The 144,179-nt window shown below is 45.0% G+C and overlaps 1 protein-coding gene across 1 annotated transcript; it reads left to right on the plus strand.

The window, feature by feature from the left end:
* Positions 1 to 4,139: 4,139 nt before the first annotated feature.
* Positions 4,140 to 121,372, plus strand: WDR11 (WD repeat domain 11). Its single transcript, XM_088450499.1, has 29 exons — positions 4,140 to 4,318; positions 16,401 to 16,512; positions 18,877 to 19,030; positions 23,194 to 23,367; positions 23,488 to 23,674; positions 25,386 to 25,551; positions 25,819 to 25,933; positions 28,544 to 28,742; positions 39,872 to 39,975; positions 40,685 to 40,864; positions 41,190 to 41,274; positions 42,321 to 42,427; positions 59,151 to 59,226; positions 59,396 to 59,504; positions 73,201 to 73,325; positions 75,277 to 75,424; positions 93,778 to 93,884; positions 95,217 to 95,331; positions 100,808 to 100,979; positions 101,960 to 102,068; positions 105,974 to 106,036; positions 108,585 to 108,650; positions 110,762 to 110,909; positions 111,277 to 111,372; positions 116,065 to 116,230; positions 116,858 to 116,955; positions 117,633 to 117,778; positions 117,868 to 117,947; positions 120,512 to 121,372. The coding sequence occupies exons 1-29, from the start codon at positions 4,233 to 4,235 to the stop codon at positions 120,664 to 120,666; spliced, it is 3,648 nt and encodes a 1,215-aa protein (XP_088306625.1). The 5' UTR covers positions 4,140 to 4,232; the 3' UTR covers positions 120,667 to 121,372.
* The last annotated feature ends 22,807 nt before the right edge of the window (positions 121,373 to 144,179 follow it).

A 144,179-nucleotide genomic window follows, 5' to 3' on the forward strand; every position in this document is an offset into this window, starting at 1 on the left:
CCATAGCCCTTACAGTTAAGATCTCTCACCCCCCACCTGCTATACGTTCGTGGAGGCTAAATGAGATTCTCCTTCAGGACTCATATTGCAGAGACCAGCTGAAGCAATGCATTGCTGAGTATATCTCTTTGAATGAAAGCCCAGATATATCAAAAACTTGAATTGCTTCATAAGTCTTCCTTGTCTGGAGATGCTCTCGCTGAGCTCACTGAAGCTAGACGATCTTTAAACAAACTCGTGTCGGATAAAATTAAATTAGAATATCGTAAATGTAGGAGCCGTTTTTTCCAATGGGCCAACAAGGCCGGTAAGATGTTAGCATGGGCACTACGTGCACAACGAGCCTCCATGCATATTCAATCGATAGTGGACAATTCTGGCTGACTTTGTAATTTGACTTCTGAGATTGCAAAAGCTTTCCACTCCTATTATTCTAGGCTTTATAATTTGGCTAGGGACTCTTCGAATCCTGTTAATAGGACAGGAGCAGCAGCAATTGCGGAGTATCTCAGGTATATTGATTTCCCAAGGATAAGCGAGGCAGAGGCACTTGATCTAGACAGGCCCTTTACTCACGAAGAGTTAGTTGAGGCAATTAGGACTTCCCCATCTGGAAAGAATCCTGGACCGGATGGCCTACTGATCTCCTATTATAAAACCTTTAATGATGTCCTGATGCCCATGATGCTTCAAGCTTTCAATGCAGTCAATGATAGGGACCACTTCTCTGCTCAGTCCTTGGAAGCCCACATCACTATTATATCTAAAGAGGGGAAAGATCCATCCCATTGTCCTAGTTATAGGCCCATATCCCTTTTAAATGTGGATTTAAAACTATATGCGAAACTCATTGCGAATAGGCTTCAGCTTCTCTTACCAGCCCTAATTCACACTGACCAAGTGGGTTTTGTTTTGGGTCAAGAGGCCCGTGATAATACTACTAAACTGCTTAATTTGATTCATATAGCAACCCAGTCTACTGTATCTACTATGTTTCTATCAACCGATGCTGAAAAGGCTTTCGATCGTGTCAACTGGGGATTTATGCAGGGCTTGTTGGAACACATGGGTTTAAAATCCACCTCTTTACATAGGATACTGGCATTATATAAGAATCCCTCTGCAAGGGTTAAAGTCAATGGGGATTTCTCCAATACTGTTCAAATATTCAACGGAACGTGCCAGAGTTGTCCTCTGTCTCCACTGGTATTTGTATTATGCATGGAGGCTCTGGCAAGAGCCATATGGGCTAACCCCAATATTACTGGTTTGCAGGTTGTAAATTCAGAACACAAACGTTCTCTCTTTGCAGATGACCTTTTGGCGATTATTACCCACCCTACGGTTTCGGGGATCCCCTAAATGTAGGCTGAAATTAATATCAGCTCTATGTTGTATATATATATATATATATATAATGCCCACAAAATAGAAAAAAGATGGTAAGGTATCTTTCTGTCACAAAGTATCCTATAAATAGTGACAGTGAGTATATGACTACATTCATCCACCAGCGTAAGCAGACTCAGGGCCATATATAATTAGCCACGATAATTTAGCCGCTGTCGCCGAAATGTATTTTTCGTCTACATCACGTGTTTTGGACGCGGAAACTTATCAGACACGCCCCTGCTATAAGCCCTATTCAATTCCAAAGGACGCAAAAACGATACCTGGCGAAACGCAAGCAGGCGAAAAGTGCTGTGAGTGTTGGGGAAATCAGTCTGACACCCCCCAAAAGGTGCAATAACATTGGGGATCAATGTAGTTGCCCCCGAATAGCCCTACTGAAGTTATTTGGGGTACTTAAATGCTCTCAATAGCTGCTAATTAGCGTCTTTGCACAAGTGCTGAAGAATAGCATTTAGCAGTTTTTTTTGGTGAAAATAACTAGTCCCAGCAATTTGAGGTACATGAAAATGGGTGTAAGCATGGTTGAAAATCACAAAAGTGAAGTTTTAAAAGCTGCGAATAATGCACCTGTAAACAAAAAAACTTGTCCCCCAAACTTGCAGACCCCCCTAAAGCTTATTTCACTAGTTTTAAGTTTGTACCCCAACATTGTACTTTTTTGCCCCCTTTTTCAAAGTAATGTTTTGGGGTGTTCTTCACTTTTTTAAAGATTTTTTGACGCAGTTAAGCTTTGGGGACCTGTCCGAAGGGTGCAGGGTGGTTTCCCCACCTTTGCACCCCAAAACCGCAATTCTGCACTTTTTTTCTGCCTGCTATTCATAGAAGAAACTTGTCCGCCTATTACATTGCATTGACTTTCTGCGTAGGCGAAAAGTCTTTGGAATTGAATACTGGGATGTTTTCACCCAGCGAAATTACGCCACCGGCGAAACTTTTTTGCCGAAAACGCCTTTTCGCGTCTAGTTTAATACGGGCCTAGCTATGAAACCTCTGTGGTTAATCACACTGCTATACAGTAGTAGAATCTATAGACCACAGATGAATGATATTAATTATTTAATTGATATAGTTATCAGTATCTTATTATTTGATCTCTTTATTTATAGGTCTCAGGGGAGGATCATATTACATAATTATGGCTTTCATAGCTTTCCTCAAGGACTAGATTCATTATAAGTTTTTCTTTTCATTTAACTTCAATGTGCACGTATTCAGGATAGAATAAAGTTCCGGGTTTAATGCCGACAACCTGTGTGTATATATTTAATTGTAGTGTGCAGTTTGTTATAACAATGATGAATCACATATCATGGTTACACCGCTGGTGTGGTGACTAGTCAGGGGCTAATACACATCCCTACTTTCCCCTCCTAATGAGATGCTGGATTAAATGCAAGGAGGGTTCTGTCACAACCGGTTGTATGGAATCCCCTACTGAGGGGTGCAAGCTGAGGTTCTGGGCTGAGGAAGTCTGAGACGTGGGGCCTGTACGCAAGATCTCCTCATCCATGAGTCCCAGTCGTTGGCGAGACCTGACCAAAGGTGCTGAGTCTTACCAGCCGCGAGGTGTTCTCCAGTAACCCCTCCAAGCGGGATATGGGTTTCGCTGCACCCAGCTGGCAGGTCGCGGTCCTTTGGTCAGGTAACTGGTACTCACGAGAATAGAGAATCCTCCTATGGTGGCCCTAGTGGATGTTTCATCCAGAAATATGCTATACCTCTGTATAGCTTCCAATGTATACACCAGAAGATCAATAAGGCTCAATGGCGCTGAGGATGGGCACTTGAGAAATACTCTGGGGATGATGTGCTGACGCACTTTTGCACCACAAGATGGAACTAGAGTAATATACTGGGAGTGGGGTGCTGAAGCACTTTTGCACCACGGGATGGCACTGGAGAGATACATTGAGAGTAGCGTGCTAATGCACTTTTGCACCACGAGATGGAACTCGAGTATGTTGCATACATATTCTGGTTAGACTTTTTTGTCATTGGCTCTGTAACCAATTATTTGGAAACCCCCCTTTCAAAATCCTGCGTTTGCCACTGTACAGTATGGCTTCTCCATTTTTAAGCTCCCTGGCTATTGCTAGTTATTGCAGATTACTTGCAGCGATGGATTCTTAATGCAAAGCACGGTGAACCTATTTAACACAACAGCAGAGGTACCTGTACCATTGGCTATACTATCCCCATTTCAGGGAAAACAAAGTGGTATCAAACTGTACAAGTCTCATTGCACCTAGCTTTCATTTGATGTAATTCTGTATTTAGCTCCTCCATCACACTAATACAATACAATACAAATAACTGGAGTGTTAATTATAAGAAAACCTTATTGTAATTTATAATAATAAAAAATTTATAATTTGTATTTAATTATTGAAGAGGTGAAAGAACCATCAAACAATAAAAAATAGACAACATAAGATGAAAATGACACTAGAGGGTTTGTAAACTTCATTAAAACATCACTCTATTGCAGTGCCAGTCATACTTGCTAGTGACAGTGACACATATGTAAATGCGGTGTAAATAAGTATGGCTGCTGCAGAAATCAAGCTTTCTCAATATAATAATTTTAACTTCAATTGACGTCTTAAATCCAAATGCAAAGCAGAAAACCCGTATATGCCCTTTTCCAAAATGGCGATGACAGTGCTCTGCTGCAATTGGCGTCACGTGACCCGGCAGCATTTTCCAGCACCCTGAGTACACAAGGAAGTGTCTTCTGGTCATGGCACTTGCAGCTCTTCGTTATCTGTCACCTAATTGACCCTGCTCGTGTTCCTGCTCCCCCTTCCCCAAGACCAGCCATGATTCCTTTCACCGTGAATATTAAGCTGTCGACTAGGACACTAACCGGGGCGCTCACTCAGCAGAACAAGGGGGCGCTGGACTGGTGAGTGGCTAGGGGCCACAGGAGTTTGGGTTAGACAGATGGTAGGTGTCTTCCTTCTGTAGTTGAACTAAGTACCAGCATGTCTTTCAGCAGGACATGATGAGACTTGTAGTTCCACAGTAACTGCTTGTGAGCACATGATGCTTGTGTAGGAAGTATCCATACTCTGTCTGGGTCATGTTTAATGAGTTGCAAACTTGCAGAAATAACAGTGCAGGGTGCAGAATGTGACTTTTTCTAATTTAAACAGGAGCATGTTAAGCAAAAAAATGGACAATATTAAATACAAGTTGTTTGTTTGTGTGTTATTATCATTTATTAAGCTCCTGTGTGTTCCATTAAGAAAACACAGTAATAAAACAATACTGGGTGTTGGAGAGATAAAGGGCCCTGCTCGCAAGTTTACAGTCTGTAGGATTTATAATATAAATGGTGACACATTTGCTCTCATCCCTTTCCTCTTCATTAACCCTGCTAAGGGGAGATTCAAGTTTGTGCATGGTCCCATAGGAGCATTGCGTGATGCGGTACTGCACACACATCTGGATATTCCAGTACAGAAAACGTTTATTTTAAGCGTGCAAGCAAAATAAGGGCCTGATTCATAGATGGACGCTAATGCGATAGCAGCAATTGCGAAAATATGCTAATTCTAAAGATCACTCGAGTATAGGGGCGCCCACTGCTGCCTTCTTATCTGCGCACGACATTGCCTACCTGCGTAAATATCGGTAACATTGACGCACATCGAGCAGCCATCTTGCCCTTGCAGCACGTCTGACCAGCCGTAAACACTTTAGCTCTCCTGACACGTAGAGGGCTCTCATGCTGTATAGGAGATCGCAGTGGCTAATTTATGCACGACCATGTGGCACATTTAAACGGTCACACACCTCTGTTTTATTAACCACCCCTCGTTACCTCCCCCAAACACTGACAACCTGTCACTCCCTTTGCATATGGATCCTCTGTGCATGTGTAATTGCAAACCAATCCCAGCCCGTGCGCAGTGCTGCATACACGCATGCGCAATGGCAAACAATCGCTCGATCTGCATAAAACTCGCATTAGCATCCATCTCTGAATCAGGCCCTAAGAAATGTTTTCTACCAGTAACGTCCTACGAGGCTCCTACAGACTCTCATACTTAAAAAAATCTACCCAAAATAGTATGAGTAGGAATATTCTGGGAGGTTACATTTTAATGCTCTCCCTGTTTTGAAGTTAGTTACTTGCCTGTAATATGCAGCAAACTGGAACTGCAGTTTCAATTAGCTCATAAATACAATTACGGTAGTCGGATTTCTACTCGCAGGTCCATAGGTTAGTAGAAATCAGCTAGACAGACGAGCCCCATTCAAGCTACCGGGTACACTTGCAGCTCGCGTGTAATTGAATCTGGCCAATAAAGTAAAATGTTATCCTTTAAAGCATACTTGCTGATTTTATTTAACCCCTGTGAGAGTTCCGGAGAGGTGATGCAGGTTGCATCATTATGCTACCCCACCCACTGTGCAAAGCCGCCATGATGTTTTGATTCACCAACAATCACTTCATCTCCCTTCCATGCCCTGTTCCTTTCACTAGAAAGTGGTCAGGATGTTGAAGGACCTGGTGTGCTGGGAGTCTGTTGGAATTGTAGGCATCTTTTGGACATTCCAGGAGAGTAGGTAAGTAAGCTCTAAAGCTTGACTACCACCTTGTAAAACATTGTACAAAGGTGGCTTCTCCCCAAGAGTTCTGTGACTGCTTTCAGTGTGTGTAAGTGGCAGGGCCATGACGAGATATTGAAGCTTGTGATTCATGCCCCCACACTGCCACCATTTAACGTTAATTAGCAATATTCGTTTGTCAGTTTTGTTTCATATAAAGTACTAGCTGATGTACCCAGTTTCACTCAGACCTTAGATATTTACTGTTTCCATTTCCATCTTACCACTCTAGTAACACATTAATCCTTCACCTCTACAGTAATACATCTCCTCCCTCACTGCTATAGTAAGACATTACCCTCCCTCACCTCTGTAGTAAGACCTTACCCTCCCTCGCCTGTGTTGTAACACATTCAAAATGTCCCTCCTTTACACCTGTAGTAACTTACTCCCCTCCCTCAACTCCGGAGTAACACATTACCCCTGCTCACCTCTGTAGTAACACATTCTCCTCACCCACTTGTGTAGTAACACATTCCCTTCCCTCACCTCTACACACATTTTCCTCTCACCTCTGTAGTAACACATTCCCTTCCCTCTACACACATTTTCCTCTCACCTCTGTAGTAACACATTCCCTTCCCTCTACACACATTTATTAGTTTCCCTCTAGCTCCGGCGGGAGGCAGGGCGCCGGAGCTAGAGATGGCATGCCCGTGCGCGCGTCGAAGGCGACCGAGAAGGGGGCGTGGTCATCGGAAAAGGGGGCGTGTCTATAAGACGCGTCCCCTTTTCGTCACTCTTGGGGGCGTGCCCGGCACTTACGGACACGCCGGGCAGCCCCCAAGCCCTGCAGACAGGGAGAATAGATGCCGGGCGCATGCGCCCGGCATCTATTCTCCGGCGGTGACCGGGTCACCGCATTTTTCTCCACCCGCGGGACACTGCGTCCCGCAGGTGAGAACGGCTCCCGCAGGCTATAAGGGCAGGGTGCTTTTTGCCCTCCTCCTGGAGGGCAGGGTGCTTTTTGCCCTCCAGAAGGAGGGCAGGGCGCCGTGCCCCGCTAAAACAGCCTAGCGGGAACGCTACATTTTCCTCTCTTACCTCCCTAACGCATTCCCTTTCCTCACTGTTCAAATAGAGGAGCCACAGTAACTGTCAGTGATGTTTGGCAGCACTAGGGATAACAGTTGGTGTTTGAATATTGAACTGTGCTACAGCCACGAGGAGACAGTCAGTCAGGACATTGCACAGGGGGAGGAAACACTTTTTAGCCCTTTTCACCCCCTAAGGAGTCATGGAAGGAATAGTCTCCCCGCAATCTGTTATAGGTGGCTAACAGTGGGTGCTCATACTGGTAACTTCCAGGAGATCTGGCTGATTTGCTCACTGCTGGTCTGTGCTCATGCGTGTGCTCACGATTCTGCACATACACACAAATTGGCAAGTAGCACAGGCTTCTAGGGACTCATCAACTGCAGCCCCAGGAGCCAGATAGGTCTGCCATTATAGCAGGGGAGTGGATTCCCATTGGAAGCACACACTCTGCTAATTGCCATCTGGACTGGCATTCCCAGAGGGAGAAAACTCCTCGACCTGGGACTGCCTGTCCGGCCGTGATTAGCAGGGAACACTTCCAATGGCAAACCACTGATAGGCAGTCCCTGCGGGTGGTGGATTTTACTGCTGGCCCTAGGTAAAATACGTGGGCAAGTATTGTAGCTATAGCTAGTTCCAAGCTGCCAAGCTGGGTATTAGGTGTATATGAAACATAAATGAATGTAATTTCTGTAGACAAACTTTGTTTGAGCCACAAAATTATTGAATATATTGTATAAAATTACCTGCAGGCTGTGTGCATAAGGTGTATATAACACATTAATGCATTCTGTGTGTATATTGGGGTCCTATTCCCAAGATATTTCATTATAGTATGCAATTATTCCAAAATACAGAATATTCTGTTATCCAAAATACCCCTGGTCCCAAGCATTTTGGATATGGGAGACTCAACCTGTAGTACATTTTACTTGTGTTTCTGCTGATGTCAATGCAGCCTGGCGCTTCTGATAGTGGTTATACCCGACATTTAAAAGGGGAATGCTTTTACTAGCCATGTCTGGCAAGTAAAATCATTGCCCTTTTATATATGGGGTATAAACTCAGTCAGAAGAGAGAGGATTTGTTGTCTCAAAGGCTTCACTCCTCAGCCCTGGTGGCTGGTCACTTTTATATAGCAATATCAGTATAGCTAATTAGCAGATAAGGATGCCTATTGCTCAGCCACTGCTGTTTTTGAGCTATAGGTGCCAGAAGTCTCTTGGGGTAGCATACTGGCAAAGTAGTTATCATTGCTGCCTCAGAACACAGGGGTAATGGGTTTGGTTCCAACTAGGGCCCTCTCTGTGTAATGGGTTTGGTTCCAACTAGGGCCCTCTCTGTGCGTAGTTTCTATGTTCTACCTATGCTTGCATGTGGTTACCCTTCGGAGGCTCCGGTTTTACTCCCACACTCCAAAGACACACTGGAAAGTAAATGGGCTGCTGATAATAAAAAAAAAAAGAAAAAAAAATGGAGCGTGCCCACTCGGTATTCAAAGAAATTGGGGGGCTGCCAACCTGGGGTTAAACCACTACCCTTAGAAAAATTCTAATACCAAACTAGCATGCTCACTGGATACACATAATGGGGACCCTGTGTCCGGTTGGTGTAAGTCACAGGTTCTCAAACTCTGTCCTCAGGACCCCAAACAGTGCATTTTTTCAAGGTCTCCTCATAGAATCACAAGCATAATAATTAACTCCACCTGTGGAACTTTTAAAATGTGTCAATGAGTAACAAATATACCTGTGCTCCTGCTGTGTGTCCTGTAAAACGAGAACTGTGTGGGATCCTTAGGACTGAGGTTTGAGAACCTCTGGTCTAAATGAAATGATTGATTTAGAATTCCTATAAATATTTTCGCTGTACAGTATGCAATGGCTGAATTCCTGCTATGTGATGTGCATTTAGACATATACTGCTTTATTATGGTTTGTTTTGTGTTTTTGTTAAGAATTAATATACACTTTAGATTATTATGTTTTTTTTATTGTGATGTGAACTCTATTACCCTTTATCACTTAGGATTTGGTTGCATAATATTTAGAATATCGAATAGTTCGATCATCGAGCAATGTTTAAAACATATCCAACTCCTAAAAGTTTAAATTGATATGTGTCAAGTCTGTATCACTTGGATAAAATGTATCAGACTCTTCTAAGTATTTGCTCCTGTGCTTGAAAGAAGATTATACCCAGGTGCTATTGGGACAAATAGGAGCACCAGACCTAACAGGGATTGGATACCTCTCCTTTAACACATGGGCACTGAATTATTCGGTATTCCAGTTTTCTGACGAAACTCCTAAGCAGGAGAGAAACGCGTTCAGGATCCCATGAAAGACTGCCTCAAGTCTGCCACAGACAGTTCATACCAGCTTATAGCACATATGAGGAGTCAGCAATCCTCCATATGCAGAGGTTACCTGCAGAGCACTGATGAGAGGCAGACCATCCAACCTCCCCAAGACGCAGACATGCAGCCTAACTGGGAGCCGCCGGCCATTGCGATAGAGATCGGAGGCCTTCAGCCGTGCTGTCCATGAGGGTTAATAGCGTGAATCGGTAGATGCGCTGCCGTTTTGTTACAACGTGGCCATAAATTGCACACTGGATCCATCCCTCTACAAATTTAATTTTCTTGCTCTATATCATTGGTGAATGAAAAAGTGTAAAAGATAAACCACTGAATCTGCAAAAAGATCACCGAACATAAGAATGCCGTACCGTCTGCAGTGTTATAGCTCTATAGCTCCCCTCCCCCCCTGAGTCACGGCTGAAAACTAGGGCTTTTTTTTTTAACCTCCCTATCACATGCCCTCCAATCTGTCAAACAGCCCCGGTTGTTCTCTCGCTCTTCATCAATAGCCCTATGCCGGTAAGAAGCTGCAGTCATGGACATTGCGGCTTTTGATTGTCTTTTTGGTGAATAAAAAAGGTAATATGAAATAATAACAGTGGTGCGCCCTTTACCCAGGGATCATAAGCGGATTACTAGCAGCTGACGTATAAGGGATACTGCCAAGGAACCCCTCAAAAAGCCAAAATGCAAAAATATATAAATCAGAGCTGTCAATCACAATTTAATTTGCAACAATAACATACATAAAAAAGAACTGCAGTTCCTAGGATAATAGATACAAGGTTAATTCAACATTGAAAAAATGTATCAATCAGTGCACTAATATAGGCTGAAATAAGTATCCATTGGATTAGATAGTCAACAAAATTCCTTCAAGAAATGACTTGCAAACAATTATTAAATGTCCTGTAATTGGGCTAAAGATGCATATATCCACTCCTGATAGAAGACAACACAATCCATATATGTGAATATGCGCTATATGACTTCCCAATGTCCAGGGAAAGAAAGCTGACAAAGTGGAACTTAATTGCAAATGTCACTCACAGCTCCTATGTGTAGTAACAATAAGGGTATCCCGGAATCCTGGCTAGCTATGAACACTGGCCTGCGGTTTAGCACAGTGCAACTCCTGTGGTGGCAGAGTGGACAATGACACAGCGCGGCAATGTTCAGCCCGCTGATGTCTCCACGCTAGTGTCTCCACACACTCAAATGGCGCTCACCCTGATATTCTCCAACAGGGGATCCGGATGTCTGAACCGCTTGTTGGCTGTATGTGGGCATGGCGAGGTGAGCTGTGGTGGGTTGAATATAATGTGGCTGAAATGAAGGAATTCATAGACAGCCTCAATACGTCCCAGAACCACTGCAGAATCTAGTTGCTTCCCTTGACACGTTTCTCCCCTCTCACAAGGGTTTTATTAAAAGGTAATGTAATGTAAAAAAGGAAATATATTCACCACTATTGAGCCGCCTAAAATACATTTATTTATGATACACAGTAATATAATACAATTTCTGTGCATTGGTGCTTGCACATTGCTTACTGTAACCCAGGCACACACATACAAACCGGGTAAATTCATTCAGATTCCAGTAAAACCATGATTATTGTTTGGACCACTGAGGAAACTAACATGATGATGTGGACAATGTACACAGACATCATCCTGCTCAGCATGGAACCAGGGGCCATAGCACCGTGAGGATATTATCGTGCCCCTGATTCAGAGTTGTACACTAATGCCGCCACTGCTGCCAATGTGTGTGAAACTATGTCAATGTCACAGCTGCCAGGTGATGTATTGAGACCCCCACCTGCGGCTTTGCAAATCCAAGCGTACAAAGACACGGCATCGGTAGCAGACCATTCAATTGTCACAGTCCTGAGTTATGGTTGCGCCGATTGGCCGTGGGAACTGAGGCGCTGGAGCCATATTGTGTACAGGATCGCAGTCGCAGTAAATAACTCGCCCCTGAAAAGGTTGTCACACACCTGCGTTCTTTGCCACCACTCCCTGTAACCTCCTCCAAACGCTCTCCAATTGTTAGTCACACTGCGAGTAAATAGTTGCTACGAGTGACAACAGTAATGAACCTTGACGTATTCGCTGTGTGACGCATGCACAGATTGCCGATTTATAGCTCCACTGCGCAAACATCGGCATAGCATACGACTCTGAAGCAGGCCCTATGCTCCTATTCATTTACTATCTTGATTGCATCTTGGCGATCTCTTTATGGGGGGGTGGTCGTCAGTCGCATCGCTGGGTACACACATCGTTTAGTGTGTGCCCAGCTTAAAGTGACTAGAGCACTTTAAATTGTTTGTGCTGATTGGGGTTTACACTTCTAAACCCGATACATTTGGGCGGGATAAGTAAAAAGTGCCCATTAACTCGCATCTATGGCACAAACATTTGAATATCGCTGTGTCACTGTAGATGGGAGATCAGACGTGAGGAAACCATTGAATTCTCCTCTAAATGTCTTCAATTGCAGCCAGTGCACAGAAATGGGACAAGTTATGGTCTCACAAGTAACCATACATATGGTTGTGTACTCGCTTAGAACAGTGGTTTGTGTTCCATGTATTCTTTTTTTTTTTCTTCATGAAAACACAACAAATGTTAAGCACCAGCGGGCAATATGTACCCTAACAATGGGTATGAAATACTCATTTACAACCACAGATAGCATAAAGCCAAATAGAATTTCAGATCATTTTGTATGCTTCAGTTATGTGCCATAGACTGCAACCAGATTGTAGTGGGAAAAGTGCTTAGTTGGGCTACTTCATCCAGTAACAAAGCAATGTTGTTTTGGGGATTGGTATTTTATTTGTGTAGAGAAGAAAGACAATAAATAAGTTTGCCTGAACCGTGTAGAGCAATGTTTCCCAACTCCAGACTTCAGGGAACCCTAACATGTTTTCCATACTTTGTGCTGGAGCACAGGTGTATTCATTACTGACCTGTGACGGATTTTGCCTAGGGGCTGCAGTGCTGCAGTCCCTCCAGTACAATCCACCACTCCCCTGTCAGTCCCCAGTCCCAGCCACTATGTAAATTAGCAGTCTATTCCCAGTGGAAGCACTTTCTGCTAATCATCAGACAGCCAGATCCAGGGGGAGGAGTTTTCTCCCCCTGGGAAAGCCAATCCGGACTGCCATTAAGCAGAAAACGTTTTCAATGGGAAGCCGCTTCTGCTTTTTATTACGGCAGCCAGATTCGGCTTCTTGGGGCTGCAGCAGATGCAGCCCCTACCCAAAGCCGTTTTTACTGTGGGGTTTTCTTTCTTTTGTTTTCTCTGCGCATGCACATTGGAGGAACCGCACGCTGAGGCATTGGACTGCAGCTCAGACAGCTTCCCCCATAGGAAAATGGTAGGGGCCCTCGCTGTCACTGACTGACACATTTTAAAGGATCCACAGATCTGGTTTGGGAATGCATTCAGCAATTTTGGAAGTGCAGATTAATGGTGATGTGTGGCGGTTTCAAAACCACAAAAATAACCGCAGCTTAATACATATACTGTACCCCTTCATCTTCTTGTGAGATCGACTACAGTGACTATGCCAGCTGGTGCATAAAATAAATTGAATGGTTTGTTACAAGGTGAAGAGGATCCTATATCATGTTGGCTCTTGTCTGTTGTGCCCTTGAAGTAGAAAGCAAGTTTTTAGACCGTGATGGTCATTGGAGAGGTTAATGTGGAAGAGTTAAGAAATTATTTACATCTATACTAATATAATAAGAACGTTGTCTGTTTGTTCCAAGTTGGTGCAAAAACTACTGAACCGATTTTCATGAAAACTGCATTCTAACATAACCTGCACTATCATTATTGACATCATCAATGCAAGAGATAGATGTGGCCGGTAAGGGGAGGGGGGAGAGGTGGTTTGGGTCCACGTTCACTTGAATAGGATGGGCTACATAGCAGTCTGTGTGCACATGGCCCACAGTGACATTGGTGTGAGTGGTGGGTGAAGGCGCTGATGCCATCAGTCTGTATGGCACTGCCAGTCACGTGTGGGCCACTCCGGCAACAGGACCTCCATGCAAAGCAATACGACTAGATTACCTCAAATAAAATAAAAATGTTGGCAGAAGTGATTTCACTGTGGGCGATGTTGCGGGCAGCAACTAGTAATAAATGTATTGAAGTTGCGGTTTAAGTCTGAGTGGAGATTGTAAGCTTGTTTGTCCAGTGTCTTTCTGTAGCAGTGGTAGGATGTTTTTATTTTTGTTTCAACTCTGAGCAGAAAGACTAGTTGGAGCCATTTGATCAAAGAGCTGCTGCTGGTGTGTGATTGAGAGGTGGGACTGCCAGGTCAGGACAGGAACATGTAGAAACTGTGGCAGAAAGAAAGGAAAGCTTTGGTTGAGTTCTAGTATAAAGTGATGGAGGACAGATTGCTGGTTATCTGGTGATGGGCTGAGTGAGAGACCGATACAACTGAAGATCCCGATCGGTAACTATCCCTAACCCTAACCTCCCCCCACCCCCTCTCCCCACAGCCTAAACTTAAACCTCCCGGGGGGTGCCTAACCCTAATCCCCCCCCCCCCCACAGCCTAAACCTCCCGGGGGGTGCCTAGCCCTAATCTCCCCTAACCTAAACCTCCACCCCACCCTGCAGTTTTCTGCGCCTGCTGCCCAGCTTACCTTTGTTCGGAATGCCGGGCGTCGGGCTCCTGACGTAGGGATAATGATAGGTGTCGGGATTTCGACGCCTATCATTTGTCCCGTCGGGATTACACAGTCGGGAAGCTGGCGGTCGGCATTTCGACCGTCTGCTTCCTGACTGCATCCTGGGAGAGGCTAGAGAGGAGTTTAGAGAGTAAGGGGGAGATGTATCAAGCCTTCTAAACAGTGGACGTTTATCAAGCACATTCTATAAGATGTTAGGTAAAAGCTGATCCGTTGCTTTGGGCAACTTCTCTATTTGTCCACTTCTCCACTCTTTAGAAAGCCTGATACATCTCCCCCTATAGTGGTGGCAGAATGAGAATGTGGCTTTGCCAGTTGAGATGTTGAAGCTGAGAATATTAGATAAGAAAAAAATTAGGCAAATTGAAATCTTTAGGCGTTTTTTAGAGTGATTCAGGGAATGATAAATCACAGCAACATACAGAGATGGAGTTACAATCTGTATATCATTGTGCTTCTAAAAATATAATGTCAGTGATGGAAGAGTTGATAGGACTGGGAGTGTGCAGGGTGGAGAGAGGACTTCACATCCCACAGGGACATAGTGAAGTGGCGACCAAAGTGTGACAGAACTGTACGGGAGGCTTGTTTCTGCTATCTATAGATGCTTGGTATTGTGTGAGAGACAGGTCATGGAGGGAGGTTTGTTTATTACAGGCGTAGTGGGCAATTCCATTGAAAGGATACTGAATGTGATATGGGAGAAGGGTGACATATTTGAGGTATGTGGAATCAGAATGATGTCTGTGCAATGTGGTGATGGGTAATTAAAGGGAAATTAGTGAAATAGTGAGAGGGGCAATATGGCTAAGTAGCAGGGAGGGCTTAAAGTCTTGTACTTCTATGCTGTAGATAGTGAATAGTATTAAACATTGAGTTATTTGGTAGGGGTTTGAGAATGAGTGACAGCGGACTAAGGGCCTGATTCAGACCTGTTCACTAAGCCGCAATCGCTCGTTCCCAAAAGGGGCCGGGTATGCAAATTCCGCGATCGCACAGTCTGGTGTAAGGATGCCCTCTATGTCTTAGAGAGCGACGGCAGTGAGCGTACGCAGGTGTATAAAGCCACCCACCTTTCTCTCGCAGCACACGTCATCTCGAGGAAGTTTCTGATTAATCGGTAACATCGAGAGCCAACGGAGCTGCTCGCAGCCCTTGAGGTAGCCCCTACCCCACCGCAAGCAGTGCGATCAGTTCAGGCTCAAATACAACCAAGTGACGTGTTCTAGGACGCTACTTTGCTAATTATGCACTCCCATTAAACTCCGTTTTGACGCTCAGACACGCCTGCGTTCACACATCCATTCCCCCGTTCACAAGCACCTTCCCCTGTCACCACCCACAAACGGCGCTGTCACTCAAAGTAGCGTCCAGTCTCTGTACTATGAGTGCACAATTCCCAGACGCAGTGACTGGTTCACGCGTGCGTACTTTGAAGCATATGCATGCGCAGATGTGCGATAATCGCCCCGAGCGAGCACAGCTTAGCGACCGAGTCTGAATCAGGCCCTGAGGGAAATAAAGCAAAGGAAGTGGTAAGACAGAAACTGAGCGAGTTATATTGTCCAGTGTATTGATGTGGTTAATGCAGTTACCTGAGGCGGCACAAGGAGGCTTGTGCTGGTCCTCAGATGATGGTCAATGCTAGTTCAATGTTGTTGTGATTTCCCTCTGTGCACACAGTAGGCCTGATTCAGTGGTGGACGCAGTGTCGATGTTGGACAAAAGCAGCCGATGTTTTTAATCTGCGCATACGTTCGAGTCGCACTGCGCTTTGCAGCTGTACTAATCGTTTTTACCAGCACAGTCGCTGGGCCCGTTGGCTAAAGCTGGCCACACATCTAAAGATTATCTGTCCAACCAGCCAACTAGTTGGCTGGTTGGAATGAAAATCTGGTAACGTATGGGAGTCACTGATGATCAGCAATTTGCTCGTAAATGCCAGAAAACAGATGAAAATGGTCGTTCAGACAAGTTTGTTAAATGTCTGATCCAAACAATTTGTTCAAACAACAGTTTTTGTTCATTTTCCAGCATTTGGGAGCAAATTGCTGATTGTCATTTGCTTTCATTCCTTACCAGATTTTCATTCCAACCAGTCAACTAGTTGGCTGGTTGGACAGATAATCTTTAGATGTGTGGCCAGCTTAAGTCTCTGTAGCTAGTTTCCAGTAAATTGATCTATTTTTTTTTTTTTAGTTGTGTAAGTGTGATTGGCACCACTATAGATAACAGGACTTTCTTAATAGGGGCTGTCAAGGTCTTATTGCATATGGCTGTCACTCACTGGTCCTTGTGGTAGACCCCAGCACTGCACAGACACTTCAAGTTTTAGAAAAGCACAAAGTCGATGTGGTGAAGGTAAGCAGGTCACCTTGGTCAATGACGGTGGATTGTTTATCATGCATTTATAAGCTCCTTTTATTGTGTTAGTGAAAGGTACGTTTAAAGGGCCTGATTCATTACAGATCGAAACAGTGTACGCAGATCGTCCGAAGTCGTGTACTGCACATGCACCGCAGCGCACGTGTGTGTTAGCATTGCGTTCGCACTGCGATCACCTACGCAGATACAAAGCCATCGCAGAACGAGGGACAGGACGTCAGCGTTTGGGAGTGGTGATGCGGGAGTGGTCGGAGAAACGTAGGCGTGCCTGTCTGAAAGCCGTTGCATGGGCGTGCATAAATTAGCCACCGCGACGGCATATGCAGCTTGAATACTCAACTGTGTGCGACAACGTTAGCAATTTCTGAGTAAGATCAGATCTTCTGTAATTGTACGTGAGGGTCCAATGTTACTCCATGTTCCCGATGTATACGCAGGACTGCAATGTATTACGAATATGAGATAGCGGTAGCGGGCGTCTCTGTTGGCTGTGCGACGGCTTTGTGATTGCAGTCATTAGCATTTTTTTGCAGCAGACCTGCGTGCGTAACCGCAGCTGCGATCACAATAGCGTTCCATAGTGAATCAGGCATAAAGTCCACACTTATGAGAACCCTAGGCTGCTAACAGTCATATCTAACCTACATTTCTTCATATCTTTCCAAATCTTCCCAGAGTCGCTCCCTTTATTAAAACTGTAGCCACTAACTAAACAAAACATTATGGACCCCATAGCAACATTTTGAAGAGGCCACAATACTTCTGTTTATTTTATGCCCCATAGTTTTGCACTAGTTAATGTTATACCCCATAGTAGTGCCCTAGATAATGTTATGCCACATAGTAGTGCCCTAGCCAATGTTATACCCCACAGAAGTGCCCTAGCCAATGTTATACCCCACAGAAGTGCCCTAGTCAATGTTATACCCCATAGTAGTGCCCTAGATAATGTTATGCCACATAGTAGTGCCCTAGTCAATGTTATACCCCACAGAAGTGCCCTAGCCAATGTTATACCCCACAGAAGTGCCCTAGCCAATGTTATACCCCACAGAAGTGCCCTAGCCAATGTTATACCCCACAGAAGTGCCCTAGACAATGTTATACCCCACAGAAGTGCTCTAGTCAATGTTACCGTATACCCCACAGAAGTACCTTAGTTAATGTTATGTCCCATAGGGGCAGATGGGTGGGGGAACCAGTCTGCTCCAGAGGGGGAAACTTTCCAATGCAGGAAATTCCACTTTGCGTGGAAATTTTCTTAATTTCAGCACCATGTCCAGTTCTGGGAGAGGTCTAATCTCGGAGCTCAGTCCCCACCCCCTAACGTTTAATCCAGAAGAGACCTACTCTCTGATAGTGCCGGGCTCACTGATTAGCACAGCTGTGCCTGTGGGGGTGAAATAGGAGCACGGGAGATGGATCATATGAGTGTGGGGCATTACTGAACGGCAGAGACCTCCACCGATATGAGTGCTGCTAAGTCCCCGTTTTCAGGCCGTGCAACCTGACTGACTTAATTAGCTAATTCTGAAAACCTAACAGGTCATATAGTTGTCTGTCTGGGCCCCCTAAGCCTCCATGCCCCATAACAACGGCACCCCCTGCACCCACTATAGCTACGCCCATGGGCACTAAGACTTTTATCATCTCTGTTCACCTGTATAACTTCTTCTGAGGAGTTCCATATGATTGCTGTATGCATTGATCTTTCTTATTTAACATTCATTCTTTTTTTCACCATCACTGATTTAGGACCTGATTCAGAGATGGACGGAATTGCACAGCCGCAATTCCGTCCATTTAAAATGCAAATGCAGATCGAGGTGTCACACGCTTCCTTGCTGCATTTGCATGATCCTAGTGCTGCGACCGAGGCAACTGGAGCTAAATCTTCCTGCAGCCTGGCCGGGTCCTGCCAGCTTGCGAGGCCAGGAAGTCTGCGTGCACCTACGCAAACTCTGGCCTCGTCCCTCCCTGAAAACGGGGGCGACGCGCCCCCGTTTCCGTGGAACGCTGCCAGGGAACGCCCCTGCTCCGCCTCCCAAATGCAGATGGAGGGCTGCACATGCGCACTGCACCTCCTGCGCATGCGCAGTCCTCCCACCATCGGAGATGTGCACTAGCCATCGGGTTAACGTACATCTCTGAATAAGACCCTTAGTCTATTCTTGCTTCTTTTAAACCTTAAATTTCAGTTTTGTAGTTATTTGTAGGTGAAATGTCTCCTTTGTGCAGATAATAAGCTCTTTAGATGGTATGTGCACACATTCAATCCAATATATACAGCTTAGCTGCCGTGAGATTTAGCAATTTTTTGTTTTGTCTCCGTTTATGCAGGTTAAATGGGCCAGGGAGAACTATCACCACAATCTTGGCTCTCCCTATGCCCTGCGTTTGGCATCTGCCGATACCAGCGGGAAAATAGTGGTGTGGGACGTTTCCTCTGGCACAACACGATGTGAAATACAGGAGCACTCTAAGCCCATCCATGGTAAGCAACGATGCCTGTTATTACTATTACTTCATTATAGCTACTTAGAATAGGCCAGGTTTTCATTTGTAGGCGAACTGATCTAAATGACTAATGTTGTGAGGGCACACCTGGGCGATGGATCAGCCAGCCACCCGAAATGCTAACCGATCCATCAATTTGGGAAGCGTTCTGCACAAACAAATTTTGCGCATACACTCACCAATCTACTGCCCAACATGTCTGGCCACAGGAACCGGAAGTGAGATCATTGTCGCCGGTTCCTGCGGCCTATGTCTGCGTCGGTCAGCGGGTCGTCCGCACACACATGCAGATGCACAGATACATCTGCATGATATAATGGCATCGGCTGGGCTGCAGGGCGGTCCTGATGTGTCTGTGTACAACATCGTTCACAGCCATATCTGATGTATACACCCATTGATGCAGTTACCGATATATCGTTCATTAAACGAACAATATATCAACAATTGTGTACCCAGCTAACCCAGTAATTATTTCATGGTGAAGTGCAGTTCTATTTCTTCTTACGGGTTCACAGGGAGACAATGGGATGTAGGTGGGACCTTGGAGGACCAGACACCAACAGCAAAGCTTTTCAATCCCAGGATGCTCCGGTCCTTCCCCCTATACCCTGCCCACTCACTCAGTTTCGTTGGTGTCCGGCAGGAGCTGGGACACCATTTTTAACAGCTTATTTTTATGATTTAATTTTTATTTCTTGTATTTTAAACTGAGCAGCAGCAAAAGACTGTCCCTTGGACGTCTGCACTGCTGCTCCATCACCCCTCAGCGGCGCTGTGACACCAAGCCCTGGCTAGGTACTCCCGGTAGGGCTCTGAGGGGGACTAGCTAGCAAGCTCCCCCGGACCCTGGACAGCAGACCAGAATTCAGGGGACAGGTAAGGCGGACCACCGCTTGCGTTATGGCCCGCGTCTTTACGCATTCTAGCCTCCGGTCTCAGGAGACGGACCGGAGGCCCTGATGTGGACACTGGTGCGCCCACGACTCCACTAGACCACTGGGACAGCATTATACTGGCGCAGAGGCATATTTACAGGCCAGAGGACCTGGTGGTTAACGTCAGCACAGGGGGAAGGCGCTCTCGCTGCAGCCCCTCCCCCCACTCAGGGTGCCATTCCACTGCGGTCTGGCTGTTCTCTGAGTTGCTCCTCTCTCACTATATATATATATATATATATATATATATATATAGATATATATATATATATATATATATACATATATATACATATATATATATATATATATATGTATGTATGTTTTTCTCCTTCGGGGTCCATAGGGTCCACAAAAATTACCTTGGGTATGTAGCTGGAGTGATCCAGGCACCAAACAGTCAACAAGCTTTAGCTCCCATGATGCCCTGGGTCCCCCTCCATACATACCTCTCCCCTGGCCACAAGCAGTCTGTTTTTTGCTGTTTGGTGCAGAAGCACCATGCGGACAGTGGGCCTGTTTTTTTTTCGAGTGGCAGCGTGTGCTGACGGAAGGGAGACCTGAAGCAGATAAGTGTCCGTATATACCTCATGTTTCGCATGGAAACTCTGCGGTTGATAATGTTTGCTATGGAACCAGGGGATTTCATGGTGTCCTTGGATATTCAGGACGCATATCTTCATATACCAATTGCACCGTCCCACCAACAATTCCTGCGATTCGCAGTCATGCAGGAGCATTTCCAATTTCAGGCACTGCCTTTTGGTTTATCAACGGCCCCTACGGTGTTTACCAAAATCATGGCAGTAATGACAGCCTGCCTCAGGCGTCAGGGAGTCAGGATTCTGCCATATCTGGACGACCTCCTGATATTGGCTCAGTCGTCTCAAGAGTTGCAGCATCATCTCAGACTGACAGTAACATGTCTACACAGACATGGGTGGATTGTAAATTGGAAAAAGTCATCGGTTCTTCCAGTACAACAGATGGTGCATTTAGGGGCAAGGTTGGATTCACTGGCACAAAGGATATTTCTGCCAGAAGACAGGATTGCGGCCCTTCAGCTGCGGATTCACACGCTTCTTCACAGCCGATTGGTATCTATTCATACAGCAATGCAAGTACTGGGATCCATGGTGGAGTATGCCCAGTTCCTCTCCAGGCCATTACAGAGGTTGAACCTCTCTCAATGGAACAGGGAGTACCACTCAATAAAGGAACAGACGATTTGTGTCTTGCCAGAAGTGCGGCTGTCCCTGTCTTGGTGGTTGCAGATGTGTCGTCTCAACAAGGGTCGCCCGTTCTGGATTCCAGATTGGGTACTCCTCACGACTGATGCCAGCCTCCGGGGATGGGGTGCAGTGACAGGTCATCACACATTTCAAGGAAAATGGACAGCAAGGGAAAGCCTTCTGTCTATAAATTTCTCGGAATTAAGGGCAGTATTCAGAGCGCTTGTTCAGGCTCAGGAAATATTAAAGGGCAGGCCTGTCCAGGTACAATCGGACAACGCCACCGCAGTAGCTTACCTCAATCATCAGGGAGGCATGCGGAGCCAGGCTACCATGAAGGAAGTGTCACACATTCTGGTCTGGGCAGAATGTCACCTTCCGGCAATATCGGCGGTGTTCATACCAGGAGTCCTAAATTGGGAAGCGGACTTCCTAAGTCGGCAAGATATACACGCCGGAGAGTAGGCTTTTCATCCACAGGTATTTCAGAACCTGCTGGACAGATGGGGTCTTCCAGAGGTAGACCTCATGGTCTCAAGACACAACCACAGGGTTCCCAGGTACGGGTCCAGAACCAGGGATCTTGCAGCCGAGTTTGTGGACGCTCTGGCAGTGAGGTGACACTTCACACTGGCATATCTGTTTCCTCCGTTTTCCCTTCTTCCCAGGGTCATCAGGAAGGTCAAACAGGAAAGTGGTACAGTAATACTGATAACTCCTGCTTGGCTCAGATGCCATTAGTTCACCGACCTACAGAGTCTCTCCATGGCCTCTTCCTCTATACTGCTGGGTGTTCACTGCACTGTATCATACTGTGTATTTTATTATTCTTGTGGCTATGTCTGGCAGAGGAAAGAATAACAAGTAGGCTGCTGCTGCAGGTCCTTCTCTGGTGTCTTGTAAGTCCTGCTCAGCGGGCTTAGGCCCAGAGGACCTCATTCAGGATGTTTTTTGTACTAATTGTTGCACAGACTCAGACCCCTCAGCCCCAGGGTCTTCTCCTCAGGACCCACCCTGGGCTGCCTATTCTCAGGTGCTGACAAGGATTATGGACAATTTAGCAGTCCCAGTGGTAGCCCCCCCTGTGGGATGGCCACAGTAGGTACTCCCTGCAAATCCTTTGAAAAGCTTTGCTGTTGGTGTCCGGTCCTCCAAGGTCTCACCTACACCCCATTGTCTCCCTGTGAACCCTATGGACTTCAAAGAAAAGAGTTAACAAGGGTAAGTTTTACCATAATTCTCCTTTTTTAAAACCAATTTGTTGCCTCAATGTAATATTTTATAAAAAATACTTATTTAGGATGTTTCCTAATTGTGCCAGAAAGATTCATACTTTCAATTATTCTTTTTTTTGGATGGGAAAGAGTTAGTTCATTCTAAAATGAAAGATGGCAGCTGTCGCAGTAGCTTTCAGGAGCGAATAGGAATGGTGGTTACGAGTATCACTTCTATAAATCTGTGTCAGATGTTTTAAAGAGACTCGTCTTCTGTTCTGTGGGTGTAATATGTCTGTGGTAAAGAGCATCCTTATTCCCATGGCCAAATGTAGCAGGTAGCATCGTCACAGTTCTCAATCTGTTTAAGGGGGAGATGTATTAAGTCTTGGAGAGAGATAAAGTGAAGAAGTTGTCCATATCAACCAGTCAGCTTCTAGCTGTCATTTTACAGCCTGTGCTATATAAATGACAAAAGCTGATTGGTTGCTTCTCCACTTGATCGCTCTCCAAGATTTGATAAATCTCCCCCTTGCTTTCATATTTACATATGTGTTTATGTTCTATAGATCATTTCTTTTATTTTTGAACAATACTTGTGAGCGCCTTATTGGATTTGTGTAATCTTAAGAAGTCTTATTACTACTACTACAAGACTTATGTACTATTTGCAGGAGGGTGGCATTCACTGATCTAGTTATATTTATCTCCCCCCTCCATCCCCCCATAACACATTATGAAATGCCTCTAATGCAGACATGCAGTGGTTATGGAGCCAGGACGCGTCACGTGACCTGCTGCTGGCCGTACACCCTCCCAATCTCATTGTGCTATGGAACGCAGACACTGGGACCAAACTGTGGAAGAAGAGCTACGCAGAGAACATCCTGACCTTCTCCTTCAACCCTTTCCAACCTTCCCAGCTTGCCTGTGAGTATTAGTCAGGGATGTGCTGAAGATGAGATGATCCTATCTATTAAATGCCCCGTTTGCCACATTAGCTTACAATATGTTGAGCATATATTTGCCATTCTTCCTCCCCACCGGCAGTGCTGACCAGCGAGGGCATCGTGTTCGTCTCTGACTTTTCTCCATCTAAGCCTCCAGCCAGCAGTGGACGGAAAGTCTATATCTCCAGCCCGCATGCCAGCCCTGCCCACACAAAGCCCGTGACTGCTACAGGTGCCAAGAAAGCACTAAACAAAGTTAAGATTCTCATTACCAATGAGAAGCCCAGGTGGGTGGAACCAGCATCGATGTTGTCTGCTTGCAAAATGTCTCTGGCCAGAATATAACGATTATTAAGTTATGCAGCGAGTGAGCCTTATTTCTTTCTCCTGCTATGTGGAAAGAGCAATTTCATTTTGTGCTGGTCGTCATATTGCTAACACTACCGTAATGTTGTAAGTTGTAGCTTCAGAAATATGGACCTACATATAAAGGCATACATACCCATTTTTATTCCCTTTTGTACTTGTGTAATATATTTAGGGAGGTATACAATTAGTCCCGAAGTCGGCCTGACGCCGGCACTTATCAGGGGTTTTTTTTCGGAACCTGATGTGTCCCGAAAAAGAATCCACGTTAATTGCCATTTTTTTCACCTGAAAAAAGGCGAAAACACATAGGTCTGTGAGCTTATAGCGGCACCTATGTGTTTTCGGGAGATTGGGAGATCTATCCTATTATTTCAACCAAAATAATAGGATCGGATTAAAAAAAACATAGTCAAAAAGGATAATCGGCGAAAAATCTCAGTTTTTCGCCAATCGCAGGGGTCAATTAGCGTCCGAACAATGTTTGAGGCTAATTGGACACCCCTCAAAGGGTTTTAACGGATACAAAAATTTATTTATTTAGCTCTTCTAATGTTGCTGCTAAGCCTGCCGACCACATCCGGCATTCACATGTAATGTTATTATGTCTCCGTCACCTATACGGCACCTTGTATCCACACAAAGCCCTCCTGTAATTGTCTCTGTATTCTCAGGGCATCGTGAGAGCTGGCATATTAAAGCGGGTTTAATATAATTGAAGACATGACCGGGTTTGATATCGTTATGTATGTGCCCAAGTCTGTAAATGATCAAAAATGTCAGAGCTGGCAAAAGAGAGATGCATGTAACTCAAGGTTTGCTGTAGAAAATACCAGCATGCAATTCTGTCTGAATTTTGCCCATATAAATGGAGAAATGTGGGGCTACCTTTTTTACTGAATTTTATTTTGCTTAATATATGTATGTGTAAACACCTTTCTCTTTTAATGGATAACTCCTCCTAAAACTAGTTCTTTTAGTAGCAATATTGTTGTCACCAGGAACGATAAGTGTCAATGGACAGATTAGGAGGAGTAAGTAATATTCAGTAGTATTGTTTCATTTGAACTGGTTGAGCTCCATCAGAACTAAATGTTTCATGTTGGGGGCAGTCCAATAAATCTAGAATGTTCAATAGTGTACTGACCAATCAGCTTCTAACTATTATTTGAAAACTTAGTTAAAAGCTGATTGGTTGGTACTTTTATCTCTCTACATGATTGTATAAATCGCTCTACTAATGTGAAACGTTGACTATGGGGACATATTTGGAACGTATGGCAATGTGTATCCAGCCTAATCCGGTGAGGTTGGCAGAAATGGAGCACTGATAATCATCCATTGATCATTAGGTGTGTCAGTTACTCTGCTTGTGTCTGACTGCACTGTTCTAGCATAGTGGCACTATGGGCATTCTGACGCACCCGCCACGCTTCACGTCACACAATCACATTATGATTAAATAAGATCAGTAACATGCAATGTGAAACATCAAGGGGCAGCTTAACAAAAGCAATGTAGCACATGGATGATAGAAAATACATCTGTAGGATACAGATCTGTAATGTAAGGAGGCGGCACTGCTGTAAGTGGTTGCTTTATTGTGTAACAAGCTGTTCATTAATTTTGCAGTGCTGAGGCTGTAACGCTGAATGAGTGTCTGCAACTGTCTTACTTGCCTTCCAAACGCAACCACATGCTGCTGCTGTATCCCAGGGAGATCCTCATCTTGGACCTAGAGGTGAACCAGACTGTGGGCGTCGTAGCTATTGAGAGGACCGGAGTCCCTTTCCTGCAGGTATAATCATTACATAGCTGTCTATAGTGCTTTGGTCACATGACACACAGCTCCACTCTGGTAAACCAGCTACAGTTATGGCTATTAAGTTCCTTTCCAATAAAGCTAGAAGAAAAGTCTCGGAAAGTTTAGGCTCACATTTTATTTTAACTTTATGCTGAAATTCTTCAGAACCCTTCATATAGCTCTTTTTGTTCTACTGCTTTATTGTGCTGTGATGGTTTGTAATGTGCCCACTGATTCCTCAGCTCGATACTCCCTGTCTAGGTGAGCCCATGCTTCCAGAGGGATGTCCTCTTTTGTCTGCACGAGAACGGCTGTATTACTCTACGTGTGGGCAGGCAAAGCAGTGGAAGCTCAGGAGCACCACATGAGGATGCAGGTGAAGTGGAATTGTCTGAGGCGTACTTGCATACTTTACACAGGAGACATTTATTCTCAGTAACCTCTTACAGCTATTAGACTGTTATTCCAAGTTAGTATATCACCCCTCTATTCATTATAAATGGCAAGAGATTTAGATCTCTACTGTGCAAAGTTGGATTAAGCTACACTGGGGAGTAAAGAGTCTGTTACTAAAATGTACTAGGGGCACTTGTACAAGGCTCACTATTAGATCACTGAGCAGTTAAGTGGGGAAGTGGTAAGAGTCTATGGTGCTCATTATGTCTCTCCCCCCAAGATTTATTTTCACAACATGGTAATGCATCAGCAAATGTCTGTCCATCTGTCTATCTTTCTGACCAAATGGACTATGTATCAAACCAAACAGACTGTGAAATCTCATAGAGCAGTAACTTTCAATTTTATATACAAAACGAAGGATTAAAAACACGTACAAAATAGAATCTGGCTATATTACTTACTGTATGAATGAAGTACAATTCACCCAAAATCCAGGATAGGGATAGTCCAACCGCTGATTGGGAGCACCAAAGGCTGCAGTCCTTCCTAGATGTGTGAGTCCTTGAGAGATGAGCAGGAACCCCCAACGCGTTTCGTTTTAACCACACTTACTCAGGGATCCATTTTTTTTAGAACTATTTCCTGGCAAGGATCACACAAGAGGAGCAGCTGCTTACCACTATTTATAATTGTACATTCATTCTTTTTACACATGCTCATTGTGGGGGTTGTTGGAGGAGACAGCACTCACCCAACAATTTCTAAGTCATGATGCACGGTGCAAGATCCATAAATAAATAAGTAGTCTTTACCCATCCCCAAAATCAGGAAGGAAGGCATACAGTACGTATTGTAGTTTCCCAGTGAAAAATTACATTTACTAGAAAAAGTGCAAAAATACAGCAAGCTCAATAACCGTTTCAATCATGTAGATATTTCTCAGAGGCAGTATATATCTGGAATTTGTACCGTGATCTAAATTAGGTCATCACATTTGCGTGATGACCTAATTGCAGCTGTGGCACATGCACGTCAAACCGAACGCGCTCGGTGCGCGTAGTAACACACACACTGTGCTTGACGTTCACGTTAGGTTGTCATGAAGGTGCGCCGCAGCTATGGGAGAAAAGAGGACCGAGAACAGGGAGCGTAAGTATTATGGGACGGGAGGCGATGGGTTCCTGCTGCTGCGGGGGCAGGGCGGCTGGCTGGCTGGCCTTCTTGCTATGGGGCAGATGTACTAAGCTCTGGAGAGTGATAAAGTACCAACCAATGAGCTCTTAACTCATTTTTTAAACTCAGGGCCTCATGTACTGTATCAACGAGTTTTATCATTTACAAAGAGTTTTAAAACTCGTTGCATATGATAAATGGTGCTCCAGCCAATCAGCTCCCAACTGTCATTTTTCAAACAGATGACAATTAGGAGCTGATTGGCTGGAGCACCATTTATCATACGCAACAAGTTTTATAACTCTTTGTAAATGATAAAACTTGGTGATAAATGAGGCCTTCAGCCTGTAACATGACTGTTAGGAGCTGAGTGGCTGGTAGTTTATCACACTCCAATTTATCACTTTCCAGAGCTTAGTGCATCTCTGTCTGTCTATCATTAGTCTAAAAATATAACTGTATAATTGTGGGGAGTAATACGGTCAAAGTACTATATGCTACAAATATGAGCAATTAACAGTTAACCACATCAATGCTGATATTTCTGAACAGTCCGATAGTAAAGAAACTCTAAATCCCACCAGATGGTAAAAGGGCCAGTGATTCAACAATTGTGAGTGGGGAAATACGTTTTTTGCCTAGCTCCCCACTCCACGAGCATTATAGCTTTCTCTCATATAAGATCATGACATGAAGATTAATCACCTGCCCTAATGTCGATGCTCGCAGGGTTGTATCACCATGGTAACTAAAGGAGGCATGTAAAAAAAAAAAAAGAAAAAGCAATATGAAATAAAAAGAAAGGGTAGTAGCATTAATTTTATATAGTGCAACAGCTGCGGAGGTGCCAAACACCAGCATGGGAGGCGATGAGCACAAACCATTCTCTGAAGAATTAATGAAGATTCTGGGACACCCGCGGATCAGACTCGCTTGCCGAGCCAGAATCCCGGAGCTAGAATTAGCATTCTTCCCTTCCCAACGTTATTTGTGTTCCCTAAGTCCTGTATGTACATCTTTGCAGATCGTTCTCCTCTCTGCTCCCAGACATTGACACATTCGGAACAGAAAAGCATCTCTCAAAACTCCAATGGGACTCAGGCCTAAAATGATACGTTTTTCTTTTTCTTTTTAAATTAAATGGCAAAGAAAAAAATTAAGCTCTAGGCGTAATATTTTAGTCCTTGGAAATCATTGTAATCATTATGCCAATAGATGCAAAAATGTTTATAAATTACACAGAAAAAGTCTGCAAGCTGCTGTGTTCTTAGCTGAACAAATGAATCACTGTGGGTAATATAAATGTCTGTATTCATCATTCTCGCCATGTGTTTGGAGTGTGACTGGTGTAAACTAGGTGTAATATCCAGTGGAAATCTACACTCTGATATAATTTTGCCCTTTCCTCTGCCAGAGTCTGATTCAGTGCCAGAGATGACGTATGATCTCCGCTGCCAGTGTGATGCCATCCGGGTAACTAAGACCGTCCGTCCTTACAGCATAACCTGCAACCCTATTAATGAGAATGCTGTAGCACTTATCATCAGTGATGGTCGGGTCATGATATGGGAGCTGAAGTCCGTTGTGCCTGGGAGGAAGATACACAATACCAGGTTGTGCTTCTTAATTATTACAGGATTAAACTTTTTCTTTTCTTTTGTACACTTTGCCAAAAGAGTACTGACAAATACTTTTTTCTTCCAAAAATGTCGTCATAAATTTTTCTTTTCAATTCTTATTACTATTTAATTAGGTCAAGGACTGTACATATATTTAAAAAAAAGTATTTAACTATTTTAGTAAAAAAAATACAAATATATGCCTAGAGATGACTAACACCACCCTGGGGCTGTGTCTAGCAGACTCCTGTAGCATTATCCCCCACCGCTGTAACATTTCCCATCACCCTTGTAGCCACCAATCTGCCTGTAGCATTTGACACCCCCCCCCCCCCCCCCTGTAGCATTTCCCCTACACTGTAGTCTTGATGCTCCTGTAGCATTATCCCACCACCCCTGTGTCTATAGGCCCCCATTATAGCATTACACTCCACCCTTACAGTTGCAGTAGAGGTTCGGTATGATATACCGCGGCTCCCCGGCAGGGGTGAAAATCCCGATCGTCCAAGGTAAGTATTTCCTAACCCTATTCTACCCCCTGTGCCTAAACCTAACCCCCCCCACCTTCCCTGCCACCTAAGTCCCCAGGGGGGTGCCTAACCCTAACCTTCTTCCCGGGGGTGCCTAACCCCCCCGTCCTCTAGCCTAACCTCCCAGGGGGGTGCCTAACCCTAAATCCTCCCCAGGAGCCCTAAACCTAACCCTCCCCCCTGCGCGGCTGTCCGCGCCTGGCTTACCTTCGATCGGTAAGCCTGGTGTCGGGCTCCCGGCGTAGGTAAAATGACAGGCGTCGGGATTTCGACGCCTGTCGTTTAACCCTTGCCGGGATTAGACAGTCGGGAAGCTGGCAGTCGAGATTCCGTCCGTCGGCTTCCTGACTGCTTCCCGGCAGTAGATCCCCTCTTCCCAAGTGGCATTTACCCCTTTTCTGGGAGAAGCCTGGAGAGTAGATGCAGTGGACCACTTAGGGGGTCGGGGCCTGGCTCTTTACATCATTAAGTCCCATCCCCGTTCCGGCACAATGCTGCAAATCACGGGTCCGTGGAGGGGGGGGGGGCTAAAACATTGCGATTCACGTCATTTTAGCCCCCACCTCCATACAGACCAGCTATTCTCTGTATAATATCTCCATCCTACCTACTTTACTAGGAATTTGGTGGGATGCAGGAGATCCACCCACTCTTCCAGGGGTATGGAGACTACATGAAAATCAGGCGTTTGCTGCACCTTCCGGGAAAGTATGAGAATTTATAAGAAAAGATAAAAAATAAAAGGAAGCAACCTGCTGAAAGGTTTTAGTGAATGGAGTTACAGTGTGCAGGGGAGCATGAGTGGGGGGATGGGAGCCAGCAATGTGACTACCAGCCAAAGCAGTGTGCATGGAAATCAATACAGTACTTGCAATTCCCGCGCTCCTCTGAAGTAACAGTCAGATTCAGGAAAAGTTAATGAATAAGAAAATTTCCCCCGGAATAAATTCCTACGTTGTTCCTTTTCAAACGGTTCAACCAATGAATATGTCAAAATTCCATGGCAAACAGAGCAATCCAGCCACTGGTAGTTGAATAGAGTGTGCATCAAATAGCAAAGTAACTGTAGGTAGAACACTGATCGGATATACACAACCACTTCTCCTCTGGGGGATTTCTCCAACTTATTATATTTCCTTTTCTTCTCCCTTTCAGTTCTCAAGACTGAGACATGAATTGTCTTCTCTGCTTCACAAAGGCTACTTTAGAAGGCAGATTAGTCAGATGACACAGCTGAGAGCTGGCGTCAAGTTTTCAAGTTTGCAGGGAAGCCTGGATCTAGACTCCCGAAACGCCCACCTGATATTATTCCTCGTACAGCGTCATTGGGTAGAACTCAATGCCGCCGAGCAATAGGTTCAGAAGAGGAGCTCAAAGGTGATGGTTCAAAGGCCCTTGGTGAGCAAAGATAGTGATGGTTGGTGGGAGTGCAGATACGGCTCAGGTCACCAGCGATCAGAGTGCCCCATGGAGCATGGCGAGCTGAAGTGGGATCCACTCACACAACACCAATGTTTGCTGACAGGGTGTACAAGTAAGATGGATCTAACATTGCTAGCTGTCCTGAGCCTCAGATCCCTACTAGAGATTGCCCTGAGCCTGTAGTCAGGCTGGAGGTCAGAGCACAGGTAAAGAGTGCCCCAAAGTTGACCGGGATTGCGGAAGAGAATTTGTGTGATGTAGGTGTTGGTTACATACGGCTGCTTCACACCTAAGGCGTGTACCGGTAACAGGAAATCAGTTCTGCACAGGTGCAGAACTGGAATGCTAGGGGACGGAGTGATAGGACACTGTCTCATGGGATATGACCTTGTAGTGTAAGCCCATCTTGCTGTTTCACCTGAATCGCTCCCAGACCAGCAAATGTAGCCTATTACACTTGGGTCTTTATGATGTTCGTTACATATTTAGACCTTTTTTTTTTTTTACACATTTTTGGACTGCTAGTAAAACTGTGAGTTCTTTTAATCGTTAAATTGGTTTCCCAGCATATTTTTAAATCTTCATTCTAAATTAATTTGACGTGTGTCTTGTTGCTTGCCACCATATTAGTTTGTGGTTTTTGGGGGTTTTTTTTGTCTGTTTTAACAAATGATTTAAGATTTTGCTTTACCTTATATCCACATGTAATAAGATGGCAGTTGGTCCATTTCATTGTTCGGCTTGTTCATGTTTATTAGTTTATGTATATAATGTTAGTCTAATAATAAGATAAGTTTGATGGAGATGTAGTCGGCATCCCGGGGTGGTAGATGCCGACTGTCTGAATAAAGGCGCCGAAATACCGACAGATCGGGATCCCAGCACCAGTATTTCGACCGCCGGCATCCCAAAGATAAGTATAAGGGTTTTATGGGGAGGTTAGGGTTCGGTAGCGGGGTTAGGGTTAGGCATTAGGAGGAGGGTTAGAGTTAGGCAGCGGGGAGGGGGTCTTAGGGTACGGGGAGGTTAGGCATAGGCAATAGGGGGGGAGGTTGGGGAAGGTACTGGGAAGGGTTAGGCTAAGGAATAGGTTAATACTTGCGTTCCTATGGGTGTTGGGTTTCTGCATGTCTGGATGCCGCTGTCTGTACTCTGACCAGCGGCATCCCGACAGCCAGGATTTCATACCCAACCCGTTTCATGTATTAGTGCACGAGATGGTAAAACTGTGGTATCACGCTATATAATCTACATTTGCACTCATAGGGCTAAATGTAATAGAGTGCGAGCGGGCGCCACTGTGGGAATACATGTGAATATTCCCAATTTTTTTTTTTAAAGAGACAAGCATGTTAAAGGCAAAATTATGCTTGCTGCTAAAGACTAACTCCTAGATTGGGGAGGCATTGGACTTTATCTTTGTGGCACATTGATGTGTTGCTTCTACAGACCAGGGCTGCAGTTATGTCCTGTGATAATCCAGGAGGCGCTTACAACAACCACTGCCACACAGGAATTAGGTTGTCACTTGTGTATAACATACGTATACTATAACGGGGTTACTAGCTGTTAGATATCTCCTGCATAGCATTCACTATAGAATAGATAATAAAATGCTATGGAGGTCTGTGAGTACTCCATGCTCTGCACCTCTCAGGATCCTCAGTGATTTCATCCCTGTGGTTTCCATAGAAGAGGGAGAGTACCTAGGTGTAACACGGACTTGCATAGACTATGAATTACGTTATTACTGGTAGATTATAGCACACGTGCCACGTAGAGGTTAATAGTGGTAAAATGCAGCTGGAAGGAATAATCCCTTCCCAGTTGTCCCAGGTGCTATTGTAATGAGGTAAACATCTGCTCTATGTGAGAGCACTAATCTTTAAAGACCTATATACAAGTACACATTAAACAGAGATAATCTGAGCAGACAGTGTGAAATTAAACATTTGTTACTTTTAATGCATAACGCTGTATCATTTCTTCCAAATCCACCTTTGTACTTGATAGCATCAACTTGAGCAGTTAAAAATATTTCAAATATTCATAAGTGTTAAGAGTAGGCTAGCCTTCCATGGGCTGGTATTATGATGCTCACTGCCCACCTGAGAACCGTTCACTGGCATCAGCCTGTAGGAAGGCTGCCAACTTCCAGCAGATGGGCTCTGAATAATCATGAGATTGGTGTCACCGAAACCACAACCTACCCAGGACGCTGCATACAAACTACTAATTTAAGTAATGTGTACATCATTATAGAAGACTTTCAAAGGGAGGGACACATTTTAGTAGCTGAATATTTTTAAATGTGATGTTAGTAAATAACTGTAACATTGTAAATGACCTTTAATTAGCCTTTAATATGAAATTTATCACAACTGTAAGTGCATTAAACACACCATTCTGCTCTTTATGCATTGGTTTCACCTATATTTAATGCAAGACAAAATAAGTAAGATGCTTAAAAAACATTAACACAAAGCTACAATGGTCACTGTACATCATAAAGGCAATAGGAAGTACAAAGTTTAGGTATTGCACATAGTGTAATATTACACTGGGGCAAAGAATAATTCCTATTGTGTACATACAATAACTCCTTAGTTGACAATTCAAAAAGTAACATTTTGGTTATATCCCTTACCCTCCACCACTTCCATATTTTTGTAGACCAGGCCTGGCCAACCTGTGGCTTTCCAGCTGTAGTGAAACGATAAGTCCCAGCATGCTTTACCAGCTGATCGGTGGGAGGGTATGCTGGGACTTGTAGAACAGATTTTCCAGTTTGGTATTGTGATACCAATTTCCTGCCTTGAAAAAAAATAATTTCTATGTATCATTAATTGAATATGGAGGTGTTCACATGAACACTAGCTCAAGCATGTAAAATTACTTTTATACTTTAATATACATCAAAGCTGGAGCTACGATAAACCTAAAATCATTGATTTTTCAACACATGACCAAATTGTCCAAATTGCTGTCCTTTCCTTGAATGAAAGCAGGTATTACTTAAAAGGGTGGTGTGTCTCATTCTTAAGTCACTCACTGGCAGAGTAGAGCCAGAGCTTGTGCGGTTGGCTTCCAACTGCAGATTGGTGGATACTTGCACACAGACATTGGAGATCACAGAAGGAAATATCTGACTTATCAAATGAGCTTTGGACCTGATTCAGAGGGGCTCGCTATTTGCGAGCGCACGCTCTGAATCAGGGCGGGGAGTATTTTTTTTTTCCTGTCCGCTCGCTAAGCCGTGGGTGCCCACCCACAGCTATTCCGAGCAGGCAGGAGATGGTCGCGATTATCGCGGCCATCAGCATTGCGAGGAGACCCTAAAGTAGGGTCTCAGCACTTGCAATGCCAAGTGGACTTCCAGCTCTAATAGAGCCGGAAGTCCACTACTGACATCACGAGTGATGTCTGTAGGGACGCCCAGAAACAGCAGGCGTTCCTTTGGGAACGCCTCCGTTTGTTCAGCCGCCACCCCTACCCGCCTACAAAATGGGGCGAACTGTCTATCAACATCGACAGCCGCCCCGTTTTGCTGCGAGCTCCGGAGCGAGTGAAGGTCTCACTCGCTACGGGGCTCGCGCACGCCGCGCATTCGCACTGGGCCACCATCTGAATCAGACCCTTTGTGTCTTGTATCAGGTACCTCTTGTACACTGCTCACACGCAGTGATATCAGTGAATTGTCACAATATAACCACAGACAAAACAACCTGTATGCCTGATGAGAACTTTTCTGGCTTGTCCTGAGGATTTTGTTGGGAATAGTAAGAAGCCTGTATGTGTCATCATCTGGTCCTAAATATAAAAGTTGACCATTGTATGGCCAGAATAAGAGCCATTTGGGTCACTGTTGTTGTTTGTGAAGGACAGGCAGCAATTAGACTATATTTGTTTTTAAAGGTGTAGTGGAGAATTAGGTAAAGACTGATCAGTGTATTTCACCTTGAAAGTTCACAAAGAAAAAATTGTTTTTGAGGTCGGTCACTTAGGCCCTCATTCAGAGCCGCTCGTTAGCGGCAGTACGCTCGTTCCGAGCGATGTTTGCACATCTGCGCATGCGTACGCTTTTTAGTACGCATGCGCGAACCAGTCAGTGCGGCCAAAAATCGTTTGTACGCTATATAGCGAGTGCCTGCTATTTTGAGTGACAGAATGAGGCGTATGTGGGTGGTAACAGGGGAAGGTGCTTGAAAACGGGGAGTGGAGATCCGAACGCAGGCGTGCTTAAAGGTCAAAACGGGCGTTTTATGGGTGTGTATATTTAAAACAGCAGCATCATTGACCACGTCACTGGGTTATTTTAGAGCCAGAACTGCACGCAAATTTGTGGTAGCAAACACCAACCACAAGAATAGCGAGCAGTTCATACGCTGGTCGATGTACTCGATTAATCTAATAAATAGCGGACATGACGTAGGATGCGTGCGGCCAGGGGGCGTTTTTAACAAATAAACGAGCGTATGTTTTGCTCGTTCGTTCAGACTTAGAGGTGTGAACAGACTGCAATGTGCGTACGGATCATTTGAATAGCCACCCCTTGTTTTTAAACGAACGACCGCAAATAGCGAACGGCTCTGAATGAGGGCCTTAGTTACTATTCGAGCCACAAGGGACATGTGCAAAATTCCTAATCTATTTTACCATACTACATTACTTCTGAACCAGAAATTTGGGCCAATGACCACCTGTCCAAGTTGAATTTGACATTATTACCTACAGTACATGAATAAATGTTAAACATTTTTGGAAATATTCAGTCTTCTTCATATATGGAAAATACCATCCAAGTCCTCAGTGTTTTATGGCAATACATCCTGTATCTTTTTCCCTTGTAGAAAGAGCTGAAGTAGTAAATGTCTTCATCATAATGTATCATCTGTTTTATGCGGTGCCCGAGCGTCGTGTTTAATGGACCTTATAGATCAACGATTAAGCTGTAATTTAGGCCGCTTTATTAATACTCGCTCATGCGCCTCCATCAGTGTGGGAATGGAATTGTGTCTTGCATACCTTATTTATTTGAATGTATGCTTTCAAAGTTTTGAGGCTTGTATTGTGTTTATTGTTTTTTGTATTTAAAAGTTAAGTCAATTGTATCGTTTAGATAATTCTGCATAGGGTTTTTTTTTTGTTTTGTTTTTTCATTTAAAGGCAATCAATTAGTGTTGTCATTACTCTTGGTGAAATTCATATTGAAGGGGAGAGTAGAACAAGAAGCTAGCTGCATGGACTGATTTGTTTTGATTGATTTATATATAAAGCTGGCCATACACCAAACTATATGAGAGAGACCAGATAACCCGCACAGAGATATAGATTGTTATATCCTTCCTGATCCTTCCTAATACAGTATAGTATATCCAATGTATCAACGGAGGTGCACCCTGGAATAAGTAATGTAAGTACTGGACAGAAGAGAGAAGAAATTCCTTAGGTGGGGCACTCGCGGATCAAGAATCTTATGAATAAAGATCATATCTCGGCTAACGTAGGGATGAAATGATATTTGAATACTTGCTGAAATAAAATGTAACTTTAATTATTTATTATTAAAATATTGCGAAATATAGTACACTTAATAAATAAAATTGTGTGACCACAGTTAATATTGTTTGATTAAATTATATTATAAACTACTCATCATGTGGCTGTATTGCTCGTCGTGAGTTCAAAATAATAAAAGGGGACAAATGTCCTCACTTCTGACAGGTTACCAAGATATTTATGATCTTTATTTATGAAATACAAGATTCCAAATGTATGAGAGCAGTTTTATTCACTCACTACTAAGCGTTGTGATTATATAAATCTCAATATCTGCTTATTTAAATCAAATGCTGCAGTGGGATATAATTATCTCCTATTGTTCATATCCATGAATAAACATTGTGTTTTGTAGGCGTCCCTAATAAGATGTTTATTCATTGGTACTAGTCAATCACAGTAAACTCATATGAGATTCTAGGAGGTATCACGCTTAATCCTGTATTTCAGCATAGTATAGTATAACACATTCGTGATGTATTGCTAGTGTCAGTGTCTGGAGAGTGAGGATCCTGTCTGTCCGTATAGAACTACGTGTTGGTCATATGTAAAATGCTCCTCCTCATGTACCTAAAATGAGAGCATGTTCTTATAGGTACTATCTTAGAGTCACATAAATCAAAGTGTCTCTAGACATATTCATAAAAAAGCACAGTCTCCCCTTTTAACCTGACTAAAACAGGTCTCATGCACCTGCTAGCAAATCCTTGTTGTATAGAAGGAGACACCATCTGCATATATATGGGTTAATAACCCCGTGGTTGTTGTGTAAGAGGCTTGTACTCAATATATACCCCCTATTAAAAGGGAGAACCGATCTACATGGGCAGTGAGATCAAGTCAGATAAGATCTTAAGTAACAATGTAGCTAAGTCACTGACGCGTTTCATATTGTTACACTGTATCTCCTGACTGAGGCAGGTCACATGCGCCTGCTGGCAAATCCCTATGTCTAACAGACACCCTGCATGTGTATCATGAACAATAAACTGACATAGTGGTTTCAACACATAATTTAAAAGGTATAATACACGCTGGCAAATGAATGCCGCGTGTCTCCTGACGCACGTTTCGCATCTAGTGCTTAAGCTGCATACACACACAACGATTTTTTTTTAATGATTATCGTTAAACGATATCGTTTAACGATAATTGATGGCAAAAATCGTTCACTTTCTGAGTCAAACGATGAACGATTATTGTTCATGCTCGTTCACGTTTGTATTTTGTCGTTTGTAGTTTGTCGTTCAGTCAGACTTGTCAACTCAACGATTTTCATTAAGGGAATATGCAAAAATCGTTTGTAGTTCATAAAAATCGTTCATGACATTTAGTAAATGAACAACTTTAGTAAACGATTTTAGTAAATTTTTTCAAGGGAAAAAATCGTTTACTCAAATCGTTCATTAAAAAAATCGTTGTGTGTGTATGCAGCTTAAGTCATAGGATCCATACACCAAACTAGTTAGTTGGTTGGAATGAAAATCCACTAATGAATGGATTAAATGACAATCAGCAATTTGCTCCCAAACAGCAGAAAACCTGAAAAAGGTCGTTAAGGGAAGTTGGATAAATCTGTTTTGATTTAAAGAAATTTGTTTGAACAGCAGCTTTCATCTGTTTTTCGGTTTTTGGGAGCAAATTGCTGATTGTCATTTGCTCCCATGCTTTACCGGATTTTAATTTCAACCAACCAACTAGTTGGATAGTTGTAGGAAAGTTGGTCTGGTGTATGGCCAGCTTAAAGCTGCATACACACGTAAAGATTTTCTGTCCAACCATCCAACTAGTTGATTGCTTGGAATGAAAATCTGGTAACGTATGGAAGCAAATGACAATCAGCAATTTGCTCCTAAGTGCCAGAAAACAGATGAAAATGGTTGTCAGACAAGTTTGAACAAATTGTTTAGATCAAACAATTAACCAACAGTTTTTGTCCATTTTCTGGCGTTTGGGAGCAAATTGCTGATTTTCATTTGCTTTCATACCTTACCAGATTTTCATTCCAACCAATCAACTAGTTGGCTGGTTGGACAGAAAATCTTTACCTGTGTATGCAGCTTTAGTGTGCTTTGCAATCCACATCGTAAGATTCAATACCTGACTCGATGATGTGTTGGCAATCCTATATTCTGTATTTTCATGGTGAAAAATTTAATCTTGCTCTGTATAAAAGTTGGGGCCAGAGAAATGATTTAGATGACTTCCAATGGGACATTTAATGAGTATTAATGTTGCCACCGACTGTTTTCATGACATGGTTGTAAAATAAGTAGTGTTCATTCTAGCACCCTGCACCTGTCCCAACTCGTGCAGTTCCTCTTTCCTGCCTGGGGTGTCGCTCTCTGCTCTGGTGCTTCTAGCAGACTCAGCTGATGAAACATACTTTTGAGATGCATAGAAGAGTGTGCTAGAAGCACCAGAGCAGAGAGCGACACCCCAGGCAGGAAAGAGGAACTGCACGGTTTGTAACCGGTGCAGGGAGCTAGAAGGAACACTAATAGGCACATGTGTATTTTATCTTGGATTCTCTGCCATAGTATGTAACATTCTCTGCTGGTGTACTGAGCTCATCCGCACAAGTGTTTTATTCTGGATTATTAAAGTTCAGCTAGTAGTCATAATCAAGTCACTATCTGTCGTTTCACGGAATGCTGCCATTTCGATAAGACACAGTAGGATCCCTGCAGCAATCTGTTATTAGACTCCTGTTTACAATTACCATATGTTCTCCAGTGGTGTATGTTCTGATTAAATAGTTATAGTCATCATAAACGTAAGCTATTATGCAATGCATTTCTATCAAATTCATAAATAGGTCTTCTCTGTTCAGCTGCTGTTCAGGGGCTATCTTGAGTTAAATTGCATTTGCCGACTTATCCTTTTGTGTGACGTTATCGCTAATAACCATCCTCAAAGCATTAAAACCAATCAAAAGGTTATCGCACTTTCTCTATCGTGGACCATTTTATATCTAGTCTTCAGCAAGTAAAGCCAGAGGCTATTTAAATTATATTGGCAGTGGAGTTTATGGGAGGACATTTAACATTTTATATACAGGAAATTGTATAACATGTAGGGAAAATAAGATGTAAACATCCAGAGCTTTAGACCAGTCATATTTGATGTACTGTTTTTGTTTGTTTCTTTGCTATAACTGTATATTTGAATGTAAGCGCTCACGAGCAGGGCCCTCCACCCTCTTGTTCTACTCCTTATAGTGTCATCTACTACTCACTCGGGCACCTAACACCTGGTTGCTTATTTGAATGTTATGATCACTAATGCAGCACTGTATATAAACCCTGTCCTGCATTGTGTTGTACTGTAAGTCACTTGTTGGCTTATTTGGCTATGTAGCATTTGGGTCAATTCAATTAAGGGCGAGTTGGCTTGTCCTGCGAGTATATGCGCAACTTACGGTAACCCCGGACTCGCTGATATATATTTTTTCCCTGTTTGCCCCATAGAGTGCGGGGAGAGAAGGAGTGAGTTGTGCTTTGGTGGCGTTCCCAAGCCATTTCAATGGCAAATCACACCGCTAGCACTTAGTTGAACTGACCCCATAGTGTCTAAGTATAAAACATTGTAACACTTGTCTTTACTTTACAGCAATTCAAATGCTTGTGCTTTATATGCCCCCCTTTCATTCTGTGGGAAACCAGTGGGACTTCTCCCGAGAAAACGACTTGATCTCTCGCTGGATAGTATGATCGGTAAGAGAACTCATCACCAACCAGCCCACCTTTTACTTTATGTAATTGCATGTCTGTCTTACTGCATGCACAATCATCTTTAGTGATGGCTTCTATATATGTGTCTTCAGGGTCATACATGGTAGTGTAGTATCTTAGCTTATTCTTTCAGATACTAATAAGAGCACGTATATTCTGCGTACATAAAAATAACTTGATCATGTGCTCACCTGGGGTTTCTTGAACCTCCTGATGGACTCCTTTTCTTAGGGAACCACTTTGGAAAATGTATTAAATGTTAACACTTTTCTTCATAAACACTGCGACTTCAGTCTCATTTAAAAGCTTAAGAGTTTATGGTAGCGCAGTGGTAGGAGGTTGGAATGGTATGTGACACTTGCATAGTGCCCCGTGTAGATTGCCCATTCTCACCACATTCTAATACACTTGTAGCTTGCACAGGTGCCTTCTGGGAGCGCATTGTTGTGCTAGGCAGACCATCCATTCACGCAAGAGCAAAAACACTGCATGTTATGGTGAGCTTTGTAAATGAACACCAAAGTCATTCGCAAGTGTGCAATTTGTCCAATGACACTGCGGTAGTACAGAAGTCCATTCTCCCGTCACTGTCCTGACCAATCTAGCACCTAGTTGCCCGACAGTGCTTATCTTAAACTTGCTCACAATCCCGTGAAATGTTATCTGCATCCCCTCACTTTTGTTACTGCAGCTGGGCAGAACCTGCTGTCCGGTGACCCTACGCATTCTGGCAGCTCGCCTCAAGAAGTGCACCTCAAGTTCCTGCTCACTGGCCTCCTATCTGGGCTGCCCCAGCCTCCGTTTGTGGCAAGAATGTGCCCTCCACTTACCACCAAGAACATTAATCAGTACAAGCCTCTTCTCGCTGTAGGTAAGTGATCTGTATTAACATGAAGGTAATTTTAATGTATAGCCTGCTAGCCAATATCATAATTATGTATTCTGTTAGTGAGGTTGTTTTTATGTAGGCAAAGTATGATGATGGATTTAGTGGCCTCGTGCTGTAGAGAAATACAGATTTACCGGTTTTAGTTGCAAAATCTAAAAATACATCTTCTGTTTAAGATTCAGCATGAGAGCCTAGTGTAATATTTCAAAGTCTAATGATCTTATCTGTCTTTTGTCTCAGGAATATAATTTTCTCATTTCACATGGTGATTAAAGAATTTTGATACAGGGTCTCCTGTATTTTACAGGTACCAGCAACGGCTCGGTCTTTGTGTATAATCTGACCAGTGGACTGCTACACAAAGAGTTAAACATCCACTCCTGTGAGGTCAGGTGAGGGATACAGTGTAGTAAGGCACAATGGATTCTTCTTGTACCAAGGCCAATCACATGACCTTTTACATTGATAGGGATCACAAGGAACCACTACTTCATTAAAGCCTTCCAGCTGTCATCCTAACTTGCTGCTACATCTTCATTCCTCCCCCCCTACCACATCTGTGTCACTCCTGTTTGTCTGCCCCTCCAGTTTAGAATGTAAGCTCTTTAGAGCAGGGCCCTCTACCCTCTTGTGCTTCTCCCTACTGTATTTTCATTTATCTCTTACTCCCCACTAGGGAAACTAACACTTGGCTGCTTATGTGGGTGTAAAGTTCGCTAATATAGCAATGTTTATTATACATGTCCGTGTATTGTATTGTATTGTAAGTCGCTGGTTACTTATTTGTTTATGTACTTTGTAAGGCGTTGCAGAACACTTGTGGCACCATATAAATAAATGATGATGATAATAATATTACAGACTAGTTGTTGTCCCCAGTGCTGCCTGAGTTTGCCCCCTCTCCTTCCCCCTCTTAGCTCCCCCCCATCTCTCTATCTTTCTCTTTCTATCTCTCTCTCATCTGAAAGATAGCATTAGATGTCACAGCTATTCCACCTCATCTGTTACTTTCCGCTATAGAAAATGCTGTTTTTAGAATGAAAACTGTTGTTGACCACAGTGGAGGACACATTGAACAAATGTAGCATTCTTCAAGTGATTTTATGATCACATCTCCACCTAGTGACAACATTTGTAAATAATAATTCTCTTTAGCACATCCTCTGAAGTATCTTCACTACAAGCATTGCATCTCGCTCCAGAGTGCTCCAAGTATTGATGCTTTTTATAAACAGCTCTGTATTTAATTTCAAGTACTGTACTATTCATAGTGGGTCAAAAATGTGGAAGAATTACACCAGTTTACATCACAGCTAGTGGAACCCTGTTATATTGTACAGCAAACTGTAACTAGCGGCTTATAACTAATTTATTATGATTGTTCTCGTCACTGCAAGTAAAATATGGTATATTTCTCTGTCTGTTACTCCCTGTCCAGAGGCATTGAGTGGACCAGTCTCACAAGCTTTTTGTCATTTGCCACATCAACCCCAAATAATCTGGGCCTGGTGAGAAATGAACTGCAGCTGGTGGACCTTCCTACAGGTGAGGCTGAGTTACGCAGCACTCTGTGTTGGCTATCCATCAGCAATTCTGTGTATTCTTTTATCCTAGTAGTGCTGTGGTAAGGTCTGGCACACTCGGGCATCTACTGCAGATTTCGACAAATATTGGCTTGCCAAGTGTTATAAACAGGGCCGGATTAAGGTCTGCGGGGGCTCCTGGGCAACAAACTTGACAGGGGGCCCCATCAGTGATCCAAATACATACATATATATATAATTAATATATATATATATATTTATATATATATATACACACACACACACTACACATGCACAGTGTGTGTATAATAAATATATATATATATATATATTTCATTTAATATTGTGCCCGCCCAACCCCACAACCAGTAGCACCACCATACATATAAAAAGACAAAACTTTATTTGACTCACCTTCCAGGCTCCAGGGGAAGGCAAGCACACAGCAGCAGACCCGGGGCAGCAGCTGCAGCTCCTGTATATTCACCTCCGAGGTCTTCAGATGCGGCAATCGAGGAAGTGGGCTGGCGTGAGGCTGCGCAGCGTGACCTTTGACGTCACGCCTGCAGTGACAGCCCCACCGCGCAGCCTGTCCGCTTTCTGAGGCAGCGCTGCGCTCTGAGTCTGAGCTAAAGTGCTCAACGAGCGCTGCCCGCCTGCAGTCACCGGTGACTGCCGAGGAGGACCGCAGCGGAGACAGCTAAATGCTGTAGTGGCAGGGGACAGGGTGTGGGGGCCCCTGGACGACCGCCCCTGTCGCCCTGCCTTTAATCCGGCCCTGGTTATAAAGGTCAGGGTATGATGATGCTTGTAGTTCCACAAGATACTTATTATATATTTCTCTCCTCTCTAGACAGTGCCTTAGCTGTCCCAAAAATCTTAGGTTCATCATTTTGAAACTTGTTTGCGTATCTGATCAACTGTAAAACACTAGGGCTTATTTATACCCCTTCCAGACATAAAATCACGGCTTCAACCCGGTTCCAGACCTAGCACACTGAGCACAGGTTGAAGTCAGGGTTACCCCTTTCACACATGGGTGACGAGCCAGGTCGTCGTGCCAGGTTGGAAGTCCTGTGAAAAACTCTGACAGCGACCAGGGTCACGGACCCAGGACTGTCAACCTAGGTTGGATCTTTCAGACAATACGCCAGACCCTGGTCAATGTGCATTCACTTGCAAAAACCTGGGTTTTTGGCTTATGTCTGAAAGTGGTATTACTTACATTGCATTTAGGTGCAAAATTGACAATGAACCACTGCATCCAATTAGCCGTTTGCATTTATCTGTCTAATACAAGTTAAGGTGGGTACACACCTAGAAGATTTATCTGCCGATCGAGTGATCCGCAGATATATTTGTAGATGTTGGTCGTTCATATACACTGAACGACCATCATCTTTCAGGCAGCCGCGGGTCCCGCTGGCCGGGGGGCAGGTCCGCCTCCCTCCCCGCGGCTGGTCACCCGTACACACTTGCCGATGGGCAGATATGTCTGCTGATATATCTGTCCATCGGCTGTGCAGCACAGCTGACGCAATATGTCTGTGAATGACGTCGTTCAGACATATCGCTGGTACACACTGACCGATGGGCACCAGATATATTGGCCGATCAATTGATCGGCCAATATATCGGTCAGTGTGTACCCAGCTTTAGACAATGCATGTAAGTGTTCTGTGTTCAGTGCACTTATTATTTGCTTAATGCAATGTTAGTAAATGAAACCTATTGCCTAGATACATTAGAGGAGTATAGTTCATATTATTAATTGATTGATTCACTTCTCTTGAGCAGAGTTGTTACGTTAATACCCTCCGCTGGGAATTCAGACACTTCTTCCATTTCTCCTTAGGACTCCCTGTACTTTGTCTTTATATCTTTATTTTTATTGTCTCTCCTAAAAGGCTTAGAAAATTGTTATTGCTCTCTAGGGCCTGAATTGCATCCAGTGATGTATTACATGTAGTAGTTGTCATAAAGAAACAAAGCAATCAATGTACAATGTAAAGCATTGCTAGTCCTGTGCTTATTTTGTGCTACCAGGAAATACAAAGCCCAGGGTTCCTTAATCCCTCTTTATCATTCCATTCACATTAGAAAGTTTACGATCTTAATATTTATTACCGGCTGTGCTTGCCCTTTATAAGAGCTCTGCCCTTATCACAAGTCCTGCATGTAATCGATTATGCTTTGTCGTTTGATTGAGTTCTCGGTTTCCACCTCCCACAGATTCCCTGCCAGCTGTAACAGAGTTTAATGTTCTGTGCTATGACAGTACTTTAATGCATTATCACAGTATAGCATTAATATCAGCCATGTATGCCAGGGAACAATGGGTAGCTGGAATGCTGAAACTCCGTCTAATGCTTTAAGTGTTACTGTTTATAGCCAGTACAAATGCAGGTAGCATTATTACCTGGATTGCTGTTATAAGGGAAGTATAAATGCTTAGCATTATTAAATAATGTAGGACAAGACACATGTTAATGTGGAGAGCTTTAATAGTGGCTTTGACCCTGAAATGTAAAACAGCAGTGATATTAAACGCAAGACGTGGCATGTTCTGCTTCTTATATCAGTGCCATTTTAAGTTTTCGGGTCTAACCCGCTGAGAAGCGCCGCTGCTTAGTACATTTATCCGCAGGGGATCAAGATTTTGTTGACCTCTCCATTTGTTTTGTTAAACATGAGAGAATGAACGTTCTCTCAGGCCACATATGTGGTATTTTTTCCACATTAGTGCCTGATGTGCAGGATCTAGTTTACCACGCACGCTGTAATGTTGGCAGTGGTCCTGTGTACAGGTCAGACACCAGGATCACAGGTAGAGATGTTTCCCTTCAGGCAGTGACTTCACAAACAGACTGATGTGGTCATTAACCTACATAGTGCTCACGCTAGGCTGTTTCAGCGGGGCACTGCGCCGCACCCTGCCCGATTTTGAAGGCGCTGAAATGCGCCCTGCCCTTGTGGTGGCACCCCACTGAACAGCCGTCCCCACCTGCGGGCCGCAGTGTCCTGCAGGGGGTGAAGTTCCGGTGAAGTAATCACAGACGACTGAATAGGTGCTGTGGGCATGAGCACGTCATCTGTTCAAACTGCGGGGAGAGCTTGGGGGCAGCCCAGCATCTCCGCGAGTGCTGGGCTGCCCCTACATGGAGGAAAAGGGGGCATGTCTCTGTGTGGCCATGCCCTTTTGCGGTCGCTGCAGTGCCCTTTTTATGCCAGGCGCCCTGCCTGCGCTAGTGTAAACTCTACTACAGGAGTTCTCCATGTTTTTTGACTTTGATTGGACTGAATGATGGTCTTAAGCTCACACATGTGCCACAGTCTGGTCAGTGCTGTCAAAATCTGCGCAGGTGTGGCCAACTCTATTCACGCTGAAATGTTCAACTGTTACCGCTCACAAGAATGGTACCGCCCCTGACATGCATACTTGTAATGGGCTCTGACAATACAATCTGATAACTGTGCAGTGGAAATTAGGGTCTGTACTTAAAACCAGCGGTGTGGCTGATGTTCTCGGCTGTTACTGTTTGAAGGGTTTATCTTGATGTACGCACTAAAATAATACTTTCTTTGAACAGCACCAGTAGGGTTTTCAGTGCAAACTTCATTTTTCTATAAATATTCAGCGAAACACAGGGAATAAAATACAAAGCAAACATAAAGGGTGTTTTACATCTTTCTCTGATCTTTCCACAAAGCTGCTGCAGAAATCTAACCCAATTACTAATTAGAAGAGAAATGAGTTCTAGTTACTGTGTTCCTAGCTAAGCTTTACTTTGTTCCCCATATTTGAAGTAATCTAGTTTCACACAGTGCTTGGCAGGAGACTCTGCTTTCACAATTTAAATTATTGAACAGAGAGGAGATATGCGAGACTGCTGGTTTTGTTGCACAGAATCCTGAACATCTGAAATTAAGTTTCTGCGTTCTCCTAGGTGATGAAATGAAATTACTGTTAATGTATACATAGGTTAAGTAGTTACTGCTAGGGAATAACAGTTTTAATACTTGGGTGTATGCCATACCTGACTCTCTTTTTGTACTCCGTTACCTTATTGTATTCACATGCTTTGGCATTCTGTTAGTCTCTAGCTGTCGCAGCTCTACAAGTGTTAGTATGCATCACTGTTTAATTTCCCCTTGCATGCTATATTTCATATTTTGGTCTAAGAGCTAAATATATATATATATATATTACAGTACTGTTTTAGGCAGATGTGAAAGAAACCACTGCAAAGTAATGCCGGCCGTACACGGTGCGACATAGTAGCCAATCCAACAGATTGGCACGATATAGCTCCTATATCATACAGTGTATGGGCATGACATCGTCCCGTGCGCGCTCCCGCTGGGTCGTACGTAGCGTCCCCAGATCTTACGGAAAACTCACTCGATCAGGGGATGCGATGTATGACCCCATGTTGCGCGATGTGGGAGAGGGAGGGGGGTGCCGGCATATCGGGCGGTCGGCCACCACTTCGCTCCATGTGTGGGGACCGCCCAATATGAATCAAATCAATATTTGGTGTGACCACCCTTTGTCTTCAAAACAGCATGATTTCTTCTAGGTACACTTGCACACAGTTTTGGAAGGAACTCAGCAGGAAGGTTGTTCCAAACATCTTTGAGAACTAACCACAGATCTTCTGTGGATTTAGACTGGCTCAAATCCTTTCTTACTCTTCATGTAATCCCAGACCAACTCGATGTTGAGATCAGGGCTCTGTGGGGGCCATATAATCACTTCCAAGGTTCCTTGTTTGGGGTCACTGTCCTGCCGCAGAATAAATTTGGAGTCAATCAGATGCCTCCCTTATGGTATTGCATGATGGATAAGTACCTGCCTATATTCCTCTATAATCCATCTGGGGGACGCTCCATTACTCTGGGTTATGCTTATGACCTATTGGAGTCTGGCACTAAAACCGTTATCTGCTGACTCCCTCCCCTACATAACACCTCCCATTTCCGGCAGCCCATCAGTCTTGTTTTAGTGCCTTGAAGCAAGGCACAATGTTGAATAGCTTAGCTTTTAGTTAGGTTTTATTTGAGTTTATTTTCTTTTTTAAAGCTCGTGCTTAGCCCCTGGTTGCAGGCGGCAAGCACTAGCAGAGTTGGGACAGATAGAATAGAGGCTGGAGCCAGAGACCTCACTCTCCTAGCCACTGCAGAAGTCACCAAACGTGTGTGCAGTCACTGGGGCTCTGTATCCTAGCATCCGACGAGGCTACTATAGGGATAGGGTAAAGCACAATTGTGCAGTGTATACCCCTTTCTTCTTCAGGGTCCATGGGGCTCCACAGGGAGACAATGTGGTGTAGATGGTACTTGGAGGACCCGACACCAACATAAAGCTTTTTTCAATCCCAGGATGCTCCAGCTCTTCCCCCTATTCCCCGCCCACAGCCTGAAGGCAACTCAGTGTTGTTGGTGTCCGGCAGGAGCTGGATCACCGTTAGAACAGTGCTGCTGCTGTTAAGCAGCCCAAGCTTTATTGTTATGATTTCTTTTTCATAATAGAGCAAGCAGCGCTAGACAGTCCTCTGAACGTCTGCACTGCTGCTCCATCACCCCTCCGTGGTGCCGCGACTCCAGCCCTCGGCGGGGCTCTGGGGGGACCTAGCTAGCAAGGCTCATGGGACCCCAGACTGTAGCCGGGATTCAAGAGGACAGGTAAGGTGGGACCCCGCTTGCGCAGTCTTACCTCCGGTCTCAGGAGACAGATCGGAGGCGCTGACCAGGACACCGGTACGTTCGGGACTCTACTAGACCACCAGGGTATAATATACTAGCGCAGGGGACATTACTAGAGCAAGGGACCCGGTGGTCGACGTCCGCATAGAGGAGAAGGCGCTTTCCCTGCGGCCCCTCCCCCAGCTCAGGACGCCATTCCATTGCGGTCTTGCCGCCCCTGAGCTGCTCCTCCCTCACCCTCCGCCTCCTTAGAGACTCACAGCAGCCATTTTCTGCATCAGCCTCAGGTCTCCGGGAATGCTGGTTCCGGTCTCCCTGTATACGTCTCACAGGTTATATAGCGCTATTTCCTACCAGCCACTGCGGTCTGTGTAATTGAATTTAGTGCCCACTGCAGTTATATTGTATACTATGCATTGTATGTGACTGATTGTATAGCGCTGCTGTCTGTTTTATTTTTTATTTTTTGTTTCTATAACTTTCATCCAATACCTTTCCCTTTCTTTCATTATAACCCTGGCATACTTAGGTATAGGGGGTTCATTGTACCTCACATCTACCTATATTTGTGAGGGCTATCAGATACTGTACATCTGTGTTGCGCTCCACACTCTGCCATATTGTACATATTTCTGGGTTGCTCACTGCACTGTGCCAGATTGTGTGCTACAATTATCCTTGCAGCTATGTCTAGCAAAGGCAAGAATAACAAGCAGCCTGCTGCTCCCACTCTGGTGTCTTGCAAGTCCTGTTTAGCAGGCTTAGCTTCAGAGGATCTCATTCAAGATGGTCCATGTGCATCTTGTTATACGGCACCTGGCTCCTCAGCCCTGGCATCCTCTCCTCAGGACCCCTCCTTAGCTTCTTTTTCACAGGTGTTGGCAAAAATTGTGGACCACCTACGCTGTGGTAGCTCCCTCTATGGGATGGCCACAGCAGGTACTCTCTGCAAATCATTTGATTCCCCCATGGGTAGATGTACTTTCTGCCTCAGTGCAGAGTCTGGCAACTACCTTTACAGCCTTTCAACAAATGCTGCAACAGGAGAGACCCTTACCTAGTAAAGCTACTAAGTGTGCTGTGTTATCTTCCCAGTCCACCCAGCTATCAGATTCTGAGTTATCATCTTGGGAGACAGAAGATGCAGACCTCTCTCACTCTGACTCACCCTCGGTAGAGTAGGTCACCCACACTAAATTGAATATACCTGCACTTGTGAGAGCTGTAAAATCTATTCATCAAATAGAAGAGACTCCTAGGGTAAAAGAGCCACTATTTAAGTGACAGAAGGTAGTTTTGCCAGAGACTCCTCACTCGGATCAGCTATCTGATCATATGTGTGAAGCATGGAATATACCTAGTAAAAAGTTTTAGCTGCCTAAACGCTTGATTTCCTTTTACCCTCTTTCAGCCACTGATTGCACTAAATGGGAAGATCCCCCTGCAGTGGATTCCCACGTGACATGCCTAGTTAATAACGCTACCTTATCTATCCTTAAAGTAGACTACGAATAGAAAAATGGAAGCTTGCCTGAAGTCTATATACTCTCTTACAGGAGCTATTTATCCTCCTGCCAGGGCTACGGCCTGGGTGGCAAAAGCCATTGATGGTTGGCAGAGGCCCTGGAAGATAAATTTCCTTCTGGTGCTTTCAGAGAACAGCTGTCCTACATATCTCATAATAGAGATGCAGCTACTTTGGATACTTGTCTTCTAGCTTCTAAGCATCTGCTACTTCTGTAGTAGCCCTCCGTATTGTTTGGCTTCACTCATAGAAAGCAGATTCGGACTCTAAAAAGGCTTTGGAGTCTCTCCCTTATTCTGGGGAGATCCTGTTTTGGCCCAGAATTGGACAAGATTGTGCATACCTTGGCAGCTTCCAAGACTGCGTTCTTGCCCTCTGCATCTACTACGAAGCCTCAGATTTCATCCTTTGTCCTTTTCATCCCCAAGGAAAAGCTAAAGGTCAGTCCTTTCCTCGGCAGTCAGCATCCACTAAGGCCTCCAAGCCTAGGACCAAACAGACCTGGGCTACAAGATGTCCACCTATCAAATCTGAGGACAAACCTTCAGCCTGACGGGTGGACCTCTCCTTGGGGGCTTCCAGGGTGTGACGCCGACTTCTTCAGTTCGCCCAGTTCTGGCGTCAGACCACCTCAGATACCTGGGTAAAAGAAATGGTCTCCCACGGACACGCCCTCTCATTTCTGAGGTGGCCCCCCAGCAGTGCTTTTGCACAAAACCTCCATCGGACCCAAGCAAAGCACTGCTCCTCCAGAAGGCCATTCAGTCCTTACTGCTCTCAGGGGTAATAATTCCGGTCCTCTCATCACACAGAGGGAAGGGCTATTATTCTACCCTTTTCTTGGTTCAAAAGCCCAATGGGTCTCATCGGCCTATCCTCAACCTCAAGTCTCTGAACAAGTTTATCAGGGTGCCCAGGTTTCGTATAGGAAACACTATGCTCTATTATCCTGGCTATGGAGCCTGGGGACTTTTATGGTGTTTCAGGATGCTTACTTATATGTACCTATAGTGCCTTCTCATCAGCAGTATCTCTGGTTTGCTGTCCTACAACAACATTACCAATTTCAAGCACTGCCTTTTGGGCTTTCTACAGCTCCTCGGGTCTTTACCAAGATCATGGCAGTTATGGCGGCCTATCTTCGTCGTCAGGGGATCAGACTGCTCCCATACTTGGATGATCTCTTGCTCTTAGCAAGCTCCCCAGAAATTCTTCACCACCATCTACAAGTAACCATTGCCTTTCTACAAACGCACGGTTGGCTGATCAACTGGAGAAAGTCTTCCCTGACTTCTTCTCAAAGAATTGTACATCTGGGAGCCTTCCTGGACTCTCGGGCTCAGAGAATCTTTCTGACAGCAGACAAAATCTCTGTATTACAGCTCCGAGTGTGCAGATTACTCCACAGTTGCCGAGTGTCAATTCATTCTGCGATGCAGACTTTGGGATCCATGGCGTCCACCTTCGACATGGTGGAGTTCACTCAATTTCACTACAACACCTGATCCTCTCCAGGTGGAAAGACTGCCTCATCTGCTCAGATCACAGATGATGGGCCTCTCTCCGGAGGTTCGCCTGTCCCTATCCTGGTGGCTACAGACGTCCCATCTAAACAAGGGTCGCCCCTTTTGGATCCCAGACTGGGCACTGATCACAACGGACACAACCTCCGTGGGTGGGGTGCCGTGACCGGCCAGCACTCCTTCCAAGATGCTGGACTCCGCTGAGGTGATCTAACCAATCAACGTACTGGAACTCGAGCCATTTACAATGCTCTCACTCTGGCTCAGGATATTCTTCAGGGCAAGCCAGTACAAGTACAGTCCGAGAGCGCCACGCCAGTGGCCTACCTCAATCATCAAAGAGGCAATGGTAGACGTGTCCTGCATTCTCACATGGGCTGAACGCCATCTCCCAGCCATCTCCGCAGTGTTCATCCCGGGGATTCTCAATTGGGAGATGGATATCCTCAGCCATCACGACGTGCATGCAGGGGAGTGGTCTCTCAATCCAGGAGTTTTTCACCTCCTGGTAGACAAATGAATTCTACCGGATGTGGACCTCATGGCCTCACGACACAACCACAAGCTTCCAGTGTATGGAGCCAGGATGAGGGACCCTGACGCAGCCTTCGTGGACGCATTATCTGTCAAGTGGACCTTCCATTTAGCGTACCTCTTTCCTCCAGTCTCCCTTCTGCCTCGAGATCTTCTGAAGTTCAAGCAGGAAGGGGGCACATTCCTGTTGGTAGCTCCGGCTTGGCCCAGACGCCGTTAGTGCTCCGATCTTCAAAGTCTCTCCATAGATGTTTCCCTCCAACTTCCTCTACAACCAGACCTGTTGTCTCAGGGTCCCTGTCTACATCTGGACCTAGCCCGTCTGTCTTTAATGGCTTGGCTCTTGAGACATCCCTCCTAAGGTCTAAAGGGTTTTCTAGCTCTGTGGTCCAGACCATGCTCAGAGCGCGTAAACCGGCCTCTGCCAGGATTTATCACCGGTTGTGGCATACATATTTCCAGTGGTCTGCTACTAGAAACTATGACCCTCAGGTTTTTAGGGTTTGTAGAATCCTTGCCTTTCTTCAAGCTGGATTAGATCTCTGACTCTGCCTATCCTCTCTGAAAGTGCATGTCTCTGCTCTGTCCATCTGGTTCCAGCGCAGAAGTGCTCCTTTACCGGATGTTCACACCTTCCTGGAAGGTGTTCTACGAATACAACCTCCCTTTGTCCCTCCCAGGGCTCCGTGGGATATGTCAGTGGTTCTCCACGCACTTCAGGAACCTCTATTTGAACCCCTGGATTCAGTAGATGTCAAATGGCTCACTGCAAAGACTGTTTCTTTTCGCTATAACATCTGCCTGTAGTGTATCGGATTTAGGGGTGCTTTCCTGTCGCTCCCCAATTCTAATCTTTAATCCAGACAGGGCTGTTCTTCGAATGCTCCCTGGCTTCCTTTCCAATGTGGTCTCTCATTTCCACCTCAATGAGGAAATTGTGGTTCTGGCCTTTCAATCACCAGACCTCTTGGCAGGTGAGGCCTCTTTGGATGTGGTCTGTGCTCTGAAGATCTGCGTGGACCGTACTGGTGCCATCAGGAAATCTGACTCCCTCTTTGTCCTATATGGATTTCACAAGAAGGGATGGCCAGCTAACAAACAGACTCTGGCCAGATGGCTTTGAATAACTTTCTCACAAGCTTGCACGCAGACTGGCCTTCCTGTTCCGACTACAGTATCTGCTCATTCTACTCGTTCTGTGGATCCCCCGTGTGTAGCCGTCAGTGGCGCGTCTGCTGAACAACTATGCAAGGTGGTCACGTGATCTTTTGTCCACACCTTTCTTAGGTTCTATGCCTTTGATACATTTGCATCTCAGGATGCTTCCTTTGGGCGCCTGTTCTCCTCTCAGCTCAGCAGCGTCCCCACCCTTGAACAACTGCTCTGGGACATCCCCATTGTCTCCCTGTGGAGCCCTATGGACCCCGAAGAAGAAAAGGAGAGTTATGGTGAAACTTACCCTTGTTAACTGTCTTTCTTCAAAGTCCATAGGGTCCACAGGGCACCCGCCATGACGCACCTGGCTTCTATGGGTTTCTTCTCTTGATCAATTGTTTCCTTCTCTGTGTGGGAGTGTGATTCTTCAGTGTACCAGTCTTCCTTTTCTCCTATCCTGCTCCTGCCTTGGGCTTGTTAACAAAACAGACTGTGGGCAGGATATAGGAAGGACCGGAGCACTCTGGGATTGAAAAAAGCTTTGCTGTTGATGTCCGGTCCTCCAAGTACCACCTATACCCCATTATCTCCCTATGGTCTTTAAAGAAAGAGAGTTAACAAGGGTAAGTTTTACCATAACTCTCCTTTTTCCTGCTATACCTGGCACACTGGCTTGCTGAAAGCTGCGGCTGGATCCGTTTGGTACTGTACATGCACACCCTCCCTTTGTCCTCCCGGGATGCTGGCAGCTGCTGATTTCCAACCCCAGGGACCGTGCAGGCGCGGAGCTGACTGCCTGGCCGCCCGGGTATCCGATAACAAGGTTGCTTACTTTAATTGACGGAAGGGGATGCATGCCTGACGGGGACACTCTTCCCCTCTTTCAAAAGATGAATGTGGGCGGTTGGTCCGGTGCCGAGCACCAGGCCGCCCGTACAACTGAGGCACCCTCTCCAGGCACATGGTGCTGGCTCTTCCGGGTGCTGCATTAGACCCACCGCCATTCGGAACTACTGGGGCATGCTGCGCCATGTTAGGCTCCGCCCCCAACAAGGCTACGGCTTAAGTCCTGACATTTTGCGCAGTTTTTAAACCCCACATCCAACACTTAGAGGTGTGGAATTCTGAGAACACACTGTAACTTTGCTGCTGGGGGACCATTGCTGACCTGAAGGGAGCACAGCAGGACTGGGATTTGTCACTATTGTACTAAACCTAGCATGTTTATAGTTGCTGTATGATATTATATAACAACAGATACTGCTCATTGTTATAAAGCAACATAACACTGCACTTTTTTCCCTTGTTAGGGGCTTAGGCAGTTCTTTTTTTCCCACATTGGTTGCGAAAACATTACTGTGTGGTTTATATTATTGTGATACTAAGTTACATTCTGCAATATTTTCTTTTGGGTCTCAGGCAGTCTTGTGTTTGTTTTACTTTCTTTCTTTCTCTTTGTATCTCAGTGGTATTGGGCATTATGTCGGGAAATCAGAGAAAGTTCCCAAAGGTAAACCGGGACCGGCTACATATTTCACCTGTACCAAATGCGATAAGAAATGACCTAAGGGTTTATAGAGGCAGGCTTGCTATGTTCAACATGCTTCGTGGTGTCAGTGGCCTCTCAGCCTGGGTGTTCTACAGAACAGCCCGGGTTGCCTGATTGGGCCAGGTCTATGGCGGGCAACATTGCTGAGTTATGTCAGTCTCAGGCTAGTGTTCTACCTGGTGCTCAGTCGCAACTGGTTTCTGACCCTTCTATAGAGCCACCCTGGGCCTGTAGGTGCCTCGCAGGGATGGCCATGTCCTTAAATAGGATGCCTCAGCCACTAAGAAATGGAGTATTCAATCTCCTTTTGTTTTTACTGGGGAAGATTCAGAATCTGTTGCATCATCCCAGGAAGAAGGGAAAATAGATCCTGATTTGGAAAATACCTCTGCGTAGGAGGGAGATTCAAAAACAAGTTCAGAAGAAGCACTTTTAATTGTTGCAGTCCGTCAGACACTAAAATTACAAGATTCTACTGTTCCTGAGACCAGTTCAGCCTCCTTTTTAAAGCATAAGAAGAGATACGTCTCTGTTTTTAAAGCCTTTTCTCATTTTGGATAGGCCTTGACAGAAGCTTGGCTCAAGACTGACACAAAGTTTCATGTTCAAGGAGCTTTATCCTTTCACAGAGGATGACACAAAGCCTTGGGAGATCCCACCCAAGGTGGATGGTCCTATCACTAGGCTAGCTAGAGCAATGGTCATTCCTACTGTTCAGTCTGTTTCTCTTAAAGATCTAGCAGATAGAGAGAGCAAATCTCTTTTTAAAATCAGTTTTTTTTCTCTGGGGTCTCCATATGGCCTATTATGGCCAGCGCCTGGGTTATTAAGGCTGTGGAAGCTTGGATGGCTGAGGTGGTTGAGGGATTCTAGACTGGGAATCCATCTGGAGCGATTTCCTCAGCTGATCAAATTTCGGAGCTCTGCGGGGAACCCTTACCTTCCAGTCTCCACCTCAAAATCCAAGTCTCTCAGCTTCCGGGCTTTTTGGTAACAAGGGAGAGGAATTTTTCAGGTCTTTGGAGGCACTCCAAGAGTTTCCCATAGAGGAACTTTCAGAGGATGGGATACCCACCGTCCTGTGATTAAGACACCCGAAAAACATTCCGCATGCCCCTTTGCGGGCTCATGTTCAGGTGGTGGGGACTCGTTTATTTAAGTTTTGGGTGGTCTGGAGTCAATTTGGCCCAGACCGTTGGCTGAGTGGAATTGTATCCAGATGTTACGTCCTAGATCTGGAAGGTCCAGTCCCAGATCCTTTCTTCGTTAGCCCTCTTTCTCAGGATGAGTGCAGAAAAAGGGCCATCATTCAGGTGATCTCTTGTCTTTTAGTAATTGGGGTAATTGGTCCGGTTCCTGCAGACCAACAGGGCTGGGGATTTTATTCAAATCTTTTCTTGGTGGACAAACCAGACAGATCTTAAACCAGTGGTTCCCAAACTTTTTTGAATCACGGTGCCCTAGAGTATCAGCATTGTTTTCACGGCACCCCTAATTCAAAACTTTGTTATTGAGAAATTCAGAAAAAATGTAGTAAACTAGTAAAGTGATATAAATTGTGATTACCTGTCATCCTTAGGTTCAGTAATGTGGAGGTGGACAGGTTTGCGCTCCTGTTTGTCCACATATTTACATTACATTGACCAGAAATTATTTAATTTGGTTCTGGACCACCATCCTGAGGCACCCCTGCAAGTGTCCCAAGGCACCCCAGGGTGCCACAGCGCAGTTTGGGAACCACTGGATTAAACCCTTACCTTCACCTGGAAAAGTTCAAGATTTAGTCAATACGATCAGTCTTCATCTCCATGGAAGAGGGAGAATTTGGCGTCCGTAGACATCAAGGACGCCTATTTGCATAGTCCCATATGGAAGGGACATCATCAGTTACTGAGATTTGCTGTTGGTCATCGGCACTTTCAGTTCCAAGCTCTGCCCTTTAGCCTGTCAACAGCGCCAATAGTCTTTACAAAGAATATGGCACACATGATCTCTCTGCTCAGGCATATGGGTATAAATGTTATAGTCTATCTGGACGATCTGTTAATCAAGGCTGCTTCAGTAACCCTGTTGCAGCAATGTCTTTAGTTGACGTTGGTCACACTCCAGAATTTAATTAAATGTATCTGGATCTCCTTTTCGACACTCACAGTCAGTCAGAGTGTTTTTGGTTAACCAGTCGGGAGTGAGAACCCTTTTGTTAATCTTGCAGGTCTCGATTCTCGGGTCTATGCAGCTGCTGGTAGAGATGGTGGGTCCTTTGAGCAGTCCTGTTTGCCAGATTTCATGCCAGGCCACAGCAAAACCAGCTGCTTCGTCATTGGTCGAAGACAGATGTTCAACTGGACAGGCAGATGTTCAGACTGTCACCACAAACTTGTCAGTTACTTCTTTGGTGGCTTTACAGCCCAAATTTGACCAGGGTTTCCCTGCTGTCAACCTGGAATTGGGTGATTGTCACCACAGATTCCAACCTAACAGGCTGGAGCGCGGTGGTACAGAACAAACATCTGCAAGGGCGATGGTCGACCCAGGAGTCCGCACTTCCAATCAACATCCTGGAACTGAGGGCGATTCGTCGGCCTTTGTGCAGGCCCAGTCCTTTCTGCAAAACCTACCAGTGCGGATGCAGACTGACAAGGCTACGGCAGTTGCTTACCTCAATGAACAGGGTGGCACATGCAGTTGGCCGATAATGCAGGAGGTTTCACACATCTTCAGGTGGGAAGAGGTTTGGATTCCTGCAATCTTCAGTAATTCACATTCCAGGGGTGGACATCTGGGAGGCAGACTTCCTAAAAGTCACCACTAGCCTCCCTGCGTGCTAAACAGCCCTTCTAGTCGTGCCATGCCGTGGCGGGACTTTGTAGCGCCGAAAGTCTTTTTGTGCGACTTTTTCCTTCAAATGCCTATATTCTGTGAGCAACTTCGACTGTATCTGCATGCAAATGCTACGTTGGTGTCAGCGGCTGTAACACTGTAACGTAGTGTTTCGTATGCAGATACACATGCAGTCACACACAGAACATAGGCATGCTGCATATCATTTTAATCAGCAGAAGCTGCTTGTGCTAACAATTTGCAAAATTTAGTTGAGTCCAATTCCCGGTAAAAGTCTGCTTTGGCATGATAATAAATAAAGCACAAGGGCAGACACTTAACGTGTGAAGTTGACCTAGGTGGAGACTGTTTTTCTCATGGACGACTTTACGTGGCCCTTTTGTGGACTTGTTTTTTTGGTACCCTTCAACAAAAAAAGAAGAACCCATATTTTCCTCTGAAATTACTTGAAACTGACAAAAAATAATTGGCATCCATCATTGTTTGTTCTACATTTAATCAAAATCAGGCTTTGCATGTGATTCTTGATTCAACATAGTATTTTAATTAATAAAACAAATGCAAATGGCATTGACAAAAATTATGGGACCCATAACCTAATATTTTGTTGCACAACCTTTAGAGGCTATCAATGTATCTGTCAATTGGTAATTTGGACCAATCTTCCTGATCAAACTGCTCCAGCTGTCTCAGGTTTCATTGGATGTCCTCTCCAGACTGTTTCAGCACTTTCCATAGATGTTCAATAGGACTCAGTTCAGGGCTCATAGAAGGCCACTTCAGAATAGTCCAATGTTTTACTGGTGTCCATTCTTGGGTGCTTTTAGTTGTGTGTTTTCGGTCATTATCTTGTTGGAAGACCCATCACCCGCAACTGAGACAGACCTTTCTGACATTGAGCAGTATGTTTTACTCCAGAATACCTTGATAGTCATTGTGCCCTGCACAGATTCAGGGTACCCTATGCCAGACTCAGCAAAGTAACCCCAAAACATTACTGAGCCTCCTCCATGTTTCACAATAAGTATGGTGTTCTTTTCTTGGAAAGCTTCAGCAGGAAGAATGCAGTTCGTTTGTTCCATAGGAAAGGTACTCCACTAATTGGTTGTTTTTGGGAAATCGATATTTCAAGCTAACTATCCCATGAATACTTTATGGGGTTCCAAACCATATATGGATATCACCAGTGTCATGATCATTGCAGGTTCAATACCTGGGCACTTTGCACCGCTATATAAAATAGGTTGACAGTAGTCACAATACTTGTGTCTGATGTTAAAGTTATGTACATGACATTCTGTGTTTTATTCTGGTCATAAAACATTTCCAATCTTCACATGCAAAGCACACACACGGTGTATAATTGGAGTGGATGAATCGCTGGAATACTATGAATAGTGAATTAATTCAGTTGTGCATAATAAATGTTATTCTGTCTTATATCCTGGTCTGTAAACTGGTGTCAGGTTATTGTGGGGAGATCATCGTCAAAGTGATATACTAGAGGGATGTAACAGGGGTGTCCTGCCATGGTGGCACTTGTATACTGATCCTTTCTCTACCCTGCTCACTCTGGTCATGGACTGCTCACTGAATGTATGAGAGAGGTGACTTCACTGTGAGAAGGGGTGGGACAGGAGAGTACAAGAATACTTTCTCTTCTCACCTTACTCTTCTCATGCTCTCAGTTACTGCACTACAGTGATTGCAGGAAGGAGAGGAGGAGATTGGCACCCTGCACTATTGTAATAAGTTATAGCAGAGTGGATAAATGGGGGATATGGGCAGAAAGTGGGGGTCTCTTCTCACCTTGTCTCATGGGAGGAACTACTCCTATTACAAATACACCTTTATGTACACATTCCATGAACAATTTATTTCAATCTTTCAGGCAGAAATATGGCGTTCAGAGGGGAGAGAGGTAATGATGAACAGCCCATGGAGATGATTAAAGTGTCTAATCTGAAGTAAGTGCTGCTCCACAATTGTTAAACAACTTTTAGTATTAAGTATTATGTATAAACTATTTGTAGAGACAGAGTACAGCAGATGTCTGGTTCTCCTGGTTATTTACAGTACTACAAAAGCACCATTCCCACGTCTCATGTCCTGATATCTGTCCCCTATGTATTGCAGGCAGTATCTGGTTGTGGTGTTTAAAGACAAGCCGATGGAATTGTGGGATATCAGGACTTGTACCCTGCTGCGTGAAATGTCCAAGATGTTTCCTACTGTGACAGCCTTGGTATGGTAAACTAGCAAATGTTGTCTGGGTTTTATGTTCCCCCATTTGCCAGGGGGAGATTCATTCTAATGATGGCATTAGAACAGTTGCAGCCGGTTCTGCCAAGAGGTCCCTAAGCAGTCTTTTTTTTTTTTTTTTTTTATCTATTTTATCATAGTTTTCAGATTAACAACAAGATAGAACAGTGTAAACCAGAGACCGCAGATATTAGATGAATATAAAATTGCATCTATTACCATGAACAATTGGCTTACCTAGCCTGTGATTGACATTCGAAGTGATGCATATGGTGCAAAGTTGCAATCCCATCAATACATTACACAAAAAGGTTAAATTACAATAATTTAAATTATATCCACAAAATAATAATAAACCAAAAATCAAAAGAAAGGGAAAAAGAAATAAGGAGGGAGGGGGACACACACACATACACAAGAGGATAGTGGGGGAGGGTGGTCTGGAACAGAGAAAAGTTCTCTTGTACATAAATCTCTGAGTGTCTCAGCCTAGATATCACACAATAAAGTCTATTACATAAACACATTTATGAATTCTGTAGCAGTTGTCTGTGGAGGTACCACTCAGTCTGGTCAAATACTCTAAATATTTGAGTCTGAATGTTGCTTTCCAACTTATCTATATAAGGGCCCCACTTTTTGTAGAAACCCATGACACCTTTCTCTGGATCCGCCTGTGCGGTTTTTTGTATCGAACTATAGAATTTGAAGTATCTTCCCTTTTACTTCAGCAAGAGATGGGGACGAACAAAAAATCCAATGCTGTGCTTTTTTTGAGACAAAGTCAACAGCATAGTAAGGATGGGTGTTAGGGAGTTTCGAAGAGGTCCCAAATACCATCCAGAAAAATTGATATATAAACCTACTACTGGGTCTGGGAATACACAAACAGAAAATGTTTCATTAATGAAGGCTATAACCTTGTTCCAGAAACATCTAATCTTCCTGCACTCCCACATACAGTGAAAAAAAGAGGCTGAGCTAAAATGACATTTGTAATATGCTCCTGTGTGTGTGGGATTAAATCGGGCATGCTGTGCCGGAGAGATATATGCCCTCTGTACTGAACGTAAATGCACTTCTTGTAAATAGGAGGAGTTGAGCGTTTTCATAGTTGAAGCATAGTGTTTGAGAATTTGCGATGCTTCAGAGAGGGAAGGGATATCTCTCTGCCACTGAGTCAATCGCTAATCCCAGCTGGATTGTGAGGAAATATCTATTATTAAGGAGTGTATATGTATGTATGTATGTATATATATATGTATGTGTATATATATATATATATATATTACATTACTATATGTGGAACGGACACACGTGGCGAGAACGGTTTTTATCGGATCCATATCTAGATTTGAGTTGGTATCAATAGGCGGGGGGTAAGGATTGTAAATAATGTCGGCTCTGCAGGTACATATAAAAATTTGTCTGTGGGAGATCATATGCCAATTTAAGTTCAGAGAATCTTATCCCGCCATGTTAAAAAGTGTGTGTTTGACAGAGATGGTAGGAAAGAGGGGTTTCCCCATAGTGGAATATAAGGGGATGTTAAATGGTTCCTCTGAAATTTACGGTTTAAAGACAGCCAGGCAAAATAAATATCATGAAATAAAGGGTTTTGAAGTATGCGAGAGGGGATATCAGAGCGTTTGGAGTGTACTAAAGCTCCTGGAGAATATGGGGAGAATACAGCTCTGTCCAATTGTTTATTGGTGAATATCTCACTTTCTAACAGCCAGTCGGCAACATATCTAATGAGAACTGCAAGAGTATAAGTAGAGTAGTCAGAGATCCCAATGCCCCCTGATTGTCTAGAAGCCATGAGTTTATTCAGAGCTACAGTGGGTTTCTTAGATTTCCAAATAAAACGTGTCATAATTGCCGAAGGCGAAGAATATCTTTTTTGGAAAGACTAATGGGTAACATTTGCATTATTTAGAATATTTTATGGAAAATAATACTCTTAAGTACTGCTGCTCTGCCTAGGATAGAGAGAGGGAGTAGTTTCCAATTATCTACTAAGGTGTTAATTTTATTAATAATGGGGGAGAAATTTTTCTTTATATAAAAGGGATATATTTGCAGGAATTTGGATCCCAAGATAAGTTATTTTCGTGGATGAACATTTAAATGCAGAAATGGGAGAAGATGATGGGAAAGGCGGGTATTCTTTGTGAAGGAACAATAGTTCCGATTTGTCAATATTTATTCGCTATCCAGCATGGCATCCAGAAGATTCAATTATTCGTAATATTTCAGGGATTGAATTTTCTGGGTCCGAGATGAACAACATGATGTCATCGGCGAACAGGGCTATCCTCAAATCCACATCTCCAACCCCGATTCCTTTGAAAATAGGGGAAGTCCTTAAAGCAATAGCCAAGGGTTCTAATGCTATAGCAAAGAGGAGAGGGGAGAGAGGACAGCCCTGCCTAGAATCGTGAATGGGGGAGAAAGATAGCCGTTGTAAGAGATTTGGGTCTGTGGGGAGGAATATAACAATTTAAGAGTGTGAATAAACAAGTCTGGGAAGCCAAAATGTGAGAGGGTATTAAATAGATGGGACCATATTACCAGGTCAAATGCTTTTTCAGCATCTAATGAGAGGATCATATGATCTTGCGAAGAGACAGCCGTAAGAGCTCTCCTAACGTTCACCTCTGAGTGTTGTCCCCAAATAAAGCCTGTTTGATCTGGGTGAATAAGTCCAGGAAGAAGGATTTTTAAATGGTCTGCAATAATTTTAGTAAGTAATTTCTAATCTAAATTAAGAAGGGATATGGGGCGATAGGAACTAGGTAGTGTGAGATCTTTGCCAGGTTTAGGAATTACTTTCAGAATGGCCGAGTTGAAATGGAGGGGTAACATAGGGCACTTGAGAAGAGAGTTGAGGATTGTCACTAAAGTGTCACCTATCCTAGGTAGTAGTATTTTCTAGAAATCCCAGCTAAAGCCGCCTGGGCCAGGGGCTTTATTTCCTTTAATATGTCTAATCGTATGCTGTATTTCCGCAAGAGAGATTGGAGCAGTGAGCGGTTGGGCTACTTCAGGGGTAAGTTTTGGGTAAGGCAGAGTGTTCCAAAAATCAGAGGAAAGATCTGGGATGGTAAGGGATGTTGTTTGAGGCGTCTCAGATTCAGAATAGAGATTATTATAGAAAGCGCAAAGTACCTCTGCTGCCTCCGCATTAGTAGTGGTGAGAGAACCCTTGGACGTCTGTAAAGGTTGTGTTACCATAGGAGGGCGTGAACCATTGAGAAGATTGGTCAAAAGTTTCCCTGTCTTGTTGCCAAATTTGTGGAATCGATGGTTGACAGAAAATAAATATTTGTCATCCATTTGGGACATAAATTCATCGAAATGTGTTTTGGCTAAGAGACAGAACTGCTTAGTTAAAGAAGAAGGGTGGGATTTAAATTGCTGAAAGGCTGTTGTCAGTGAGGATTAGGCGTCTAAATAATGAGAAGCATATTTTTTGTTGACCGAGGAGACATATGAGATAATATTTCCTCTGAGCACAGACTTAGCTGTCATCCAAAATAAAATAGGATCTGAATCTAGATGGGAGGCATTATCGAGACTGTATTCTTCCCAGGCGGTTTCTAATCTATCTCTAAATTTGGTGGATTTAGCTAAGTACGATGGAATTTTCCAAATTTTGGGTATAGAAGCTTCGTCTGTAATACATAGAAGGACTGTTAAAGCATGGTCAGCGATGGAAATTGTTTCTATCTTGGAGGCCTGTAGATTAGGAAAGAGAGACTGGGAAATTAGAATATAGTCGATCCTTGAAAGAGTCTGGTGGGCAGCCGAAAGGCAGGTATATTCTCTTTCGGTAGGGTTCAGGGCTCTCCATGTATCTATAGCTTGTAATTTAGCCAATAAAGGAATTCCAAATTTCGGGAGAGAGGGAGGGACTTTAGAAGGTTGTGATTTATCCAGTAGACCAGAGGAAATGAGATTAAAATCCCCGCCTAATATTAAAGGATATGAAAGTAAGGGGGTAAGGAGTGCCAGAACTCTCTGAAAAAATTTTTTGGAATAAGTGTTTGGGGCATAAATGTTGCAGAACACATAGGTATGTCCCTTGATCTTAATTGTGAGCACAAGGTACTGTCCCTCGGAGTCAGATAGGGTGGATATTACTTCCATTGGTAAGTGTTTTTTGCTCAGAATAGTCACCCCTCTAGCCTTTGAGTTTTATATGTGCTGTATCCGAGAACCCGCCAGTTTAACATATTAAGTTTCACAACCTCGTCTGGGAGTAAGTGAGTCTCCTGTAGTATTATAATATCAATTTTCATTTTATTAAGATATATAAGAACCTCTCTCCTTTTAGCAGGGGAGTGGATACCTCCAACATTCCAGGATCCAATGCTAAGAGAAGATATAATGTGACTTAGGGCATATATGTGACACAGGCCAAAACAGATATTCAGTGTAAGACCACCATGGAAGGGGGAGGGAAGGAGGGGACGGGGAAGGAAGGGAGACAAAGAAGACAAACATTTAAAAAAAGAAGAATATTATGAGTCACAGTATATGTTGATTAAAGAGACATAGACATAACCAGAAGGATAAGTGCAGTAAAATACTGTGCTTCCGGTGAAAATCACATATCAAAATTTTACCATATAACAGATGTTTAGAAATGTATAAACAACCAGCCAGAGTGAGAGTGATAAAGAACTCACGCCTAGCTCACCAAGCCGGTTCGAACAACATAATAAAGAAGATAACCAAACCCCCTTGAGGATTACATAACATTCACAGAGGTAAGCACTGTCATCGTGATACCATAAAGTATCATCTCCAGAAAAGATCGGAGTGCCTAGCATTGAGATATACATCTATACATAATAGAATACGTATATATACGAGTATCAAGACATAGTAAACGGATAACCGTAAGAGACAGCCATGTGACTTATCAGTCAATAATGGACGGTCCAGCAGATTATTACTTGATAAGGCAAAGATTTTTCCGCCGTATCCATTTACTTATTTATTTCTTTATTTTTGTTTTCCTTTTCAAAAGGGACATAAATCTCATTCTGTGGGTTGATCGCTGATATCAAATACAGTTGCCTGAGATAATTCCTGTAGATATGCAGTAGCATCTGCGGGTATAGTAAAATCTTTATGGGATGAACCCTCATATATGCGTAGTCGGGCAGGGTATAACAAGCCAAACTTGCGGCTCTCTGCAACGAGTTGGGAGCATATAGGGGAAAACGCTTTACAAGCCCTTGTCAGTTCCACTGAATAGTCTTGAAAAATAAAGAGTTTGTGGTCCTCCCACATCATATTTTTCAATCGGCGAGAAGCGGACCAGAATGCCACTTTGTACAAATAATTGAGGTACTTTAAAGAGGGTGACTCTTGGACGTGGCCTATTGGGGGTCGGAGGGGGGGCCAACCCTATGCACCCTTCAATTACTAAATCACGACATTCCTGTTCAATCCCTAAAATAGATGGCAGTGTGTTGCGCACAAAGTGTGCTAAAGCTGGACCTTTGACCGACTCAGGAGTCCGACTAATCATATGCTATTTCTTCTAGAACGGTTCTCTATATCATCCAGTTTATTCCAAATCTGATCGCCATCATGTTTAAGATCCTTCACAGAACGTTTTAGCCCGTCTATTTCATGCAGGGCAGCACCCACTTGGTTCTCTGTGACTCTGTGAGAAAGCTGCTGCAGTTGCTGAGATATGTTTGCCACCGCTTGTGTAAGAAGGGGAGTCATGGTGAGTCTGATGGCTTCTACTATTTCCCCATAAGTGACAGGGGAATCGGGGGGGGGGGGCGGCATACCTGAGGATTAATAGTGTCTTTTTCAGTAACCGGCTTCTTAGGAGCCGGGGATACATGATCAGCTCCGGCATCTGACGCCATATTGCAGCGCTTCTTTTCCTGTCTCCCAGGCAGCGATCCCTGTTGTGTAGCGGGGGTTGTGTGTCGGTCGACCCAGCGGTCCATGACTCACCGCAGGTTAGTGGATGGTCAGCGGGGGGCCAGTTTGGAGGCTGTAGCAGGCTTTAAAAGGTTTTTTCCGGCGGTGAGTGAGCGGAGCTGAGGGCGCTGCGTCCTCACTCCGTATACCCGGAACCGGAAGTCCCCCTATGCAGTCTTAAGGCACACATCCACTAAGCGATTTTATTGAACGATAATGATATCACTATCGTTCAGTCGTTCATAAATCGTTTGCAAAAATGTTTTAAACGACCAGCGATGCGCTTTCCCGCTGGTCGTTTAGACATCTATCATCGTGCAAACATGCTGTACAACCTGACGATATCGTCAGGTTCAGCATGTTTGCAGATGATTGATTGTGCCATCACTGACTGCTCGTTCAGTGCGGGCTCATCACAGACTGTAATCATGCAGTCGTTTGTCAATGTCATCGTGCAGTCGTTTGCTTATCTTCTAGTGGATGTGTGCCTTTACTCCAGTGCACAATCTGTTCCAAACTTTCACGTACTGCTGTGTTGTAATTATCAGTGAGGCTCTGCAACAAATACAGTAAGTTGGAAAATTACACTGATCGTTCTAGTTTGCCATCAACTAGACAGCTGCAGACTTTGAGACTTGTTGGCATTGTAAACAGAAAGTTTTGCAAGTTAGGTTCTAAAGAAACAGTCCAGATATGGTACACTCCCAGCAAAGTATAAAGTGATCCAGCTATATCACTAGGTGGTAATTCCCATGAAGACGCTACTGTCACCTCTGCTTGTCTCCATTCAAATAACCAGTATGTTTTTAGAGTGTGATAGGAAACCCACGCAAGCACATGGAGAACCTACACACTCCACACATATAAGGCCTTGGTCAGGAATTGAACTCACAACCTTGATACTGTGTGGCAGTAATGCTAACCTTTTACAGCAAATCAGTAGTTAAAGAGAGAATCTACCAAAAATTCAATAGACTAGGGCTTCTAAACTCTAACCCTCAGGTCATGTTTTGAGGCTTTCTTTAATCATGCATACAGTAGGTGAGTTCATCTATTTTGCTGTGTCCATAATAATCCCTCCTTGTTTTTGCAGACAGAAATGCACAAAACTTGACCTGTTGGTTGGTTGGGAACCCCTGGAATAGACATTTTACTTTATACAGAAAATACATTTACAAGGACACTTCCATAGAGATGCTCGGTATCACTTAATGAGTTGAAGTTTCTCTATGATCATCACACGGTCTAGTTTCTCATACACCATGTTGAAGTGAAGCTAGAGAGATGGAGATTTTGTGGCTAGAGCAGAAGAAAACTTCAGTGTGCGCGTTTCTTAATTGTTACATGTTCTTTCCCTAATGCTGCCTAAGTGAGAGGGAGTTCCAATCCTATACTGGGAATATATAATTGGAAAACCCAGGGTGCAAATAGGTACACACACTTCCAATGAATTTTACGTTTTTATAGTTGTCAGGTAAGTATGTGCTCTGTAATAAGGGCTTCAGATGGTATGCAGTCGGGAAACCAGCTACCTTAATACCAACAGCCGGCTTCCCGGCTGCTTTATCCCGGCGTGGGATAAATGACCGGCGTCTATATCTAGACGCTTGTCATTTACCCGACGCCAGGAGACCGGCGCCCAGCCTCGCGATCGAAGGGATGCCGGGCTCTGCCAGCGGACAGCCGCGGGGGGGAAGGTTAGGTTTAGGGCACCCGGGGGGGGGGGGGGACTTAGGGTCAGGCACCCCCCCGGGAGGGTTAGGGTTAGGCAGCGGGGAAGGGGGGGTTAGGGTTAGGCACCCCCCCGGGGGACTTAGGTTTAGGCAGCGGGGAAGGGGGGTTAGGGTTAGGCACCCCCCCGGGGGACTTAGGTTTAGGCAGCGGGGAAGGGGGGGTTAGGATTAGGCACTTGGGGGGGAGGTTAGGGTTAGGAACCCATAAGGAGGGTTAGGGTTCGGGGGTTAGGTTAGTTTATACTTACTTTAGGAACAATCTGGATCTTCAGCGCTGTCGGGCTTCAGCTGCCGGGTCTGCTGATCTGTCAGGCTGCCGCTTCCGGGAATCGAACTGCCGGCCATGCGGCAGCCGGGATTCCGTACCGATTCCCTTCAGATAGTCAGTAAGAATATAATGCAATACAATTAGATTATAATGAAATATAAAGTGGAAATAACTTTTACAATCTATGTAGTAAACTACTGTACTACAGATCCTGGTGCTGTGTTTATATAAAAGATCTTAGCTATGTACCTGCTGCAGATAATTAATAGGGTCCAGTTTAAACCCAAAGATCAATATGATCTTGAAAACACTTATAAATTAGCAGAAATAACTGCGCTGGTACCAAAGTACATATGATAAAATTTGTGCTCTCTATTATCAGACAAGGAGGCTTGTGTAACATACCCAATATAGGTTTATTTGAATACACACAAACAATTACACATTTGTAGCAGCAATAAAATAATAAGTAAATATCTATTTTAAAAGTTTAACCCACATTCCATATACATCAGTGTCATTAATAGTTGCTAAACCATTCAATGAACCTGCAACCTAATATACATTTCACAAATAACATACATAACGGCAATGATCTCATATGTTTAATACTGATACTGTATATGTCAAGATCTTATGCGAAATATGCAAGAAAGATTCTAGCAGAATTCCAAAACAACGTATTTTGTTGAATAAAATCTGTAACAAAGTATGATGTATAACTTGTTTAGTATCTTATAGCCGTTAATAATTATTAAAATTCCATCAAGCAGATCCAGTGTACCGGTCAAGATAAAGCAGTGAAATAAAAATGTTCTGTGTCACTTGTGTCCGAGTACACACAGGTATAATACCGTCCAGTACCACTAATGTTCAATTAGTATCCCCTATAGATGGTTAATTAATTCTCAATAGTCACCCGTCAGCTGGTGAATAACGTGGTCCCACTGCGGGGGGTCCCGATAACCAAGAGTTCCCGTGCCTTTAAGTACCTGGTAACCGGGAGTGAAATCGGCGGGGAAATTGTAGCTCAACACTGTCAACTGGTGGATAGCGCGGTCACGCCAACGGGAGATCCCAATACCCGGACTTCTCGTATCTGCAGGTAATTGGTAGCTGGGCGTAATAGCGGGGATAAAGCTGTATCTCAACACTGCCACAGATCTGTGCCAATCACCGGGCGGTGTGCACAGTCTCTTCCCGAATACCATGACCACAGACCAGAACCTGCGTGAAGTTGGAGGAATCAATGTCTGTCAAAGCGTTTCGTCCCATGGAATGCCGGGACTTTTTCAAGACTTGAAAAAGTCCCGGCATTCCACGGGACGAAACGCAAGGAGGAAGAGCAAGGAGCTGGAAATGCATAGGGCTTACTGATTGCTGCTATATTGAAATACCTGGACTGTTTTGATTGATGCCAGTTAGACACGCAGAGTGGAATTGGGATCCCTCTGCTTGCATCCTATGCCATCGTGGGAGACTTTATGGTAAAGAGTACCTATACCTCTCCATTGCACTATTAATTACAAGTGCCTCAATTTGTACAGTTTTTTTACTGTGTTATTTATGTTTATTTCTTATGTGGTTCTTATGTAACCATTTTTGATTTGTGTGAATTCTATTAAGTTATTGTTTTTTACGGAAATACACGATGTATACCCACTTCTAATTTTTCCATATGTACTAAACAACCGGAGCCAGAGCGAGTCAACCTCGTCAAAAGGAAAGTCTAATAATTATACCTCCTGATTTATTGTTCTCTACCACACCATTGCTGCGCCTGCAGGAGGGGTTGCTTAGGGTAAGAGTTAAGATTTGAGGTAAAATACTTGCAAAAATCCTTCAGGATTTTGACCATCAGGATGCTACTGCCGGTATTCTGACCATCTGCATCCTGACCGTCCGGGATTCCGTACCCAACTATATACAGCAAATATACAGTGATTTGGCATCATACATTGCTAATACACTGTTTTTGTCGGTATGCTACTGTATTTCCTTCAATATCTGTAATTCGGGGTCAGTGTCTAAGATGGCTTTCTTGCTACATTACTATGGTCAGTTAAGTAAAAAAAAAGTATATTTTGAGATGTTTGATATTAGGGATTGTGTTTGTCCTGGATGAATTATTTGTATTTCTCCTTCATCCACTAGGGGTCACTGGAGTATAGACAATGGGGTATAGACTGTGGTAGAGTAGAGCCTGGCACTTTAAATCATTCAGAAGTGTGGCTCCTCCCCCTCTATGCCCAATCAGCGCCAGTTTTAGAAAAGTGCCAAAGAGAGACGGTGCACATGGGGCTGTCTCCAGCCCATTTTTGTTAATTAAATATTATATTTTATTTTAACAACATTTACAATGCTTTGTCGAGCCATTCTGCTCACGCTGGGTTATAGTGGGATTCTTGGCAACTGTCAGATGAGCAGTTAGTCTTCTCTCCTTGGCTATGTGACGCTTTGGTCCTCAGCTCTTGTTTAAAGAATTACCCTGCCATGGGTTTGATGGCGGTTCCTGGTTCGGTAGAATTCCAGGGTTGGCAGGTTTTCTTAGCGCCTCCCATCCGGGAGATTAGCTTTGGGACATCCCCATTGTCTATACTCCAGTGTCCCCTAGTGGATGAAGGAGAAAATAGGATTTTGGTACTTACCGGTAAATCCCTTTCTCCGATTCCACAGGGGACACTGGACGCCCACCCAGCGCTGATTTCCCGCCTTCTTGTTTCCCAGTTGTATCCTTATTCCATTGCGGTTTTGTCAGCTTTCTGTTGTGTGACTGCATGTGTACCCTGCAGTGGGTTCCTCGGTTACTCCTACTGTCAGTCTGTTCCGTTCTGGGGAGTTCTCCTCCTTCCCTTCTTCTTCCTGTTTGGTCTACGTCTCCTCTTGTGCTCCGTTTCTGGGGCTGATGGGGCATAGAGGGAGAGGAGCCAGTCACACTTCTGAATTATATAAAATGCCAGGTTCTACTCTACCACTGTCTTTAGTAAATAATAAATTCTGAAGTTTTTTTTGTTTTCCCAGCTAATAAGTCTATACTTATGTTTCCCTGCACGTATTCCTTTTTAAGATATTTTAATAGGTAATTTTGATATAGTTGTGTATTCATCTGTACTTGATGGTTAAAACCTCAAGGGGTTTTATAATAGTCTCACTGTTTCAAATTTAAGATTGAACTTACACCGCTCCCTTAACTGCTTTTTTTTGTGATGTTAAAATTAATATTTTGTTTAGCTGCAATTCTTCATAGATAACTAGCGAGCGTTCCATGTATGCTACAGGTGCTGTGCATAGTGGAAGTCAGTAGTGGCAATTATGTGAGGGATATAATGAGCTGCATGGTAAGTAGTTTGCTGTTGGTCTGGAGAATCTGTTTGTACCATCTATCTGATGCTGTGCAGCTGACTGTCTTGAAAAAGGTCCCTATTGGTGACCGAAACGTCGACTATTTTATGAGGTGAAATCATTAAAGTATTGCTTTTTATCCTGTGAAAACCTGGTGAGTGCCCCTCTTTACCTTCTCTATACTTTGGACTTTTTTGCTTAAAGCCTGTCTTGTGGGAAGACACCCCAGTTGATGATGAGGATTTTTTTTGGATGAGCGTCAGCTGTCTATACATCATGACTATATATAGTGCGCCACACAGTGCATTAACCAAATATTTATTAAATAATAGTTCTCAGATTAGGTAATGAATCACGTACCGATGATGGCAGTCAAATCACCGCGTGTAGACCGGCTTGAATAAAATCCTCTACGGGCAAACCCAGCACTCACAGCCGACAATCCCGTGTCGCGTCATGGTCATTATGTATAAGGCACTGGACCAAATTTAGGTATCAAATTTGTTTAGCGAATTGTGGGGGGGCAAATTTGATACAACTATTAGGGCTATATGGTGCCCATTAAGCTTGCAGGTTGCACATTCTCTATCCTTTATTATTATTTAGCTCTTTGTGTTTCCCTCCTCCAGGTGCTTTATAGTGTTTTAATGGTTTTGACTGTTTGGCTTAAACAGATCAATTTTATTGATGTGTGGAAATGTTATCAGGGTCTAATGCATTAATTGTGTCTTCCTAAATTAGTGTTCTCTGTAATCTTATGGGTAAATGTGTTCCTTATTTGTGACTCTGTCTCTCGAAAATTGTTGCGTATGATTATTTATGTGCCGTTTTATAATTTGTTGTCTTAAAACGGAGCTTCACTAATTATTTATTGCAACGTCAGTATTGCACGATTTACCTGTATTTATCAATGACAAACTGATGTACGCACTTTGATTTTTTTACTTTTTTTTTTTTACATCGTTCCAAACTTTGAAATGTTGTTTACACTATTTATCTAGTATCTAATTTCTGTCTTATTTTATTAATCTCTACTTGTACTACATTTATTTTATCCATCCCGAGTCACCTTTATAGAACATACACTTGCATAGGGGGTGGGGCACTAGTTTGCACAACCTAAGCACAATGTGAAGTACTACCTGCTGAGACGGGATGCAATCGGGAAACCGGCTGACGTGATCCCAACAGCCGGCTTCCCGATTGCTTTATCCCGGCGTGGGTTAAATGACAGGCATCTATATCTAGACGCCTGTCATTTTCCTGAGGCCGTGAGACGGGCGCCCGGCATCCCGATGGAAGGGATGCCGGGCGCCGCGAGCGGACAGCCGCGGGGGGGGGGGGGGGAGAGGGTTAGGTTTAGGGGCACCCGGGGGCGTTAAGGTTAGGCTAGGGGGAGGGAGGGTTAGGGTTAGGCACCCCCTTGGGGGACTTAGGTTTAGGCAGCGGGGAGGGGGGGAGGTTAGAGTTAGGCATCCCTAAGTAGGGTTAGGGTTAGGGGGGTTAGGTTAGTTTTTACTTACCTCAGGACGTTCGGGTTTTCCAGCGCTGTCGGCCTGCCGCTGCCGGGATCTGTTGAGCTGTCGGGCTGCCACTGCCAGGAGTCGAACCGCCAGACTTGCAGCCGGCGGTATTTCATACCGATTCCGCTGAGACTAATAGTGTACACTCTAACCATGCTAAACCTAATAATACTTCTATATTGCATCAAACAGGTTCTAGGCATAATAATGGCTATAATTATTGGCCTGCCCACCGCATGCAGGTGACCTCTATCAGGCAGGTCCCTAACACTCCCATGGAACAAATACAGGGCACGGGACCCCCCAGGCCAACCCAGCAGAACCGCTCCATGGCATCACACTAGTGCGAGATTACAAATGATGGTTAAAGAATTATAAAGAAACTCCTTACTTACCTGATCACAAAATCTAGAGCGACTTATGGGGAGATTAAGTTAAGTGCCACAGGACACTGTTGCCATATCTCTACGGGATGTTACTGGTATGAAACGCAGCTTATTTTTGCTGACATTCACTTGAATCTCCCCCTTCGTGTTATATTGGAATTTTGTGGACATATTTGTGCCCTGAATTTTTTCTATTAGACTTTATGGGTAGTGCCCATTTATCTAAGGTGGCTTTAGTGAGCTGGAAGTGAGTGAGGTCTAGGAAGCTGTGATGGGAAAGTGTGTTTTTAAAATAGTATGAAATCTTCATGCTAGCAAAGTAGGCATGTTCCCATGCAAATGGTCTTAATTTGTGCAATATTAGCTGGTAAGATATTTGTAACCTATTGTGGCTGTCTTTATAATACCAAACTACTTGGTTCCTCATTTGTTCAGCATTGTAGTAAGTTCGTGCCTCCTCCCTGTCTCTCAGGAATGGTCCCCGTCTCACAATCTGAAGAGTCTCCGGAAGAAGCAGATGGCAGCTCGCGAGGCGATGGCACGTCAGACTGTCTCCTCAGACACCGATCTGAACAGCGTCGAGTCGTCAGTTATCAGGTAACATCTGGCAGTGTCACCATATTCTATGCATCACTTATAACTTGACTAAAATATAGAAATAAAAAAGCACAATCTCACAGTGCACAGTGTTAATATTTGTCTGTAATGAGGCACATTTTGTACTTCAGATAGTAAGGTGCACCATTAAAAATATAAAGGCACATATAGATTTGGGTTATGCAAATATATCATGTATCACTTCAGAAGATGAAAGTATCTATAATTAGTAAGGGCTGCACTTACTGTATGTGTCTGTGGGGGGAGACTGGTACAATCAAGTTCACGGTCTTTAAATAAACACCTGATCGTGTACAAAATCCCCACTTGCAGTTCCCAATATTTAAACTATTATGGCAGAGTTTCCCAAACTCCACCTTTTCAGTCCAGGTTTTAAGAATATCCATGCTTGAGCACATGTGACTTAATTAGTACCTTTGTACTATCAGTAATTTGATTTAACCATCTGGACTCAAGCATGGATATCCTTAAAACTTGGACTGTAATGGTGGAGTTTGGGAAACTCTGCACTATGGGAATGTTCAAGCAGCAACAGTACAATAGCCCCTATGAACCAATCATACATTTGTCATCAATGTATTATTGGTTCCCGATGAGTTTTTGCATATGGACATTTCATTAATGTAAGACTCCTTTTGACTAATGAAGGGAATTACAGTATACTCTATTAGGCACTGTGCATATGGTTTGGTGCAAATATTTTCCGGTGTACATGAGGGGAACATTCCCTGTGTTTTAGCCAAGTGCTTAAATCTCCATTACCACCTAATCATTACATGTCATTCACCTGCTCCTTCCACTTCCCTCAGCCCAAGAGGCTGCTCAGTGCAGATGTTTATCACCAGCTTTCTCCATGTCTGTACTATAGATCCAGCAAAGTCCTAAATGTATTACTTTAAAAGTTTGCATTGGAGGTGTGTGAGCTGGGTGACCAATCAGAGGCTGCCATCCATGAGACTGCAGATTCCGCTGGTTCTCCCTGCTCGCCGTCCCCGCCCTTCCCCCACTCCACACAAACCCGGTGTTCAGCTGGGAGATGAACTACAGAGCCCAGGAAAAATGGCAGCGTAGAGGAGCTCTGGGGAGGTAAAAGAGCAGGTGTTAAACATAAATAACTGGGTGGTAATTCAGATTTAAGGGTTATATGAATGTTACACATGCAAAATGTCTTCTGCTTAAAATGACATAGGTTGGATAGATGTTTCTTTCTTATTGCTGCACTGCAACTCTCATCATCCTCAGTTGCCCAGCATGTGGTGTTGCTGGTTGGGCATAATAGAATTGTACTCGGGGGGGGGGGGGGTTATATATTACCTGCCTCCCACATTTATTTATTTATTTATTTATTTATTATACCAGTTATTTATACAGCGCACACATATTCCGCAGCACTTTACAGAGTCCCTGCCCCAATGGAGCTTACAATCTATTCCCTACCACATGCGCACACACATACACACTAAGGTTAATTTTGTGTTGGGAGCCAATTAAACTACCAGTATATTTTTGGAGTGTGGGAGGAAACCGGAGTACCCGGAGGAAACCCACGCAAGCACAGGGAGAATATACAAACTCCACACAATTAGGGAAGTAGTGGGTATTGAACCCACGACCTCAGTGCATGTGAGGCAGTAATGCTAACCATTACACCATCTGTGCTGCCCACATCAATGCTAATTCATTGTATTGCTGCCTATAAGCCGTCCTACTCTTTATGCACTTGCTGTCTATGTGGGCAATTTAGCAGAAGGAAGGCTGGTACTTCTACATAACATAACATTACCCTGCTCTGCTACAGTTGAATTCCTCCTGTTTATTGCCACTGACTGTGCATTAAGGCTTCACTAATGAGGCAATCAGAAGAGAAAGCGGCAGAGAGAATGACAGAGTAGCAATGACAGCAGCTGAGTGCATTTACCTGGTGTATTAGTCTGTTACAGGAGGCGGAGAGCAAGTCGGAGATGAGCCAGAATATATCTGCACGGGAACACTTCGTGTTCACAGACACAGATGGGCAGGTTTATCACCTCACTGTGGAGGGGAACAGTGTGAAAGACAGCGCCAGGATCCCCCCAGATGTGAGTTCATCTCTTTGCTTTTCTGCCAATGGTAGGTCTGGCCTGCAGGCATGTGAAGGGAATTATGTCATTTAGCAGCACAGCAAATGTAAGCGTGCCGATCATTAGCACTGACCGATCAGTAGGCAAGCTTGCTACAAGTCATGTGAATGGGTAATTGTAACTCTTCAAATTGCAGAAACGCTGTAGTGTGCACATAACTAACTATGCAGTATTAGGATTACTGTCTTACCATCTAAATGTAATTCTATCAGCTACGCTGCCCTTTGTATACGGAAACACAGCTATGTCACATCATATCCTTTCCCGGAGATGTTGAACACTTGTTAGGGGTTGTTCACGTGGGAGCCACTGCAACATGTCAGCATTGTGGGGTGTATCTTGCATGTTTTCGCACTGTGCATTCTCCGGAGTGGAGTGTATGTAAGTACAGGCGATGCCGAGTCGTGCGCATTTCATTCATATCTTCACATGCAGCTGAAGGGGTGGATCTGGGCGGTAACGGGACATTCACGCATAGGCTAAATTTAGTGAGACCAGGGGGTCTAGTTACTAAGCAGTGTTAGGAGACAAAGTGAAAAGTTATAAGGTGCCAGCCAATCAGCTCCCAACTGTCATTTTTCAAACACAGCCTGTGAGATATCAGTTAGGAGCTGATTGGCTGGCACCTTATCACTTTTCACTCTGTCTCCTAACACTGCTTGGTAAATAGACCCCCAAGTCACTTATGCATACAGGGTGCAAACTACAGCTTTTCACTGCGCATGCACACTATCATGCCATCGATGGTTAAACCATCAGATGGTGTACAGGCGATAATTACATGCCACCCCAAGGCATGGTGTGATGTCAGCAGTGCCGCTACTATTAACAGACAAATCGCGCCTCCATGTGATGTACTGACTGGTTTGTACAGTGCTGCACCACTAGCACCAGGTTCAGGTGTGTTCGGATTGCTTCGGTGGCCGATTTCCCCGTGTTCAGCTGGGACACACCGTGACAGAGAGGCAAGCCTGAATTCCCCTTTTGCAGACTCAATGACCAGTCAGGAGGGAAGGTGCAATGCAATTTTATTATTTGTTAATAATTAACAACAAATGACAGGAGATATTTACCATTTACAGATGGAATGAAATTAATTACACTATTCAAAGACAAGGTATTTATTTATTACCTCCCCGTCATCTACCAGTGACCCCAGCTGGCAAGCTTGTGAAACTAACAAGAACCACAATTCCTGCAGAACTTTACCAAAAAAACAAATGAGAGACCTCAATATGAAACCTGCTGGTCTAGCTTGAATCAGTGGTGCTCCGGCAGTCTATAGCTGTGAAATACAGTCTGTGCTAACACTCCCTTTTGCTGAGGAAAACGTGGGAAAAACACATGCAGGTTAGGCTTATATCAGTAGTGCACCAGCAACCTGCAATAGTTTAAACAGAGTCTTTGAGCCTTTGCTGAGAAAAATAGGGACAACAATTAGGCTATGCTGGAAGCAGTAGTTCACTGGCAGATTTGCAGCACTTAACACAGTCTTTGCTAATTGCCTATGCCACAATTTACTATCACCAGAATTGCCAGCTGGGGTTACACAGGGCTAAATAAACAAGCAATATACATTACATCAGCATGAATGGACTTTGAAATGGTTACCGGGCCAAATAGTGTATAAGAAACAATTTACATGAACACCAATACGGGTAAATACTAATTTTATGCAAGCAAAATATTAATCAGCATTGACAATAATAACACAGCAAGCAGTGAACAGCTTTACAGAGTATTATAACAGATAAAAGGCCATGGAGGGCCACTATCAACCCTTTAGCTAACACACGAGTCAAACAGCAAACAGAGCCAAATACATATCACATGGCATTACATTTACTTTAAAGCTAGACATAAAATACTTTGTACATCACCCACAGTGGCATCTGACATGAGCCGACACCCATAAGGCACGTCCCCTCCTGGACATGAGCCAGAGGTTCACAGGAAAGAAAATGACCACCAATGCAACTCTTGGGAAAAAGAGGGGGTGGCCTATCTTTTACTTCCCCCTCCCCCCCCCCCCCCTATTTCATCACTACACACACACTTTACCTAATTTCTACTTCAGGGTCCATAGGGGGTCCACAGGGTTGACCTTGGGGATATAGCTGGATCAGGATCCATGGGCACCAAACAGTTAAGCTTTTAGCTCCCAGGATGCACTTGGGTCCTCCTCTATACCCCGCCCCCGAGCCACAGGCACCTCAGTGTAAGCTGGTGCCCGGCCGGACTCGGTCACCGCGCAGGGGGGCTGCAGGAGCAGCCCCCAGAAGCTTTTTATTTTCTAATAGATTTTATTTATTTTAGTTTCTCTTTTTACTACAGATGGCAGCGAATGGCTGTCTGTACAGACGCCCACGCTGCCACTCTGATCCCCGACTGGCGCCGCGGCGCCAGTACTGATCTGGGGATCGCGGCGGGAGGACAGAGTCCGTACTAGCCGGACTCTGTCTACCTCCCAGGACTGCTGCCGGAGTCGCCGGGGATTCAGGTAAGCCGCGCGTCGCTGGCTAGCAGCGGCGCGCGGAATACCTTAAATGCAGTCCTTTAGCCTCCGGTCCTGGGACAGACCGGAGGCTGCTGGCAGTGGCGGCGGGCCCCCCCCCCATAACCACTAGACCACCAGGGATAACCGGCAAGCGGGAAGCCAGCATCCCTGGGGTTAATGGCCAGCCAGGGGAGGAAGCCTTCCCTGTTCAGCGGCTCCTCCCCTCAGCTCAGCGTGCTTTTCAGCCTGCATGTCTAGCGTCCCTGAGCTGCAGTTCACTCGGCCACTCCTCCTCTGAGGTCTCTGGCGGCCATTTTTTTCTACATGTGGCAGCGCAGATCCCTCAGGGAGCACGCGGACCGGTCCCCCTGTGTACCTCTCCCCTGTTAGGACGGCGTACACAGCACTATAGCCCTCCCAGACACTGAATCTGGGCGGTTGAGTGTAGTGTAAAGGTGCAGTGAGTATATCTTCCTGCATGGTATGTGACTTTTGCTAGTGCTGCTGTCTGTATTTTTCTCTTATTACTGTCAGCTTATATCTATCTCTTTCCTTCTTCCTTAGCCCTACAGGTGTGGAGGAGGGGCTTTTCTACTAACCTCACATATATAAATCAAGTATTTGTGAGGTCTGTCACATACAGTTGTGTGCTACACAGTGCCATATTCAGGACTGTTGTTCAGCACACAGGGAAGTGCAGTTCTTTTTTCCTCTATTGCCATATATATTTTGTCTGTACATTATATTTGGTTATGTCTGAGGGTGAAGTTGAGCACTCCGGGACTCCAGTGTTGTTTTCCTGCAGGCGCTGCTCTGCGGGATCACATAGGGAAGAGGCATCTCTGGATGGCCTTTATGAGCGGTGTCAGTTGACTCCTGGTCAATCCAAACCCCCTATGACACAGGAGCCACCATGGGCTATGTTTTCACAGGTGCTGGTGTCTCTGGCGGACCGCCTTGCGGCTCCGTCTGCTGTCCCTACGAGGACTCTGTCCCAGCCTACCATTTCCCATTACCAGTGTACCCCGCAATTATTGCAGAGTTCCTCTGGGTCACAGACTGTGGACCCTTATTCAGGATTGCCTATCTATTTTCAGGCCACTCCTGCTACACAACAGTCTGTGGTGCCTTTCCAGACCAATGTGGCAGCTCCTCCACCATGGGTGGACGTGCTCTCCAGTTCAGTCCAGAGTCTGGCAGCTGCATCTTCGACTTTTCAGTCGATGCTGCACAATGACAGGTCTGCAGGGGCGTCTAAGCGTGCACATAAGTTGCATGCGGCGCAGATTTCGGACACTGAGGGGTCCTCAGATGAGGGTGATGTCCAGGACGACTCCGATTCGTACACCTCGGCTCAGGAGTTGGAATCTCGGTCGTCTATTAATGTACGAGCTCTGGTTAGGGCGGTGCGTGCCATTCTCCTAATAGAGGATGAGGCACCTGATCCTAAGTAGAAATTCCCTAGTTTAAAAAAAAAAAAAAAACTAAGGTGACTTCGGCGGTATTCCCCCTATCTGATCAATTAACGGATCATATGGCGGTGGCTTGGCAGACACCCAGTAAGAGATTTGTGCCTCAAAAGAGGTTGGCTTCCAATTATCCATTCCCGGAGGCGCATTGTAGGAAGTGGGTAGCTCCACCGGCGGTGGATTCCCATGTCACACGCCTTATTAAGAGTGCTACGCTGCCAATACCGTCAGTTTCCTTGTTAAAGGATCCCACGGACAGAAAGGTTGAGGCTTGCCTTTAGTCTATTTCTTCCCTCTGGGGAGCAATTGCTCGCCCGTCCAGGGCCATTTCCTGGTGGCTAAGGCCATTAGGGTTGGGCCAATGCCTTAGGGGACACTTTTCCTGAGGATACTCAGGAAGTCCAGAGGGCATTACTAGGACAGATGAGTGATGCGGCTTCTTATATTGGAGAAGCTTCCTTGGACGCTAGTCTGCTAACCTCTAGGGTGTCGGCTGCGGCTGTGCATGCCCGCCGCTCCTTATGGCTGAGGTCCTGGAGAGCAGACGCTGATTCAAACAAGGGCCTGGAGGCCTTACCTTTTAATGGGGAATTACTTTTTGGTCGAGACTTGGATAGGATCGTGGATAGACTGGCTAGGTCCAAGAAACAAGCTTAGAGTGCCAGGCGTCCCTCTTCCAAACAGGAAGATAAGCCTTCCGCCTGATGGGACGGGCCTCCCTCTGGGGGATCCCAGAGGGGAGGCCGACTTCTTCATTTCGCCCAGAGCTGGTTCAATACCACCACCGATGCCTGGGTGCGAGAAGTGGTCTCCCAGGGGTACGTCCTGTCTTTTCGGCGCAGACCGCCTCACTAGTTTTTTCTGCACGAGTCCTTCTCAGGACATAGCCAAGGCTATGCTGATCAGGGAAGCTATAGACTCCTTGCTGACTGCAGGGGTCATTGTACCTGTTCCACAATCTCAGCATGGGATGGGGTACTATTCTGCTGTTTCTGGTACAGAAACCCAATGGCTCCCATCGACCCGTTCTAAATTTAAAGTCTTTGAACAGGTTTCTCAGGATTCCCAGGTTCAGAATGGAAACCTTGTGTTCCATAATTCTGGCTATGGAACCAGGGGATTACATGGTCTCCCTGGATATCCAGGACGCTTACCTCCATGTGCCGATAGCAACGTCACATCAGAGGTGTCTGCGGTTCGCTCTGTTGCACCGTCACTACCAGTTCCGGGCTCTCCACAGCGCCGAGGGTGTTCACCAAGGTGATGGCAGTTATGGCTGCCCACCTTCGGAACCAGGGGGTACGGTTGTTAGCGTATCTGGACGACCTCCTATTGCTGGCAAGCTCTCCGGAGGTTCTGCTGCAACATCTCCAACTGACGGTGGCTTGTCTGCAGATGCACGGGTGGTTAATAAATTGGAGGAAGTCATCCCTGATCCCATCTCAGCAGAGGGTCCATCTGGGGGCCCTCCTAGACTCTCATCAGCAGCGGATCTTTCTAACTCCAGAAAAGGTATCTTCCCTACAGTTGCGGAGACGCAGTTGCCTGGATTGTGCCAGTCTTTCGGTACACTCGGCAATGAGAGTGCTGGGTTCCAGGGTGTCGGCATTCGACATGGTGGAATTTGCCCAGTTTCACTCCAGGCCTCTGCAGAGGCTGATTCTAGCAAACTGGAATGGGTTGCCTCACCGGATCCGGTCACAGACCCTGGTGCTATCTCCGGATGTACGACAGTCCCTGAATTGGTGGCTTTAAACAGCTCACCTTCTCGAGGTTCGCCCCTTTTGGATCCCGGACTGGGTTCGGCTCACGACAGATGCCAGTCTTCGGGGTTGGGGGGCGGTGACAGGCTCCTTGTCACTTCAGGGTCGTTGGACAGCGGAGGAAGCGGCTCTCCCCATTAATGTTCTGGAACTAAGAGCCGTGTACAGGGCTCTGCAGTCGGCCGGCACCACTCTTCACGGAAGGGCGGTGCAAGTGCAGTCAGACAACGCCACCACGGTGGCGTACATCAATCACCAGGGAGGAACTCGCAGCCGGGCTGCGATGGCAGAAGTGTCTCACATCCTAACCTGGGCGGAGTGCCACTTTCCAGCAATCTCTGCAGTCTTCATTCCCGGAATCCTCAATTGGGAGGCAGACTTCCTCAGCCGTTACGACATGCATCCAGGGGAATGGTCGCTTCATCCAGAGGTATTCCAACTACTCATGGACAAGTAGGGACTGCCGGAGATGGACTTGATGGCCTCTCGTCACAGTCACAAGTTGCCCGTGTACAGGTCAAGGACAAGGGACGACGGCGCCAGTCTGGTGGACGCTCTGTAGGTCAGATGGACGTTTCAGCTGGCATATCTGTTTCCTCCGATATCCCTTCTGCCTTGGGTCCTGCGCAAGTTCTATCAGGACGGAGGCACTCTGGTACTGGTGGCCCCAGCGTGGCCAAGACGTCCGTGGTACTCCAACCTACAGAGTCTGTCCATCGACGTTCCGTACCTTCCTCCTCAGCGGCAGGACTTGTTGTCTCAGGGGCCTTACCTTTACCCGGATCTGGGTCATCTGTCTTTGACGGCATGGCTCTTGAGACGGCCGTCTTAAGGTCCCGGGGCTTTTCTAGTTCCGTTATTTCCACCATGCTGAGGGCACGCAAGCCTGCTTCTGCAAGGATTTACCATAGAGTGTGGCACACGTACTTTCAGTGGTGTGAGTCCAGAAACTTATGATCCTCAGGTATTCAGAGTTTCAAGGATTCTGGCTTTTCTTCAGTCGGGTTTGGACTTAGGTTTACGCCTTTCCTCTCTGAAGGTGCACGTGTCTGCTTTATCGGTTTGGTACCAACGTAGAATTGCTATGTTGCCGGACGTACAGACTTTTTTTCCGGGGTGTTCTCAGGATTCTCCTGGCTATTGCTTCAGCAAGGAGGGTTTCCGAGTTGGGGGCACTTTCATGTAGTCCCCCCTTCTTAATTATTTTCTCCAGGACAGAGCAGTGCTTCGCACTCGTCCTGAGTGTTTACCTAAGGTTGTCTCTAAGTTCCATATCAATCAGGAACTGGTGGTCCCAGCCTTTCAGTCCCCTGATCTTACAGCAGGGGAGACTTCGTTGGACATTGTCCGTGCTCTCAGAGTTTATGTTGATCGGACTGCTTCTGTTCGAAAGTCCGACTCCTTGTTTGTCCTCTTTGGTTTTCATAAGAGGGGTTGGCCTGCCAACAACCAGACTTTGGCCCGTTGGTTTTGTTCTGTTATTAGGGAGGCTTAGATACGAGAGCATTTACCTGTTCCAGCCTCTGTTAAGGCTCATTCCACTCGTTCTGTGGGCCCTTCTTGGGCTGCTAAACGTGGTGCCTCAGCTGTTCAGCTGTGTAAGGCAGCCACTTGGTCTTCGGTTCAAATGTTTCTAAGATTTTATGCGTTTGACACCTTTGCCTCTCAGGATGCATCCTTCGGGCGCAGGATTCTCCTTTCTGCACAGGAGCGTCCCCGCCCTTAGTTGAACTGCTTTGGGACATCCCCAAGGTCAACCCTATGGACCCTGAAGTAGAAAACAAGAGATATGGTAAGAACTTACCTTTGTTATCTCTGTTTCTACGAAGTCCATAGGGTCCACAGGGCGCCCGCCCTGACGCACCTGGCTTCTAATGGGCGTGTTGCTGGTCACCGGTATTTCCGTCTCCTTTTTCTGTGAGTATGGTTTCTTGTGTGTTCCAGTCTTCCTTCTCTCTGTTCCATATTCTCCTCCGGCCTAGGCTGCTTACCAACTGCGGTGCCTGTGGCTCGGGGGCGGGGTATAGAGGAGGACCCAAGTGCATCCTGGGAGCTAAAAGCTTAACTGTGTGGTGCCCATGGATCCTGATCCAGCTATATCCCCAAGGTCAACCCTGTGGACCCTATGGACTTCGTAGAAACAGAGATAACAAAGGTAAGTTCTTACCATATCTCTTGTTTTAAAACGCTGACTCCTTTCTACACCCAGTTGTGTGGGAGACTAACCCCCGGTCCCAGCTTTTACACAAAACCTAGTCTCCCAGCCTAATCATGGTTAGCCACAAGGTAAAGGATAATGCAATAGACCCAGGGGACCCAGATAGGATAGGTGTACAGAGGGACAGGGCCTTAATGGAGGGAAGATAGGAGCTGTGGAGGGACAGAGTATAGGGAGGTTCTGGTATGATCTCACCCCTGGCAGTGGCTGTTCGGCCTCCTCCGATGTCTAGGGAAACTCTGGAATGCACAGCACCGCACCAGAGCTTCCAGCTGCAGACCTCCGGCAGGTATTTTACAAGGAGCAACAGGTGCAAAATCCCTTTCCACAGGGGCTCTGCCCAGCAAACACACACAGCAGCAGGAGTGGTCCTGAAGCACTCTTCCTCTGGGGCTGTTTTTTCTTCTGCCCGTGCGGGTGCCAGCAGGGTTTTCGTCACTGGCGGAACCTTTTCCTCAGCTGGGGCTTCATCTGCGACGATGGAGCGATGAGACCTCCTTCCCAGGCAGCTCCTCTTCTCTCCCAGCATGCGCAGATTTACAAATGTGGCTCCTCCTGATAACAGGCACTTAGGAAGGCAGTCCTTTATTCAGAGGGGGCTTCTTCCAAAGCAGGGTGCTCTATGCAAATCCCCAGGCAAGCTTCCTCCAGGGACTCACATCCAGCATCAGAGCACCTCTCCTGGCAGGTTCGATAGGTAGCTTACCAGGTTAATATGAAGTCTGGTAATTGTAATCCAGGGCAACATTAAAGTTATAGCATCCTTATGTTTACAGCTCCAAGGGCACTCCACAGCAACTCATTACAGACAGCACCAGGTGCAGTATTTGTAATCCAGGATAAATGAGAGGGGTTACTGCTCCTCTATTTGTACAGATCCAGGGACACTCCACAGCAACTCATTACAGACAGCATACTAGGTGCAGTATTTGTAATCCAGTTTAAAGGGGAGGGGTTTCTGTACCCATCTTTTATAAATCCAGGGGCACTCCACAGACAAATTCTCCCTGACTCCTTTTCCAGAAATTCTTCCCCAGACTCTTTCTACAGAAATTCCTCCCAGACTCAGCACTGACAGCCTAGAGGAAGGTATATATAAGCTCTCCCTCACTCTCCTCCCTGTCGGTCTGGTATCTATGAGTGGACAGAGGGGACCCAGCAACAGGCCGCCTACAGGGATCTCTGCCTGGACACCTAGGCTACCAATCAATGGGGCAGGATTTTCCCTCCTAAAATGGGTCGCTGACCAAGGGGCACTTTCTACCTCCCTGTCTGCACATGCTCAGTGGGGTTCAGGGAGAGCAAGGTCAGTCAAAGTTCACTATACCTGCCTATTATGTGGAATGGGGCTGCAGTATATCTATGTGTACATACATAAAAAAAAATATTGGGGGACCCCTATTTGGGAACAAACTTGGGGGTACCACATCCATTTAGACCAGTACTTCTAAACGCAAGTACTGGATTTCTATCTGTGGAAACAGAGAGTAATAATTCTGACACAGCATAGATTAACTACACTGACTTAAAATTCCTGGGTTGATGCACTTTTAGTGTAAACGGATCAACTCAGGTCCAGTGATCCGGGGATCCAACCGGCTAACTTGCAGGGTTGAGCGTGGATCGTTCCCATGCCACCCGGCAGAGTAAACGCGATGACTCTGGTCCCGCCGCATGCTAGTTGATTAGCCAACTTTAGTGGCGCTTGGAGATGACATCTCCAAGCGTCCACGGTTATGCTGGAAAACCCAGGTCACTGCAGACCCGTGTCCGGTGCCAACCCGGGCATAACCCGGGTTGGCACCGCAGTGGGAGAGGGCACTGATCCGGGTTGGAAACTTGTTCCAAACCCCAGGTCAGACCCATGACTTTTGGTATGAAAGGGGCATAAGTCTCTCTGCACATTTTAAGTCTGCCCCACCTGGAGTGCAGCATGGTTTTAATAAGATAATCCGTTATTTGCTATGTCATACTATTCCCAAAGCTGATTCAGGCCCTGTGTTATCAGGACTTTTCATTTCACTGTTAAAGGTGTTTATTGTCAGTTAGTCTGATAACGCTGTGTGTGTGGGAGATTATTCTGGCACTCTGTCATTGTGAATGTAGGCAGGATATAGATGGACAGATACAGGGCAGGTGCAAGCTATCTGGGCGCCCTAGGCAACATTTCATCCTCCGCCCCTGCTCCCTCCAATACTATGCCAACACTATGCCGCATATTAGTGACACCAATATATAATATGCCACACAGCATTCCCAGTTCCAAATTTATAATATACTATATAGAAATGCCCCAACTAATATGCCACACAGCAGAGCACCCAAATCATACTGTGCTTCATAACACTGCCCCAATTTATAATATGCCTAAATTCTTTATATCCCCAATTCATATGCTACACATCAATCCATCCAATACATTTTCCACACAGCTGTGCACAAAATGTATTGTATGCCACACAGCCATGACTTATGTAATACATGTACCACACATGTGCCACAAACACACACATCAGCCTTGGTCATCAGTAGACCCAGCAGGGACTGAAAGAGACATCCTTGCTTTTTTTATGGCCTCAGAGGTGCCCTCCAGTGGCCAGCGCCCGTAGGCAGCCACCTAAAGCTGCCTAATGGTTGCACCAGCCCTGGATAGATACCTGGATAATTAGATGGAGATACCGTAGGTAGATGGATAGATAAATAGATATAGATAGGTGGATTGATGGATAGATCTAGATGGATAAATATAGCTATAGATGGATAAATAGAGATAGCTATAGATGGATGGATAGATATAGATAGATAGAGATAGCTGGATAGAGAGAGATATCAACCAGTCAGAAATGCCCTCTAGGCGGCTACAGTAAGTTAATATTCCAGCAGCTGTCAGTCTCCGAGAGACCTTCCTGCCCCTCGGTGCCTGCGGCTCCTATCCCAGTCTCTGCTGATCACTGCTGGGAGCAGTAATCGGCCAGCCCAGCGATACCCCCCACCCGGCGGCTACAGAGAGAAGCAGTCGCCGGTTTAAAGAACTGAAGGAGCCGCTCTGCTCCTGTGTGTGCCCAGCAGCTGCTCTTCTCTGCAGCTGCCAGGGTATTGAATTGAAGGAGCAGCTCTGCTCCTGTGTGTGCCGGGCAGCTGGCCGGGGTAGTGCAATATAAAAGATGCAGCACTGTGACTGGGTGGCAGTGGTGGGGGGTGCCGTTGGGAGGGGAATTGGGTCCACAAGGGCTAGGAGGAATGTAAATGCAGGCTGCCCCCCCCCCCCCCGTAGCAGGTAGGAATGGCCATCGGTGGGTTAATCATCGATGGTACCATCATGAAATTATCTATGGTTATTACCCATCGATGGTCAGCCCTACTCTTAGTCAGGGGGTGGAGCTATCCTCCATGTCCCGGCACCAGGTAAGGGGAAAAAAAAACATTGTGGTCCTCTGGGCCATTGATGGCAGAGAACCAAAGGTTCATATATGAAATTGGGCCCCAAACATGTTATATATATATTGTGACATTCAGTCGGGTTAGGGGTCCCTCTCCTGGTGTAAATGGACTCCTTCCTTACACAGACAGCAGCCGGGAAACAGCACACCAGTCTGGATGCGAGTACAAGCTGGTCGGCGCCAGTCTTTATTCTACAATATCAGAAATTACATAAAGAAAACATAAACATAAATCCTACCCCTTTCTGGGCTCTAACTTTACAAGTTATTTCCCTCACTACAAGAACCTGGCAGGGCCTAATACCCTCATCAGCAACAAAAGCACAGCACAGTCCTCACTGCTAGGTTTCCAAGTGTCTCTGAGCAAACTCCCTGCCTGCTCTCCCAGGTGAGACACTCCGCCCCAAACAAACCAAGCATATCTTGGCCACTCTCAGCTGGAAGCCCTAATGAGCCTGTTACCAGGCTGAAAGCCCAAAACCTGGAGTGGCCGTGGGTGGAGCCCACCCTCTCCTCACACCCACAACCCCCAGGTCCCAAACCGGCTTTTCCAAAAGCCGACATTCTAGTCTGCTCACAACACAGACTTCTCCTGGTTTTTTTTTAGAACACATAGGACAGGAATCTGGAACAAATGTACCTGCCACAGACCACTTTACCAGTGATCCTATCACAATATATATTGATATATAGATAGATAGATAATATTTATTTTAGAAGAATGTTAATCAAGTAAAAAATACGTGAAAATATATGCAAATATGTACATAAAATGAGATTTCTCAAATAAAAAATCAAACAAAAATAGATCAAGTACATCCAATAAAATATATCATAAAAACAAACGGTATAAAGTGCCAATGCAAGTGCTGTTAATCCTTCAAGCAATATAAACCTACATAGCGGTGTATATGCATCACAGAAGGGCAGTTCAACATTGCTTATGTGAATTTACTTATGGTCCGTCCGCAGATTGAGACGGTTAGGCTCTTTTAAGTGGGTATATGAATACTATGGCAGTACTCCTTCCTTCCTGCATATTGGGATCTGTTTGTATAGATAGGGGATCCCGTATGATGTAAAAACAAACTTCAGTGCATACAGGCTGTGTTTAGTCCGCTTTAGTAGCTTCCTTCTATATGTTCCGTCCTAATTTTATAGTCTAATGATCAGTCACCCATCTGTGTGTGCTGGTAGTGTTCAAGAGCGGCGTCCCGCTTTTGTGTGGCTTACCGGTAAGCAGTCCTCCCGACCATGTCCTCCTGCCGCCTCAAGCATATGCGGCTTGTCTCTTTCCTCTGCCAGCTCCGTTCCTCAGTGTTAGGCTGGTCCGGATCTCTTTGAGGCGTCTGTAATGAGTGTACGAGGCAAGGTGATGGGGGATCTCTGATGTCGTCAGGGATATCCTCCTCCCTTGATCCACGTTGGTAACTGCTAACGCGTTTCACCCATGGGGCTTCATCAGAGAATGTATGGGTGTGTCATGGAGCTGGTTAAAATCCTTTTTCCCCCCTCAGAAACTTAGTTCTTATTGGTTGATTATCCTCTTAATATTTACGTGGCTTTTTCCTGTCACAGCTGTATGAGGTTTTTTTTCATTGAAGTAGTTACTGGAATATAGGACTAGAAAGTAGCTTTTGCCTGTCACAGCTGCATGCGTTTTCTCTTCCATGCAAACTGTTATTTAAATCGCCATTATTTATATGGCAATAGATATTTGTATAGGTACTCCACAATATTTATAGTTTCGTATATGCACTTATAACGCTGCTATTTTGCACCTTTTCTCCCTTCTCCATGCAAAAATTATATTATTTAATTTGACTTAAATCGCCCATTATTTTGGGACTGAACTGCTAGCATTGTCCTATTTATTCTCCCTCCTGTATATATTTTACATATAATTAGTACATATCCTTTGGATATTCTCAACGATATAGCATAGATATCACAATCTTCTTGCCCCTCTTGCTGCGTATAACACTTTGTACTTTGCTACAGATGTTTTATGGGTAATGTAGATGTGGTCATAATCCTAATACTAAAGTATGGTCATGAAGTATCGTTTCAAAACATAGCCATTGGCTCTCCACCATCGATGGCAAACCATCATTAACTGTTTGTGGTTTGTAATCATTTATGGTCAATGTCCATCCCTAAGTTACAGTGCAGAGAGGAACAGCTGCCAGGGTAAAGTAATCAGCCCCCCCACAGTAGGGATGGCCATCGGTGGGGTGTCTATCGATTGTTACCATCGATGGGCCCATCGGTTACCATCGATGGCACAAAAACCATCTATGGTGATCCATCGGTAGTTTGCTCCCCCTCTATGGCCACCGCTGTTGGTGGCACGGCGTGCTGCCAGCCAATCAAAAAGAGGGAAGGGGCTGAATTCCATCCTGAGAAGGAAAAAAAACATTTGCTCCATTGATGGTGGCGAACCATTGGTTCTCTGCCATCAATGGCAAAACTAGTTCACATCAGTTAACCACCATCGATGTTTTGAAAACGTTGATGGCCATCCTTACCCCACAGTGCATGACCATAGCAGTGCCTCTGCTACCCCCACCTTGTGTGCTGCAATTTTCAGATCGGTGAGGAGAAAAAAATCTAATTTTTTGTAAAATTGATATTAGTGAACCCGTATCGATCAAGAATACCGATACAGGATTGCTGATTTGGAATGGTTAAATAGTTGAAAGTTCAAGTTCATGCACAGTATACCATAAAAATTTCTATGGTATGTTTCAAAATTTATTATGTTTTTAAAATAACATTGGGTTGGATAAGTGCTAAATAGATGTTCTAGACCTAATTCAATCATAAAAAAACCCCGACAATTTCTGAGTGGTTTTTGGATAAAATATTAGCCAGTTAAGTCTGAGAGAAAATTAAGCATTGCTGAAGTCTATTTTTTGTTTCACAGCTTGGACTGAGCAGCTGGCTTCAGGCATTAACTGACGTTGTTTCTACTGAGCTCTTAGCCTGGGTAGACCAGGTCCAAGAGGCCTCAGTATATATGGGCGATGCGGCTTTGGATGTAGCTTTACTGGCAGTCTCAGCTAGACGTTCGTTTTGCCTCCAGTCTTGGCAGTATGATCTGGAATCCAGTCGCACTCTGGAAGCTGTTCTGTTTGAGGGAGACACATATTTTTTTTTTTATACAAAACTCACTAAAACTATTTCTCAAGCAACTGGTCTTACCTCCAAAATCTAAGTCTCCTTGTTTCCGTCCTTTTTGGTGGGGCGTGGTAAATCTAATGCATTCAGAAGTCACTCCACCTCTTTCGCTGTGGCTCCTTCGAGGCAGAGGTTTCACCACCATTCGACAATTTGAGAATGTCCCTTCCAGTTCAGAGCTCTTCCGTTAGGTTTATCCACAGTTTGTTTACAAAGATTATGGTCCACGTTGTAGCCTTACTAAGGAAAAAGGATGTTATCATACCATATTGGACGATCTCAGTCTACGCTGGTTCAGCACTTGGTAGTGGTCCAGGAAACGTTAGTCCCACGGGTGGTTACTCAACTATTCAAAGTCCAGTCTCATACCATCTCAGCGGATGATCTTTTTAGGTTTCCTCTTCGATCTTCCTCCAGAGAAGGTTCAGGATATACAGTCTCTGGTCAGGGCTATAATTCAGCTACCACAGGTTTCGATCCTCAAGGGTATAAGACTCCTGGAAAAGGTGGTGGCATTGTTCGAGGCAGTTCCTTTTGCCAGGTTTCATGCTTGTACTCTGCAGAGCCGAATTCTGGACATATTTCTGTTTATTGCCTCAGACACGACAATCTATTTCGTGGTGGCTACATTCTCAAAACATGTCCAAGGGCAGTCCCTTCTGGATTTGGGATTGGACCCTGGTCACCAACACCAGTTTGATAGGTTGGGGAGCGGTGACTCTCGACCTTCAGCTTCAGGGCTGTTGGTCCAGGTCTGAAGTACTGCTCCCAGCCCACATTCTGGAATTAAGAGCAGTCAGACTGGCTCTTCTACAAGCTCAGGACGTCCTGCACAAGATGCCGGTTCGCATTCAATTGGACAATGCCACCACGGTAGTGTAGATCAGTCGCCAGGGAGACGCTTTGAGTCGCCAGGCTATGTTGGAGATGGCTCAGATCTGTCATGTATGTTGTTCATTTAAGTTGGAGTGAGACAAATCCCAGGGGACAAGTGGTCACTATACTGAAACAATTGTAGCTGGAAATTAAGATTTATTAGTTTGTTCTAATGAGGTCACTTTCCTGGCTCCATAAAAGATCCTTCTGGATCCTAGATTTACTAACTGGCTCCTGAAGTCTGTTTTGTCCATAGGCGATTTAACACTAAACACTAACACCCTACAGCACACTATTGATAGGCAAGACTGCTGTACATGTTACAACGTGACAAATACTTACTGCTTTTAGATGTTACGAGCTGTGTTCCCCACAAAAGAAAAACCTACTCTGCTGTTTATATGTATTAATATTGTTCTTGTCTGCTTGAGATTACTATTATTCACATCATGTTCCACTTTATAGCTCATTTTTATAGTCTTTACTTTGCTGCTGTTGATCTCTTGACTTAATGTAGTTAGTGCTGAGATTGCTTCTGCTTATAATATCTTCTAAAGAGCCCTGTGACTTGTGCGTTGTTCTGCAGGTATTATGGCAGGGACCTGATGTAATCACAACTATATATTGTGTTAATGATCTCTCTGGTGGGTCGGCTGCACGTTAGCTAAGTGTGAAGATTGAGTCTAGTAGTTCTCATGGGAACGTTGCAGATTACATTACGACCTCTAAATTTTACTAACTTCTCCGCACTTTAAAAGAAAAAAAAAAAAAAAAGCAATAGTAGATGAAAATGTCTGCTGTGCACGCCTGAAATGCTTACATAGAAACAGACCGTATTCTTAAGGTGGACATAAAGCTCTGCCTGTATGGTTATATTACATATTTATCATCATAGGTATTTGTTTCAGATTGTTCTTCTGTTTCTTCAGGCTCCATTTTATTTAATTTTGTTTTGATATTCTCAGCCAATTTTACTATGCTGACCGACAGGGGCTTCACAGAATAGTGGCCCCAACCACCGTTATACTCCACCTATATGAAAATAATACATCTAAAGTAATCTAACAGTGGTGGTGGGTACAATAAGCACAGGGGCACTCAGCATCCTGCATCAGTGTACCCGTTCCTGAGCCACAAGTAATGTAATGCCACGGCAGCTGTGAATGGGCTGGAAAAGGAACGCTATTGTGCCTATACGCACATTCATTGCTGTACATATCTATGCACACTGCCCCACTCTTCCCACCTGGAGAGTAACCGCCATTATTATCACCACCTACCCCACGCTAGTTGCAGGAGGTGCGACTGAATTTTGCACGCCCACGATAGTAAGTAAATCTGGCTACACGCCCATGACATACCCATGGAAAAGTTATTTTGCATGAGTTCGCATGTTGCCGCCCAGTTGTCGCCCACAGAAACACCCATCTAGTTGCCGCTGATAAATGGCTGATATGCGGGTGACCCTGAATCAGGCGTACATTTGCAGAAAAGCGTATGCAGCCTGTGATGCATGCGCTGCATGAGAAAATTCGCTAGATGAGCCGCACTCCAATTTGCCTGCGGCTCGTAATGAGGCCCACTTGCTCGCATCTAATGCCAATGTGTACAGACATCCTTCCTTCTCTCCATGGGGAAACCAAAGCTACTGCATTCAAATACACCTGATTACACCTGGGAGTAGCAGAATACAGAACACTGCGGTTATTAATGACCTATACACCTGATTACACCTGGGAGTAGCAGAATACAGAACACTGCGGTTATTAATGACCTAATACACCTGATTACACCTGGGAGTAGCAGAATACAGAACACTGCGGTTATTAATGACCTATACACCTGATTACACCTGGGAGTAGCAGAATACAGAACACTGCGGTTATTAATGACCTATACACCTGATTACACCTGGGAGTAGCAGAATACAGAACACTGCGGTTATTAATGACCTATACACCTGATTACACCTGGGAGTAGCAGAATACAGAACACTGCGGTTATTAATGACCTATACACCTGATTACACCTGGGAGTAGCAGAATACAGAACACTGCGGTTATTAATGACCTATACACCGGATTACACCTGGGAGTAGCAGAATACAGAACACTGCGGTTATTAATGACCTATACACCTGATTACACCTGGGAGTAGCAGAATACAGAACACTGCGGTTATTAATGACCTATACACCTGATTACACCTGGGAGTAGCAGAATACAGAACACTGCGGTTATTAATGACCTAATACACCTGATTACACCTGGGAGTAGCAGAATACAGAACACTGCGGTTATTAATGACCTATACTCCTGATTACACCTGGGAGTAGCAGAATACAGAACACTGCGGTTATTAATGACCTATACTCCTGATTACACCTGGGAGTAGCAGAATACAGAACACTGCGGTTATTAATGACCTATACAGCTGTGGATTTGTAATATAGGAGGGATGTGTTTCCCAGAATCTGCACTCCCAAAATATGGGTCAGACAATGGACCAGGGAGCTGCCCGTCACCGTTACATCTATGATCAGTCAGTCTGTAGTGAAAGGCTTTGCCTTTTCATACATACTTATACTATGTAACTCCCTAAAGTTGCCAGCGTAATGGATAAATTAAATGGAGGAGACAAATGTAGCAGGTATTCTGGTAGCTTAAGAAGTAGCTGCCCCCGGCCACTATGTACTTGTGGATATTAAATGGAACAAGTGAACTTCACTTGGCAATTTTTAGCACATGATGTAATGTGGGAATGTTGGAGTGCTTTGATTTTATTGCTTTCATTCAGTGCTATTATCTGAGATCTTGAATTTGATCATCTAAATGTGGTTTATACTGATGTTCTGCCTGTAATCCCTAGGGCAGTATGGGCAGTATCTCCTGCATTGCCTGGAAGGGAGACATCCTGGTCCTGGGAGATGTAGATGGCAATTTAAACTTCTGGGATTTAAAAGGCCGTGTTTCGAGGTGAGATGTCTGTGTCTTCTCTCCTAGAGAGAAAACGAGTCCGTATATCAAACCAACATTGGAAGAAATAAGGGATCATTTGTAAAGTGCTGCATTGAACACAGTAAAACTTTGAGACATAAGAATATTTCTAAACTTTTTATCCATTGTAATATTCCTACCTGGATCTCTAATTCATTTAAATGACTTATATTACAGTTCTTCTATACATGTGGTCCTGTTTTACACAACATTATTCAGTCTAGCATAGGACAAAGCCTGTTTACAACCATTTACCAAGGTATATAAAACAAATCCAATTTCAGGAATTAAAATTGCTGCCACCATCCGGAAACACTCATGTAAATGTTCCCCCCTCTCTACCCCTGAATCTAATGTAAATTGTCATTGTGCAAAGCTAAATCTCATTTTTGCACATAATGCAATAAGGATGATGAAGCTGCTTAGGAAACGATTCAGTTCAGTGCGATGAGTTCCTGGAGCTATTCAAATGTCCCCATACCAGCGCCTAATGCCAGATGTTTAGTCACGGTAACCTGCATTCCACGACTTAAGTGACGACCGCAATGCTGTTCGTACACACTCTAAGCCCGGAACTAGCATTGCGGCACTATAGTTTAGTTGAATTTCTGCTCGCATCTCCGAATGGCTTTTTCTTAAAGGATAATGTTTGTGTCCTATGTCAGGCGAATTCCTTGTTTCTAATAACTGGTCTCTGGTTTTAAAATTCAGTAGATATTGATTTTATCCAAAGGCGTCCTGCTACACAATAAACACAATGTGTCTGGGAACCAGCGGTGACATAATAGGGGCACTGTAATGCCAGGTCACTGTCTGCAGAACTGCCCCTTTTATTTATTGAAATATCTTAACCAAACTGTCAGACCTACTAAAACATAATAGGGTGCTAAAAAAAAGATAATCTATATAATTAGAATAAAGCATAAAACTCCCTTGTTAATAGTAATGAAAACATCCTTGCCCATGTAACTAGTTTATTCTGTGAAGAACAGGGCACTCATCAGTGATTTACAATCTATAAATGCGTATTATCCTTAAAGCTTAGTAAGTACCACACATCTCTAATGCATCTTTAAGTGCTCAATTACATTGAAATAGCAAAATTAATTTGTAATTAAAATCCATCAGCGTTTTTAGTGCCTTTTTACTGCTACCTAGAGTAGAACGTAATGTTATAACCTGGTTAATGATCTGAGCCATCTTTGTAAGTACTGTTCTGTGTATTTATCTGATGACGTTTTAAAACTGTTACAATTTCCATTTGGGGATGATGATCACTTCTATAACATGACCTTTATTTATCCGCCTCAGGGGGGTCCCTACACACAGGAACTGGGTGCGAAAAATTCGTTTTGCACCAGGGAAAGGCAATCAGAAGCTGATTGTGCTGTATAATGATGGGGCAGAAGTTTGGGATACCAAAGAGGTAAGTGATTTGTTAATCTTACCCCAGGATAGGCTAACATTGTGGCGGTCCTACAAACGCATTGTGTGAATAGATCCTACAGCAGAGCAGCGGCAAAGAACAGTTACTTAATTATTGTTTTTAGTTTTCAAGTATGTTGGTTTGTAAATATGACATCACACAGGAGTCATTGTTTTAGTGATGTTCAGTAAGATGTTTAGCCTGAAACATATCAAGGCATCAACAAAGAAACAATTAAAACTAACGTTTTTAATTTTTTTTATTAATTTGCAGCATTAGACTACTTTAAGTTTATTTAATTTCACATTTTGATTATGGATTCTTTTAAAGAAAAACTATTCAAAATGAGAGTTATAAATATGTTTTGTTTAATGAAAGAACATTGGGCTACATGTCTTGTTTTCGTTGCCATGTTGGGTAGTATCAGTTTATGTCCTGTAGAGGTCACCGTTGCTTAAGTAATTCATGATCATTTTTTTTTTTTTTTTTAATCTGTAAATTCTGCACTTCTAGAGGGAGGTTTCCAAATGCTGTAGTGTATGAGCACCTGGATAGTCCCCCCCCCCCCCCCCCCCCTCCCCTGTTTTTCCCTAACTAGCCACGCTGTTGTGTACAGTCCATTAGATCTTGGATGAAAATCTGGAAGTTGGGCAGTAACATCACTATGTAGCTATATTAATAAAGTGCACCCTGCACATGCCCTTAGTGGGGTACATGGCGTTGTTATTGTCACTCCTATTTTTCCGTAAGTGCCTCTTAAGCTGGGTACACACCTAAAAGATGTATATGCAGAAGATGGTTGTTCATATACACACACTGAACATTCATCATATTCCATCTGGCCGTGGGTACCACTGGCTGGAGGTCTCGTCGTGCCCCCCCTCTCCGCGGTCTCTGCATTGGCAACATGTCTGTGAACGACGTCGTTCACTGACTTATCGTCTATACACACTGGTTGACGTATCCACGATATATATCGGCCAGTGTGTACCCAGCATCCGTTTCTAGAACAGAACACAGCAAGGTGGAGGCATTTGCAGATGAGCAAAACTTTACACTAGTCAGTGGGAGTTTCAAAACTCTGTGTAGACGACAGGTAAATTTTAAAGGGCCATCAAACCTGAACTGGAGTTGATCTAATAAACGGCATATTATATAAGTAGCTGAGATATTTGACATTAGATGTAACTTTGTATATATATGTGTGTGTATATATATATGTATAGTGTGTGTATATATATATATATATATATATATATATATATACACATATATATATACACTGTCTATAGTGTGTGTGGACAGAGCAGGTAGACCACTGCTTCCACTCATGGCCATAAGACTGCACCTCATATCAGTCATACTGTCCCATCAGCAGTTGTAAGATGGCGTAGCTGGCGGAAACACGGTCAAACATTGAGGTGCGCAGTGAGATCAGATTTCTTTATCTAAAGGCCACATCAGCAGCTGAAATTCATTGCCAACTTGTCTAGGTGTACGGTGATAATGTCATATCACGGAAGCAGGTTTGGGTTTGATGCACTGCCTTTGATAACGGCAGAACAGACCTTCAAGATGAGCAGCTATCTGGCCAGCCCAGCACGTCCACCACAGATGACAGTTTGTGCCGCATTGAAGGTCTGATTCAGGAGGACAGATGCATTTGAGTTAGTGATATTGCTGATGAACATCTCAGTGGGTACTGTGCACAACATCGTTCATGAGCAACTAGGGTACAGTAAAAAGTGTTCTCGCTGGGTATCGAAGCAACTCACAGAAGTAAACAAAACCAATAGGATGGGATTGGATTGGATGGGATCCTGCAGCGTATTGTTACAGGCGATGAAACATGGGTGCATCATGTGACACCAGAGATGAAGCAAGCATCCATGACATGGAAACACGCATCGTCCCCACCTTCAAATTAATTCAAAACCACTCCATCAGCAAAGAAAGTCTTTGCCACCGTGTTTTGGGACCACTAGAGTGTGCTGCTTGTTGATTTCCTCACCAAGGAGATACTGTGAATGCTATGACAAATTAAGCCAGATGTTGAGGGCAATTCGTCGAAAACTACCTGGGTTGTTGCGAAAGGTCTTTGTATTGCTGTACGATATCGCCAGACCACACTGAGCCAACCGCACACGTGAGTAGTTATGGCGCTACCATTGGGAGGTACTGGACCATCCTCCCTACAGCCCTGACCTGGCACTTTCCATCTCTTTGGACCATTGAAGAAGCACCTGGGTGGAAGACAGTTAGCGACTGACAGTGGTGTTCAGCAAACCGTCATGTCCTGGCTTCAGGTGCTTGACACTGATTTCTTCTGTGTCTGGATAGATGCCTTGGTGTACTGGTGGATGAAATGCTCAGATAAGTATGGGGACTATGTGGAAAAAGAATCTGTACCAAGGCTATACTATTGATCATACGTATATGTACGAGTTTAATAAATTTATGCAGTGAGAAGTCTTGTTACCTTATTTATTGAACCACCCTCGTATTACTAGTCTCAAGTGACATTTGTTTTAAAAAAAATATATATAATTTTTGTGTAATGTTATGTGAATCAGAGGGATAATCCCCAGGTGCATTGCATCGGGGGACTGTATGCAACATAGTCCCGGGCTGCAGGGCAGTGTGCAGACCGCTGGCAAACGGGAATTTAGCTCCCGGAGCCCCAGCACTACAGGGCAGCAGGTAGCCGCTGCAGCCAGGACAATTGTACCAGGCTGCAGGGCTATAAGTATGCAATAGAAGCCAGTAGCATCGGGGGTTCAGGAAAGCCAGCTCCTTGTACTCCACATCACTGAAAGGGGCAGCAGTGCTGCAGCCAGAACTTGGTTACAAGTGGTCCTTAGAAAACAGTGATGGGTCAAGTTAATTTGTTATAAAACTGTCTGTTCCCAGGCAGCTGGGGGGTGGTGGTTCTAGACATGCACTTACAGGGTCTTTGGTCCGTCCAGGAAGCTCCTCTTTCCATCAGTATGCTGGAATTAAGGGCGATTTGGTATGCATTGGTTTAGGCTCAATCCCATCTAAGGAGCCTACCCGTGTGAATCCAATCAGACAATGCCACGGCAGTTTCTTAGATAAACAAGCAGGGTGGCACATGCAGTTGGTGAGCAATGAGGGAGGTTTTTCACATCCTAATTGGGCAGAAAGGGTTCCACCCCTGGAATGTAAACTGCCGAAGAGAGGCGGACTTCTTAAGTCGCCACAGTGTGCATCCAGGGGAAAGGTAGTTACACCAGGAAGTGTTTGCGGAAATAGTTCCAGATGGGGGTCTCCAGACATAGATCTAATGGCTTCCCATCTCAATAGGAAACTTCTGAGGTTCAGGTCTCGGTCCCGGGACCCTCAGACATCCCTGGTGGATGCCTTGACCAGCACCTTGGGTGTTCCGGCTGGGATACATCTTTCCTCCTCTAGTAATGTTACCAAGGGTACTTCAGCAGATTCGATCAGTGGCACGGCTGGTCATTCTGGTGACTCCAGACTGGCCGCGCCGTCATTAGTACGCAATTCTTTGGAACATAATGGCAGACATATTGTCTGCTCCTGCATCCAGATCTGTTACTTCAGGGTCCATTTCATCACCCCAATTTGCCTCGCTTGGCTTTGACGGCATGGTTCTTGAATCCAACATCTAGAGGGCCAAAAGGTTCTCAGAATCTGTTGTAAAAACTATGATGCAGGCTCGCAAACCAGTCACTTCCCAGATTTATCACCGGGTATGGAAGATATATATTTCTTGGTGTGAACGACACACCAAGGAATATATGGTTCAGAGTGTCTTGTCTTTTGTGCAAGATGGTTTGGTTAAGGGTCTTAGTTTGTCCTCCCTTAAGGGATAAGTTTCGGCCCTGTCGATTTTGTTTCAAAGGAAATTGGCCACCATTTCTGAAGTTCAAACCTTCTAGCAGGGGGTTTTTCGCATACAGCCTCCTTATGTCCTGCCGGTTCCTCCTTGGGACTTGAATTTAGTTTTGGAGGCACTAAAAAGGCACCTTTTGAGCCATTGGAATCTGTAGAATTGCGATACCTCACTTTGAAGGTTGTTTTTCTTTTGGCCATTGCCTCGGCCAGAAAAGTACCTGAGTTAGCAGCTCTTTCCTGTAAATCTCCACTTCTCATTTTCATGAGGATAGGGTAGTGGTACGCATTAAACCTTCCTTTCTCCCGAAAGTGGTATCGGCTTTCCACATTAACCAGAATATCGTCCTTCCAGCCTTTCGCTAGACTACAGTGACTAGTGAAGCTTCTCCCTTAGCACTGTTGCATGTGGTGCGTGCGTTACGCATTTACTTTGAGTACACTGCGTCTTTGAGGCATACGGATTCTTTGTTGGTGTTGATTGATGCACCAAAAAGAGGCTGGCCAGCCTCGAAAAGGAGCAGCTACCTGGTTATCCGTACACACATATAGAGCGAGGGATGCTCTTCGAGCGTCCGGTTCCGACGCTCTCCCCCCTTTAAATTGGCTTGCTTTGGTAGGTCCCAGAAGTAATGGCATCCCCCAGATGGATGATAAAGGAAATACAATTTTTACTTACTGTAAAATCTCTTCCTTGGAGTCCATCTGGGGGAAGTTGGGATTTCTCCCTTGTTTGGTTTCATACTAGATACTTGTTGGTTTTCTGTTTTTATTTTTCAGTTCTTCTGTGGGTCTTTCTCCAGCTTTATTAAACATAGACTGAGGATCTAGTGGAAGGGGAGGGTTTATATAGGGGGTGGGAGCCAGTCTAAATTAGTTAGTGCCCGTCTCCACAGCTCACTATACATAACCCAGAGGTAATGGCATCCCCCAGATGGACTCCAAGGAAGTATTTTAAGATGGAACCTCACTCTGTTGCATATCTCTTACCTTCAGCTATGTCTAAACTTGGCATCTGTTGATATAAACACCCTTGTACTTACTGGCTCGGTGATTGGGTGTTATCAGGGACCTAATAGCGAAAGAATAACAAAAAAGGCACTGCTATTACCTGGAACACAGATTATATTGTGATGGGGTAATCTGCAACTATTTAAAGGGATGATTTAGCCATAAATTTACTGCAGGGTGAAATTGGTGTAAACCACAATCTGCACCCACAGGAATACAGCAAAATAAATTGCAACACTGATTCATTGATTTTTTTTTTTTTTTTTTCTTTGCATTCAGTTATGTTACAGATTTGGATTGTGTTGCATAAAAAAACATTAATGGCAACAAAACAATACTGTTTGTGTCACAGCAGATGACTAAATACTGTAGCTATTATATTACAAACATTTTCCTGTGCATGGCCTCCATGACGTATAAGAAATCTATATTGAGAGAACTATATAAATCAAAAACCCTATAAAGCAATTGTTAACTTTGCAAACTGTTGATTAACGAGTTAGCAATGTGAAAGTTTGCAAGCAGCATATTCAAGCTGACTGTAACATAATGATTGTTCTATATATTTTCTCACTCTTTCCTGAACTAGATTCAGATGGTGAGCAGCATGCGTACCGGTAGGAATGTGAATTACCGTGTGCTGGATGTTGACTGGTGCTCATCGGACAAGGTCATCCTGGCTTGCGATGACGGCTGCATTAGAGTCCTGGAGATGTCCATGAAATCTGCTTGCTTTAGGATGGATGAACAAGAGCTGATAGGTATCCTAACCTCTGTCGTCTGGGCAAGAGCGCCAAACACAGTGTCTAAACTTTGTATTATAGACAGGGCCAGATTAATGTTTGTGTTATGCTGCACTCTGAAGTACCTGCCATGCACATTATGCTACACAGTGCCCACAATATACCACATGGTGCTCCCAGTATGCCCATTATGCATCTTCACTGCTACTGAGTCTCACCTCCCTGGTATGGAGGGCTCCTGATGGCTTCACTGCTCCCAATCCTCTGGACGGGGTTGTGTGTATTCAAACATCATAGCTCTCTGCTCCCTTAAACATTGCAAATGTGATGTAATGCTTAAGGGACGAGGGAGCTGCTTGGCTTGCCGTGTCCTGGAACAGGTTTCCCTGGGCACCTGTTCTAGGGAAGTGGGCGAGGTACTCAAACAGCGGGTCCCACTGGTGATCTCTCCGGTTCGCTGGTATACCTGCCTGACATCTCTTCCTGCCCCCGCTTCTGCTCGCTGCTCCTTCAAACATCTAACATTTCTCCGTAACTGTAGTCCTGCTGTGATTGGCTACCGGCACATAGCTCCATCCAATTACACGTGTATAATTTGATACAATTCTTCAGTTCTTGCAGTCTTCAGACAGTAAGAAAATCCTGGAGAACATTATACAGTAGCTGTAGGTGACATCAGAGCGATGCTGCTGGGACTCCATGTGTGTTCAACATAAAAGAATTAGAGACATAAATGGCAGGAATAGTCTCTAAATAAGGGTGATGACTCTAGAATTGTTCATGCATAATTTCTAAATGTGACTGCAGGGAGAGTGTTAGTAAGAGCATTTGGTTGCAAACCTCAAATTTCCAGTCACGTGGCCCAGAGAAAACATGGAATGTACTGGTAGAGGGGTGAGTGCCCCCAGATTAGCAATGTTCCAGCAGTGTGGCTAGTTGGAAGAGAGGGTTACTTCGGATGGAATTTTGCATTGTGACGTTCTGATTTATGTTGCTAGATCCATTCTGGTGTCCGTACCAGCTGCTCCCAAGAGCATCCATGGTCCTTAAAGCTTTCTTGGTTCATCAACCCTGGGTGGAGAAACATTCCTTAGACATTATGGATGTGTAAGTTGTTTTATATGAAAACTAATTTACATAAGTTTATTGCTATAGTATAAGTGAACTCCAGTATTGACTCTCTGGTTTTATAACTTAAGTAAGTGACTAAATATCTGCAAGTGCTGCGTATTATGTGTGTGCTACATAAATAACTGTTAAAAAAAATAAAGAACTTATTATAATTATCTTACTAGCGACCCGCCCCGGCTTCACACGGGAGCAATTTCATCTCTCCAAAGCCCTCTGTATCTCATAACAACCTACACCATGTCACCACAGTCCCCTACATCACACAACAACCTGCGGCTTCTCATTCCTACCCCCTGCATCTCACAACAGCCTCCTGTTTGTCACTCCTTCCCCCTGCATTTCACCACAGCATCCTATATTTCACCACAGCCCCTTGCATCTCACCACAGACCCCTGCTTCTCACTCCTTCCCCCTGCATCTCACAACAGCCTCCAGCTTCTTACTCCTACCCCCTGCATCTCACCAGCTGGCTGGGGCCCGGCCACCGGGATGTGCTGGGAAAAGCAGGAGTATCATGGATGAGAGATTTGTATTGCAGCCACCATTAGCATTATCAGCAGCATGTCCCTGGGGCTGGGGCACCTGTGCATATTTCCGCAGTTTCCATGCACAATACACCACCCTCTCTGGCTGCCGAACATGGCAATAAGCAATGTCCTCTTTGCACAATATACCCTGTATTTCCTGGAATTCCTGTTGAGATTCCTCGTCGTGGTGCCTCTGTCCAAGAACAGTGCTGACTTCCATGGGAGGTGCCTCCTGTTCACCGAGGACATGTGGATGAGCGGGAACATCATCCTTTAGAGGGAGCACTTAACAGTAGAGAAGTGGTGGCTGGAGTCCCCCTGCAGGTTCAGCCTAGGGATGAACATCGGAATCCGATGGTTACTAATCATCAATGTTTTTGTTCCATGGTAGTGTATTTACCAATTGATGGTGGCCATCTGATGTTTGCCACCATTGAATGAAAGTTATTTGATGGTGTTCCGAAGGTTGTTTTTTTTTAAATTCCTTATAGCTATGCCTCCCCTAGCTCCTTCCTGGCTGTAGTATCTGCATCAGGACATCTTCATGGGTTCGTTGGAGGCTAACTCTCACTCTGTCTGCCTCAGACACGACCCTGCTCAGTCAATGAATACTTCCACTCTCTAGGCTTCTACTAAGCAACACATTGCTATCTCTGATTGGCTCTCACCAGAGCCTGTCCTAGGCATAGTCATTATTTTCAAATGGCTAGGGCGACTGGAACACAATGGGGGCATTCCAGGGCTCTGCCGCTGCCCCCTGTCGCGTGTAGCTGAACCCTCCCCCGCTGCTGCTGCGATCGGAGCCCTGCTCACTTGTAGGAAGTGGTGGGAGGCTGTCGCACATGCCGCGCTGCTGTGTGGTAATGGAACGCCTTCTGCCGCTGATTGGCTGTGCAGACCTGTGCTCTCCATACAGAGGAAGTAGGATTATACAGTAATTCCGATTTTGGTCATATGTGCACTCCATGTGGTGGAGGTATCCTAACCAACTGTGGAACGCACGCCGCTGATTGGCATGTGTGAGTAGTCATGTTAGTTATTTATTTATATATTTATTTTTGTCATAGAACACACAATAATAGATATTTTATTTGTAATCTATAGCCATATGTCGTCAGCGACATCCTCTGACGCCGACGGGGGATATCGTTAGCGGCATGCCCCCCTGCCGTTGCTGCTGGCATCTGCAAGTGTGCATTGCACTTGCCGATGCTGGCTCCCCCGCCGGGTCCAATCGCTGACTAGGTCGGGCACACTAGACATCTTCTAGTGTGTACCCGGCTTTGATTGGAGGCAGGATTATCTGCTAGGGGGCACCAGTCCAAATTTTGCCTAGGGCACTAAATTGGCTTGGCCTGGCTCTGGCTCTCACTGTCTCAGAGAGCCAATCGGAGTGCAGCCCTCGCCCCAGCAGCAGCAGCAGCAGTCACTCACACAGCACAACGTTTTTTTTTCTGTGACTTGCTTCAGTAAAATCGTCACTGTTCGGCTCCCTTTTGTCACAGATGAATGGTTCATACACCTAAACCTTCCTCAACCAATGCTAGTGAAAACTCCATCAAAATCTGTTCGAGATTTAGCCCGAATGAACAGACAGACCCCTAAACTGGGGACTTTATTATATATAGCCCAGTACCCCTTCCTATCAAAATACCTTTCAGTACTATGATTTTACTTTTCAGCTGACCATTGCCAGCTGCCATTTGGCACAGGGATGCCACTTGTTAGCTGATACTGCTTTCAACATACGTTGGCAGCAGTGACCATTATATGGGAGGCTCCAGGTTTTACCTGCAGTGTGATGGATTGATTTTCTGAATGGCAGTTACAGGAGCACAGGAAATGCACATTCGTTCCTTTGTTACCCCAGATGTTTTAAAACACTGTTTAGGCATAACCGGGCAAAGTATGGACCTGTGACTTTTCTCTGCGTTATGAGACATCTCGCAATGTCTTAGCGCATAATTTAGTGCTGCCATGTATAAAAATAATAGTCACGGGAGAGGTGTTGTGTAATCTCACACAACCATCTATTGTTCCCCTGTAATTAAAAGTTTTCGCCACTTGATAATTTGGAAGACAGATGGCGGCGGCGATAAGATTTAACCTGTCAGGCGCTGTTGGAGAAATCCGAGTTCTCCACGAGAATACCCTGTGATATATATCCCGAAACAAGAAGAGAAAAACTTTTTGGGAAAAAACAATTGAATAAAGCACTTCTCTCCACTTGGCACATCTGCTTCTACTTGCTTATGTCACTGTTTTATGACTGTAAGTAAAATAAGCGAGTAGTAAAGTTGGCAAAGATTGTAAAGGGATGGAGAGCTAAATGGCCAAAGCGCCCCAAGTCCATAAAGATTCCATATAAGGTTATAATCAGAACCTCTGCATGTAGGGCTCACAGCTCCGACTGCCGGCATTACCACCTTTTACTGGGCCCGATTCAGAGCTGAACACAATGGCAATCGAGCGATTGTTTGCCATTGCGCATCTGTATGAGCCGCACTGCGAGTGCGCAGTGATCGCACTGCATTATGGACACACAGGAATCCATCGCAAAGTGAGTCAGCGTTGGAAAAAAGCAGACGTGTCTGACCGCCGTTACATGGGCGTGCGTTAATTAGCCCGTGTGATCTCCTACATAGCTCTGCGTGTCAGGAGGTCAGACCTGCCGCAAGGGCAAGATGGCCGCTCGATGTGCGTTGATGATGTTACCGATATTTACGCATGTGAGTAGGCTGCAGTGAGCGTCTTTATGCCGGCTGTACTTCGGCATGTATTAGAATATTTTCACAGCTGCGTTCCATTAGCGCATTAGGCCCACTAGGCAGTATGCAGCCTTATATGCCATAAGTCCATAACACAATGTAGACTGAATGTTTGTCCCAAGCAAATTAGTTGTGTAGTAGAATAAATATATCTTTATTTTATTTTGATGATATATTGAGCAGAACTAGGGTACATGGGTCCAGCCATAGGTAACCTCACAAATATAAACTCTGCAAATGTATTTTGAAACGTGTAATGTTTATGGTGATAATAAATGTATTACACGAAGGGTTTTGTTATTTGCATAGAGCAAGATAGGACCTTTTAATGTTTAATAAAGAGAATCTGATGGCCTGCGGGAACACAACTGGCAAACACTAATCAGCAGTAGGATACAATGTGCACCTCTCTGGGAATCCTGTACAGGCTGCCTATTGTATGCATCCTCATTGTGTACACATACTTACTAACACTGATAACCAAAGTACTGTAATATGGATGTAGTATTTAGAGGAAAGCATATACCTTCTATATACTATATTACCACATGCGCAACAATTCCTATGTACAGTTTTTTATTATAGTGACTATCCAGAACACGACGACATAAAGAGCCTGATCCAGCAGCAGATCAACTCCTTGACCAAGTGAGTAACACACAGTGGTTCAGTGCTTTAGTGATAGCCGTTATTGTGTAAGAAGTGACTTTGTGCGCTCTGGTGACATCGCACAGCTGCTCCAACCATCTTCCAGCATGCCTTATATGATGGATGAGGTGTACGTATGAAAGCGTTACATTACTAATACACCAAGGCTGATTTAACCTTTACACAATTTGTATTTTCTCCTAATATCAGCAGTCATATATCGAATCATCATTTTCATTCCATTGATCAGTTTTAATGTTACACTGTCAATAGGGAGTTGCAATAGATAACTGCTAAATCAAAAATACAAGTTCCCTTAAGTAAAAAAGCTATTCATATTTTATTAACTTATATGTAAAGGTTCCCATACCTTGAGAAAATTTGAGATTTTTAACTCGACAATTACCATTCATCTGCATGCAGACTGCCGTTCTCTGGTATCAGCTGTTCTCTGCTAGTGTTCTCTGCTAGTGTTCTCTGGTATCATCCATTCTCTGCAAGTGTTCTTCTGTTCTCAGTGGAACAAAATATGGTTCTTAGATACGATGAGTTAATCATGCCACACAAACCAATATCTTAGAAAATTGTTATTTATTATAAAATAACATATAAAAATAATATGTTACGTAGCTTTGGGATATAAATGGCCAGACACTTAATCCCCACAAAATGGAGCTGGATTTCAAAGACAACACTTTTCTGGTCACCAACTGCAGATCAGGTCCAGGTCCAGGTAAAGGCAAAGGCTACTGGTAGCTCCTTTGTCCTAAACTTATATAGCATCCTGCTTGTCATGCCCAACCTATTTTAAACTACTCTATTGTTTAACTACTGATAAGGACCCTCTAAAACCTTATGCAGGCATATATAACTAAAGGCAAGGCCTTAAGGATTTATGGCGTGTCTACTTTCCACATTCCTGTACCATTTCATGCCTGATACACCACCTAATGTATGACGCACACATAAGGACCATGAATAGACATGGCTGGCAGTAGCCATTTTGCTATCCCCTTACACCTTCAGTGATGATACTGACAGGAAGCTTTCTGTACATAGAAAAATACCCCCCACCCCAAATCAGGATCACAAACTTAACCTGGAATCCTTTATGATCTACTAAGTTCCTGAAGGCTTTTTATGGCTAATGTTGTTAAAAAGTATTTTTAAACTCACACCATTCAAGATATGTGGAATTGATGGCACATTGGAATATAGCAGCCCGTCTACTGTAAGATTAATGAAAGAAAAGCAAATACTGTATCTATTTTTTTTGCCATGTGTGTGACAAAGGGCCTGATTCAGATTTGGGAATAGAGTAAAGGCCCCCATACATCAGCAATTGATTGCAGCAATCGTTAAATTTGCAATCGATTGTGTATAAAAATCTTTCCCTTTTTCAAACGATTGCAAATTGCACGATTGCTGCAATCAATTGCTGATGTATGGGGGCTTTAAGATAGAGCAAGTACCTGTGCATCTTGGTAAAACCATGCTGCACTGCAGGTGGGGCAGATGTAACATGTGCAGAGACTCTTAGATTTGGGAGGGGTGTGTCCAAACTGATATTTAAATTGCAGTGTAACAATAAAGCTGCCCAGCATTTGTGGGCTACATGCAACAGCAGCCAGTATTTACCCTGTATGCAAAAAAATGTATGTATTTGCACCCCATGCATTGCAACATGGATTGTCCAGGTTCACAGTTACTTGCTATATCTTATTCCCAAGTCTGAGTCAGGTCCACAATCCCCCAGTAGCATCCATGCCCTTAGTGATGCTGTGTGCATATATATCCATGTCCAAATCTTTTACATTCTACATAAGGGAAAATAAGCCGCATACACAGAGTAAAATACCAAACATCACCTAGCATGGTAAGCTACAAAATATGTCCTAATTCTAATTTATTTTGTGTTTGATAAATATCACCTAGCATGGTAAGCTACAAAATGTATCCTAATTCTAATTTATTTTGTGTTTGATAAAGCTATGCACTGGTTAACAATGGGCCTGATTCAGAGAGGTACTGTAATACACACCCGCTGTGACTTTGTACACAGCGGCTGTGCAGTAATATGCTAATACCACAGGAAGCGTCTTGTGAAAATAGACGCCTCCTGCCCGATTCTGTGATCCACTGCTGTGACCAAGGACAGAGCCATCGGATCACTTGAGTGAACATCTGCCGTCTGAGTCACCCTCAGGTTACTTAGGATGATTGTGTATTTCTCGCAGCCAGGGCCAGTAAAACTGCATCAGAGGATGCACACTCTGGCCTCGGCACACCCAGAAAATTAGGCCGACATGTCCCCGTTTTCTGGAATGCCCCCAAACGGCCGCAGTATGTCAATCACGCTGTGGTTTAGGATGCACTCAGACCGTCATTGCAGACACTGATCAGCGCAGGCACGGTACAGATCCTGTGCATGCTCCGATCGACAACCATCGGGTTTGCGTATGTAAAGATCTGTCACTTCTCTCAATGTACAGCACTGCAGGGATACAGCAAATACTAATGTGTACTTCTATTACACTTGTCTCTTTAGTGATGTGAAGGATCTTCTTCTGGACCCAGAATTCACTCTCCTGCAGAGATGCCTACTGGTGGCAAGGTATATTTAGGCCTTTTATAGCTACTATGGGCATTTTTGTCTTTTCAGATTTCAGCTTTAGTAATAGTATCCTTAATATAGCACCACCATATTACAGTATTTAACCATTCACAGCAGCCCTGCCCCATTGGCGCTACAGGCAGAATGCACTAGAATTCATTTCATCTGAAGCCAAGTAACCTATCGGTATGTTTTTGAACGGTGTACTTAAAGTGGATTTTGTGGGAGATATATATATAGATATAGATAGATATATAAATAATATAACTCACGCACCCGTCTCAACTGTTTTATTTATATATATAAAAGTAGAAAAAAAGGGGGGGGTAGTACTCACCAGTCTTCTTAAAAACATTTCTTTATTGCATCTCAGTAAAAATTTTACAGCATATCAAAATCCGACGTTTCGGTCCTGTGCATGGACCTTGACAAAGGTCCATGCACAGGACCGAAACGTCGGATTTTGATATGCTGTAAAATTTTTACTGAGATGCAATAAAGAAATGTTTTTAAGAAGACTGGTGAGTGCTACCCCCCCCCCCCCCCTTTTTTTCAACTTTTGCATGAAGAGGATTATTGTGATCCCATATGGGTGTGTCACCCCAGCAATTTATTATTGAAGACGAGAGTGTGGACCTATTTGGACTATATATATATATATATATATATATATATATATATATATATATATATATATATATATATATATATATATATATATATATATATACACACATACTTATACACATACTTCTCCTACAGAAATATAGGATGCACTACCACTCGCGCCTGATGGTCACTTTTATTCAGCATAGAAGGGGAAGAGATTTGTAGAGGATCGGTGCAGTTTCACAGCTTGTGTTCATTTATTCTGAAGTTTGTTTCATTTATTTTTTTACATATTTTTTTTTAATATATATCTTTTGTGTAAAACCAAGAAAAAAAAGATAGTACAGAAGTGCATGAGAGAATAAAATGCTTGTTTAAATATATCTGTATCTGAACCTCTGTATTGGTATTATTGAATGTACTCTAAAATTAATGGGTTCTGTAATGTTTTGTTCTTATCTGACAACACTTCTAGACAAAAATCAATGAGTGTTTCTTTATACAACACAATTACTATTTAATTCAGCAGCAAAATATATATCTTTGAATAATATCACTTCAAATGAATATTTGATGGGAAGCTCCATCAAGCACGGTCGGCTTAGTTCTGTCTCTGTGCCCCATGCTACTGTAACAGCCAACCATGAGGGCATCAGAGTGAAATTTTGGCAAGAGATTTGAACGTAAAGTCTACGCACATTTTATAATTAAAGTTACTGTATCAAGCATACATAGTACGGTGCACAATTCTGTGTATTGTACGCCTTTTAGGTGTACTGTTGTTTCAGTTATAGTATATATGAGCAAAAGGATAAAGATACACTGGGTCAGATTAATCTAAACATTGCTGGTTCCTATGTACTTAGGTTTAAATTAGTTTGTTTTATGTTGTTTTACTCACCACAGACATGTTTGTCTTTTTCCATTTTATTTCTTGTATGCTGAGGTGTTGAGAACAGTCTTTGATAGATAGAAATAATATCTAATTTTTATAACACTTGTCAGTCAGAGTGGTGTAATAATTGGCAAGACCCATTCCTCGTTAAGCCAGCAATGGTCCTTCAAATAAGCCCTCTTCACTTCTTCATCATAATTTAACAATTACACTTCACAGTTGGAAATCTAGTTCATACACTGGAGCTCCTACTTTCCATATACTCCACTTGGCTTGTGCAAAGGGGGAGCAACATCTCTGCAGGCTTTGGCAGTAATCTAGGGGCAGTTGCACATGATGGGACCACGGCTACATTTGCGTGGTGCCATCAGATATTGTCAGCTTTTATTTGTATTACTGCAGACCTGTAAAAGCGGTTACGTATATTTTTAAATTATGAAAAGTTTTCTGCTATTTTCAATCTACGTGGATAGTGCATGATGGACTTGTGAGAATTTTGTAGTGTTTATGGAGAGACGTAACCTGCTGTAATGCAAGAACAGAAATACTCCTCAGGGAAGACTGTAAGAATACATGTAATATTTGTGCACGATTTCCCCTTCTGCAGGTTATACGGTGATGAGTCTGAGCTGCATTTTTGGACTGTGGCCTCTCACTACCTGCAGGTGTTCCAGAGTGAGAACCCTCATACCGGTATTACAGCCAGCCCCTTGGACATCTGTTATGATTTGCTGTGTGAAAACGCCTACTTCCAGGTAACGTGGCCTGATGTTCCGCAGGTGATTTGTCAGAATACCTAATTTCGGATAACACTCCCTCTATATACAGTATGCTGGGGCACGCCTATTCAGTTCATGTGGTTCCTCCGCTGACACAGACAATAATCTAGACACTTCTATATCTTCAAACTGTGCCAACATTAAATTATCCCCTCCCTGTATTCATAACATATAAGAATAAAGTCTCCTTGTCAGCCCTGTTTACGAAGTTCAGGTCAGTCATATCTATAGCTGATACGCTCACACCACTATTCCATGGGACCCAGCACTGTAAATCTGCTTATGAATATCTACTTCAGTGTTTTGACTGAGCATGTCTCTGTTCTCTTATTCTTACCTCCAGAAATTTCAGCTGGACAGAATTTGTCTACAAGAGGTGAAACGTTCAAGCTATGACCACACCAGGAAATGTGCGGACCAGCTTCTCCTCCTAGGGCAGGTGGGTACAGGTTTCTGTGTGACAAGGCTGTAGTCCAGTGTTTCCCAACTCCAGTTTTCAGGGACTGTTAGCAGTGCATGTTTTACAGCTCTTCTCAGTATCATAATTGAAATAATTTAGCGTCATCTCTAGATCTTTTAAAATGTGTCTGCCACTAATGAATACACCTGTACACCAACTAGGAGATCTGTAAAATATGCACTTTTAGGGGTCCCCGAGCACTGGAGTTGGGAAACACTGATGCAGTCTATACATCTGCCTGGTTTATTCTATGCATTCATTAGGTAAGGATGTTATCATTTGTTTCAATCTTATTGCTGCCTAGTGGTTCCAGTATATGGCTACCACTGAACGTCATTACTAGTTCTACCTCATGGGTGGACGTCCACAGTGAGAAGTCTTCCTGTTAGTCCCATATATTCTTTCTAAGCGCTTTTTCCTGCACTGTATTTATATGAAGTTATTATTATTGTTTGTTTATATAGCACTAATATATTGCATATCTGTACACTGATGGGATCATGATACATATATGATATGGCAAAGAGGGTCTGCCCAAACTAACTTATACCCCTTTTCCACTGCTATGCGAGTCGCACCCGGGATGATATTCATGCACCCATCCCGTGAGCGACTGAGATCCCTTACAGACAGGCGGCAAGACCCGACACACTAATGCCAGGTCGATGACGCCACTGGCGTCACGTGATGAGCCCTCATCTTCAAGCGCCGGCTCTCCCTATGCAGAGAACGGGACTCTGGTCGCATCGACCCAGGTTACCCGTTCTCACTGCTTCATGAGCTGGGTTGAACCTGTGTTCAACCCTGCTCATGACCAGGGTTGAAATGCCGGGGTCACTCGACCCGGCTTATTTCACCCCTGCCCTTTCACACCGCAAAATAACCCGGGTAACTGCGCGCTCACGTGCAAAAACCAAGGTTGTTGCTGGCAGTGGAAAAGGGGTTGATTCTATCAAATCAAGCCATCGATGGACCACATTAAACAGTATATATTTTCAAATGTAAATACCCCTGTGTCCCCATCTTTTCAGTAGTGATGTGGGATCCACATGAGGACATCACTTGATCTCATCCCTTTCTGCAGTGAAGGAAGGAAATAATCACAAATGTTCTGCTTTGTGATCAGTGATTATTTTCTTTCCTACCAGAAGCCTGTACACTGCTGAGGACAAGTGACACTCACCCTCGGTTATAGGCTATATCTGCAGAATGAGCCCAGCTTGCCTTTGCCAGTTATACAGTAGTATTCCATAAATTTAAACGATGGTTCAAAAACACATTGCATCATACTCTTTTACATTTGTAAAATATTCCATACCTTGTCCCCATCCTAGTTTATCCTAACCAGACCGCAATGGTATTTCAACTCTGTAACATTATCGAGGACCAGGGTTACTGCTCTCACAGAGAATGTGTGCATTCCCAGACACCCTCCCAAAAAGATTAACATCCCTAAAATGCACAATATAGGCATGACAATGACTAATTCTTTCAAATATACATTTATATCATCAAGAATTACAGTTGCTAGTAACTGTAATAATATTAGCAACAGTGTCCAGGTTGTTACCCACTGTGACATTTGTATGGAAAGAGTAAAACGTGTAACCTTAAATCTGTCTATCCCTGTGTTGTGTATGTGTACAGTGTATTGTATGTACTGTATACACAGGTGAGAATAGTGCCTCTGTTATTGTGTTGCTGGTTTATCTCCTTTCAGCATAATTTTGTGTGTGCAGATATGTATGTGTCTGTACATGTGTGTGCTGGTGTGTTTTTAGGCCAATCACATCTCTTCTCGTGTACAATAAACTGAAAAGTGTAATTTAAAGCTTTTCATGTATTAGTTGGTATCATTTTTTCGATTCTCTTATCGCTTTGTGTGTAGTAATGGCAAAGTATACACAGGAATAGTTACATAATATACTTGTGTGTCTGTGTATTTGGGCACTCTACCTGTGTGTGTACTCCTGCGTCAGTGTTTGTGTGGCTAAGCCTGTGTATTTACGTGCACCCTTCTCCGCATCACCTCCCTTTCAGCTAATAAGAACATTTAAGCTGGGAGAGAGGGAACCTTGTCTTATCTAATGTACAGAGACAGGAGGTGTGAAAGTGCTGTCTTGATGTTTAAACACTGTCTATGTGCCTCCATTATCTAAACAGAATCGTAATTTATTTACGTGCCACAAAACTCCTGCCATACCATACAATCAGAGTTATAAATCATATGAAATACATAATAAAAGTGGACAAGAGCAGATAGTGTTGGCGTAGGAGGTATGGTCATTGGACATAGAGCGGTCCCTGGTCGTAAGAGCTTACAGTCTAGAGGGAGAGGGGAGATGCTTCAAAGAAACCATAGAGGGAGAGAGTAATGCAGAGGTAATAGGAGCTAGTGGGACAGGTGGGCTTGGAATTGGAGCTAATCACATGCAGAAGGACTAGTATTAGGTGGGAAAGGCTAGGCTATGCTATAGTGAAGAGACTGCTTTTGAGAGGTTGAAGGAAAGGGGAGAGTGTTATCAGGCAGGATAGGGTGTTCCATAGACAGGAGAGAGAGCTTTTTCATCACAGCATTTACAGTGGAAAGTCATGTGAGGGGTGGTCAGGTGATTAGGAGGTTGCAGTCATCAAGGTGGGAAATAATGAGAGCATGGAGGGTTTTGAAAAGAACTTACTCTGGCAATGTTTCATAAAAGGAGACAACAAGATAATGCAAGTGACTGGATGTGTAGTAGAAGCTGAGGACAGAGTTGGGGAAGACACCTAAACACTGTACTTGACAAACAAGGGATATATTGATATTGTCCAGTATGAGAGTGGTTGTAGCTCTAGGAGGGGGTTATGATGAGCTTTATATAGAGTTGTGACATCCAGGTAAAGATGGCAGAAAGGCACATCCGATAAGAGGGGGAAGAAAGACAGATTTGTGTGTTGTCAGCGCAGAGGTGGTATTGAAAGCCGAGAGACCCTGTGGGCGGAATTCAATTGTTTCCGCGGCCCGCATCTCCCATCCAAAGTGACAAGAGATCGCGGGCTGCTATGCAATTGTTCCTGATTTTCGTGCTGATCGCGCCCAAAGTGGTCGGGTTTAGCCGCATAAAGCAGTTAAACCCGACCAAAGTGCTGGGCGCGATCGCGAAAAGTGATGTTTGGGCCTCCAAACATGTCACTTTTCGCACATTTCAGCTCTCATCCCCCAGGGGCTGCGAGCTGAAATGTAGCGCTGGCAGCTGATCGTGCCCGACAGGAGCAAGAATTGAATAGCTCCGTCGGGCGCGATGGGGGCAGGAATCAATTGAATTCCGCCCAGTGAGTTCTCAGAGAGAAGAGCTATAGAGATTAGGGGAAATCTAGTGGAATCCACATGATAGAGAAAGTAGAAAAGAGTGATTTATCAGTAGTAATGAGGCTGAAGGAGCGTTCAGAGATGTAGGTGGTGATCCAGGAGAGAACAGTGATGCAAAGGCCAGGGTAGTGAATAGTGTTGAGGAGAAGAGGGTGATCAACTGTATTAAGGGAATGGGAGTGAAATGCCAGCTGTTTAGTGACAGCTTGAGCCCAACAGCAGGAAATCCCAACAGCGGCAGGCAAGTGATCTAACCCTCCCCTCTTCCCTCCCCCCCACAACCCTAACCCTCACTTTGGGGTGCCTAACCCTAAACTCCCGGGGTGGTGTCTAACCTTAACCTCCAACTTACCACTCCCACATCCTAACCCTCCCGGGGGAGCCTGACCTTAGCCTCTCCCTGGGGGTGCTTACCCTACCCCCCCAAAACCTAACCCTCCCACCCCGCTAACTGCCCTAAACCTAACCCTCCCACCCCACGGCTAACAGGACTGGCGCCCCGGACTTATCTCGTTCGGGCACGCATCGTCCTGGATTCTGGCGTCGGGATTAAGATCAGTAATTCGATGACTATCATCCTTTGCTGGCATTTTGCAGTCGGGATTGTGACCGACGGCCTTGCGGCTGCCGGTCGCATAACTGCTTCCCATATTAGGAGTAGTACAGTGAATGAGTAGGGAGAGGTGATCCTTCAGCTTAGCCATGAGTAGATTATTATTATTATTATTATTATTATTATTATCCTTTATATGGCGCCACAAGGGTTCTGCAGCGCCTTACATAGTACAATCATTGGTCACGGTAGTGAGGGCTGTCTACATTAATCGTTTTTCTTGCCAGACCGGTAAACACAACACAACTGATAATTGCAGAGAGTGGAGAGTAAAGGTGTTAAGAGGAAAGACACTTTTTATTTTCTTAACCATACTCTGTCGGACATGGAGATTTCTTTTACTACCATAAGATTATATCTATAAAATCACATTGAATGTTTTATATCCAATCTTCTGCTTCCTTTAAGGACCTGAGCAACAGGATCACCGTCCAATATTACCACATAATGGATGGCCACATTGGACACAATCCAGCTATTCCTTGCATGAGCCAGGAGAGCGGATTATTTCTGGCTTATTAGGGCATCCATAGTGCTCTTGGAAGATGTGTGCACAGGCCAATTGCAGCATCTTCCCAACAAATACTGGTGCACTGCATTATAGGGCTAATGTATCACTGCTGATTTCACAGCATTTGTGGACAGCTCTATACTCTGTTTAAAACAGCGACATTTATATGGCAATGACTTTGTGTATCATCTTCTACAGACAGACCGAGCAGTACAGCTACTTCTAGAGACCAGCGCTGACAACCCACAGTATTACTGTGATTCCTTGAAGGCCTGTTTGGTAACCACAGTCACTTCCTCTGGACCCTCTCAGAGCACCATCAAATTGGTGGCTACCAACATGATAGCCAATGGAAAACTAGCAGGTAAATTCTCATTGGTCAGCCTGGGTGATTGTGACTCTGATTTGTGCACCTTTACTTACTCTTACTGCTAGCTATATATGATGAGGGGCAAAATTCTACTAAGCGGCGGGTTGTAAACCCCGGTGGTTTGTTGGGGGTTTTGCTATCCAGATTAACTAAGGCCAAAACCACTGCAAAACCACTGTCAGAACAAATTTTTAGAATAGAACAGGGCTGTCATTTAGAAACCGCCACCAAACCACCGGGGTTTAGAACTCGCTGCTTAGTAAATTTTTCCCCATGAATCTAACTATGGGTTTCAATTCTCAAGCATAGTGATAGGCTCCATAGCAACATAATTATTGAAAATAAAATATGATATAGAGCATCCTGGTAGATGAGGACTGCAGCACAATCTTTGTCAAGCCGTAAGGTACCATTTACCCAAGAAAGCATTGCATAATGACTTGGTGTTACAGAGCAGTTGGTCCTTGTATTTATATAGGTGGTTTCCTAATAGCGTCTCTAGTAACAGTACATTATATTATTGCGCTGAAGTTCTTTAGTAAAGTTTTCAGTGTGGGTGGAGTAGGAGATGCGACTGAGATTGTTTCCAGCAATTACCTTTTGACGGTTTACCCTTCGCAGAGGGGGTGCAGTTACTTTGCCTGATAGACAAAGCTGGAGACGCTTGCCGCTACCTGCAGACATACAATGAGTGGAACCATGCCGCCTGGCTTGCAAAGGTTAGTATACGGCTTCCTATCACAAATCGTGGCGTGTAATGAGAAGCCTTATGGTACATACACACGGTCAGATTTAAAGGACGATTTAACCGATAACATTTGATCGTTTTAAATCGTCCTTTATTTGCCCCCTCAAATGACCAAACGATGTGCGGGCACGGATGGTCGATATCGACCATCGCCCGTGCATGCAGGTCAACCTAGTCGATATCGACCAGGTTAGCCTGGTTACTATAGGGACCCTCGATCGTCGTTGATCGAGGGTCATTATAGTAGTTGGGGGAATGGTGCATGTGCTGGAAGTTCCATAACGATCATCCAGCACATGTAGGACGATCGGACAACAGTATCTGATCGTTGTCTGATCTGACAGAGTATACGGTACATTACACTGCCCGAGGTGCAGAAAATGAAATACTCACTTAACTTAAGTCACCTGCAATCAGACCAATATTTTGTGTACAAATTGACAATTGGAAGCAACAGCTCATGGACAAATATATGCGGATCGCCTGTATGTATACAAGAGCTTAGCAATTATGTAAAGTAATGATGGCATCTCCTAAACTGACAAAGTCACCATAATACATTGGTAATGCTGCCCAATCAGATTTTGTTTTATACAACAAACAGCAGCTGGAAGGGCCAGCAGGACCTGACCTTTTATTCCATATCAGGTGCGACTGAACCCAGAGGAATGCGCTGAGGTCATGAAACGTTGGGTTGACCATCTCTGCTCGCCACACGTCAACCAGAAATACAAAGCAGCACTTGTGCTTCTGTCTTTGGGCTGCTTCAGGAAAGTGATTGAGATGTTGCACAGGTAACTCATTTACTCTTAAAATAATATGTTGTTGAACTACAAGAACCAGCATCTTTTATATTTGGTGTGATTTTTCTGCTGTCTTCCAGCATGAGGTGTTTTGACCGCGCTGCATTGTTTTTGGAAGCCTGTCTCCAGTGTTCAGCAATTGAAATGAGCGATGAGACTAATATCCTTTTATTTGCTACTAAAGTAATCTGGTTACATGTTACGGCAATCCCTTATTTACAGGACTGAATTGTGGCTCACTGTGTTAGGGGAACATTTAGTCTAATTATGTATCAGTATTTTGCTCAGTCTTTAAGTACTCTCTTTGGATTTGGGGAGGTTGAGACTACATCTACAGACTGGACAATAGCCATTGAACAATCCTACAACCTAGAAAACAAGAAAATAACCAGCGCTATAAAGGATGGACGGTTTCATAGAAGAATAAATTAAAATAAATACATTTATTTAAAAGGTCACAGATGCAATATTCAAAAAATATAGCAGCAGTATAAGTAATGCCAGTTGGCAGTATAAAATACAGCATATATCTGATCCTGTATATGCTGCCACTCCTCATACTTCACTGAGCACTGAGTAGAAGGTAGAATTATACAAATTACGATTATTTGTGCTAAAGTATTTAATTTTGCCTTCATACTAGCTCATTATTACTGATTGTCTTGCGAGGAAAAGCCAGCAATTTTGCTGGTCATGATGTGATCTTCCAGATCGGGACATATGGAAACCAAGCCGCTAATTTAATCGCACCCCAAAACTTTTCCCCACATTTCAACCTGATCACTCATATACAGAAGAGACCAAATGAGAGCTTGTTGGGCAGTGTTTTATTTTATACCCACCAAATCTTACCCATGCTACACATAACACCAGCACTCAAACATAACGACGGTGGTCTCAGGCTAATTCTGCCTCACTGTTATTGCAGTGACAGTGTAATACCTGTTATTTATATGAGTGTAATGCCATCAGATTCTAGCATGCTTCACACAATCCCATACCCACAGTAAAGGATCACAGTGGTAGAATTATGCTGTTGGGATATGTCTCTCCAGCAGCAAATTTCAGGATGATGATAGTTATTGTATTTCTTTGGATACATCCTCTCTGAGAAAACACAGCGAGGGACAGTACATGAGGACAGTAAGCAATGCAGGGGCCCTATGACTGCATTAAATCTTGCTCTGCTGACTTGTGGGCCTTTGTGGAACCCTCTTACAAAGCGGACACTTAAGCTGGCCACACACTAGACCAACTTTCATCCAACCAGCCAACTTGTTGATTGGTTGGAATGAAAATCTGGTAAGGTATGGGAGTAAATGATGATCAGCAATTTGCTCCTAAATGCCAGAAAACAGATGAAAATGGTCGGTCAGACAAGTTTGTTAAATGTTTGATCAAAACAATTTGTTCAAACAACAGTTTTTAGTCCATTTTCCTGCGTTTGTGTGCAAATTGCTGATTGTCATTTGCTTTTATCCCTTACCAGGTTTTCATTCCAACCAATCAACTAGTTGGATGGTTGGATGCAAGTTGTTCTAGTGTGTGGCCAGCTTTACTGTGTAACCTTATTATTTTCTTATCATTATAAAGCTCAAACCAAGTGCTAAGCTGTGTATATTGAGGGGATCATGATGCAGACATATAACATTACATGGAACATAATGTAAATCTGATCTTCCCATAATGAGTTTACAATCAAGTTAGTGAAATAACCAATTGTAGCTGCTGGTGGATAACGGGTACAACCACTGTGTTGTTCTTGGCTCCTGGCAGTTGGCGAATAAGATACAACTCTAGTTCCTCGCTCTGGGAAGTTGGTGATTGCGAGCACAATGCTACATTTTAGCTGCATTCACATGGTGATTACAAGTACAGGTAATCCGTACCAGTCCACCCCCACCCCCTGGCTTTGGCCAAGCTAACTGCTTTGTATCTTCTTCCATTAGTAAGCCGCGAGACTTGTGGCCACACATTTGCAAAACATTTCTATAAAAATAAGCATCACTTATAAAGGTCCTTCAGTAATATTGGCCACACACAGACTGGGTAACAGACCGTATTGTAATCTGTATGGACATATTATAAACTGGATCGATCCAAACTAAGCAGCCACATCACACAAGACCCTGCCAGCGTGGCCAGTACACACAGGCTGAGCACCCTCCGTTACTGACTGTATGCCTATAGAAAATCTGATCAGTTTCCATCAGACCATTCTCTGGCATGCTGGCCACTCTATAGCCACACATGTACTCATACAGTACCCAGCCACCTATTTTACAGTGCAGCTATTCAGCATTATGAAAGTGGCCCTTACAGTAGTTTATTTACATGTGTCTACTTAAGAAAATAAATCCCCCGAACCAGGCAGCCCAAAAAAACCCCACTATTGCTTGCACCTAACTGCTTTGGGAGGTTTCTATTGATGTCTGTGCATTGATTGATCTCTTCTGGCTCTTTACAGGATTCTGCTGCCTCTTATTTTACCAACTGTACTTTACATTACATACATTATTTAGCCCATGCCTGAGGTAGTTATCTGCATCTCTTAAGCTGCTTTCCATTGATTGATTGCAGGAGGAAACCTTGAAAGATGAATGCCCTTGTCAATGTCTTGAGTAATAAAGCACAGTTGGTTATGTACAGCCTAATACTTCACAGCTCATTATACAGCGAGTGCGTGGCTATTTACAGATACGCTTTTCCTTAACATCTCCGCACATAAACTGATCGGTACAGTGTTTGCGGACTATGCGCGCAGCCTGCGTGCAATAGGATTCACCCAGGGAGCTCTGCGATTTGGCCAGAAGGCAGGAGATGCCGGCACAGAGGTATTGTCTGAGCTTCAAGGCCACAAGGCGGAGAAGGAGAACTGAGCATGGCGCGTGCAGCCCCCGTACTGAGGAACGTAGTACTGTTTGCACTGGTAAATGAGGAACAACATGTGGTACATGGCCGAAGGTTGTGTGCAATGACTGTTACAACAGCGTTTTGTGTTTAACACACTTCTGCTCCTACTGTGCATTGGACATAGAGCTTCTCATGATATTTATAGAGGTGACCAAGGACCTAACACCACAATGACTAACGTTCCAATATCACATGATTCCCGGCTGAAGCTGCCACACAGTATAAACTAGAGGCAGGTGGACATTCAGAGCCTCTGTCAGTGTCTCTATGCTGTGTTGTACTGACGTGTCATGCTGCAGAGTTTTTTTCATCCAGCTGCTCTACATATGTCAGGATATTGTCCTAGGGTCCATATAAGGAGTACACGGCCGCTATTTAGAATATATCCCGTTACAGTGTCATTTGATTCCTGCACCATCTTTTCTCCATCTATCAGTGATTATATAACAGGTACTGGTGCAAACCTCATTAGGCATATATGCACTGGGAAGACTGGACGCTGCAATGATGAAAACCACGGGGTCACCAGTCGGTCTCTCCTCACTCACCTTAGTCAGTGGCAAGTCACTTTTTCTTTTTTTTTTTTTCTTCATTCAGAGTAACAGGGGAACAGTGATTTAAACATGCAGCAGCTAATTGTATGTATAAATAAATAAGGTTGTTCTCTAATCATCAGGGCCCTGTTTATAATGACTGCAATGGAAAGGCCTGGAGGTGAGGTTAGAGAGAAGATGGAAAGCACAAGAATGATAGTCTATAAGCACACCCTGCAGGGTAGGAATACTCTCAATGGCTGTTATGTGTGTCCATGGTTGTAATGCTGGTGCAATCTTCCCTTTGTGCTTTTCTGCATCTCCTCACTAGAGTAGGTATTATTTCTGCTGAGAATCTAATAAAGGTCATTCCTCGAATTAGGACAATATGCAGCTGTATTGCAGACCGGTAAAAATGATAATAGATGTGGCCCTTTTTTGCCAGTGGCTTGTTTAGTTTTATTAGTAAACACAGCCTTGTATAGCATGTTAGGGCTGCAATATTTGTGTGTCTGTTGTGGATGGAAAAGAGCTTTTTATGTTCCATGACTATGGCAGAGTAATGACAGTAACAGAACCTTTCTGACGTAGCCTGCGCACCCTTATTAGAGTCCAGGGGGTGAGTTACTAACGCTGCAGCAATTCTAGTGTGCATTATTAATGTTACCAATGGGCTCTGTACAGTAACTTTACACTGATGGAAAGAAATATCTGTAAATCTGGACTTTCCTCACCCCTATAGAGTTGCTTTGTGTGTATTTTATGATTAGAAACAACATAACCACTTAAATAGTATTATTTGTGTTTCCAATGAATACTGAAGTGTTGATCACTAAATACTGGGCATAGTATGCTACTATCTAGGTCCTTCCAAGATTACATTTGTTAATCTGTAACTACTATAGTGTCCAATATCTATGGTGTGGAATTCAGTTTGTACTTATAGTTTTTGGCATTTCTATAGTATTTCTGAAATGTTTTATCTAAGTTAATATATCTAGTTATATGATACTTTAAGCCTTGTTTGCCTATATATGCTGTAAGCATGATAAATAATTTAGAGGACCCCTCGCCATGATTAGTGCCTCCTCCTATAGTTATAAGATGGAGGCCATTGGTACCCCCACATTACCTTAAATGAAAGCGATGGTGACTGACTGTTCTTTACGTGTTCTGTGTTGGAGGAACACCAACGTTCCCAGTATAGAATCTCGTCTGTGTTCCTGGAATGCTGATCACGCCTTGTGGGGGATGACTGATTTTTTATTTATTTCTACTTCAGGGTCCATAGGGTATCCACAGGATACCTTGGGGTATAGGTGTGACGTCAGTCGCAGGGCACCAAAGAGTTAAGCTTTCAGCCTCCCAGGATGCACTAGGTCCCCCTCCTATACCCCGCCCCCAGGCCAAGGCACCTCAGTTTAGTTTGGTGCCCGGCCGGAGTCGGGTGCACCTGTTGGAGTGGGGGCTAGAAGAGCCCCTGAAGCTTATTCTTCATGCAGCTGTGGCTGCACAACTGGATGAACAGCATGGACAGTCAGTCCTGACGTCCATGCTGTCTTCCCTACACCCCGCCGGTACCAGAACGCCGGTACTGATCCGGGGATGCTGGTGGGCGTCTGGGGTCACAGCTAGCGGTGACCCCAGATGCTCCGGACCATGGCCGGATTCAAGGGGGACAGAGGTAAGCAGCGGGGTCCCGCGGTGGGTCCCCGCTGATCACATGGTCCTAAGTCCCCAGGCAGGGGGCTCCCTGGGGACTGGCTGCAGCGTGGAGCCAGGCGACCAACCTGCGCTTCCACTACCCCCTGGGACAGCGGACCGCAGCAGAGCGGTAGCGCTGCGGCGTCCCAGGGGTTAAATGCATGCCAGGGGAGCGCGCCTTCCCTGTCTCACAGCCGGCGCCTCCCCCGCTGCACACAGCCCTCTCTGCACTGTGCTGACTGGTCCTGTGTCAGCGCTCCTCCCCCAGGCCAGCTTCTCTCTGCTCCTCGGCGGCCATCTTCTCTGCAACGCATGGTGAACGCTGCTGGAAGTCTGGAAGGAAGCATCGTGGTCTGGGTCCCCCCGCATACCTCTCCTCCGCTGTGGCTCAGGTCTGTGTATGCAGCGCTGTGTCCTACCAGGCCCTGTGTCTGTGTAGTTGAGTGATCAGCGCTGTTAGTGCAGGAATTGTTATTTCTCTGCATTGTATGTGACTGTGCTAGCGCTGCCTGTAACTATTCTTCACTAAACTGTCAGCTTTATTACTGTCCCTGTTCTTTCTGCTAAAGCCCTTGCGGTGCGGTGCTGCAGGGTGGTCTCTCGCCTATTTAATACTTAATTGGTGAGAGAGGTCACATACGTGGTGCCATCATGTCTGAAAGTGATTTTCCCCTCCGGCTACAGTGTACCACGTGCAAAGTACCGTTAGCGGAGGGGGAGGGTAGCGCGGAGGGCCTTTGCCGGCAGTGTTGTCCATGGCGCGGCCTATTACGGTTACAGCACTGGTACAGGAGCCGCCCTGGGCTTGTTTCGCTCAGGCGTTAACAGCTTTAGTGGGCCAGTTAGCTCCGCAGCCCGCGTTTACTCCGATGGGTTTGTCCCAGCAGTCTGTGGTGTCGTCACCCATGCAGGGGTTCCCACGACAATTGGTGGTACCCCACAGTCTCCCTATTTCCCCGCACCCGGGTTCTCAGGAGCCAGCGTGGGTTAACTCCCTGACGAGTTCTGTACAGCACTTGTCGGATGTGTTGCAAGGGGAGTCTGTGATGCGGTCTCATAAAAGGCCGGTGGCGTCTCTGTCCGCTCCTTATGAGGATGACGAAGGGACGTCTGATGATGGGGAGATTCTAGATCCTTACGATCAGGAACCTTTCCATACTAAGGACGCTGATGCTAAGTCCAAAGTATATATTCCTGGACTTATTCGGGCGGTCCGCACAGCCTTGGTGATTGAGGACGAAGTTCCCCCAGCGGCTAAATCTAAGTATGCCTTTTTCAAAGATGTGAAGGGCGATGCCACAGTCTTTCCTCTTTCGGGTCAGTTGGTGGACCATTTAGAGGAGGCGTGGAAACAACCTGGCAAAAGATACCAGCCGCAGAGACGCCTGGCGGTGGCTTATCCGTTCGCGGATAATTATTTTGCTAAGTGTGAATCCCCTCCACAGGTGGATTCTCACGTGACCCGTCTTGTCCGTAGTGCCACATTGCCGATGCCATCCATGTCCTCCCTTAAGGATGCTACGGACTGCAAGGTAGAAATCTGCCTGAAGTCCGCTTATTCCCTTGCAGGGGGGGCAGCACGGCCGGCTATGGCCATTTGCTGGGTTGCCAGAGCGATGGAGCGCTGGGCGGATTCATTAGAGGCTTCTTTTGAATCCGACTGTCCGGCCGAACAAGCGGAGTTGATTGGCAATCTCCGTGATTCGGCCACCTACATCAACGAGGCGGCTCTAGACATTAGTACTCTGGTGTCTAGAATTTCTTCAGCAGCGGTAGCTGCTCGTCGCACCTTGTGGCTGCGATCCTGGAAGGCGGACGCAGATCCAAGAAAGGTCTGGAAGCGTTGCCGTTTACCGGAGAAGTTCTCTTCGGTCCGGATCTGGATAAGATTGTGGCCACGCTGGCGGCAGCCAAATCTGCTTGTCTCCCGTCGCCGCTGCTCCTTCTGGTTCTGGACCATCGTCCTTTCGGTCATCTAGGGCCCAGGGCAGGCCCAAACCACAGTCGTTTCCTCGACAGGCTGGCCCTAAGAAATCGGGCAAGCCCCGGAAACAGGCATGGAGTACCAGACGTCCGGCCCCCAAGCCAGATGACAAGCCTGCGGCCTGACGGTCCGGGTCTCCCCTTGGGGGATCCCAGGGTGGGAGGCCGCCTGCTGCAGTTCTCCCGGTGTTGGTCGTTCACTACGACAGACACTTGGGTTCTGGAGGTGGTCTCTCACGGGTACGCCCTCTCCTTCCGGCACAGACCCCCGGCTCGATTCTTCACCACGGGTCTACCATCAGACCGGAACAAGGCTACGGAGCTGCGGAAGGTATTGCACACTATGCTCCAGGCTGGAGTTATAGTGCCTGTTCCATTCTCCCAGAGGGGCCAGGGTTTCTATTCAAATCTATTTTTGGTACAGAAACCCAATGGGTCATATCGTCCGATTCTCAACCTCAAAGCACTCAACAAGTCTTTGCGGGTCCCGAAGTTTCGGATGGAGACCCTACGGTCCATCATTCTGGAGCTGGAACCTGGGGACTACATGGTGTCATTGGACATACAGGACGCTTACCTGCATGTCCCTATTCTTTTGCGCCATCAAGAGTTCTTTCGGTTTGCAACCGCAGCGACCATTTCCAGTTTCGGGCGTTACCTTTTGGCCTGGCGACAGCACCACGTGTTTCACCAAGGTGATGACGGTCATGGCGGCTTCTCTGCGGCTGCAAGGAGTCCGCATGTTGCCGTACTTGGACGACCTGTTATTGGTGACAGGATCTCCAGAGCTCCTGTTACACCACTTGGACCTGACCATTGCACTGCTGCAACGGCACGGCTGGCTAATCAACTGGCAGAAGTCCACTCTAATCCCGTCTCGGAGGATTCTGCATCTTGGAGCCTTATTGAACTCGGGACAGCAAAGGATCTTCGTGACGGAGGACAAGATCTCTGCTTTACAGTCAAGGGTGCGCAGTTGTCTGCACAGCCGCCGGGTGTCCTTACACTCGGCGATGAGGTTACTGGGCTCCATGGTGTCGGTGTTCGACATGGTGGAATACGCCCTGTTTCACTCCAGACCTCTGCAGCACCTGATCCTGTCCAAGTGGAACGGGCTGCCTCAGTCTCTGAAGTTCCAGACGATTGTGCTCACCCCGGAGGTTCGCCTGTCCCTTGCGTGGTGGTTAAAGACGACCCACCTCAACAAGGGACGTCCGTTCTGGGTTCCAAATTGGGTCCTGTTGACAACGGACGCCAGTCTTCGGGGCTGGGGAGCAGTTTCGGGTCCACACTTGTTCCAGGGCAGGTGGACGCCGACAGAAGCGGAGCTTCCAATAAATATCTTGGAACTCCGTGCGGTCTTCAATGCTCTCCTGCAGGCACAGCGGTTTCTCCAGGGTCACCCGGTGCAGGTCCAGTCGGACAATGCTACCACCGTGGCCTACATAAACAGGCAAGGAGGAACTCGCAGTCGAGAGGCTCTCGTAGAGGTCTCTCGGATCCTGGTTTGGGCGGAGCGCAATCTTCCGGCCATATCAGCGGTCTTCATCCCGGGAGTGCTAAATTGGCAGGCGGACTTTCTAAGTCGCCAGGACGTTCATCCAGGGGAATGGTCCCTGCACCCGGACGTTTTTCAACTACTGGTGGACAGGTGGGGTCTTCCAGAAATCGACCTCATGGCGTCCCGGCACAACAACAAGTTGCCGGTGTACGGGTCTCGCACAAGAGACGAAGGGGCGTCTCTGGTGGATGCTCTGTCCGTCCGGTGGACGTTCAGGTTCACATACCTGTTCCCTCCGGTCTCCCTTCTTCCACGGGTAGTCCGGAAATTCAAACAGGAAGGAGGGATGCTCCTGTTGATAGCTCCCGCGTGGCCCAGACGGCACTGGTTCTCAGACCTTCAGGGTCTGTCCGTGGACAGTCCTCTGCGGTTGCCGCTACGACCGGACATTCTGTCTCAGGGTCCTTGTCTTCACCCGGACCTGACTCGGCTGTCTTTGGCGGCGTGGCTATTGAGACGGCCATGCTGAGGTCCCGGGGGTTTTCCAGCTCTGTGGTGCGTACCATGTTACGAGCTCGGAAACCGTCTTCCGCGAGGATATACCATCGCGTGTGGCATATGTTCTTCCAGTGGTGTCGACCGAGAGGTTATGCACCGCGGGAGTTTCGTCTGTCTCGGATTCTCGCCTTCCTGCAAGCGGGACTAGATCATGGGCTTCGCCTTGTTTCTTTGAAGGTACAGGTTTCGGCCCTATCTGTCTGGTTTCACCGTAGGATTGCTACAATCCCGGATGTGCGCACCTTTATGCAAGGTGTTCTCCGTATTCAGCCGCCCTTTGTTCCACCTGTGGCGCCTTGGGATTTGGCTGTGGTCCTGAGGGCTCTCCAAGGACCGCCGTTTGAACCACTGGGCTCAGTGGATATTAAATGGCTAACAGCTAAGACTGTTTTCCTTCTGGCCGTTGCTTCAGCCAGACGTGTTTCTGAGTTAGGGGCTCTTTCTTGTAGACCCCCTTTCTTGGTTTTTCATGAGAACAGGGCAGTGCTCCGCACTCGGCCCAAGTTTCTTCCCAAAGTTGTTTCCCAGTTTCATGTTAACGAGGAAATAGTTGTTCCGGCCTTTAACTCACCGGGTCTTTCCGTGGGTGAGGCCTCTTTGGATGTTGTGCGGGCCTTAAGGACTTATGTGGACCGCACTTCTTTGTTTAGGAAGTCGGACGCTTTGTTGTCCTCTATGGCTTCTGTAAAAAGGGTTGGCCTGCTTCAAAGCAAACTTTGGCAGCCTGGATCCGTATGGCTATTTCTGAAGCTTATCTTCATGAAGGCCTACCGGTCCCTCCTTCTCTGAAGGCTCATTCCACTAGGTCTGTGGGTCCTTCGTGGGCAGCTTGACGTGGTGCCTCGGCAGTTCAGATCTGCAAGGCTGCTACGTGGTCTTCTGTCCATACCTTCGTGAGGTATTACAGGTTTGACACCTTCGCCTCTCAGGATGCTTCCTTCGGGCGGCGGATTCTCCTTTCTGCACAGGAGCGTCCCCACCCTTAAAGGATACTGCTTTGGGACATCCCCAAGGTATCCTGTGGATACCCTATGGACCCTGAAGTAGAAAATATGAGATATGGTAAGAACTTACCCTTGTTATCTCTATTTCTACGAAGTCCATAGGGTTCCACAGGACTCCCGCCCTGTCGCACCTGTGCTGCAGATGGGCTTTGCTCTGGTCACCGGTTTTCCGTCTCCCTCTGGTGAGAATGTGATTCTTGTATGTGTCCAGATCTTTGTTCTCTCTCTTCCTTCTCCTCCTCCGGCCTATGGCTTGGTAACTAACTGAGGTGCCTTGGCCTGGGGGCGGGGTATAGGAGGGGGACCTAGTGCATCCTGGGAGGCTGAAAGCTTAACTCTTTGGTGCCCTGCGACTGACGTCACACCTATACCCCAAGGTATCCTGTGGAACCCTATGGACTTCGTAGAAATAGAGATAACAAGGGTAAGTTCTTACCATATCTCATATTTTTTTAAAGCCTGTCTGAAGCTCTTTGATCCTCCTCAAGCTTCATTTGAATATTTAAAAAAAAAAAGAAACTGGCAATGAGACAATGAAAAGGAGAGGGCTGCACGATGAGGGTTGTGGTCTTTCCCCCTCTCCTGGACACTGCAATAAGGAAGAAAACTCCTTAAAGGAGAGAGAAAACTGAAGGATTCTAATCATTGTCTGCCGCTTTACTACATTAAACCTGCTGGCAGAACGCACTTTCAGTCACTTTCATTTTCGGACTGTTGTGTTTTTCACACTACTGCGTTTTTAGGGCCTGGTTCAGATATGTACGCTAATGCAGTCGTCGCCGCGATCCCGTACACAAAATGTATTGCCACACCCACCAAGAGAACCAAGATTCCTGCGTACAGGATCACAATAGTACGCTGAGACACCCCACAAATGGGTGCGACTTGCCTGCCTTTTTGCCACCACTCCCCGTGACCACCCCAAACGGCCTGTGAGTGTCATTCACTTTGCAAAGAAATCTTCACTGCTAGCAGCATCACTTAGGGTGTCTTGGCGCGTACGCAGTGCAACCGCGATGGATACGCAGACAGACGATAATCGCTCAACTCTGTAAATATAGTCATTGCGTCCACATCCGAATCAGGCAATTTTATGTGCTGTTATATAAATGTCGTGTTTTATGTACATTAGGGGACCCTTTCCTTGCTTTTAAGCACCAATGCAGCATTTTTTTTCACATCTCAATACTTTGAAAAATGCAACAGATTAAAAAAAATAAATCATTGTTATAAACCACTTTATATAAAAAGTAATGATTTAAAACCAAGATGTGCTTAAATAATTTAAGCACATATTCAATGCATGCAAAGCGGTACAAATGGAGAAGGACTGCAGCGCACACGACGATGGTGTAGGACCTGCCTTAAGGACCTTCCGTGACTGATCTTTGGTTTTTTTTGTTTAATGTATTAAAAATCTGAAATACTGAAGTTATTCTGTGATCTGTCCATATTTATTGCGTGCAAAGTCTATTAATGAAACTAACACCATGACTTATGTTGTTTGGAGGTAAATTTTATATGTTAAATCAGTGGTTCCCAATCTGGGTGCTGTGGCACTTGCAGGGGGGACACGGGTTGGTGGTCCAGGACCTAATCAAATGTTTATATGACCCACGTGAGAGGCAAAACCAGCTGGTGGCTGGCAATCCACCATATGTGGACAAACAGAAGCAGAACCTTGTCCACCACATAACTGACCCTAAGGATGACCAGCACAATTTACTTAATATTTAAAATTTTTGTAGAATTTCTCCGTAAGAAACTTTTGGGCCTAGGGGTGCCATGAAAATAATGGTCATACTATGGGGCGCCGCGATTCATAAAAGTTTGGGAACTTCTGTGTTAAATGATAAAAGTTCTTTATTATAAAGCAGGTGAATATGTAAAGGAGCTGGCAATACATGGCCCTCCAGCTGTTGTGGGACTACACATCCCAGCATACCCTGCCACAGTTTTGCGATCAAGGTATGCTAAAACTGTCAGGGCTTGCTGGGATGTGTAGTTCATCAGCAGCTGGACGGTCACTTATTGCCCACTCCTGCAATGGAGACATTAGGAGCCTTAAGGGGCACATCCACTAGCAGATATTAATGGACGACTGAACGATAACGACATCGTTATTGTTCAGTCGTCCATGAATCAGGCACTAAAAATGTCGGAAACGATCAGCGATGCGCGCTCCCGCTGGTCGTTTCTGACATCAATCATCACCCTAACATGTCGGTCAATCTGCCAATAACGACGAATTGACCATGTTCGGGGATGATGGAGGTGCCTGCACTGAGCGACATATCGTTCAGTGTAGGCACTGCAGGGGATGGGGAACGACTGTACGATTACGATGTCTTAATCATACTGTCTTCAATGGGTCGCGTGGTGGATACGCACCTTTAGGCTAAGGGATGCTTTTACAAATATGAAGGCATCAGTAAAACAATTTCATTCTCAAAATGCCTATATTGCAATACAATATTTCCATGAACTTATTTGTAACCTGATTTAATGAAATGCATAAAAATGTCACACAACCATATAAAAGCACCTACAAAAAAGGCAGAGCAGCAGCAGGTGGTACACACTAAACGATATATTAAACTATTTGTCGTTTTGAGATAAATCGTCCAGTGTGTACTCACTATTGCGCACTCCTGTGTATCGTTTGTCGTATATTCAGATCTGCCTGTAGTCCAATCTGAAGATCGTGTGTGGGACACAATGCTTCCGGATACGGCGGGGGAACGATTATACAGGCGGTCGTACACCAGATTGTGCATTGTGTACAGACCACCAGTTATATTGTGCTGTCGCTGAGTACGCACATTGTCTAGTGCAGGCCTGGCAACCTGTGGCTCTGCAGATGTTGTGAAACTACAAGTCCCAGCATGCTTTACCAGCTGATCGGTGGAAGGGTATACTGGGACTTGTAGTTTCACAACAGCTGGAGAGCCACAGGTTGGCCAGGCCTGGTCTAGTGTGTACTCTGCTTAATTAGAATGGTCCTGAGAGCTTTATCATAATGACCTATTTACTTTAAAATCCAAATCTGCAGGAAACTGTTGTGTTGAGAATACAGCATCCAAATGTGTGACAATCTAAATATGCAGCAGTGCCATCTGCTGGCTCCGGAACCAACTGCGGGAGAGAACTTCTGGTTTATGATGATGTCCTATTAGCTCATCTAATGCTGGTTACACACTAAATGATGTGTACCCAGCACGAAGTCGTTCGTGGCAGCGTCTGAACGACGATATTGCCGGTTGGACCTGCATGCAGGTTATCCATTTACCCCAGTTTGAACATTGCACATTGAATTTGACCATTGCAGCTCACATTTTGAGGTTTGTGTTTACCATTTTATAAAAAAAAAATTGCAACATTTATTTACTACTTTAATCAAACTGAAAATGCCACTGTCCAAAGCTTGCTGCTTGCAATAAAAAAATAAAAGGTTTTAAATGTTTACTTAAATCTGGGCAAAGAGGATCGATCATGGCAACCCTGTTGTTTTTAGAATATTACTCTTTTTTTTTTTTTTTTTTTTTTTGTTTAACTGATTCTACAATTTAGAAAATTGTGAAAATTTCCTAATTTTACAACAGACCCATTAAATCTGTTCATGAACTGTAAGGCTTGTGGTGCGAGCATGTCTAGCAGAGACATACTGGAAAGCTAACTGCTGTGCCTATGGCAGGGGAATTGGATTGGAAGCTTCTCCGGAGCAGGGAGTGATGTGTCTAATTAAAGTCACCGATTGTAAAGCACTGATAAGTGTATTTTATACATTCCATATTACAGTGTAACCACAGGCGGTGAGGCGGTTATTGCATACACTTAGACAGTACTGATCAGTTTTGGATTAATTTCTATAGATCCCCATAGATCATAGGATTATAGAATTGGAATGTATCCATGCATTTGTCTGCTGCTATGAAAAATTCATGTTTTACACATTCTTCTATGAGAGAGCTCTGGAAGATTCTAATGCTGGGTACACACTTAAACGACGGATCGGTAAGCAGACGGCAGCTTTGTCAGCACACTAATCTGCTGCTCGATGTGTCTGGCTTGACATCACAACTGGGCAGGCATTTACATTTGCCCACCCAGTTGTGATGTCAGTCCCTGCAGCAATTGTACGGGCCGTTGGTGTATCATGCGTACACACATACAGATACAGGGCTGACGCGATGTCTGAAAACAACGTCATTCACAGACATATCGGGTGTATACATCCGCCGATGCACTCGCAATATATAATTCGTTGATCGAACAATGTATTGACTAGAGTGTACACAACTTAGCTCAGTAGTCTGTAAAGTCTGTTATCCTCTAGATGTTTTCAGACTACAACTCCCAGGGTCCTCTACAACTAACCACAATCTCCTGCCTCTACTCACTATTTGTATTTCCAGCCGTGGAAGTTTCCAGGCCCTATAATTACTGCAGTCCTGCCACATGTTCATTCTGTGTCCTGGCCCTCACTTCATAGAGGTTGGAGAGAGGTGTGATGGATTAGGCTCAGGAACAAGTGACAAGTTTAGGTAAACACCCTGATGTCCAAGAGGAGGAGGAAAACCTGCTGGAGAGCGACTTGCTCTTCCCCATCGTGTAAACAGGAAAGCAGATGAGTAGAGATTCTCCCCCAGGCCAAAATCAAATGCTACAACTCGAACAACATGTGCAGTACTCAGTGTTCATGCATTTGTCCATTAGCTGTGTACATTGCAGTCTTCACCAGATCTATCTATACGGATAAGAAGTAATTAAATAGTGATATGGTACTTTATAATTTATCAACATTATATCTGTTTAGTGTATGAGGCTGCTAGGACTTTAATGTGTATATTAATAATCTACTAGGCCCAGACTAACACTAAAGATGCAGATCACCTTATCTCTGCAGGTTCCAGTGCTGGGAAACCTACCTCCCTACAGAGCAGCTAATGACATTGCACAAAAGCGCTCCCTTTGGCAGTGCAGCTATTAATCTTCTTCTGCCAGGGGGAAAAGCAAAAAGTATACCGACTGCTCTTGTTCCCAAGATGTTTTCAAGAAGTTACAGGAATTACTGCGATTGTCTCTGTTTGATTTGTGATGAGTGAAATTGTGACACTAGTAAGCAGCGTCTTTACAGAATATCTTTGTTATATATATACCGATACAAGCCACGTGTCCATATGCACTACAGCAGAAGGCTGCTATATATTTTTTCTGTATACTATAGCGATGACATCGCTCAATATTTACAGGCTGTACCCCGTGCCATATGCTTCCAGCACTGACCCGGAGTTTGGCAGATTTCCCCTGGACCTGAGAGGTTTACTGACTCCCATACATAGAGCTGTAATTATGAGGTTGACTCTTTCTACAAGACCAAGTAGAGAATCGTCTGTTGCGCACATTGTGCACTGTAAACCTCTCTAGCTTACAGCATGTGGCCCTGATGCTCTTGAGCTGCCCCGTTACTCCGTATTGGAAGTGGTTGTGTGTGATTGTTAGGCACACAAACACGTCCTTGTAATAGCAGCGATAACGGAGCCTTCACGGAATCCTGAGCAGCTTAGGTAAACCCTTGGGCTTCAGCTGGATTCTCCCAATGTTCACTTACTGCTGCTGATGTCACGACCAGGGTCTCTCGGCATGGTAGTCGACGGGTAGTACCTGTGAGGACGCTATGGCGAGGGGCGTCTGGCAGTGGCGGTGGTGCCTGGCGAAGAGCATTGGCTGTGCGTGGTTCTGTGGGGGCATACTGTCACTCTGGTCTGGTTAGGCCTGGTGGTGCTTCCATTCTGTTCTGGCATGGGCGCCGCCATCTTGCCTCCGGACATGTGACCTAGTTGCCCTATTCTGGTGTGTCACATGCTCCTCTCTGACCAGTCACGGCTGAGCACTGGGGATTTAAGGGAGTTCAGAGCTCCCTTGCATTGCCAGTGCAACGTGTTTCTCTGCGAGAGCTGAGAGAGTGTTCCTGTGCTTAAACCTGTCTATTGGATTAATTGCCTAAGCCTGCTTTTCCTAACCTGCTCCAAACCCTGCTGGATTCCCCTACCTCCTCCATATACCTTTCTCCCTGCCTGAGTACCTGAACCTGCTGTTTCCCTGCACCTTGTTTAATTTGATTCCCAGCTGGACTTCACTACCTCTGTCTGCATCAGCTACAGCTCACCAAACCTGCATTCACTTACAGCTCATCAAGCCTGCATTCTGTTTTAGCTCACCATACCTATACTGGACTGTTCTGCCTGTCACTACCTGGACATTTGTTCATTAACCCTCACAACAGTTATCAAGTGCACTTTAGTGCTATACCTGGACTTTTGTTTGCCACTCCCATGTCTTCTCAGTCCCTTATTAAAAACCCCACTTTTTCATTTAAGTCTGCTCCTGTGTCTGCTTCTATCACCACCCCGGGTCCACAACAAATTCAGAATCCACGGCCACGGAACAGGAGTCTGGAGCGGATTTTTTCCGAAGTATTGCTGGCCGTTTGGAAAACCTGGAAGTTATGCAGCACCAAGTGGCTCAGTTCCTGCAAGAAATAACTAAACAACAGGATTTAATTCAGAGCATAGCAACTCGCTTGGAGAGTGTGGAGACTATACAGCGACAGATGGCACAGTTTGTGCAAGACATTGCACGCCGTCTGGACACTGTACAAGCTACTTCAACGGCTCCTAGTGTGCTTGCAGCTACTCCTGTCTCCACTCCTGTGATTTCTTCATCTGTATCTACTCCTCGTTTGCATCTTCCCACACCTGATAAGTTTGATGGTACTCCAAAACTGTGTCGTGGATTTCTCAATCAGTGCGATGTGTACTTTACTTTGCAACCCTCTAACTTTCCTGCTCCTAGAACCAAAGTGGCTTACATTGTGTCCTTGTTATCCGGCTCCGCCCTAGAATGGGTTTCTCCGCTCTGGGAGCGTTCAGTTCTGCTTCTGGACAATTACCCAGACTTCCTAGCAACATTCAGGGGGAATTTCGATGAATCTGGAAGAACTTCCTCTGCTTCCTCCAGTATTATGAAGTTGAAACAAGGGACCCATCCTGTCAGCCAGTACGTCATTCAGTTTCAGACTTTGGCATCTGAACTCAAGTGGAATGAAGAAGCCTTGACATTGGCCTTTTGGCATGGTCTATCAGATCGTTTAAAGGATGATCTAGTGACTCGCGAATTACCCTCTAGTCTTAGTGATCTCATTTCCCTTTGTAATAAAGTTGATATACGCTTTAGAGAGCACCAAGATGAAAAACACAGAGCTAAGCGTTTCCCTTCCCCTACCCGCCACAATCCCTCCCTTTCCGAGGAAGAACCCATGCAGGTAAATCATATTCGTCTCTCTAACGAAGAATGACAGAGACGCTTTAGAGAGAACCTTTGTCCATACTGTGGAGACACGGGTCACGTGGTGGCTTCCTGTACCCGCAAGCCGGGGAGCGTCCCGTTTCTATCTAATTCTGGGTGCACTTAGCTAGGAGCAATTCTTCCATCCTCTAAACATATTGACTATGTGTTGTCCATAGCCTTAGACATTAATTCTAGCCCTGTGTTTGAGTCTGCCCTTTTGGACTCCGGGGCAGCGGGGAATTTCATGTCGTCTCGGTTGGCAGATAAATTACAAATTCCCTGCAGCACCTTGGATCATTCTGTCTCCTGGACCTCTATTGATGGTAAATCTCTTTGTAATGGAACTGTGTCTAAGAGAACTCAACCTGTTTTAGTTCGTGTTGGAACCCTCCATGTTGAACATAACAGTTTTTTCATTATACCCAAGACTTCCCATGAAGTTATACTCTGATACCCGTGGCTGTGTAAGCACAACCCCAGAATTGATTGGAACACTATGCAGGTTCAGTCATGGAGTGTGGAATGTCAAGTGTCTTGCGTTCCGAAGACCGATGCCTTGTCACGGTCATCATCCCCTGATAGTGGTCTAGAAACACTACGGAATACACCCATGCTTGGGGCAAACGTTTTGACAGCTATACAACTACAACCACCTGTTGGGAAGTCCTTTGTAGCCCCAGGAGGGGTGCCTCCAAAGCCTCAACCCCAGAGGATGTCTCTAAGGTCTCAACATCAAAGGAGGTCTCCAGAGCCTCAGCCACTTAAGGGATTTCTGAGTGTCCAGCCCCAGGATGGGGTTTTCAGCCCCATACCTCGAGAGGATGTTTCAAGTTTAGTTCCCCAGGAGGGGATTTCAGATCTAGCACCCCAGGAAGGGCCCTCAAGTCTCGTACCCCAGGAGGGGTTTTCAGTTTCTAGTTCCTGTTTCTGTCGGGTCAAAGCTGAGGATATCCACGTTTCCAGTCCTGTCAACAAAGTCCACTTGGCTCATCCTGAAAAGCCTAGGTGTCCTGAGGCCACCCATAAAGGGGGGGTATTGTCACGACCAGGGTCTCTCGGCATGGTAGTCGACGGGTAATACCTGTGAGGATGCTATGGCGAGGGGCGTCTGGCAGTGGCGGTGGTGCCTGGCGAAGAGCATTGGCTGTGCGTGGTTCTGTGGGGGCATACTGTCACTCTGGTCTGGTTAGGCCTGGTGGTGCTTCCGTTCCGTTCTGGCATGGGCACCGCCATCTTGCCTCTGGACATGTGACCTAGTTGCCCTATCCTGGTGTGTCACATGCTCCTCTCTGACCAGTCACGGCTGAGCACTGGGGATTTAAGAGAGTTCAGAGCTCCCTTGCATTGCCAGTGCAAAGTGTTTCTCTGCGAGAGCTGAGAGAGAGTGTTCCTGTGCTTAAACCTGTCTATTGGATTAATTGCCTAAGCCTGCTTTTCCTAACCTGCTCCAAACCCTGCTGGATTCCCCTACCTCCTCCATATACCATTCTACCTGCCAGAGTACCTGAACTTGCTGTTTCCCTGCACCTTGTTTCATTTCATTCCCAGCTGGACTTCACTACCTCTGTCTGCATCAGCTACAGCTCACCAAACCTGCATTCACTTACAGCTCATCAAGCCTGCATTCTGTTTTAGCTTACCATACCTATACTGGACTGTTCTGCCTGTCACTACCTGGACATTTGTTCATTAACCCTCACAACAGTTATCAAGTGCACTTTAATGCTATACCTGGACTTTTGTTTGCCACTCCCATGTCTTCTCAGTCCCTTATTAAAAACCCCACTTTTTCATTTGTCTGCTCCTGTGTCTGCTTCTATCACCACCCCGGGTCCACAACAAATTCAGAACCTAACAGCTGATAGCTGAAGAAATATTCTAATACAACCAAATGGAACAGCATATATTTAAGCTTTATGTGGGGGCATTATGTCTTTCACAGCAAATATCAATTTGGCTGTGTGACTCTAACATTATTTTAGTTCTTCATCATGTCCATATTGGACACAGGGACTATGCTGGGATATAGGTAGGCAGTAGAGTCAGGGCACCAAACTGTTAAAAAGTTCACACCCCGGCAGCCCAGGCTCCTCTTCCTCTATACCCTACCCCCAGCCCAAGGCAGTCCAGTCTAAGTTTGGTGCAGCAGGAGTAGGCACTATTACAGAAGGGTGACTGAAGCAGCCTCATACTTATTTTTAGTCTCCAGAGAGGTTGGCTCCTGTCTCCCTGTATACCTCCCCTCAGCACAGGTTATACAGACTAGCTCCATCCGGCCAACTGGGGTAGGATTGTTGAGCACTATCTGCCAAAAACTAACCTTATGCATTGAATGTGACTGTGCTGCTTCTGTTTTTCTATCTTTTATCTTGCTGCATACTGTGTGAGGGGTTCATTTAATTCCCCCTCTGCCTAGCCCCACTCATTGTTAAATCTGTGCAGTCCCTACATTTTTTGCACTGTTGCTTATTGCACAACTCCATTTATATAGCTTGGTGTGTGGGAATTTCAAGAACAAAGCGCACAAGGAAGTAGAGGCTCCTTTGCTGCATACATGTAGAAATTGTTCTGCTGGTCTCTCCCCACACAAAGTGGTTCAGGATGGTCTCTGTAGCCGGTGATGCACAGGCACACAGTGTGAGGTCCCATCTACAGCTTCCAGCCAGGAACCCGCGTGGACTGCCAACCTGTTGCAGGGAATGTTGCAGTTGGTTGATCGCCTTACAGCCCATGCACCCGTCCTCCCTACTTTGGGGGTTCCCTATTATGCAGTATCATGTACAACTACCCATGCAGGAAGCCCCATGGATGAACACCTTCTCTCAGTGCAGGGTTTAGCAGAGGTGTCCGCCTCATTTCAGCAGATGCTGGATAGGGGCCGTACTTCTGGGCACAGACCATCCAGGCATGAAAGCTCTGCCCCCCCAGGCGGTTTATGCTTCGGACTCTGAAATCTCAGATCAGGAGGAGGATCTTTCTGGTGCTTAAGAGGAAGAGACCTCCTCTGTCCAGGAAGACTCCCTGTCTCAGGTGAACGTTGTGGCCTTAGGGCGGTAAGATTGGTCCTTTCTATTGAGGATGATGAGCCAGCCCTAGATCCAAGGCTCCAGTTTTCAAGCATCAGGAAATAGTTCAGTAGAATTCCCTAAATTTGAACAGCTTGAAGAACTGCTAGCGGAGGCTTGGCCTGTTCCTAAAAGGCGGTTTCGGGTCTCCAAGTGCATTGCATCCTTTTATCCACTCCCTGCTGAGGAGTGTAACAAGTGGGAGTCTCCTCCCCCCCATTGACACACACATTGCCCGCCTTGTTAAAAACTACCTTCCCTATCCCTAATACAGCTTCACTTAAGTATCCGATAGATAGGAAGTTGGAAACTTTCCTTAAGGTCATTTATTCCCATGCAGGTGCTATCGCCCGTCTGGCCCTCGCATCTGCTTGGGTGGCCAGGGCAATTGGCTCTTGGGCGGATGCCCTAGAAGAGGGCCTTCTGGTGCCCATGGAAACCAATTGTTATCTCTTGTGGCGCATATTAAGCAGGCTGCTTCCTATCTTGATGAAGTGGCTCTTGACACTGGCATCTTAACCTCCAAGGTGTCAGCTTCTGTGTCTGCCAGGAGAGCCCTGTGGCTGCTTTCTTGGCGTGCCTGTAAGAAAGCCCTTGAGGCTGTTCCTTACTATGGCGATGTTCTTTGGTCCTGATTTGGACAAGATTGTAGCATTTCTGCCTTCTGCAGCAGCCCCGAGGGCATGAGCGTCTTATTTTTGCTCTCTTCGACTGCAAGGGAAAGCCAAAGGGCAGTCTTTTTCTAGGTTCCAGAGTTCTTCCTCCAAGGCCAGAAGCAAGCAGTCCTGGCCTACCAGACACCTGGCTGGACCTGGGGGACCCCAGTGTGGGAGGCCAGCATCTGCTTTTCTCCGAGGCCTGTATGGCGACCACGACGAATACCTGGGTGTGCAGTATAGTCTCGCAGGGCTAGTCTCTGACCTTCCGGAAGCGTCCTCCGGCAAGGTTTTTTTTCCATAGGTCTTCCTCGGGATCTGGGAAAAGCAAAAGCACTGCGGGAGTCCATTCAAGGTAATTGTTCCAGTTCTCCTGGATCAGAGGCGCTCTGGCTTCTACGCCAACCTGTTTTTGGTTCAGAAGCTGAAATGTTCCTTCCAACCAATTCTTAACCTCAAGTCCCTCAGCCGTTATTTATGGGTTCCTAGGATCCGCATGGAGCCTCTGCATTCCATCATTCTGGTGCAGGAACCTGGGGATTTCATGACCTCCTTGGACATCCAGGACACCTTTTTACATATTCCTATTTGGCTCAGTCACCAGCGCTTCCTCCGGTTTTCAGGCATTGCCTTTTGGTCTTTCCAAGGCTCCTCGTGTTTTCACAAAAGTCATGGCAGCTCACTTATGGCACAGAGGTGTCTGGATTCTGCCTTACCTGGATGATTTTATCCTGGCCCAGTCGCCAGACGTGCTCAGAGAGCACCTCCGTCTCACAATAGACCTTCAATATCATGGATGGATCATCAATTGGGAGAAGTCCTCTTTGACTCCATCCCATCAGATGCTCCATCTGAGGGCCTTGTTGGATTCCAGGGTTCAGAGGATCGTCCTCCCCATGGAGAAGATTCAAGACCTGCAGGACAGGATTCGCAAGTTCTTACATAATTGCCGGGTGTCAATAGACTCCTACATGGTGATCCTGACTTCACTGGTCTCCACCTTCGACATGGTGGAGTACGCTCGGCTTCACTCCTGGCCACTTCAGGTGGAGAGTCTGATTCGCTGTAATGGGTCCCATCACCAGATTAAACTGCAAACAATCATCCTATCTTGGGAGGTCCGTCTCTGTCCCTTTTGGATTCAAGAATAGGTCCTCCTCACCACGGACGTAAGTCTTCGCGGATGGGGGGCAGTGACCTGCCAGCAGTCTTTTGAAGGTCAATGGACTGCTCAGGAGAGCTACCTTCCAATCAATGTCCTGGAACTTCGACCTGTCTTCAGGGCTGTCAAGCACAGCAGCTCCTCCTACATCCCCCAGTCCAGGTACAGTCCAACAAAGCAACAGCCGTCGCTTACATAAACCATCAAGGCGGCAGTCGCAGCGCCATGAAGGTGAGTCGCATTCACCAGCTCTGTTGGCGGTCTTCATGTTGGGAGTCCAGAATTGGGAAGCAGACTTTCTAAGCCACGATGTCGACTCAGGCAAGTGGGCTCTTCATCTGGACGTCTTTCAACTTCTGGTTCATCGTTAGGGCTTACAAAACATCAATTTGCTAGTGTCTCTGCACAACAAGTTGCCAAGGTACTGCTCTCACTCCAGAGATCCAGGAGCTCTTCTCGTGGACATCTTGGTGGTTCAGTGGACCTTTCATCTCATGTACATATTCCCTCCAATCTTGCTGCTTTTGCAAGTTATCTGCAAGTTGAAGCTGCAAGGTGGCACCATGATTCTGGTAGCTGTCGATTAGCCGCGAAGGGTTCCGTAGGCAGATCTTCGGAGCCTCTTCATCGATGCTCCACTGCGTCTTTCTCTACAGCTGGATCTCCTGTCACAGGGCCCGTGCTTCCACCTGGATCTGGCCAGTCTCTCTTTGACGAGGTGGCTCTTGAGACATCTGTCTTGCGAGCCAAGAGGTTTTTCGTGGAAGGTCTTTCGTACCATACTAAATGCACGGAAACCCTCCTCTACTAGGATTTATCATCGGGTTTGGCATACGTACTTCTCCTCGTGTTCTACCAGGGGTCTTAACCCATGATCCTTTCGGATTGCCCGAATCCTTCTACAGGCACGTCTGGATTTGGGTCTTCGCCTTTCATCTTTGAAAGTGCAGGTTTAAGCCCTTTTCTTTTTCCAGAGACAGATTGCCTTAATGCCTGAACTTCATTTCAGGGAGTGCTCCACATGCAGCTCCCGTTTGTTCCTCCAGTGGCTCCATGGGACTTGTCCTTGGTGCTTTGGGCTCTTCAGTCTTCTCCTTTTGAGCCTTTGGACTCTGTGGAAATTCTTTCTTTTGGCTATTGCTTTAGCCCGGAGGGTGTCAGACTTGAGTCCGCTGTCGTGTCGCTCTATGTTTCTGGTCTTTCTTCAGACTCTGCTAGGCTACCTTCCGAAGGTAGTTTCTAAATTTCACCTCAGTCAGGAGATTGTGGTCACGGCTTTTCAGTCTCTGGAGGTTTCTGCGGTGGAGGCCTCTTTTAGATGTTGTGAGGGCTCTCAGGATCTATGTTGAGCATACAAGGGATATCCGCAAGTCTGATTCCCTTCTCATCCTTTTATAGCTTTCATAAGCAGGGCTGGCCAGCTATGAAGCAGACCTTGACCAGGCGCTTCCATTTAACCATCTGCCACGTGTACGTGGCAGTGGACCTTCCTGCCCTGGCTGTGGTGACGGCTCATTCCACTAGGTCGGTTGGCACTTCTTGGGCAGCTTGTTGTGGAGCCTCTGCTGAGCAGCTTTGCAGGACAGCTACGTGGTCTTCTGCTCGCACATTTTTCTATTTCTATTCCTTTAACACCTTCGCCTCCACGAGTGTGGCATTATTTGGCCGGAGGGTTCTCAGTGCAGCTCAGGAGGATCACCTCCCTTTGGGATGTCCCAGCATAGTCGCTGTGTCCCCTATGGACATGGTGAAGAAAAGGAGACTTATGTCTTACCTGGTTAAATCCTTTTCTTTGAATTCCATAGGGGACATGGTACCCACCCTGACGCACTTGACTTGTGGGGGTTTTCCCTCGATCTCTGGTTCCCCTGTCTCTTCAGGTGTGTTTGTTTTTGTGTGGGCGCCGGTCTTCCTTCTCCTTCCTGCTTCTGCCTTGGGCTTGCTAACTGGACTGGCCTGGCTTGGGGCAGGGTATAGGTGAGAAGAAGCCTGGGCTGCTGGAGTAAAAAAGTTTTAACTGTTTGGTGCCCAAACTCCAATGCCTACCTATACCCCAGTGTAGTTCCTGTGTCCCCTATAGAATTTGAATTAAATAACTTACCTGGTTAAGACATAAGGCTCCTTTTTCCTTGGAAACTCCCACAGTGAACGACTAGTGTTACCTTCACCCTATAGTAGCTGCCTTTCCATTAAAGAGATGTACCTGTCCTACACTGACATCTACCTGTCACAGTTAAGTACAGGACTAGAGCTGTCAGCAGATAGATTATGGAAGGGGACAGATAGAAAGATGGCAATTTAAATATATTTGGTACAGATCTGTAACACTGCTGTGTTGGACCATACTTTGCACCAAGTCCAATTATGCAGTCTTGTAGCCGGGTCTGGCTCCAGAGCCTATTCTGCACTGCTAGTTAGCTCCAATTCAGTTATTTCAGTGCAATACAGGCTCCATCAGTGATTATTAGAGATGAGCGGGTTCGGATCTCAGAGATCCGGGGCAAGAACCGAACGTGCGGTCGGTTCCGCCGCTGGCCCCGGATCTCAAACTGAGGAAAAAATCTTGCGGCTTGCGAGCTTTCGTCTCTGCCTTATAAGGAGGAGGCCGCGTCGGCACCATTTCACTCCAGCTGTGGAGAGTGAACAGGGAGGGTGGGTAGTGTAGGGCTGGTGCTGTCCTGTCTGCTGTGTCCACCTGGGCTGGTGCTGTCTGCTGTGTCCTCCTGGGCTGGTGCTGTCTACTGTGTCCACCTGGGCTGGTAGTGTGCTGCCTGTGTTATCAATCGCTGCTGCCTCCGTCAGGGGTGCTCTGGGCCTGAAGTTGTGGGCAAAAAAAATAAAAAAATCTATATAATAAAAAGTGTGTGGGTTTTTTGTGCGTGTGCGTTTGCCTACTTATTCAGACAGCAACCTAGTGCTGCCTGTGTCGTCAATCGCTGCTGCCTCAGTCAGGGGTGCTCTGTCTGTGCCCCAAGTTGTGGAGTTGTGGGCAAAAAAAAAAAATGTAAATCTATATAATAAGTGTATTTTGTGTGTGTGCGTTAGCCGCAACTTGGCTACACTATTGCTGCTTGCTTGGTGACTCTGCTGCAAGACCACAGTGAATCTGGAGGGCAGTCACATGGCAGGAGAGCAAGAACCACATGTTGTAGCTGCCGGCAGCAGTCATGATGATGCAAGGCCGTCAACGTCCTCGTCCTCTATGAAGGCCGATGCCCCAGGGCTTAAGTAAGGCCATGGACATGGAAAAGCAATTTCTTTTACTTTTATTATAGAAAAATCATTCTAAAGCCAAGTTGACTTTAGATAAACAAAAAATTGGCAATATGCCATCCACTACACGAAGTGGCAAGGAAAGGATAAGGCCTTGGCCTTTATTTATGACTGGTGGTTCTAGTGATGTTAGCCCTTCTGCTTGTTGTAGTAGTGGTGGTACTATAAAAAAAATTAAAGTGCTTAAGAAGAAGACAAGTAAGACCGCTCCGGAAGAACAAACGGTGTGCTCCGAGAAATCAAAATCACAAATCTCAGAGGAGAATCCAAGTGTGTCCGCGGTTGCCATGTGTGAGCCAGACCTTTCAAATGGTGTACTTGAGGATCCTCCTTCCAACATTTGTGTGCCCTCTGTAAATGTGGGGAAGGGCAGTCAACATATTGCTGACGTCATCGAGGATGCTTCTGTGGAATTGCACATGGAGGATGATGAGGATATTTTGGTAGTTGCCACTAAGGATGATGAGGATGTTGTTGATGCCGAGGATGTCATTTGTGTAAGTCAGGCAACATTTGTTGCCCATGGTATGAAGAAGCCCATTCATGTTGTCATGCCGGGGCAAAAGACAAAAAAAGTCCACTTCTCACGTGTGGAATTATTTCCACCCAAATCTGGCCAACAGTTGTCAAGCCATCTGTAACCGATGCCAAGCAAGAGTGAGTAGAGGTAGGGACCTTAACCATCTAGGA

This window comes from Taudactylus pleione, unplaced genomic scaffold, assembly GCF_031769625.1.
Source record: "Taudactylus pleione unplaced genomic scaffold, aTauple2 ptg000518l, whole genome shotgun sequence".
Taxonomy (NCBI): domain Eukaryota; kingdom Metazoa; phylum Chordata; class Amphibia; order Anura; family Myobatrachidae; genus Taudactylus; species Taudactylus pleione.

Bases quoted from the DNA above. Each gene is read 5' to 3' on its own strand.
- WDR11 (XM_088450499.1), top strand. From the start codon at position 4,233: ATGATTCCTTTCACCGTGAATATTAAGCTGTCGACTAGGACACTAACC. The intron at 23,675-25,385 runs GTGGGTGGAACC...TTAATTTTGCAG, and splicing joins ATTACCAATGAGAAGCCCAG to TGCTGAGGCTGTAACGCTGA. The intron at 110,910-111,276 runs GTAACGTGGCCT...TCTTACCTCCAG, and splicing joins GTGAAAACGCCTACTTCCAG to AAATTTCAGCTGGACAGAAT.